Consider the following 115,792-nt stretch of genomic DNA (forward strand, 5'->3'; position numbering starts at 1 on the left):
AGTGTTGAGATTACAGGCATAAGCCACTTCACTCAGCCTCTATCGGAATTTCTATGGATGGAAAAAATAAATCCCAGTCCTGGTTTCTTCTTTACTTGTTGAGCCAGAGATAGTCATTTTCCACGCCGGACCACTTTTCTCCTTGAAGGAAAGGACTGACTTGGTGTAAAATCTGTCATAATTTAAAAATATACATCCGTTGAATTGGACTCCATATTTTCATTTGTGCAGGCTAAATACCTTGGAGTCATCCTTTTCTCTTTCTCACACACTCCTATCCATTTTGTCAACAGGTCCTGGGTTTTTTTTGTGTGTGTTTTTTTTGAGATGGGGTCTTGCTACATTGCCCAGGCTGAAGTGCAGGGGCACTATCATGGCTCACTGAAGCCTCAACTTCCCACGACTGAAGTGATCCTCACACCTCTGCCTCCCAAGTAGCTGGGACTACAGGCACGCACCACCACACCTGGCTCATTTAAATTTTTTTTATAGAGACAGGGTCTCACTTTGTTGCCCAGGCTGGTCTTGAACTCCTGGGCTCAAGCAATCTCCTCACCTCAGCCTCCCAAAGTGCTGAGATTACAGCATGAGCCACCACACTCATCCCAACAGATCTGCAGACTTTACCTTCAAATCCAGAATTCAACCATGTCCCACCATCTCCCCCAACCTTGTGGAAACCATCAACATCTCTTGCTAAGATCATTGCCACAGCCTCCTGCCTGGTCTCCCTGCTTCCACCCTGGTGCCCCTGGCAGTTTATTCTCACCACACAGTAGCTCTACATCTCATTCAAAGTAAAAGCCACACAGCCCTAAATGATCTATCCCTTCTCATGTCTTACTCTTATACCTATGCCACACTGGGCTCCTTGTTATTTCTTAAACCCATCCTCTTGGCGCAGTGGCTCATGCCCGTAATCCCAGCACTTTGGGAGGCCAAGGCGGGCGGGTCACTTGAGGTCAGGAGTTCAAGATCAGCCTGGCCTACAAGATGAAACCCAGTCTCTACTAAAAAATACAAAAATTAGGCCAGCCACAGTGGCGCACACCTGTAATCCCAGCATTTTGGGAGGCTGAAGTGGGTGGGTCATTTGAAGTCAGGAGTTCAAGACCAGCCAAGCCAACATGGTGAAACCCCGCCTCGTAAAAAATACAAATATCTGCCTCTTGGCCGGGCATGGCGGCAGGCACCTGTATTCTCAACTACTTGGGAGGCTGAGGCAGAAGAAATCCTTGAACCCGGGAGGTGGAGGTTGCAGTTAGCCAAGATTGCGCCACTGCACTCCAGCCTGGGCAACAGAGAGGAGACTTCAGTCTCAAAACAAAAAACAAACAAACAAAAATTAGCCGGGCATGGTGGCCATGCCTGTAATCTCAGCTATGCAGAGACTGAGGCAGAATTACTTGAACCCAGGAAGCGGAGGCTGCAGAAAGCCAAGATTGCTCCACTGTACTCAAGCCTGGGCAACAGAGTGAGCCTCCATCTCAAAAAAATAAAATAAAATAAACAAATACACTGTACTCAAGCCTGGGCAACAGAGTGAGCCTCCATCTCAAAAAAATAAAATAAAATAAACAAATACACCCTCTTGCCTGAGGGCCCTTGCACTAACTATTCCCTCTGCCTGGAATGCCCCCTTTCTCCAGAAATCTCACAACTGACTCACTCATTTCCTTCATGTGTTTACTCAAGTCAGCTCTGAAGCCTACTCTGCCTGCCCTATTTAAACACTGCAACCCCATCCCCCTTTCCTGTTTTTCCTCCACACCGGTCATTCCTTTCTAACATACTACAGAATTTACTAATTTTGTTTCTAACTCCTCCCACTTGACTTAAGCTCTGTACTAGCTATTAATGAAATATCTACTAATTCATTCAATTAATTGAATACTAATAGATGGCAAGCACTGTGCTAAGCAATGGAGCTACAAGTTGACTAAAACTGCTTATAGGTCTTGTGAGGGAAGAAATCCTAATGACAATAAATGTAGCTCATTTAGTGAATGCTACTTGAAACATCATGACGACTAACACTGACTAAAACAGACTAGGGGCTGGGCGCGGTGGCTCACGCCTATAATCCCAGCACTTTGGGAGGCTGAGGCGGGCTGATCACAAGGTCAGGAGATCGAGACCATCCTGGCTAACACGGTGAAACCCCGTCTCTACTAAAAATACAAAAATTCGCCGGGTGTGGTGGCGTGCACCTGTAGTCTCAGTTACTTGGGAGGTTGAGGCAGGAGAATTCCCTGAACCAGGGAGGCGGAGGTTGCAGTGAGCCCAGATCGCGCCACTGCACTCCAGCATGGGCGACAGAGCAAGACTCTGTGTCAAAAAAAGACTCGGTTCTGCATGCACTATCTCATTTAACCCGGAACGAAACCTACACGGTGAGTACCAAGAGCCTCATCGTAAACCGTAAAAAAAACAGGATTTCAAGGCTGGGAAAAGGCAGTGAGGATTTGAACCACGGTGTTGACAATGAGAATGAAGAGTAGCGTCAAATGTGAGAAATATTTAGGACGTAGGCTCACAAAGACTAAGGCAATTATCGGATATGAGGGCCGAGGGAGAGGGGGAAGTGACTCCTGGGTTTTGACTGGGGTGGACCAAAGCGCAGTGAGGCCTAAGGGAAGGATGAAGTGCGACGTGGAGCTGGACTGGAGGTGCCTGCGGGCGGCTCAGGGATCTGATCCATCTCCAGGGAATGAGAGAGGCGGCTCCGCACCCTCCCCCGCCCGCCGCCGCCCAGAACTTAGAGATGCTGGGAGAAGACACGCACGGGAAGAGCAGGAGGTGGGTTCCGTTCCCCTCCCTCTTGAGTCTCTTCAGCAGCAGCTGCAGGAAGGGCGTGGGGGACCGCGAGACAAAGAGCACCCGGCACCGCCTTTGTCCGGGCGGGCCCTTTAAGAGGCGCGCGCCAGCTTCCAGCCCGCCTTGTATGCAAATGTAGCGGCGCGGCGGGAGCGCGCGGCTGATACCCGGGACTGGGCTGCGGCGGTTAGTCCTCTCCCGGCCGCCGTCGCCTCCGACATATTGCCAGTAGGAGCTGCGGCGGCGAAGCAGAGAGCGCCGGGGGGAGGAGATGGGTGAGCAGAGCGGCTCAGGCTCGGCCCGGCAACGAGCGGGTGCGCGGGTTAGGATGGCCAGGCTGCTAATTGCTGCCCCACGCGGACAGAAGCCCGGCGACGGGAGGGGGAGGGGATGCAGGCGCAAACGGGATCCCGCCCCCTCCTGTCGTTTTGCGGGGTTGGGCCTCTGTTGTGGGGGCGGGACATTGGGGTGGTGGGCGGGGCTTTTAAGATGAAGGCCTGTGAGGGCTTGGGCTTTGAGGAGGACTCGCTGGTCGGGGTTGCGGGGGCGGGACTTACCAGTGGGCGTGGCCTCAGCGCTACGGGCGGAGCTTCTGGGCGTGGGGCTCTAGTGCAGGCGGAGTTTCTGGGCTGGAGGGGCTTACAATGGGGGTGGTGGGGCGAGGAGACTTCCGACTGAGGGAGCCTATTCTAGAGTGGGGCTTCTGGGCTGAGAGGACTTTTATTGGCTTGTTCTGGGGCGGGGTTTCTCGGCTGACAGTTGTGTGTAGGCGGAGCTTCTGGGCTGAGGGGCTTTATGTGGGTGCAGAGCTTCTAAAGACAGGGGAGTGGGTGTGGGCACATGTTCTGGACTAAAGGTGTTTGTGTGGGATTTTCTAAGCCAAGAATAATAGCGTGTGAACAGAGCTTCTGGTCTGGGGGTTTGTGGAGGGCAGAGCTCCCCGCCAGATACTTTTTAGAGATTTGTGGAGGTTTATAATTTTGGGCATACATCCAGGCCCAAAATTGGCTCTGAAGTGTGGGAAACGCTTCCGAGCTGAGATGCTATGGGCATGGGATGTATGTGAATGGAGGCTGCTGTGTTACTGTGAAGAGGTTTGAACAGGTTGTAACTTTTAAAATATACGTATATAATTTAAAAAATGTGTGTAGCCGGGCGCGGTGGCTCAAGCCTGTAATCCCAGGCTTTGGGAGGCCGAGGCGGGTGGATCACGAGGTCGAGAGATCGAGACCATCCTGGTCAACATGGTGAAACCCCGTCTCTACTAAAAATACAAAAAAAATTAGCTGGGCATGGTGGCTCGTGCCTGTAATCCCAGCTACTCAGGAGGCTGAGGCAGGAGAATTGCCTGAACCCAGGAGGCGGAGGTTGCGGTGAGCCGAGATCGCGCCATTGCACTCCAGCCTGGGTAACAAGAGCGAAACTCCGCCTCAAAAAAAAAAAAAATAAATAAAAATAAATAATAATAATAATAAATAAAAATAAAAATGTGTGTATATGTGTAAATATATATATACACACATAGTCCTCTCTATATATACATATGTGTATATATATATACATATACATACATATATGTATACATATGTATATATACATACACATACATACATATATGTATGTATGTGTGTGTGTGTGTGTATATATATATATATATAAATATATATATTTTTTTTTTTTTAGACAGAGTTTCCATTATTACCCAGGCTGGAGTGCAATGGTGTGATCTCGGCTCACCGCAACCTCCACCTCCTGGGTTCAGGCAATTCTCCTGCCTCAGCCTCCTGAGTAGCTGGGATTACAGGCACGCGCCACCATGCCCAGCTAATTTTTTTTGGATTTTTTAGTAGAGTTGGGGTTTCACTATGTTGACCAGGATGATCTCAATCTCTTGACCTCGTGATCCACCCGCCTCGGCCTCCCAAAGTGCTGGGATTACAGGCTTGAGCCACCGCACCGGGCCTATATATTTTTTTTAAATAGAGACGAGGTTTTGCTGTGTTGCCCAGGCTGCTCTCCCAACTCCTGGCCTGAAGCGATCCTCTCACCTCAGCCTCCCAAAGTGCTGAGATTACAGGCGTGAGCCACCATGCCCAGCCAAGCTGTGACTTTTTTAAGTGCCACTTTGTGCAGAACTTTGTGCAAAGTGGTACATGGGAGCTTGGTTTACACTGCTCAGCCTAGTAGGTCCAAGTTTTTGGTCCACAACCACATCATTCTCCCAGCCATATCCTTGACCCTTTATTCAGGCCCTGGGTCCTGCTCATGAGATAGATACTAGGATGCCTATTGAGCTGAATTATGGAGCCCTGGAGGAAAAAGCTGTCCCAAAGGTACCCAGAGTTTTAGGCCTCCAGAAACTTATGTCTGAATGGGCCCCGGCGTGTACCAGAGCTGAGACCACAAGACCCAGCCATGATACTGTGACACAGTGTAAGCTGAGTTTCCTAATGTGTGAAAAACCTACCTTGCTGGGTTAATTCACTCATCAACATATACTTGCTGGGCACTGTGGTAGGGAATATAGCAGTGAAAAAGAGAAGATAACTGACCTAATTGACCTTCCATTGTAGTGGGACAGACAAGCAATAATCATGTTAACAAATGAATAAGGTAATTTCAGAGAGTGAATTGTGGTGGAAAAAAAGAATAGAAATTGCAGAGATAGTGATGGGGAGAGCTACTTCAAAATGCCGGAAATGGCACCTATGCAACAGTCCTGCATGTTCTGCGCATGGACCCCAGAACCTAAAGTGTGATAAAATGTATATATTAAAAAAAGAAATGGCAGTCAGGGAAGGACTTTCCAGATAGGATATAGCAAGTGCAAGAGGTAACAATGAGCTTGCTTGCTGAGGAAAGAAAGATCAAGATGTTTAGAGCATGGGGCTGGGGGTAGAGTGTGGGTATGAGGTAGAGAATGATAGGGGATTAAGTTGAAGATAGAAGGGGCCAGATCGTAGGTCTCAGTGAGGATTAAATGAAAAAATGGGATACTAGGTGACTGGTAGCCAGTATCATTGTTGTTATCCTTGATATATGTCCTCTGGCTTGAGGCTGTATTTTATGTTGAGCCCCACAGGAGGACGAAGAGGTCCGAACAGGACATCTTACTGTCGAAATCCACTCTGTGAGCCAGGATCCTCAGGGGGCTCTGGTGGAAGCCACACTTCCAGCGCATCAGTGACCAGCGTTCGTTCCCGTACCAGGTAAACCACCTCTCTGACTCGCCCCTCACTGTGGCCTCACAGCAACAGTGTGGACAGGGCTGTCTGGATTCTAAGATGTGATATCCTAGATGCCAGTGGGGGCTTAGAGGGGAGTAAGGACCAGAAAAGACCCAGAGGGAGCCCGGTTGAGGGTGATCACATGGACAGATGCAGTGGGACATGGTAGAATAAATCCAAAGGCCCGGATTCTAATTACAGTTCTGCTCCAGATTTGCTTATGGTTTGGACAAGTTGCCTCCCCTCTCTGGGCCTCCTCTTCCTCTTCTGTAAGATGGGCAATATAGCGAGACCCCGTTCTCCACAAAAAGGAAAAAAAAAAAAAAAAAAAAAAAAAGATGGACCTAATAATTCTTTCTCTCCTAGGGGGTGTTTGAAGACCTGAATAAGATTAGGGATAGGAAAAGGCTTTGTCAGGTCCCTTTGTCTGAAAAGCAGCATTAGGAAGTCTCTGTCTTTGCCATGAGCTGCTTTTCTGATCTTACCCTACAATCCTTTGCCTCAGAAGCTCTTCTTGGTAGGGTTCTCAGGTCAGCTCCTGATGTTATTCCCTCTCCACTGCCAGGAGCAGTTCTGGAACAGGCCTCTCCAGCCCCCCTCTGGCCACCCAAACGGTTGTGCCTCTACAGCACTGCAAGATCCCTGAGCTGCCAGTCCAGGCCAGCATTCTGTTTGAGTTGCAGCTCTTCTTCTGCCAGCTCATAGCGCTCTTTGTCCACTACATCAACATCTACAAGACAGTGTGGTGGTATCCACCATCCCACCCGCCCTCCCACACCTCCCTGGTAGGTACACAACAAGGGTTTGTGTGTGTGTGTGTTCTTTTGGTTTCAATTTAGCATAGCCTACTAAGCACCACTGTGCACTTGTCTCCATGCTGAACATGGAAGGTGCTGAAGGAACTGGAAACCGATGATTCACTGAATACTCCTAGTGTGTTTATACCACACAGGGCACTCTGATTGTATCGGAGAGGAATCTGACACAGATTTTGCCTGAAGGAGCTCAGAGTCTTTTTTTTTTTGGAGATGGAGTTTTGCTGTTACTGCCCAGGCTAGAGTGCAATGGCACAATCTTGGCTCACTGCAACCTCTGCCTCCCAAGTTCAAGCGATTCTCCTGCCTCAGCCTCCTGAGTAGCTGGGATTGCAGGTATATGCCACCACGAGTCCGGCTATTTTTGTATTTTTAGTAGAGACGGGGTTTCACTATGTTGGTCAGAGTAGTCTCTGACTCCTAACCTCAAGTCATCCACCCGCCTCAGCCTCCCAAAGTGCTGGGATTACAGGCATGAGCCATCACACCTGGCCAGGAGCTCAGAGTCTTAATCCAGTAGTGTAGATGAACCACGGGCATGCATGAGTGTTTCAAGGGGAGTAAAGACTCAGTGCAGAAACAGTATAGGGACAGGGCTATGGGTGAGTGAAGCAAGAGGGCTCACATACCACTCTCTTATCCCCAGGGACTGTCCCACTTCCCTTCTCGGGGTCCTGTTCTACTCCTACTCCTCTAGGTAATTTCCTGGCCTGACTCAGCTGGAGGCCGATGAAGGTCAGAGAATGGGGACAGTCTCTGTGGAAAGAAATGGGCAGGGGGAGGTGGGTATGAAAAAAGCCTATGTATGGGCCAGGGGCCCACATGACCCCCAGGCCTCTGCCCCCTGACAGAACTTCCACCTGATCGACTTCAACTTGCTAATGGTGACCACCATCGTTCTGGGCCGCCGCTTCATTGGGTCCATCGTGAAGGAGGTGATTGGGTCCTAGAGGCTGGCCAGGGACTTTGGGATTCCCCTTTTTCCCTGGGGATGCTAAGGAGACATGCCCAGCCCTTCAGCCTTGGGGTATTTCCTTGGGGATCCCGTTGTACTTGGTCGAAGAACATTAGTTATATCCCATCAGCTCTCGGAGTTTACTGGGCATCAAAGAGAAGGATTTACCTTGCCAGGTTCTGCCTAGCCTGCTGTGCCACCTCTCCCTGGGTGGGATCACAGGTCATGCTGGGTGGGATTTGGGCACAGCCCCTTCGGCCTCCATCCAAGGCCCCATCCCGTCCTATCTTGCCCTGACCCAGGCTTCTCAGAGGGGAAAGGTCTCCCTCTTTCGCTCCATCCTGCTGTTCCTCACCCGCTTCACCGTTCTCACGGCAACAGGCTGGAGTCTGTGCCGATCCCTCATCCACCTCTTCAGGACCTACTCCTTCCTGAACCTCCTGTTCCTCTGCTATCCGTGAGTACCCCTCACTTCACCCCTCATTGCCCAGCACCTGGCCCCTCACCTCTGCCCTGACCATGGCTGGCTCACCAGGCCTCCGATCTGGAAGATCAGAGGCAGGCAGCAACATCCTCTCACATTGTCTGATGACATCCACTGAGGTCAGGATAATTAGCCTTTTTTTGCAGAAGAAACTGAGGTGGCATAATTTACCCAGCTGTCACTATGGGGGAGGTCAGAATGGGACACGTATCTGCATATATGTCCCAAAGGAACATTCCCAAGAGGGAATGCATGGGGTTTGTCTCCCTTGCTCTTCCTTTCCCCTCTCTCTGGTTCTTTCCTTTCTCTGTGTCTCTCTTTGTGTATCTTAGTGTTTGTGTAATCTCTTGGTATCTCCCTGAGTTTGTGTGCCTGCAAACAGCTGCACGGTTGCATGTCTCTGTATGGGTGTCTATGCATGAAGCATGTGTGTGTGTCTGCATATGCATGTGTGTATGTCTTTGTGTCTGTTTTGCTCTCTTTCTCCATCTCACCAGACCTCAAACGGTTGAGGATGGTGAGAGTGTGTCAGGGACGTGCCCAGGACTGCTCCTTTCTGGCCTCGCATCAGGGAGAGCTTTGGTGAGGTGTTGGATCTGGCTGCTTCTAGGGGAGGCTTCTGGCTACCTGAGCATTTACAGTCATTTCCCAACCCGCAGGGTTTTTGGTTTACAAAATTCCTCAAGCTGGGTCAACACTGGTCTCTGGGAAGCTTCAAAGCTGGCACCTCTCCCTTTCTACTCTGCATGACCAAAAAAGCACTGGCATGGGAGCCCTGTCACACTTGCTTCAATTATATCTACTTTTTAATTATAAGAGGGACACATGGCTAAGCGAGGTAGCACAAACCTATAAATCTCAGCACTTTGGGAGGCTGAGGTGAGCAGATTGCTTGAGTCCAGGGGTTTGAGACCAGCCTGGGCAACATGGCGAAACCCTGTCCACTAAAAACACAAAAAACTAGCTTAGTATGGTGATGCATGCCTGTAGTTCCAGCTACTTAGGAAGCTGAGGTGGGAGAATCACCTGAGCTTGGGTGCAGTCAGCTGAAATCGTGCCACTGCACTCTAACCTGGGCAACTGGAGTGAGGTCCTGTCTCAAAAAAAAAAAAGTGACATGTGTGTCTTATAAAAACATTAAACTTTACAGAACCTTTTAACCTGGAAAAAGAAAGTCCCGAGCCGGGCGCGGTGGCTCAAGCCTGTAATCCCAGCACTTTGGGAGGCTGAGACGGGTGGATCACGAGGTCAAGAGATCGAGACCATCCTGGTCAACATGGTGAAACCCTGTCTCTACTAAAAATACAAAAAATTAGCTGGGCATGGTGGCGCATGCCTGTAATCCCAGCTACTCAGGAGGCTGAGGCAGGAGAATTGCCTGAACCCAGGAGGCGGAGGTTGCGGTGAGCCGAGATCGTGCCATTGCACTCCAGCCTGGGTAACAAGAGCGAAACTCCGTCTCAAAAAAAAAAAAAAAAGAAAGTCCCATATAGTCTTATTCCCCCAGAAATCCATTACTGGCAGCATATTTTCTGAAACATTTTCTGTGCAAGTACATATACATGCAGGGTTTATTTGTTTTTGAAACAGAGTCTTGTGTCACCCAGGCTGTAGTGCAGTGGTGCTATTTTGGCTCACTACAACCTCTGCCTCCTGGGTTCAAGCAGCTCTCCTGCCTCAGCCTCCAAACAAACTGGGATTACAGGTATCCACCACCACACCTGGCTACTTTTTGTGTTTTTAGTAGAGATGGGGTTTCACCATGTTGGCCAGGCTGGTCTCAAACTCCTGACCTCAAGTGATCTGCCCACCTCATCCTCCCAAAGTGTTGGGATCACAGGCATGAACTACCATGCTTGGCCACATGCAATTTTTTAAAAAACAAAAATAGTATTATGCTATGCATGATGTACAATTTACCGTACTTTTCACTTAATCATATAACTTGGATATTTTTCTATGGCAATACATACGGGTCTGTCTCATCATTTTATTTTATCTTTTTTTTTTTTTGAGACGGAGTTTCGCTCTTGTTACCCAGGCTGGAGTGCAATGGCATGATCTCGGCTCACCGCAACCTCCGCCTCCTGGGTTCAGGTAATTCTCCTGCCTCAGCCTCCTGAGTAGCTGGGATTACAGGCATGCGCCACCATGCCCAGCTAATTTTTTATATTTTTAGTAGAGACGGGATTTCACCATATTGACCAGGACGGTTTCTCTTGACCTCATGATCCACCCGCCTCGGCCTCCCAAAGTGCTGGGATTACAGGCTTGAGCCACCGCGCCCAGCCTTTATTTTATCTTAGAGATGAGGGTCTTGTTGTACTGTCCAGGCTGGCGTGCGGTGGCTGTTAACAGGTCTGTTCCCACTGCTGATCAACACAGGAATTTTGACCTGTTCTATTTCTAACCTGGGCCAGTTTATTCCCTCCTTAGGCAACCATGTGGTCCCCTACTCCCAGGAGGTCACCATTTGGATGCTGAACTTTGATGTAAGCACCTCACTGGCATAGCACATTATAGCCTAGGACTCCCTGGCTCAAGTGATCCTCCCACCTCAGCCTCCCAAGTAGCTGGGACTATAGGCATGCGCCACCACACCCAGCTGCCTCATTTTTTCAGTGGCCTCATAGTATTACATGTTACAGAATTTTCACAATTTATGTCTTCTATTGGCAGTCTTTTAAGTTGTTCCTAGCTTTTCCTTACTTATAACAATGAGTCAGGAAACACTTTTTTGCATGTATCTTTGCATATGTGTCCAATATTTCTGCTCAGAAGATTCCTAGAAGAATTACTAAACCAAAAAATGTATTCCTTTATATTCTCTGTAGATACTAACAAATTACCCTTCGAAAGGGTTGTACTGGTTGGAACTTAAGACTGCCTTAGGCCTGGTGTGATAGATAGCTCACACCTGTAGTCCCAGCACTTTGGGAGACTGAGGTGGGCAGATCACCTGAGGTCAGGAGTTTGAGACCAGCCTGACCAGCATGGAGAAACACCGTCTCTACTAAAAATACGAAATTAGCCAAGCATGGTGGTGCATGCCTGTAATCCCAGCTGCTCAGGAGGTTGAGGCAGGAGAATCACTTGAACCTGGGAGGCGGAGGTTTCAGTGAGCCAAAATGGCACCATTGCACTCCAGCCTGGGCAACAAGAGTGAAACTCCATCTCAAAAAAAAAAAAAAAAAAAAGAGTTGCCTTAATTTGACAGTTTATGGTTACTGCCTGGTGAATCTCTTTTCCCTGGGTACAGATAACACCCAATGTCCACATTATGCTTTATTTTTTATTTAATTTAAAGATATTAATTGGCCAAATATCATATTGTAAAAAAATTAAATCTAGTAGTGCTAAAAAGCTTATAATGAAAACCGTTGCTGGGCACATAGCTCATGCCTGTGATCTCAGTGACTTGGGAAGCTGAAGTTAGATCGCTTTAGCTGGGGAGTTTGAGGCCAAAGTGAGCCATAATCACACCAGTGCACTTCGGCCTGGACAACAGAGTGAGACCCTGGCTCTAAAAATAAATAAATAGAAAAACATTAACTTCCAACTCCACCCTCCAGATTTTTAGTCCCTCTCTTCAATAGCTGTCTCTTTTTCTTCTTCTTCTTTTTTTTTTTTTTTTTAACTTTCTGGGTTGGTTGTTTTTTTGGTTTTTTTGTTTGTTTGTTTTTTGTAAATGATTCTCCTGCCTCAGTCTCCCAAGTAGCTGGGACTACAGGCGGGCACTACCATGTCCAGCTAATTTTTATATTTTTAGTAGAGATGGGGCTTTACCATGTTGGCCTGGCTGGTCTCAAACTCCTGACCTCAGGTGATTCGCCCGCCTCAGCCTCCCAAAGTACTGGGATTACAGGCATGAGCCACCGTGCCTGGCCTGTTTCTTCTTTTTTAAAATGTATTTATTGGCCATTTTTTAAAATTGATTTTAAAATTGGGTAATAGGTTTACATAGTTAAAATTGAGAAGGCTTAAAAGAGTGTACTGTGAAAAAGTCTCCCCTTGACTGCTGCCTCCCAGCCACCTAGTTTCCTTTCTAAGAGGTAATCATCAATGTTTTCAATTTCTTGAATATACTGGAAACAATTGTTCTATGCATATGCAAACATATCACATACACACATATGCAAGTATATTTGATTCTCTGCAGTGACAGATGATTTGGCTCACCATCCCATTGTTGCTGTTTGCAGTAATTGATAGCTTTTAATATTTTTAATTTTCTATTGGTTATTTTTGTCAATAGTATAAGTATGCCTCTACTTTTTTTTTCCATCAGCAATAGTCAATATCTTGAATCCTTTTTATGTAAGACAAGAATATTAGGCACCCTACCCAACCACTTTTCCTTCCCTCTTCCTCTTTTCACTTCCTGGCAGCTATATTTTCACTTTCATATTGTCAAGCTTGACATTCACATTCTCCTATGTAACCACATTTAAGCCTTCCATTCTTTGTCTAAGCCTAATTCTGAAAATAAAAAACTAATTAAGTGGCTTTGATGTGATGATGTGTATGAAAATATAGTTCACTGCAGGGCCCAGTAATATGTGTGGATGATATTTCTTTTTTTTTTTTTTTTGAGAAGGAGTCTCTGTCGCCAGGCTGGAGTGTAGTGTCGTGATGTCGGCTCACTGCAACCTCTGCCTCTCAGGTTCAAGCAATTCTGCCTCAGCCTCCTGAGTAGCTGGGATTACAGGTGCACACCACCATGCTCTGCTAATTTTTTTATTTTTAGTAAAGACAGTGTTTCACCATGTTGGCCAGGATGGTCTCCATCTCTTGACCTTGTGATCTGCCCACCTCGGACTCCCAAAGTGCTGGGATTGCAGGTGTGAGCCACCACACCCAGCCTGTAGATGATATTTATTCTCTATAGTTACAGAGTTACAGTCTTAGACCTTTTTATTTATTCATTCATTTTTATTTATTTATTTTTGAGATAGAGTTTTGGGTCTTGGTCTATCACCCAGGCTGGAGTGCAGTGGTGCAATCTCAGCTCACTGCAACCTCTGCCTCTCAGGTTCAAGCAATTCTCCTGCCTCAGCCTCCCAAGTAGCTGGTATTACAGGTGCATACTACCATGCCCAGCTAATTTCTTGTATTTTTAGTAGAGACGCCTTTTACCATGTTGGCTAGGCTGATCTTGAACTTCTGACCTCAAGTGATCCACCAGCTTTGGCCTCCCAAAGTGCTGGATTACACGAGTGAGCCACCGTGCCCACCCAGGAACATTTTTTTTTTTTTTTTTTTTGAGACGGAGTTTCGCTCTTGTTACCCAGGCTGGAGTGCAATGGTGCAATCTCGGCTCACTGCAACCTCCGCTTCCTGGGTTCAGGCAATTCTCCTGCCTCAGCCTCCTGAGTAGCTGGGATTACAGGCACATGCCAACATGCCCAGCTAATTTTTTGTATTTTTAGTAGAGACGGGGTTTCACCATGTTGACCAGGATGTTCTCGATCTCTTGACCTCATGATCCACCCGCCTCAGCCTCCCAAAGTGCTGGGATTACAGGCTTGAGCCACCGCGCCCGGCCAGGAACATTTTTTTACATGACCTCTTTTTTTTTTTCTTACTGATCCTTATAAAATGACCTCTTTAAAGGACCTGTACGCCCAGCTACTCAAGAGGTACAAGAATCTCTTGAACCCAGGAGGCAGAGGTTGCAGTGAGCTGAGATAGTGCCATTGCACTCCAGCCTGGGCAATAGAGCAAGACCCTGTTTGAGACACACACACACACACACACAAAATGTTCCTAGTGTCCAGGTGAAGTGGTTTCTCTTTTCTTACATTCTATCAACAACTTAAAATCATAGCATATTTTAGTTTGCTTCATACTTAGATCTTATCTTTCTTATATGGCTTTTTCTTTCTCTTGGACTTTCTAATTACCTTTCTTTTTTCTTACTGACGAAAGAATGATGAGCCTTCATATCCTCAAGTTTATCCAGCCTCTCGGTCCATTTCCTGTTGCCTGGAGTCCATTTCCTTCTCCCCACTTCCCCAACAAAGACATCCCTCCTAGAGCCCTTCCTCCTGCTGCTGCAGTCTGGAGTGGTTGCCCTTTAGGTCTACTGTATAGCTCTCAGCCTGGGACTTCCCTTCGCTGCCCTCCTGGGTTGGATCCCCTATTTCCTGGATCCCATGTCTTCTTTCTTGGTTTTCTTATTTTGCTGGAGTAAATTATCAGGTAATTTCCTAAACAGTGGGTATGTTGGAGGTGTATACAATCTGAGTCCTTGCATGTCTTAAAAGTGCCTTTATGGCCGGGTGCGGTGGCTCAAGCCTGTAATCCCAGCATTTTCGGAGGCCGAGGCGGGTGGATCACGAGGTCAAGAGATCGAGACCATCCTGGTCAACATGGTGAAATCCTGTCTCTACTAAAAATACAAAAAATTAGCTGGGCATGGTGGCGTGTGCCTGTAATCCCAGCTACTCAGGAGGCTGAGGCAGGAGAATTGCCTGAACCCAGGAGGCGGAGGTTGCTGTGAGCCGATATCGCGCCATTGCACTCCAGCCTGGGTAACAAGAGCGAAACTCCGTCTCAAAAAAAAGTGCCTTTATTCTGCCTGCATACTTGATTGATGGTTTGGCTGAATGTAGATTTCTAAGTTCAAATTCACATTCTCAGAATTTTTGCAGTTATTATTACACTGTTTCTAGTATCCAGTGTTGCTAGTGAGAAGTCTGATGCCAGTTTGAGTTTGATTTCAATTCTTTTGTAGATGACTTGTTTTTTCCTTTCTGAAAGCATTGAGGAATATTCTGTTTATCTTTTGATTACTTGAAATTTCACAAGATGTGTCTGTTGTGGGACTTTTGTCATTAATTCTGTTAGTACTCTAGGACTTTTTTAACCTGGAGATTTGAGTACTTCTTTAGTTGGGGAAATTTTCTTCTGTTATTTCTCTGATGATATCTTTCTCTCCATTTTTTCTGTTCTCTCTGGATTTCTGTTCATTAGATGGTAGATCTCCTAGATTGGTCATCTTTTTCTCCTATATTTCTCTTAGATTGAACCTCTCTCGCTCTTGCTCTCGCTCTTTCTCTCTCTCTCTCTCTCTCTCTCTCTCTCTCTCTCTCTATCTCTATGTGCATTGCCTTTGGAGAGATTTCCTCAGCTTTATCTTCTAGCTTTTTTACTGAGATTTTTTTCAGCAATCATATTTTTCATGTCTAAGACCTCTGCGTCTTCTGATTGTTCTTTTCTCGCAGCATACTATTCTTGTTGTAAAAATCTCTTATTTTCCTCAATTTTGTCTTTTCACTGAGGTCATTTTTTCTGTTTCATGCTGCTTGTTTTCCAAGTATAGGTAGCTTCTTTGCTTGTCTATTTATATGTAAGAATGAAGGACTGAGTAGCAGGAGTGCATTTTCTTTCCCTCTGTCATTGTTGAAAGGGGCAGGCGCTTTGACTGAAGCTCTAAGTACATGGGCAGGGCACACCAGCTGGCAAGCTTTGCTTTGAGGATGAGTGAGTGCAGTGCTGGTTGCTAGACTTTCAGCCTTCTTAGGCCAGAAAGGGAGTGGCGGGGGTGTTCCTCTAAGATATCCGCATTAGAGACCTCAGTTCTCTAACAGTTGATTAAATTTCTTTGGAAAAGAATCCTTCAGGGTGTGTTGTATGAGATGAGTAGGGGAATAAAGGAACTGAGTCTTATAAACATGGGTCATTGTTTAATCCCATTTATTCAGCCCTGCTCCTCACTTCATCTTCTATTAAATGTGCCCACTTCAAGCCAGAGTCTCTCTTGGGTCACTCTGGCTAGATAAGCTCCCACCTCCAGTCCAGTTCTCTCATGGCATATTCTAGACCTGTGCCATCCAGTTGAATAGCTACTAGCCCCCTGTGGTTATTGAGCACATGAAATAGGCAAGTCTGAGTTGAGATGTGCTCTTAAGTGTAAAATACACATGGATTCTGAACACTTAGTACACACACAAAAGGCGGCTGGGCATGGTGGCCCATGCCTGTAATCCCAGCACTTTCAAAGACTGAGGGCAGGCATATTGCTTGAGCTCAGGAGTTCAAGACCAGCCTGGGCAACTTAGCAAAGTGCCATCTCTACCAAAAATACGAAAATTAGCTGGGCATGGTAGCCTGCACCTGTAGTCCCAGCTACTTGGGAGGCTAAGGTGGGAGGATGGCTTGACCCCAGGAAGCAGAGATTATAGTAAACAGATTATATCACTGTACTCTAGCCTGGGAAACAGAGCCAGACCCTGTCTCCAAAAAAAAAAAAGAGAGAGAGAGAGAGACAGCAAGGCTGGGCACAGTGTACACCTGTAATCCCAATACTTTGGGAGGCCAAGGCAGGGTGGATAGCTTGAGCCCAGGAGTTTGAGAGCCTGGGCAACATGGCAGAACATGTTACCAGCCTGGTCAGCATGACAGAACCCTGTCTCTACAAAAAATATATAAATTAGTTGGGCATGGTGGCGTGTACCTGTAGTCCCAGCTACTCAAGAGGTCAGAGAATTGGTCCCAAATAGCTGGGACTACAGGTGCATGCCACCTCCTGAGCCTAGGAGGTAGAGGCTGCAGTGCCATGATCATGCCACTGCCCTCCAGCAGCCTGGGTGACACAGCAAGACCCTGTCTTAATAAAAGAAATGAAAGTAAAACATCTCAAAATATTCATTATATGTTAAAGTGATAGCATTTGCATGTAACAAGTTAGGTAAAATAGAATTTTAAAATTAATTTCATCTCTTTTTTAATGTGGCTACTGGAAAATTTTAAATTATGTGACTCATATTTCTTCTTTTTTTTTTTTGTTTCGAGACAGAATTTCACTCTTGTTGCCCAAGCTGGAGTGTAATGGCACAATCTTCACTCACTGCAACTTCCACCTCCCAAGTTCAAGTGATTATCCTGCTTCAGCCTCCCGAGTAGCTGAGATTACAGGCGTGTGCCACCGTAGCTGGCTAATTTTGTATTTTCAGTAAAGACAGGGTTTCTCCATGTTGGTCAGGCTAGTCTTGAACTCCCGACCTCAGGTGATCCGCCCATCTCCGCCTCCCGAAGTGCTAGGATTATAGGTGTTAACCACTACACCCATCTGTGACTCCTATTTCTATTGGAAAGCGCTGCTCTAGACAATGGCTGCTGCTTCATCTGTCAACATGTCTTTATCTGCTTTCTGAATTTGTCAGAATCAATTGTGCACTGATAACCCTCACTCCCTTTTTTTTTTTTTTTTTTTTTTTTGGCTGATACAGATTTATTTTCTATTTTGATACACTCAAATGTAGAGGAGAGGAGATGGGAGGGAATCTGCTATCATGCATATGAAGCTGCTTCTAACTTCTAACCTGTCAGGGCAGTCTGCCACCGAATAATTTAATTGATCATAGGATCTATCTACAGTCCTTCTTAGAGACAAAGCCAGGGAGATGCTTTAAGTTTAAGGTAGGGACCCTTGTATGTTCACATAGATGCCCCCACCTCCTCATTACCACAAGATACCCTGAAGAGTATTTTGGGAATCCCATTTTAGTCTTTTTTCCTGTCCCTGTAGAATCACTGGCCTCTTCCTTTTCTAATCAGAATTCTATTGGTCATCTATTCTGGGCCGGAAACTATGCTAGAGGTTGTTGTAGGACTAAAAGTGAGTATTTATGGAAACATTAGTGTAATACCTTGCTGAGAGTGGGATCAATACAAGCTATGTAATTTAGGGCAAGTTAAGGAAACAGACTCATAGAGGTTAAATAACTTGCTGTAAATTACAGAGCTGGGATTTTGTTTGTTTGTTTGTTTGTTTGTTTGAGACAGGGTCTCATTCTGTCACCCAGGCTAGAGTGCAGTGGTAGGATCTCAGCTCATTGCAGCCCTGAACCTCCCTAGGATCAGATGATCTTCCCACCTCAACCTCCCAGATAGCTGGGACTACGGGCATGTAGTCCAGCTACTTTTTGTATTTTTTGTAGAGACAAGAGTTTTGCCATCTTGCCCATCTTGTCTTGATCTCCTGGGCACAAGCAGTTTCTCTACTTCTGCCTCTCAAAGTGCTGGGATTACAGATTTGAACCACCACACCCAGCCCAGAGCTGGGATTTTAATCCAGGCCTGTTTGACCTTAAAGGTTATGCTCTTGACCACAGTTCTCTGTTTTTTTGTTTTGGACTGTACAGCAGAATTTACCACAGTTCTGTAAGTTATTTTATTTAGCCTTGCCAAAGGAAAACTGGTAGCATCCCTGTTTTATAGGCTGCAAAACAGAAACCCAGGGAGGCTAAATGACTTGCCCCGGGACACTTGGATATCCCTTCTTGGGAACCCCAGAAAAAAGAAAAGGAAATTTTTTTTTTTGAGATGGAGTCTCTGTCACCCAGGCTGGAGTGCAGTGGCATGATCTTGGCTAACTGCAGCCTCTGCCTCCCAAAATGTAGCATTGTCAGCTGGGCATGATGGCTCACACCTGTAATCCCAGCACTTTGGGAGGCTGAGATGGGTGAATCACCTAAAGACAGGAGGAGTTCAAGACCAGCGTGGCCAACATGGTGAAACCCTATCTGTACAAAAATATAAAAATTAGCTGAGCATGATGACAGGTGCCTGTAATCCCAGCTACTGGGGAGGCTGAGGAGAATCGCTTGAACCCAGGTGGTGGAGGTTGCAGTGAGCTGAGATCGTGCCACTGCACTCCAGCCTGGGTGACAGAGTGAGACTCTGTTCCCCTTCCCCCAAAAAATGTATCATTGTGATCAGCCCTAACACCTGGGGGCAGCCCAGGAACCCCTGTGGGGTTGTGTAATTCTGAGGACCTGGGGAAATTGAGAGGCCCCAAAGCTGAGAAAAGGGAATATTTGTAAAAGCCCCTACTGTGATGGGCTTGGCACTTACCCACTTTTTGTGATTAGTCTTCTAGACTGTGGGCCCGTCTAGTGTTCTCCTCATACAATAGCAGCCACACACAAAAACTCCTTGACTAATCAACTCCAGCCCTGCTCTCAGGGTGCTGCTCAGGGAAAAGTATTTGTTCTGTTCAGGGGCCGATTTCAGTGCCTGGTACATGATAAACACATAAATATTCGTTCCTGAACTGCCCTCCTCTGCAACTAGAGAGCTGCTCTCATGTACCCATAATTCATACCTCTCTTTTATGTGTATTTTTTTCTGTTTTGGGAGACAGCATCTTTTTTTATTTTATTTTTTATTTTTCTTTGTTTTTTCTTTTTGAAGACAGTCTTACTCTGTCCCCCAGGCTGGAGTGCAGTGGCACAATCAGGGGTCACTGCAGCCCCAACCCCTAGGCTCGGTGATCCTCCCACTTAGCCTTAGTAGCTGGGACTACAGGTATATACCACCACCAGACCTGCCTAATTTTTAAATCTGTTTTGTAGAGATGGGATCTCACTATGTTGCCCAGGCTGGTCTTGAACTCTTAGGCTCATGTGATCTTCCCACCTGAGCCTCCCCAAAGTGCAGGGATTACAGACGTAAGCTACTGTGCTTGTCCACTGTATACACTTTTAATTAATTACTCATAATGATTTGTTGAATATGTGCCTTTGATACCAAACAGTTGATTTTGAGCCCCCCACCGTCCCACCCTTTCACTTCCTTACTAATTGTGTAAGCTTTGGGAATTTACTTCACCTTTCTGAGCCATGGCTTCCTCAGCTGAAAAGGGAAGAAAATAACAGTAACTAACGCGTAGTGTTCTTATGAGAAAAAAAGAGTTTCCCTGAAAGCATTCAGTACAGTGCCTGAAACATAGGTTGTGCCCAGCGAATGTGGGCTGTTGCTGTTGTGAGTCATCCCTAGACTTCGAGGACAGGGACTTGTCGCTTCCTACTGTATTCCCAATGCTCAGCATTTCTGCTATAACCCCAGTGCTTGGCACATACTGAGTGGTAATACGTGTGATCAGTGACTGCCCAGATGGAGGGAAGGATGGGTAAATTCTCCCCTCAGGGCAGCCAGGAGAGCTAAGGCCCAGGGAGGAAAGAAGATCCCCTCAGTGGCTGAGAGCAGGGATCCTGGCCCATGAGCAGGCCTTCCCTCACCACCGTCTTCCCCAGCAGGTTTGGGATGTACATTCCGTTCCTGCAGCTGAATTGCGACCTCCGCAAGACAAGCCTCTTCAACCACATGGCCTCCATGGGGCCCCGGGAGGCAGTCAGTGGCCTGGCGAGGAGCCGGGACTACCTGCTGACGCTTCGGGAGACGTGGAAGCAGCACACAAGACAGCTGTATGGCCCAGACGCCATGCCCACCCATGCCTGCTGCCTGTCGCCCAGCCTCATCCGCAGTGAGGTGGAGTTCCTCAAGATGGACTTCAACTGGCGCATGAAGGAAGTGCTTGTCAGCTCCATGCTGAGCGCCTATTATGTGGCCTTTGTGCCTGTCTGGTTTGTAAAGGTGCGTCGCTCAACCGAGGGAGGGAAAGGGCCTACCTGGGAGCTTACCCTGCTGCCTGCTTTATGTGAGCTCTCCTGCTGGCATAACGAACTCTGCTGTTCTTTGATGTGATTTTCCCATCTGTCTCCTCTGGAGGGCTGAAATGACTACTGTCTCCTTTTTTTTTGAGACGGAGTCTCACGTTGTCACCAGAGTGTAGTGCAGTGGCATGATCCTGGCTCACTGCAATCTCCGCCTCCTGGGTTCAAGCAGTTCTCCTGCCTCAGCCTCCCTAGTAACTGGAACTACAGGCATGTGCCACCACGTTCAGCTAATTTTTTTGTATTTTTAGTAGAGACAGGGTTTCACCATGTGGACCAGGATGGTCTTAATCTCCTGACCTTATGATCTGCCTGCCTCAGCCTCCCAAAGTGCTGGGATTACAGGCATGAGCCACCGCACCTGGCCCATTTGATTTTTTATTTTTAGAGACAGGGTCTTGCTGTCACCTACACTGGAGTGCACTGACACAGTCATGACTCACTGTAGCCTCAGCCTCCTGGGCTCAAGTGATCCTCCTGTCTCAGCCTCTTGAGCAGCTGGACTATAGGCATGAGTCACCATGTCCAGCTAATTTTTAAATTTTTTTATAGAGATGGAGTCTCACTATGCTGCCCAAGCTGGTCTCAGAACTCCTGGTCTTAAGTGGTCCTCCTGCCTCAGCTTCCCAAAGTATTGGGATTACAGGTGTGAGCCACCATATCCGGCCTGTGTCCATTTTATTTTATTTTACTTTTTTGAGACAGTCTCGCTCTGTCGCCCAGGGTGCAGTACAATGGCAGGATCTTGGCTCACTGCAACCTCCGCCTCCTGGGTTCAAGCAATTCTCTTGCCTCAGCCTCCCAAGTAGGTGGGATTATAGATGTGTGCCACCATGCCCAGCTAATTTTTGTATTTTAAGTAGAGATGGGGTTTCACCATGTTGGCCAGGCTGGTCTTAAACTCCTGGCTCCAACTGATCCGCCCACCTTGGCCTCCCAAAGTGCTGGGATTACAGGCGTGAGCCACCGTGCCGAGTCTGTGTCCATTTTAGAGTGCAGAGAACTAGACTCACTGAAGGGAAGTGACCTGTCCAAGGTCACCCAGCCAATGAGGGAGACATGGTATTGTTACTCATACTACTTGATTACAAAGACCTGTGAGTTTGTGTTTCAGCAGCTGTTGTGACACAGGCATGTCACAATGTCTGCCTTTATCATTTAGTAAGGAAGCCAGGGTTCATCCAGGTCTGAGTGACCTCAAAAGCCTGTGCTCTTTTTTATTGCTTATATGGTTTCCTGGGAAGGTACCTCCTCAGTTGTGGTGGGCTTGAGAGGACTTAATGTCTTTTTTTTTTTTTTTTTTGAGACAGAGTCTTACTCTGTTGCTCAGGCTGGAATGCAATGGTGTGATCTCGGCTCTCTGCAACCTCCACCTTCGGGGTTCAAGCAGTTCTCCTACAGGCATGTGCCACCACCCTTGACTAATTTTTGGGTTTTTTTGGTTTGTTGTTTGACAATCTCATTCTGTTGCCCAGGATGGAGTGCAGTGGTTTGATCTTGGCTCAATGCAACCTCCGCCCCTTGGGTTCAAGCAATTCTCCTGCCTCAGCCTCCTGAGAAGCTGGGACTACAGGCGTGTGCCACCACGCCCAGCTAATTTTTTTTTGTATTTTTAGTAGAGGCCATGTTGGCTAGGCTGGTCTTGAATTCCTGACCTCAAGTGATCCGCCTGTCTCAGCCTCCCAAAGTGCTGGGATTACAGGTGTGAGCCACCACGACCAGCCTTTTAGTTAGTTGTGTTATGTTTTGTTTTTTTTGAGACAGAATCTGTTGTCTAGGCTGAAGTGCAGTGGCAGCATTATCATGGCTCACTGCAACCTCTGCCTCCTTGGTTCAAGCAATTCTCCTCCCTTAGCCTCCTGAGTAGCTGGGAGTACAGGTGTGTGCCACTATGCCCGGCTAATTTTTGTATTTTTAACAGAGTCGGGGTTTCACCATATTGGCCAGGCTGGTCTTGAAATCTTGACCTCAAGTGATCCACCTACCTCAACCTCCCAAATGCTGGGATTACAGGCGTGAGCCACTGTGTTCGGCCTGGTGGTTGCTCTTATCCTTATTTGACAGATGAGGAAACTAAAGTGCAGAGAAGGTAAATGACTTGCCCAGTGTCACGTAGTTAATAAGCAAAAGATCCAAGATTTGAATTCAGGTCTCTTGGACCCTAGATCCTGTTCTCTGGCTCAGAGTAGTGGGCAGTAAGAGCAGATTTCCCTGTAGAAAACCAACTAGTGGGCACAGGGCCTAAGTCGTCTTTGTTGGATGTTTTGACTCTTGCTTTTGGGCCATTCTGAGGTCTCCCGAGGACTGTCCTGAGTCAGGTAGAATCAGGGAACGAGAGGGAATGAGGACATTTATAGGCATCCGAGGCCTCACCCATCTTCTGTTACCCTCAGAACACACATTACTATGACAAGCGCTGGTCCTGTGAACTCTTCCTGCTGGTGTCCATCAGTACCTCCGTGATCCTCATGCAGCACCTGCTGCCTGCCAGCTACTGTGACCTGCTGCACAAGGCCGCCGCCCATCTGGGCTGTTGGCAGAAGGTGGACCCAGCACTGTGCTCCAACGTGCTGCAGCACCCGTGAGTCACCCTACCCTGCTCGACCCAATCCCAGCCCTTCTAGTCAGCATCTGGAGTCACTTGTCCACCTGCTGATTAACTCATTCAGTTAGCAAATAGTTACTGAGTGTGTCTGGTATATTAGACCAAGTGTCCAGGGTTGGGTATGGTGGGGCGTGACACACAGTGTTCTTTGTTCTTGGGTAACTTGCAGTGTACTGAAGATGGAAGTGGGGGTTGGGCATGATGGCTCATGCCTATAATCCCAGCACTTTGGGAGGCCGAGAAAGGTGGATCAGCTGAGGTCAGGAGTTTGAGACCAGCCTGGACAAATGACGAAACCTTGTCACTACTAAAAATATAAAAATTAGCTGGGCGTGGTGGCACATGCCTATAATCCCAGGTACTCAGGAGGCTGAGACAGGAGAATCACTTGAACCTGGAAGGCAGAGGTTGCAGTAAGCTGAGATCGTGCCACTGCACTCCCAGCCTGGGCAACAAGAGAGAAACTCTGTCTCAAAAAAAAAAAAGAAGATGGGAGGGGGACCAGTGGTAATTCATGGACTCATTGACTTTCTCTTTGCTGACTGTTTATTCACTCATTGCCTGACTTGCTCATGCTTCACTCCTCTCTTACCTGCTCACTCATCCACTCGGTCATTAGGTCACATACTCTTTCAGCAGACACTTATTTCCACCCAATCCATACTAGGCCTGCAGATGTGCCAGGCAAAAGAGCTTGGACTTTGCCTTAGACCCAGTGGGGGATAGAGGATTTTGAGCAGTGGAGGAACCCATGCCAAGGTGTGCTTCAAAATCATCTGTCTGCTGCTAGGATGTGGGTGCTGTGCTAGTTGATGCTGAACCCTGGCCAGGGAAGGACAAGGTGGGCAAAAGAGACCCAGCTGCAAAAAGGCACAGCACCCAGAGCAGAAGCAGAAGTCACACTGCTCAGGAGCCCTTTATGAAAGTACTTTTCGCCCCAGGTTATACTAATTTTCCTGCCTGTATTCCCTGTTAGACTGGAAGCTCCTCAAGGCTAGGATCACCTCTGAAGCACATCTGAGTCTTGGGCCCAGGACATGTCTTGGCAGAGAGGAGGCTCCTAGGACAGATTTGCAGAGGTAGGCCCGCCAAGGAGCAGAGATGCAAAGTGAGGCCACAGAAGCTCAGCCTCTTGGTGTTGGCCATGCATGTCAGTCAGGGTCCCTTTCAGGCTCTGTCCAAGAGGTCCAAAAAAGTGACTGGGCATTGCTGAATGGGCCAAAAGGAGGCTTGGCTTAGCCCTGGGCTCTGAGGGGCAGGAGGAATAGAAAGATAGAACATAGCTGAACGTGAGGATATACCTTTCCATGGCTCACCGTGGTCCTTCATGTGGCTTCCCAGCTGATGAGCTGGGTCCTGCCAGCCATTTCCGCCTTATCTCTTACCGTGCCCCAATTCATCCTCTGCTCTTCAGCAAAGCAAAGCAAGTCTCCTCAGTTTCTCATATGCTTTATGCACTTCCGCACACAGGCCTTTGCACATGATGTGTCTTTTGCTTGGAATAGACTTCCATTCTTTCTATCCTGGTTAACTCCTATTCATCCTTTAGCACTTTGCTTCCTCCAGGAGCACTTTCCTGACCATCCAGAATGGATTAAGTGCCCCTCCCCTATAAGGGGCACCTCCCTTCAGTGGCTCATATTACCATGATCATTGCATTTAATGCTTTCTGCTGTATTTGCTTAGTTACGTGCCTGTCATTCCAGGACTGAAAGTTCACAAAGGTCAGGACCCTTGCCTGTCTAGCACTCAGTTGCCTCCTCAGGCCTTTTTTTTTTTTTTTTTTTTTTTTTTTTTAAATGGAGTTTCACTCTGTTGCCCAGGCTGGAGTGCAGTGGTGCAGTTTCTGCTCACTGCAGTCTTCACCTCCCAGATTCAAGTGATTCTTCTGCCTCAGCCTCCCGAGTAGCTGGGACTACAGGCATGCACCACAATGCCCAGCTAATTTTTATATTTTTAGTAGAGACAGGGTTTTGCAATGTTAGACAGGCTGGTCTCGAACTCTTGACCTCAGGTGATCTGCCAATCCCAGCCTCCCAAAGTGCTGGGATTACAGGTGTGAGCCACCACACTCAGCCTAGGCCTTTCTTTTTAAGGTAAAATTTTCATACAGTAAAATGTGTAATCCTTTTTTTTTTTTTTTTTTTTTTTTTTTTTTGAGACAGAGTTTCGCTCGTGTTACCCAGGCTGGAGTGCAATGGCGCGATCTCGGCTCACTGCAACCTCCACCTCCTGTGTTCAAGCAATTCTGCCTCAGCCTCCCGAGTAGCTGGGATTACAGGCACGTGCCACCATGCCCAGCTAAATTTTTTTGTATTTTTAGTAGAGACGGGGTTTTACCATGTTGACCAGGATGGTCTCAATCTCTTGACCTTGTGATCTACCTGCCTCGGCCTCCCAAAGTGCTGGGATTACAGGCGTGAGCCACTGTGCCCGGCCCCCCCTTTTTTTTTTTTTTTTTTTTTTTTTTGAGACAAGGTCTCACTCTCTCACTCTGTCTCCCAAGCTGGAGTATAGTGGTGCAATCACAGCTCATTGCACCTACAACCTCCTGAGCTCAGGTGATCCTCCCACCTCAGCCTCCCAAGTAGCTAGGATTGCAAGTGCACGCCACCACATCCATCTAATTTTTTTTTTTTTTTTTTTTTTGGTAGAGATGAAGTTTTGCTATGTTGCTCAGGCTGGTCTTGAGCTCTTGGGCTCAAGTAATCCTCTCACCTCAGCCTGCAAAGTGCTGGGATTATAGGAATGAGCCATTGCGCTTGGCCTACAAATCTTAAAGTGTACAATTCTTTGAGTTTTGATAAAGGTATATATGCTTATGTAACCCACCCCTCATTAAGACATAGAACGTTCCCAGCCTTTCAGAAAATGTCCTCAGGGTCCTTCCCAGTGATCTTTCCCCCAAGCAACTTCCTTTCTGTTTTCTTTTTTTTTTTTTTTTTTTTTTTTTTGAGACGGAGTTTCGCTCTCGTTACCCAGGCTGGAGTGCAATGGCGCGATCTCGGCTCACCGCAACCTCCGCCTCCTGGGTTCAGGCAATTCTCCTGCCTCAGCCTCCTGAGTAGCTAGAATTACAGGCACGTGCCACCATGCCCAGCTACTTTTTTTGTATTTTTAGTAGAGACGGGGTTTCACCATGTTGACCAGGATGGTCTCGATCTCTTGACCTCGTGATCCACCCGCCTTGGCCTCCCAAAGTGCTGGGATTACAGGCTTGAGCCACCGCGCCCGGCTCCTTTCTGTTTTCTTTGACCAGAGGTTAGTTTTGCCTATCCTAGAACTTAATATAAATGAAATCATTCAATAGATGTACTGTTTTGTCCAACTTCCTTTTTTTTTTTTGAAATGGAGTCTTGCTTTGCTGCCCAGGCTGGAGTGCAGTGGTGTGATTTCAGCTTACTGCATCCCCTGCCTCCCAGGTTAAAGCAATTCTGCCTCACCCTCCCGAGTAGCTGGGATTACAGGCACACACCACCATGCCCGGCTAATTTTTTGTATTTTTAGTAGAGACAGGGTTTCACCAGCTGGCCAGGCTGGTCTTGAACTCCTGACTTCATGATCCGCCCGCCTCGGCCTCCCAAAGTGCTAGGATTACAGGCATGAGCCACTGCGCCCACTCCTAACTTCTTTTATTCAGCATATTGTCTGTGAGGTTCATTCGCACAGTAACTATTCCTTTTTTTTTTTTTTTTTTCTTTCTTTCACTCTTTTCACCCAGGCTGGAGTGCAGTGGCACAGTCTTGGCTCACTGCAACCTCTGTCTCCTGGGTTCAAACCATTCTCCTGCCTCAGCCTCCCAAGTAGCTGGGATTACAGGCATCTGCCACTACACCCAGCTAATTTTTTTTTTTTTTTTTTTGTATTTTTAGTAGAGCCAGGGTTTTGCCATGTTGGCCAGGTTCGTCTCGAACTCCTGACCTCAGGTGATCTGTCCACCTCAGCCTCCCAAAGTGTTGTGATTACAGATGTGAGCCACCGCGCCCAGCCAACCGTTTTTTTTTTGTTTGTTTTGTTTTTTGTTTTTTTTTGAGACAGAGTTTTGCTCTTGTTACCCAGGCTGGAGTGCAGTGGCGCAATCTCGGCTCACCACAACCTCCGCCTCCTGGGTTCAGGCAATTCTCCTGCCTCAGCCTCCTGAGTAGCTGGGATTACAGGCACGCGCCACCATGCCCGGCTAATTTTTTGTGTTTTTAGTAGAGACGGGGTTTCACCATGTTGACCAGGATGATCTCGATCTCTTGACCTCATGATCCACCCACCTCGGCCTCCCAAAGTGCTGGGATTACAGGCTTGAGCCACCGCGCCCAGCCCGTTTTTTTTAAATAAGTGAGTCAACAAGGCAAGAGCACAGGGTTGAGAAAGGGGCTGCTTATAGGCGGTGACTCTCAGTCCTCTGGTCTGTGACCTTGGGATTCCTGGGAGATCTCACAGGATATTGGAAGAAAGCTCACTGGTCCCACCATGTCATTCACATGCTCACTGGGGCCTCTCCATGCCAGGCCTTGTGGCATCTGAGGACACAGGGATGGATTAGACCCTCACGCTCAAAGGCTGTCAGCCTAGTAAGGGAAATAAATGACCAGCATTGGGGAATGTGGACCTGTAGCAGGAGATTCTGGAAACAGTTAAAGGATACCAAAAAGTCTGGGCTCAGTGGCTCATGTCTGTAATCCTAGCACTTTGGGAGGCCGAGGCAGGTGGATCACCTGAGGTCAGGAGTTCGAGACCAACCTAGGCAGCATGTTGAAACCCCGTCTTTACTAAAACTACAAAAAAAATTAGCTGGGCCTGGTGGCGAGTGCCTGTAGGCCCAGCTACTCAGAAGGCTGAATTAGAAGAATCACTTGAACCCGGGAGGTGCAGTGAGCTGAGTGCCACTGCATTCCAGCCTGGGCAACAGAGTGAGACTCTGTCTCAAAAAAAAAAAAAAAAAATAGGATGCCAAACTCTAGGGAGTTTGAGAAAGGCTTTGTGGAGGAGCTTTAGTGTTTGTGTGTGTGTGTGTGTGTTTTTTTTTTAGACAGAATGTTGCTCTGTCACCCAGGCTGGAGTGCAGTGGCATGATCTTGGCTCACTGCAACCTCCACCTCCCAGGTTGAAGTTATTCTCCTGCCTGAGCCTCCCAAGTAGCTGGGACTACAGGAGCGTTCCACCACGCCTGGCTAATTTTTTGTATTTTTAGTGGAGACAGGGTTTCACCATGTTAACTAGGATGGTCTTGATCTCCTGACCTCGTGATCTGCCCACCTCAGCCTCCCAAAGTGCTGAGATTACAGGCATGAGCCACCACTGGAGGAACTGGAAACAGCATGAGCTGTGTGGTTAGAATTGTGGGAAGCCACAGAAGACCTCAGAGGCCATGGTGAATCCCTGGGGCCCTGACCCCAAGGGCACTGGGAAGCCTTCAAAGGGTTTTTTTTTTTTTTTTTTTTTTTTTGAGACGGAGTTTCGCGCTTGTTACCCAGGCTGGAGTGCAATGGCGCGATCTCGGCTCACCGCAACCTCCGCCTCCTGGGTTCAGGCAATTCTCCTGCCTCAGCCTCCTGAGTAGCTGGGATTACAGGCACGTGCCACCATGCCCAGCTAATTTTTTGTATTTTTAGGAGAGACGGGGTTTCACCATGTTGACCAGAATGGTCTCGATCTCTCGACCTCGTGATCCACCCGCCTCGGCCTCCCAAAGTGCTGGGATTACAGGCTTGAGCCACCGCGCCCGGCCTGGTTTTTTTTTTTTTTAAGACGGAGTTTTACCATGTTGGTCAGGCTGGTCTTGAACTCCCAACCTCAGGTGATCTGCCCGCGTTGGCCTCCAAAGTGCTTGGATTACAGGCTTGAGCCACCACGCCCGGCCACCTTCAAAGGGTTTTAAGCAGGGCCAGATGTTGTGGCTCACGCCTGTAATCCCAGCACTTTGGGTAACCAAGGCAGGCGGATCACCTAAGGTTTGGAGTTCAAGACCAGCCCAGCCAACATGGTGAAACCCCATCTCTACTAAAAACACAACAATTGGTGGGGGGTGGTCCAGGTGCCTGTAATCCCACGTACTCTCAGGAGGCTTAGGCAGGAGAATTGCTTGAACCTGGGAGATGGAGGTTGCAGTGAGCTGAGATTGCACCACTGCATTCCAGCCTAAGCAAGGAGAAGGAAACTCCTTCTCAAAAACAACAACAAACCACAAAGGCTTTTAAGCAGAGGGTGGTCAGGCTCAGCTTAGTGTTTTACAAAGACCACTCAGGCAACTGTGTGGTGGACCAGTTGGAGCCAAGTGGTGAGAACAGATGAAGTAAAGGAACCCAGAGAAGAAAAAGGGTTTTCTCAACAGTCTCTTAGTAATTAGTGTCAGCTCTAGACCTTCTAACTCCCAATGCAGTGAATTCCTCACGATTCTTACCCCATTTTACAGAGGAGGCAACTAAAACCAAGCAAAGGAAAGTCAGTGTGTCTAAGTGATAGAAATGGGAGTACAGCCCTGGTGATTCCCTCCTGCCCAGTCTTCTGGTACCCTTTTTTTGGCTGAGCTGGGGATAAGGGGCACTGTTGGGCTGTGCCTCCAGGTGGACTGAAGAATGCATGTGGCCGCAGGGCGTGCTGGTGAAGCACAGCAAGAACGTCTACAAAGCCGTAGGCCACTACAATGTGGCTATCCCCTCTGACGTCTCCCACTTCCGGTTCCACGTGAGTCTCCTCCCTGGGAAGGAGGGTTGGGCCCTGAGGGAGAGGGTGGGACTATCTGCAGGGCAGGAATGTGATGTCATAGCAAGAGAAAGCTATTTTCAGTATTTCCCCAATCCAAAGGAAAACAGTGTACGCAGGTAGCACAAGGACAGCCATACAAATTGTCACTTAATAACTGCAGCTAGGCCGGGCATGGTGGCTCACTGCTATAATCCCAGCACTTTGGGAGGCTGAGGCAGGCAGATCACCTAATGTCAGGAGTTCAAGACCAGACCAGTCTGGTCAACATGGTGAAACCCTATCTCCACTAAAAATACAAAAATTAGCCAGGCGTGGTGGCGCATGCCTGTAGTCCCAGCTACTCGGGAGCCTGAGGAGGGAGAATCGCTTGAGCTGGGGAGATGGAGGTTGCAGTGAGCTGAGATTACACCACTTGTAGTGAGCTCAGACTCCAGCCTGGGCAACATAGCAAGACTCAATCTCAAAAATAAATAAATAACTGCAGCTCATTTGGTCGCAGACCTTTCAGAGCATTGAGGGAGAGAAGCTGATGCAATAAAAGAAGGAGCTCCTGGCAATGAAAGGCAATACTGTCTTCATTTCTTACTGCGTGCCAGGCATGTGGTTAAGCACCGCCCATCCACCCTCCTAGTCAGCCTGCCTCTGAATCTTGTATGTGAAAGATACAGTAGGGCTATCTCTGTTTTTAGATACCAAAATCAGAGAGTTTAACTCCTGAAAGAGTGTCTTACTGAGAAACTTGAGAACTAATGGTAATGACTCATGACTCAGCTATGGAAAGGGCTGCTCAAAATCATCTAAACTAGTGGTCTCTACTTTCTTTTTATTTCACTATCAAATCTTCCCCCTCACACTTTAAAAAGAAACACACAGGCCGGGCGTGGTGGCTCAAGCCTGTAATCCCAGCACTTTGGGAGGCCGAGGCGGGTGGATCACGAGGTCAAGAGATCGAGACCATCCTGGTCAACATGGTGAAACCCCATCTCTACTAAAAATACAAAAAATTAGCTGGGCATGGTGGTGCGTGCCTGTAATTCCAGCTACTCAGGAGGCTGAGGCAGGAGAATTGCTTGTAATTCCAGCTACTCAGGAAGCTGAGGTTGCGGTGAGCCGAGATCGCACCATTGCACTGCAGCCTGGGTAACAAGAGCGAAACTCTTGTCTCAAAAAAAAAAAAAAGAAAGAAAGAAACACACACACACACACACACACACACACACACACACAGCGGCCAAAATCCAATATATGGGACCTCCTGGCACTGCTCTCTTCGGAGGAGTTAGAACCCGCTTCGCTTCGCCCTCACCCCTGCTGTAATTCCTAAAGAACCCCCTGGAAACCTGGGGCTCTAAGGAACACAGTGTGAGAAATCAATGACCTAGGCTTATATCTTCATTTCACAGTTGAGAAACCCGAGGCTGAAAGGAAAGGGGCTTGCCCAGAGTATTGCAGCCTGTTAGGTACAGATCCGAGCCCGGCATCCTGGTCTCTTCATCTCCCATTTCCTTCCACTTCTCCTGTCCTTTAAGCAGCTCTTGAGATTTAGGTACTTTGGCCCCTGTGGAATCAGAATCTCTAGACACTGTGCACTCTTTTGAACTGATCAGAAATTTTTTCTTTACACTCCGTCTTGCTGTTGAGAGTTGAGCTGTTGTCATGTCCCCTGGCAGCTTCCAGCCTAGCTAGGGATGCTATCTATGACTTCACAGTAGATAATTCAGGCTGTGGAGTCTGTAATAACTTTCCATGCTTACATCATAAGATTCTAATTTGCTGAGATCAAACAATACCCAGGAGGATGACATTAAAAGCTGTTGATTTTGGCCAGGCGCAGTGGCTCATGCCTGTAATCCCAGCACTTTGGGAGGCCAAGGTGGGCAGATCACCTGAGGTCAGGAATTCGAGACCAGCCTGACCAACATGGAGAAACTCATCTCTACTAAAAATACAAAATTAGCCGGGTGTGGTGGCGCATGCCTGTAATCACAGCTACTCGGGAGGCTGAGCCAGGAGAATTGCTCGAACCCAGGAAACAGATGTTGCGTTGAGCCAAGATTGCGCCATTGCGCTCCAGCCTAGGCAACAAGAGCGAAACTCCGTCTCAAAAAAAAAAACAAAAAAAAAACAAGGCGTTGATTTTATTGAGGGTCAGTGAATGAGAGAGAAAAAATTTTCAAAGAAACAGCTTGAGAGACCATGCAGAACTTGTCAAGAAAGACTTCCTAGAGGAGGTTGACGTTGAACAGGGTCTTAGATGACAATGTTGGAAGCAGCAGTCCCATCAGCAGGAATACCACAAGCAAAGGCAGATGAGGTGGCAAAGTCCACATCCAACCCCAGAAAGTCTTCCTCCCCACCCATGTCTGCATGGGGACCCAGGGGCCTGTCTCTTTCACTAGCTCACCCAGAACCCACCCCCCAGGAGGAAGGTTTCTGGAGCATACCCTTTAGCCATGCCCACCCTCTCCCGGGCAGTTCTTTTTCAGCAAACCCCTGCGGATCCTCAACATCCTCCTGCTGCTGGAGGGCGCTGTCATTGTCTACCAGCTGTACTCCCTAATGTCCTCTGAAAAATGGCACCAGACCATCTCGCTAGCCCTCATCCTCTTCAGCAACTACTATGCCTTCTTCAAGCTGCTCCGGGACCGCCTGGTATTGGGCAAGGCCTACTCATACTCTGCTAGCCCCCAGAGAGACCTGGACCACCGTTTCTCCTGAGCCCTGGGGTAGCCTCAGGGACAGCATCCAGGCTTGAGCCAGGGACTCCCTGGCAAGAGGCTGTTGAGTAGGAGTGGGAGCGGGGGCAAAAAAAAAAAAAAAAAAAAAAGACAAAAAAAATCCACCAGAGCTTTGTATTTTTGTTACGTACTGTTTCTTTGATAATTGATGTGATGAGGAAAAAGTCCTATTTTTATACTCCCAATAAGCCTGTGTCCTGTGGTTCTTTCCTTCGTGTGTGTGAAGCATATTGTTGAGGTGTGGGATCCTGGTTTAGGAAGCCCCACCTGTGGCTTCTGAAGCATCTGTGGGTACTGCCTTCTTCAGTAGAGAGGAGATGAGGAAGGATCAGAGGCCATGGTAGCAGTGATAGCTGCTGTGAATTGAATGAACAGTGTACCAGATGCTGCTCTGTGTGTATTTCAGGCCTTGCCTTAATCTAACTTTTATGACAACCCTTGGAGGAAAGTGCTGTCACTTCCAATGAATGAAGAATGGGAGCTCAGAGAGTTATAGTGATTTGCCCATAGTAACACAGCTAGGAAGTGGTAGAGCTGAACATAAAATCTCTGAAAGGCTGGGCACGGTGGCTCACACCTGTAATCCCAGCACTTTGGGAGGCCAAGGTGGGTGGATCACTTGAGGCCAGGAGTTGGAGACTAGCCTGGCCAAGATGGCAAAACCCCGTCTCTCCTAAAAATAAAAAATTTAGCTGGGCGTGGTGGCACATCTCTGTAGTCCTAGCTATTTGGAAGGCTGAGACACAAGAATCGCTTGAACCTGAGGCAGAGGTTACAGTGAGCCAAGATCATGCCGTTGCCAAGCCTGGGTGACAGAGCAAGACTCTGTCTCAAAGAAAATAAAAATAGGCTGGGCACGGTGGCTCACACCTGTAATCCCAACACTTTGGGAGGCAGAGGCGGGTGGATCACAAGGTCAGGAGTTAGAGACCAGCCTGGCCAATATGGTGAAACCCTATCTCTACTAAATACAAAAATTAGCCGGACATGGTGGCATCTGCCTGTAGTCCCAGCTACTCAGGAGGCAGAGGCAGAAGAATCGGCTTGAACCCTGGAGTCAGAAGTTGCAGTGAGCCAAGATGATGCCACTGCACTCCAGCCTAGGTGATGACACTAGTGTCCTGGCAGAATGTGGTGTCTTGATTCTCAGCATACAGTCACTGAGACCCTCTTCCTTGCTGGGTACTATGGTAGATGGAGAGGACACCAAGACACTGGAACAAGCAAGTAATACTACACTGGGATGAGTCCAACAGTTACAAGGTACAGCAGAGCACAGGGGAGAGAATGGTTAATGTTCTCTGGGCTTCTTGGAGGAGGGGATAGTCTGAATTAGCCACTTCCTAGGTGGACAAGAGGGGAAAAGGGTGTTTTGGTTAGAGAAGCAGGCAAATGTAATAGTGCACATGCAGTAGCACATACATTTGGAACATTCTGGTGTGTTTGGGGGAAGGTAAGCAGAATGTGGATCTTGGAGCAGGAAGGATTTAAAGGAGTGGGAAGGGTCAACAGAGGCTGGATCTGGGAGGACCAGTAGTCCTAGGCTAGCAAAGGTGTATGATCAGGGTCATGTGCTAGAGTAGAAACAGCTGCTTGTAGGGTCACTGCCTCCTATGGGCGTAGGATGGAGGGTTCAGACTGGAAGTAGAAACATGGACAGTGAGCCGTTCTCATTTATTCAGCCCACGTTTGCTGAGCCCTTCTTGGCCATAAGGTATGCAGATGAGCTCACAATGGTGGATGGGAGACACACTCCTCAACAAATGTTTTTTTTTTGATGCCTCTGTTGAGGCAGGCACTGTGCTAAACACTGGGATGGTTACAAAGATAAGGAAGCTACTGTCCCATAGACAACAAGGAAAGATGGACACACATGGTGAGCAAATTAGGGTATGAAATGCTAAGGAAAATTAGTGTTCATTTTTTCCTGTAGTGAGAGGACAGATACCCTGACCATCTGGAAAGACACCCTAAGATTACAGGCGTGAGCCACTGCACCCAACTGCAAGAACTCACTTTCAATCTCAACACACCCATAATATCAACACTTTGGGATGTTAAGCCAGGTAGATCACCTGAGGTCAGGAGTTAGAGACCAGCCTGAGCAACAGGACAAAACCCCGTCTCTACTAAAAACACAAAAATTAGGCTGTGTGCTGTGGCTCATGTTTGGAATCCCAGCACTTTGGGAGGCTGAGGCAGGCAGATCATGAGGTCAGGAGGTCGAGACCAGCTGGCCAATATGGTGAAACCCTGTCTCTACTAAAAATACAAAAATTAGTTGGGCATGGTGGCAGGCGCCTGTAATCCCAACTACTCAGGAGGTTGAGGCAGGAGAATAGTTTGAACCCAGGAGGTGGCGGTTGCAGTGAACCAAGATCATGTCACTGCACTCCAGCCTGGGGCAACAGAGCTAGACTCTGTTCAAAATAATAATTTTTTTAAAAAGAAAAAATCTGGGTGTGGTGGTGCATGCCTGTAATCCCAGCTACTCACCTATCCTCCAGAGGCTAAGGCAGGAGAATCAGGCAGGAGAATCGCAGGAGAATAGCTTGACCCCAGGAGGTGAATGTTGCAGTGAGCCGAAATTGCAACATTGTACTCCAGCCTGGACAACAGCAAAACTCTATCTTCAAAAAAAAAAAGGTGAGTAGTTCTCCTGATTAAGCCGGGAAAGGGAAACGCTGCATTCTAAGCAGAGGGAACAGCATATGCAAAGGCAGCAGAGAAGATAGGAGCATATTTGAAGAAAAGTGGTTCTCCAAATGTGGTTGGAGCCTGGGTTGCCTGATGGGGAAATGGCCCAAGAAGCAGGTAAGGATCAGTCTCTGTGCCAAATTTAAATGCCTGGGCATTACCTAAGGGCAGGCAATAGGAAGTGGCTAAGCAGAAGAGTTACACTGTAAGGTTTCTGCTTTTCTCCTTTTTCTTTTTCTTTTTTTTTTTCTTTTAATGAGATCATTTCTCCATGTTGCCCAAGCCAGTCTGGAATGCCTGGGCTTAAGGGATTCTCCCACCTCAGCCTTCTCAATAGCTGGGATTACAGGTCTCTGCTTTTCAGGAGATAGTGGTTGGGAGTGGGAAAGTCTGGAGGCAGGAGGCCAGTAAAGAGGCAGGCAAAATAGACGAGGGCAAAGTGATCAGGTCTCACCTTAAGCAGTGGCAGTAGGAAGGGAAATACAGTGTGCCCCTTCTTGACCTTCATCCTAGAGTTTTCCTTCTGATTTCTTTCCCTCAAGAAAATGGGCCAGGCACACAACTGAAGTTGGCAATTTGTTGTGACAGGCCCTCATTCTGCTTCCGAAAGATAGACCCCTCTATGTCTTGAAGATATAGCCTGGCTCTGTGTTGAGGTGGGGGATAGGAGGGCTGGCATTTCATGGAAAAAGAAAGGCCTGATTTGTGCTAGCCATACATTCCATGATTCAAAAATCACCTGAACAATAAGAGCCTCAATTTCCTCATCTCTAAAAGGGGAGACCATATCCCTTGCTCTGTATAACTCAATTTTCTGTTCATTCTTTGTTTATTCATTCAACAGTTATTTGTGGAGCACACACACGATGTGCCAGATTCTGTGCTAGGTGCTTGAGATACAGTGGTAAACAATATAGAACCCACCCCTGCCCTCAAGGAGCTTGCTGTGAGGATAAATGAAATAATGATTATGAAATCACTCTGTCAACTATACTGCATGGGTCTCATTGTTTTGTTTTTTGTTTGTTTTGTTTTAAGAGACGGGCTCTTGCTGTTGCCTAGGCTGGTCTCGAACTCCTGGGCTCAAGCAATCTGCCCTCCTTGACCTCCCAAAGTGCTGGAACTACAGGAATGAGCCACCATGGCCCGCTTCTTTCTTTCTTTCTTTTTTTAAAGATGGGGTTTCACCATGATGGCCAGGCTGGTTTTGAACTTCTGACCTCAGGTGATCCACCCACCTCAGCCTCCCAAAGTGCAAGGATTACAGGCGTGAGCCACTGCCCCTGGCTGCCCGCTTATTTCTTCTTTCTCTGTTTTTTTTTTTTTTTTTTTTTTTTTTTTTTCTTCTAGACACAGGGTCTCACTCTATCACCCAAGCTGAAGTACAGTGGCACAATCATGGCATTGCAGCCTTGACCTCTTGGACTTAAGTGTTCCTTCCTCCTCATCTTCCCGAGTACAAGTGCATATTACCATGCCTGGCTAATTACTGAGATCCAACTTGGTCTGGAGACCCCCACCCAGGCAGGCTGAAGGTATTGACAGGTAGACACCCAGATAGCTCAACAGAGTGGATCTGTCCTGGGGAACAACAGCCTGAGAGCCTGCAGGGCTTGCAGCTCTCCAGGACTGAAGGCCCTCAGTAGAAGTTCTTCCACATATTTATTTGCTCTTTGACAGGTAATTCTTATTAATACACAGGTGTTCTACATATACACATAACTCAGGAATATACCATGTAGGCAGCTGTTACCCACCTACCACTGATTACAAACTGCAAGGTATCCTCCACAAAGGAGTCATGGGGGCAAGGTAAACTTAATATTTCTCAACACTATTTCTCAACACTAATTTTTTCTTTTATCTTTTGTAGAAATGGGGTCTTACTGTGTTGCCCAGTCTGGTCTTGAGCTCCTGACCTCAAGTGATCCTCTAGCCTCGGCCTCCCAAAGTGTTAGGATTACGGACAGGCACAAACCAACACACCTAGCCCTATTGTTTTTTTTTTTTTTTTTTTTTTTTTGAGATGGGAGTCTTGCTTTGTCATCAGGCTGGAGTGCAATAGCGGGATCTCAACTCACTGCACCCTCTGCCTCCTGGGTACAAGCGATTTTCCTGCCTCAGCCTCCCAAGCAGCTGGGATTACAGGCACACGCCACCACGCCCAGCTAATTTTTGTATTTCAGTAGAGACGGGAGTTTCACCATGTTGGCTAGGATGGTCTTGATCTCCTGACCTTGTGATCCGCCTGCTTCGGCCTCCGAAAGTGCTAGGATTACAGGCATGAACCACCGCACAGGCCTATTTTTCTATTTGTTACCACCCAGTAAGACTGCCAACTAATCAGAAAACCTGGGTTTAATCTTATTTCCTCATTTCCTTCCCTCTATAGCCTTGAGCAAGTCACTTCCCCTAACTAGATGATTCATTTATTCATATTCAGCCCAGGGTCTATGATTTTTTTTTTTTTTTTTTGAGACGGAGTTTGTCGCCCAGGCTGGAGTGCAGTGGCATGATCTTCGCTCACTGCAACATCTTCCTCCTGGTTCAAGTGATTCTCCTGCCTCAACCTCCCAAGTAGCTGGGATTACAGGCACCTGCCATGGCGTCTAATTTTTTTTTTTTTTTTTTTTTTTTTTTTTTTTTTTGAGGCGGAGTTTCGCTCTTGTTACCCAGGCTGGAGTGCAATGGCGCGATCTCGGCTCACTGCAACCTCCGCCTCCTGGGTTCAGGCAATTCTCCTGCCTCAGCCTCCTAAGTAGCTGGGATTACAGGCACGCGCTGCCATGCCCAGCTAATTTTTAGTATTTTTAGTAGAGACGGGGTTTCACCATGTTGACCAGGATGGTCTCGATCTCTTGACCTCGTGATCCACCCGCCTCGGCCTCCCAAAGTGCTGGGATTACAGGCTTGAGCCACCGCGCCCGGCCTTTTTTTTTTTTTTTTGAGACGGAATGTCACTCTGTCGCCCAGGCTGGAGTGCAGTGGCGTGATCTCGGCTCACTGCAACCTCTGCCTACCCGGTTCAAGGGATTCTCCTGCCTCAGCCTCGCGACTAGCTGGGATTGCAGGCGCCCACCACCACGCCCGGCTATTTTATTTTGAGACGGAGTTTCGCTCGTTGCCCAGGCTGGAGTGCAAATGGCGCCATCTCGGCTCACTGAAACCTCCGCCTCCCGGGTTCAACCGATTCTTCTGCCTCAGCCTCCCGAGTAGCTGGGATTACAGGCATAGGCCACCACGCTCGGCTAATTTTGTATTTTTAGTAGAGACGGGTTTTCTCCATGTTGGTCAGGTTGGTCTCGCACTCCTGACTTCAGGTGATCCGCCCACCTCGGCCTCCCAAAGTGTTGGGATTACAGGCGTGAGCCATCGCGCCCGGCTATTGGTTTCAACTATGGAAAAGAAGGGATACGCTTCTGGGAGAAAAAGTTATTGGGGGAAAAAAATCTGACTATAAAAAGGAAATAGTAGCAGAAACAGCTGGGAACTCGTAGACACTTAACTTTCGTAGGTATCCCTCGCCGTCTCCTCCCAGCCACTCCTTTCGTACGTCAGTTCCACGCCCCACCTTTAGTGGCTGCGGTCTCTTTAAGTTAGTATCTTCTGTCTCTTTAAGTTCGCATCTTCGGTGTAATGATAGGCGGTTGGGCCAATAACGCGTTTCGTCCTGGAGAAAAGTAGTTTGTCCATTTCGGGCTGCCGTCCTGCAGATCCGCCATATTGTCTGCTGAAGCTGCCGCTGAAGCTGCCGCCGCTGCCGCCGCCGCCGCCGCCGCCAAGTGTGAGCGAGCGGAGCCGCGATGGGTGAGTGAGGAAACCAGGCAGTCGGCTTCTTGGGCTTAGGCAGGATTTGGCGAGAACCTGTCTCCGGTCTGCGTAAGATGTCTGCATCCTTCTAGCTAGGTCTGGGGAGAAGTCAGGCCGGGAGTGCCCCTCAAGCCAGTTTTGGGCCGAGCTAGGGCCCGCAGTGGGAGCAGTCCTTTGGTGCTGGTTCCGGGGACACCTTGGCACGCCGGGGGCCCCCCACATGGTGTCCTCGGGCAGGAGCTCACGTGTTCCTGGGAGCTAGAAAGGGGCCTACTCTCTGCCCTGCGCCCAGACTGGGGCTGGGGGACGGACTCCCGGCGGCAGGCCTGGGCGGCGCTAAGGTACCTTTCTCCTGGCTTGTGTTTGGCCGACGCGCATCTTGACTAGATTCAGTGGCTCCCTGAACTCGGGAAAGTCCTACCTACGTAGCGGGGTGGAGTCCTCTGGTGAGGGGACGCCAGGCGAGCCAGCACCAGGCCAGTAACCATGGGCACTCAGGCCGAGGGTAGCTTGTGCCACTGAAGGCCAGGAGAACGGAACCAAGGCAGAAATAGTGTGGTTCGGTTGGGCTCAGCCTGGCATCCCTTGTGATGGTAGAACACCAAAGGCCAGGTCCTCTTGGCCATCTTGAGGTTGGGGAGTTTAGGTTTCTGGGCTGGCCTTGGTAAGGAGAAAAGGAGCGACCTGTTGATCTTTCTTGGGGGACTCCGGCTGGCAAGGCCTCTGTTAAGAGAGAATACCATGGCGAAGTCTTTGGACTTAGAGACAGAACCAACAGTGGTAATTCCTCTCCAGCAGTAAAAACTGTTAAATTTGCTAAGTCTACCTATGTGCAGGCATTGTGCTGATTGCTTTACATATCTTGTTTTACTTAATTTGTAAAGCCTAAGGAAATAGATGCTACCGTTATTGCTGTTTTACAGAGGTGAAAGCTGAGATTTAGAAAGGTAAAGTAACTTACCAAAGGTCACACAGTGGCTCAGCCAGGGTGAACACTCCCAAGTCTAGTTTGTAACTGCTGTTTTTTTTTTTTTTTTAATTTGTTTGTTTGTTTTTTTCTGTTTTTTTTTTTTTTTAAGTACAGAGTCTTGCTCTGTTGCCCAGGCTGGAGTGCAGTGGCGCGATCTCGGCTCACTGCAACCTCCACCTCCCGGGTTAAGCCATTCTCCTGCCTCAGCCTCCGGAGTAGCTGGGATTACAGACACCCGCCACCACGCCTAGCTAATTTTTTTTATTTTTGGTAGAGTCGAGGTTTCACCGTGTTGACCAGGCTGGTCTCAAACTCCTGACCTCAAATGATTCATCCACCTCGGCCTCCCAAAGTGCTGGGATTACAGGTGTGAGCCTCTGCTCCCGGCCTTTTCTTAAATTTTATTTTATTTTTTTGTAATGACTTGGCCCTCTAGTGGTTGGGCTGGAAGAAGGGAAAAAAGCTTTTACACCCTAGGAAAGTTGTAAAGGTGTTTTGGGTTTTTTGTTTGTTTTTGCATGTGGGCCCACTTTGGAATCTTTCTTCTGAAGGAAGCTGAAAGAGTCCAGGGTGAATTGCTAACTCCAACTGTTGTGTGTGGGGCAAGAAAAACGAGATTCTGCATTTTTTTTTTTTTTTTTTTTTTTTTTGAGAAGGAGTTTCACTCTTGTCTCCCAGGCTGGAGTGAAGTGCTCTGATCTTGGCTTACTGCAACCTTCACCTCCCAGGTTCAAGCAATTCTCCTGCCTCAACCTCCCAAGTAGCTGGGATTACAGGCGCCCACCACCACTCTCAGCTAAATTTTTTTTCTTTTTAGTAGAGACAAGGTTTCACCATGTTGGCCAGGCTGGTCCCGAACTCCTGATCTCAGGTGATCCACCCCTCAGCCTCCCAAAGTGCTGGGATTACAAGCATGAGCCACTGACCCCTGCCTGGAATTGAATTTTTTTTTTAAATCTGTGATTCTAAGGAAACAAATTATTCGCTTGAGCTTCAAGGTAATGACTTTAAAATCAGATCTGGTATTGGAAGTCACTTAAATGCCAGACACGACACATATGGAAAGCATCTAGCAAAGTCCACGATAATGTTGTTGTTATTCCTTTCTGAGCCTTTTTTCATCTGTAGAAAAAAGGGGTGGGGCTGTGTTATGAAGGTATTTTGGTATTAATAAGTAACAGCATTTGGACTGGTCAAGGTGGCTCATGCCTGTAATCCCAGCAGTTTGAGAGGCTGAGGAGGGTGGATTGCCTGAGGTCAGGAGTATGAGACCAGCCCGACCAATATGTTGAAATCCTGTCTCTACTAAAAATGCAAAAATTAGCCGGACATGGTGTGCTTCTGTAGTCCCAGCTACTTGGGAGGCCGAGACAGGAGAATTGCTTGAACTTGGGAGGAGGAAGTTGCAATGAGCCGAGATTGTGCCAGCCTGGGCAACAGAGTGAGACTCTATTTCAAAAACAAACAAAAAGCAGATAACATTTTCTGGAGCCTAGTAAGGGCTCTATTAATGTCAAAACAGATTCTTTTCCACTTTCAATAATGTTCCTTTTCCTTAAGCACTCTGGTTTCCATGTTTCTCTGTTGAGTAATAAGACCGATAGGCCTTTTTTTGGGGGGGTGGGTGGGATGGAGTTTTGCTCTTGTTACCCAGGCTGGAGTGCAATGGCGCGATCTCGGCTCACCGCACTCTCCACCTCCTGGGTTCAGGCAATTCTCCTGCCTCAGCCTCCTGAGTAGCTGGCATTACAGGCGCGCACCACCAGGCCCAGCTAATTTTTGTATTTTTAGTAGAGACGGGGTTTCACCTTGTTGACCAGGATGGTCTCAATCTCTTGACCTCGTGATCCACCCGCCTCAGCCTCCCAAAGTGCTGGGATTACAGGCATGAGCCACCGCGCCCGGCCCGATAGGCCTTTCTTAGTAGCTGGACCTTCATCTATCAGTGAAAATTTAGGAGCTTTTATGTTATAAACTTTATGTTATAAATTTTGTATTGGCCTTCAGTTTCAGAAACACTGTTGCCTCAAAGGGGAGGAACTAATGTTTAATAAGCTCAGTGAAATAAATTTGGTAGGGATTTATTCGGTTTTATAGATTGGGAAACTGCCTCAGAGAAAATAACACAGCCAGTAAGCCACAAAGCCAGAAGTAAGGTTCTTACCCATTTTGCCGAACATAAATCCCTAAGAAGACTTAAGGAGTTAAGCAATAAAGTTAGTCCTATTCTGGTATAGTTGAATATGAAAGTTATTCAGTGGAGCAACAAAACCCGACCAAGGTCTTGAAGGGGATTTTTAGCCTAGAGTCAGGTAACTTCCTCTTTCCAGCTTCGTCTCAAGTACCTCTCCCTCATCATACCTTGTCTTTAAGAATGTCAGCTTTTTGTTTATCTGTATTCCATGTCGATCAGACTAATGTAAGTATTCATTTAATCCTAACATCTAATCCAAGGTATCTTATGTTATATCTCCATTTACAATTATAAATTGAGGCTTTGAGAAGATTAGGTGACTAGTCCAGGGCTAGTAATCTGGATCCTGTGGGCACTGGAGACACTAACACAGCCTGCCTTCACATGCCATGAGTAAAGAACCTGCTGTATTTAACTGCCTCTTAAGTGCACTAGCTCAGACTTACATCCTACACTATTTCTGCAGTGCCCAAACTTCATTACCCTTAACAGACCTTTGTAGTGATTTTCCTGCCTCTAGGTGCTCTGTAGGGGTGATGTTTGTTGTTCTGGAGGTTGCTTTATTCTGACTCTCTAGCAGAGTCTACAGGCTCATGAGTCTTAGCAGACACTAGTCGTCTTAGCACCATTATTACTACTTTGCTAACTGGGAATCTGGCCACCTTCCCTTACCCCAGTGGGTGGGTCTTGATATAAACTCTAAACCAGTCATTGTAACTTTAGCTCCCTAGGCAGTGATTGATTTACACATGGGCATATGATGCAGTTCTGGCTAAGTAGATGGGAAGGGAAGCCTGGGGGAACTTCTGGAGAAGCTTTTCTTATTTAAGAGACTTGCCAGCTTTTATTTTATTTTTTTGCCAGTTTGTATTTTAACCCAGGTTGCACCAAAATGTGAGAGCCATAAAAAAAGACAGAGATGGGAAAGCTATAATAATAATAATAGCCAAAACTTATACAGAACTTGCTATGTGCTAGATACTCTTCTTTCTAAGTACAGGCATACCTTGGAGCTAAGGCAAGTTTGGTTCCAGACCACAGCAGTAAAGCAAATATAATAAAGCAAGTCATTAATTTTTCTGTTTGGCAATGCATATAAGTTTATACTATACTGTAGTTTCTTAAGTGTGCCATAATATGTCCAGTAAAAGTACATTTTTTTTCTTTTTGAGTTGGAGTCTCGCCCTGTTGTCTAGGCTGGAGTACGATGGTGCAGTCTCAGCTCACTGCAACCTCTGCCTCCCAGGTTCAAACAATTTTCCTGCCTCAGTCTCCTGAGGAGCTGGGATTACAGGCACCCCCCACCATGCTCAGCTAATTTTTGTATTTTTAGTAGAGACGGGTTTCACCATGTTGGCCAGGCTGGTCTTGAACCCCTGACCTCGTGATCCTCTTGCCTCAGCCTCCCAAAGTGTTGGGATTACAGGCATGAACCACTGCGCCCAGCCTAAAAAAATTTATGAATTAGCTGGGTGGAGTGGTGAGTTACTGTAGTCCCAGCTACTCAGGAAATTGAGGTCGGGGGATCGCTTGAACCTGGGAGGTTGAGGTTGCAGTGAACCTTGAAAGCACCATTGCACACCAGCCTGGGAAACAGAGCAAGACTTTGCCTCAAAAAAAAAAAAAAAAAAAAAAAAAAACCCAAACCTTTGTTGTCTTTTATTTATTTAGACAGGGTCTCACTCTCACACAGGCTGGAATTCAGTGGTGTGATCAACAGCTCACTATTGAATTCCCAGGCTCAAGCAATCCAGCTACCTCAGCCTTCCAAGTAGCTGGGACAACAGGCATGCACTACCATGCACAGTTAATTTTAAAAACTGTTTTTAAAGAGTGTTGCCTTGGCTGGTCTTGAACTGGACTCAAGCAATCTTCCTGCCTTGGCCTCCCAAAGTGTTGAGATTACAGGTGTGAGCCACCTTGCCTGGCCTATTGTCATTTCAACAGTGTTAATAGCATTTTCACAAGGAGTAGAATCCATCTCAAGAACCACTTTTGTTTGCTCTCCCATAAGAATAGCTGTTCATCCATTCAAGTTTGATTGTGAGATTGCAGCAATTCAGTCACATTTTCAGGTCCCACTTCTAGTTATCTTGCTGTTTCCACCCCATCTGCAGTGACTTCTTCCATTGAAATCTTGAGCCTCTTAAAGTCATCCATGAGAGTTGGTATCAGCTTCTTCCATACTCTAGTTTATGATGATATTTTGACCTCTCATGAATCGTGAACATTCTTGTAAGACCTGAAAGTTGAAATCACTCCTTAATTCCTACAGAATGATGGATTCTGTATGGCTACAGAATGGTTGTTAACAGGCAGGAAAACAACATTAGGCGGGGTGCGATAGCTCATGCCTGTAATCCCAGCACTTTGGGAGGCCAATGTGGGTGGACCACTGGAGGTCAGGAGTTGGAGAACAGCCTGACTAGCATTATGAAACCCCGACTGTACTAAAAGTATGAAAAAATTAGCTGGCCATGGTGGTGTGCGCCTGTAATTGCAGCCACCCTGGAGGCTGAGGCAGGAGAATCACTTGAACTTTAGAGACAGAGGTTGCAATGAGCCAAGATTACAACTTTGTAATTTTAGCCTGGAGGACAAACTGAGACTTCATCTCAAAAAAAAAGAAAAAAGAAAACAACATTAATCCCATTGTATCTCCATCAGAGCTCTTGGATGAACAAGTGTATGGTCATTGAGCAGTAGTATTTTGAAAGAAAATTTTCTGAGCAGTAGGGTTCAACCATGGGCTTAAAATATTCAGTAAATCGGTGGGGTGTGGTGGCTCACACCTGTAATCCCAGCACTTTGGGAGGTTGAGACAAGCGGATCTCCTGAGGTCAGGAGTTTGAGACCAGCCTGCCCAATGTGGTGAAATCCCGTCTCTACTAAATATACAAAAAATTAGCCGGGCATGGTGGCAGGTGCCTGTAATCCCAGTTACTCAGGAGGCTGAGGCAGGAGAATCACTTGAATCTGGGAGGCAGAGGTTGCAGTGAGCTGAGATTGTGCCACTGCACTCCAGCCTGGGCAACAAGAGTAAAATTCCATCTAAAAAAATGTTTGTGTATATATATATATATATTAGTAAATCAAGCTGTAAACAGATGTGCTGTGATCCAGGCTTTGTTGTTCCATTTATAAAGCATAAACACATTAGATTCAGCATGAGTTTTAAACTCCTGAGGGTTTCAGAACAGTAATTGAGCAATGGCTTCAACTTAAAGTCACCAGCTGTGTTATCTTGTAACAAGAGAGTCAGCCTGTCATTTGAAGCTTTGAAGCCAGGCGTTGACTTCTCTGTAGCTATGAAAGCCCTAGATGACATCTTCCTCCAATAGAAGGCTGTTTCTTCTGCATTGAAAATCTCTGGGCTAATGTAGCCACCTTCATCAATCAGCTTAGCTAGATCTTTTGGATAACTTGCTGTAGCTTCTACAGCAGCACATGCTGCTTCATCTTGCCCTTCTTTTGAACTCTGTCACCGAGGCTGGAGTGCAGAGGCATGATCTCAACATTACTGGAACCTCCATCTCTGGGTTCAAGTGATTCTCATGCCTCAGCCTCCTGAGTAGCTGGGATTACAGGCATTTGCCACCATGCCCTGCTAATTTTTGTATTTTTAGTAGAGACAGAATTTGCCATGTGGTAACTCCTAACCTCAAGTGATCTGCCCATCTCAGCCTTCCAAAGTGTTGGGATTACAGATATGAGCCACTGCGCCCAGCCTCACTTTTTTTTTTTTGAGATGGAGTCTCACTCTGTCGCCAGGCTGGAATGCAGTGGCACAATCTTGGCTTACTGCAACCTCTGTCTCCCAGGTTCAAGTGATTCCCTTACCTCAGGCTCCTGAGTAGCTAGAACTTCAGGTGTGCACCACCACACCCAGTTAATTTTTTGTATTTTAGTAGAGATGGGGTTTCAGCATGGCCAGGATGCTCTCTATCTCCTGACCTCGTGGTCCACTCACCTTGGCCTCCCAAAGTGTTGGGATTACAGTCGTGAGTCACCATGCCTGGCCCCACTTTTTTTTTTTTTTGAGACAGAGTTTCGCTCTTGTTGCCCTGGCTGGAGTGCAATGGCGTGATCTCGGCTCACCGCAACCTCCACCTCCTGGGTTCAGGCAATTCTCCTGCCTCAGCCTCCTGAGTAGCTGGGATTACAGGCATGCGCCGCCATGCCCAGCTGATTTTTTTGTATTTTTAGTAGAGACGGGGTTTCACCATGTTGACCAGGATGGTCTTGATCTCTTGACCTCGTGATCCACCTGCCTTGGCCTCCCAAAGTGCTGGGATTACAGGCTTGAGCCACCGCGCACGGCCGTTTTTTTTTTTTTTTTTTTTTTTTTTTTTGAGATGGGGTTTTGATCTTTTTGCCCAGGCTGGAGTGCAATGGCATGATGTCAGCTCACCGCAACCTCTGCCTCCCAGGTTCAACAATTCTCCTCCCTCAGCCTCCCAAGTAGCTGGGATTACGGGCATACACTACCACGCCCAGCTATTTCTGTATTTTTAGTAGAGGTGGGATTTCTCTGTGTTGGTCAGGCTGGTCTTGCACTTCCGAACTCAGGTGATCCGCCCACCTCAGCTCCTAAAGTGCTGGGATAACAGGTGTGAGCCACCATGCTTGGCTCCTACTTTTTTTTTTTTTTTTTTAAGACGGAGTTTCGCTCTTGTTACCCAGGCTGGAGTGCAATGGCGTGATCTCGGCTCACCGCAACCTCCGCCTCCTGGGTTCAAGCAATTCTCCTGCCTCAGCCTCCTGAGTAGCTGGGATTACAGGCACGCGCCACCATGCCCAGCTAATTTTTTTGTATCTTTAGTAGAGACGGGGTTTCACCATGTTGACCAGGATGGTCTCGATCTCTTGACCTCGTGATCCACCCGCCTCAGCCTCCCAAAGTGCTGGGATTACAGGCTTGAGCCACCGCGCCCAGCCTTTTTTTTTTTTTTTAAGAGGTGGGGTTTCATCATGTTGTCCAGGCTGGTCTCGAACTCCTGACCTCGTGATCCACCCACTTCAGCCTCCCAAAGTGCTGGGATTACAGGCGTGAGCCACCGTGCCTGGTGGCTCCTACTTTTTTTAAAGACAAGATCTTGCTCTGTCTCCCAGGCTGGGGTGCAGTGACAAGGTAGCACACTGCAACCTCTAATTCCTGGGCTCAACGGATGCTCCCATGTCAGCCTCCTCAGTAGCTGGGGACTACTGGTTGTGTGCTACTACACTCAGCAAATTTTTATTTTTTGTGAGACAATGTCTTACTGTGTTGCCCAGGCTGGTCTTCAAGTCCTGTTCTCAAGTGATCCTTCTTCCTCGTCCTTCCAAATCACTGGGATTACAAGCATCGAGTCACTGAGCTTGGCCTCCACAGTGATGGCTTCTTTCCTTAAACTTTATGAACCAGTCTCTGTTAGCTTCACACTTCTGTATCTTCCTCATCTCTCTCAGCATTCACAGAATTAAAAAAGAGAGAGCCTGGCTCTGGATTAGGCTTGGGTTTAAGGGAATATAGTGACTGATTTTCTCTTCTGTCTAAACCACTAGAACTTTCTCCATATTGGCAATAATACTGTTTTGCTTTTTTTTTGAGACGGAGTTTCACTCTTGTTACCCAGGCTGGAGTGCAATGGCGCAATCTCGGCTCACCGTAACCTCCGCCTCCTGGGTTCAGGCAATTCTCCTGCCTCAGCCTCCCGAGTAGCTGGGATTACAGGCACGCGCCACCATGCCCAGCTAATTTTTTGTATTTTTAGTAGAGACGGGGTTTCACCATGTTGACCAGGATGGTCTCGATCTCTTGACCTCGTGATCCACCCGCCTCGGCCTCCCAAAGTGCTGGGATTACAGGCTTGAGCCACCGCGCCTGACTGCTTTTTTTGTTTTGTTTTGTTTTGTTTTTGAGACGGAGTTTCGCTCTTGTTGCCCAGGCTGGAGTGCAATGGCGCGATCTCGGCTCACCGCAACCTCCACCTCCTGGGTTCCGGCAATTCTCCTGCCTCAGCCTCCTGAGTAGCTGGGATTACAGGCACGCGCCACCATGCCCAGCTAATTTTTTGTATTTTTGGTAGAGACGGGGTTTCATCATGTTGACCAGGATGGTCTCGATCTCTTGACCTCGTGATCCACCCGCCTCGGCCTCCCAAAGTGCTGGGATTACAGGCTTGAGCCACCGCGCCCGGCGCTTTTTTTTTTTTTAAACATTTGTGTGTTCACTGGAATAGCACTTTTTAATTTCCTTCAGTAACCTTTCCTTTGCATTCACAGCTTTGCTAACTGGTGCAACAGGCTTAGCTTTCAGCATATCTTGGCTTTCAGCATATCCTCACTAAGCATATCTTGGCTTTCAACCTTCCTCACTAAGCTTAATCATTTCTAGCTGTTAATTTAGTAAGAGACATCTAACTGCTTTTTTTCCCTTGAACACATAGAGGCCATTGTAAGATTATTAATTAGCCTTGTTTAAATATTGTTATATCTCAAGGAATAGGGAGGGAGAGAGACTGGGGAATGGCTGGTTGGTGGAACAGTCAGAACATACACAGTATTTATCAGTTAAGTTCTCCATCTTACATGACCGTGGTTCGTGGCATCCCAAAACAGTTGCAATTTGATTTGTGATCAAATATCACTGATCACAGATCACCATAACTGATAAAACAATTGTAAGCAAAAGTTTGAAATATTACAAGAATTCCCAAAATGTGGCACAGACACAAAGTGAACACATGCTGCTGGAAAAATGGCACCAATAGACTTGCGTAACATAGGATTGTCACAAACCTTTAATTTGTTTAAAAAAAAAAAAAAACACACTGGCTGGGTGTGGTGGCTCATGCCTGTAATCCCAGCACTTTGCGAAGCTAAGGCAGGCAAAACTTTTGAGCTCAGCAGTTTGAGACCAGCCTGGGCAACATAGTGAGATGTCTCAATCTAAACAAAAAACATACAATATCTGTAAATCACAAAAAAATGAGATATGCCTGTACTTTATGTATTCATTTAATTCTCAGATTCCCATGTTTTAGTTGAGAAAAACCAAAGGATGGAGAGGTTTCAGTAATTTGAGCAAATTCATAGCTGATATATGGAAGAGACACTTACTCAGTATGGTTCTAATAAGAAAATGGGGCTGGGCGCGGTGGCTCAAGCCTGTAATCCCAGCACTTCGGGAGGCCGAGGCGGGTGGATCACGAGGTTGAGAGATCGAGACCATCCTGGTCAACATGGTGAAACCCCGTCTCTACTAAAAATACAAAAAATTAGCTGGGCATGGTGGCGCGTGCCTGTAATCCCAGCTACTCAGGAGGCTGAGGCAGGAGAATTGCCTGAACCCAGGAGGTGAAGGTTACAGTGAGCCGAGATCGTGTTATTGCACTCCAGCCTGGGTAACAAGAGCGAAACTCTGTCTCCAAAAAAAAAAGGAAAGAAAATGGGCTATTTGTGCTTAAGCATTCCTGGTGAGAAAGTAGCTATAGCAATCTCCTCCCTACCCATCCTTTCCTATGAAAATCTCACCTGTTTTTCAAGATCTAATTTAAATGCTTCCTCTTTCATGAACCTTTCTGAAATACCTTAATGCCTTCCAATTTGGAAATGAACTCTCCTTCTGACTTTTTTTTTTTTTTTTTTTTTTTTTTTTTTGAGACATCTCACTCTGTTGCCCAGGCTGGAGTACAGTGGCACGATCTCTACTCACTGCAACCTCTGCTTCCTAGGTTCAAGTGATTCTCTGCTACAGCCTCCCGAGTATCTGGGATTACAGGTGCCTGAACCACTCCCGGCTAATTTTTAGTATTTTTAGAGATGGGGTTTCACCATGTTGGCCAGGCTGGTCTTGAACTCCTGACCTAGTGATCCACCTGCCTTGGTCTGCTAAAGTGCTGGGATTACAGACGTGAGCCACAGTGTGCAGGTCCCCCCCCCTTTTTGGGGGGGGGAACAGAGTCTCCCTTTTTCTCCCAGGCTGGAGTGCAGTGGTGTGATCTTGGCTCACTGCACCCTCCACCTCCCAGCTTCAAGCCATTCTCCTGCCTTGGCCTCCCAAGTTACTGGGACTACAAGTACGTGCCACCACACCCAGCTAATTTTTGTATTTTTAGTAGAGACGGGGTTTCACCATGTTGACCAGGCTGGTCTTGAACCCCTGACCTCAAGCGATGTGCCCTCTGCGGCCTCCCAAAGTGCTGGGATTACAGGCATGAGCCACTGTGCCTGGCCTGTTCAAAACTTCCATATAGCACTTTTCTCCCCCCGCCCCCAAAGACAGTCTTGCTCTGTTTCCCAGGCTGGAGTGCAGTGGCACAATCTTCTCAGCTCACTCCAACCTCTCCCCCTGGGTTCAAGTAATTCGTCTGCCTCAACCTCCCAAGTAGCTGGGATTACAGGCATGTGCTATCACACCTGGCTAATTTTTTTTGTATTTTTAGTAGAGATGGGGTTTTATCATTTGGCCAGACTGGACTCAAACTCCTAACCTTGTGATCTACCTGCCTCGGCCTCCTAAAGTGCTAGAATTACAGGCATGAGCCACTGTGCCCAGGCCCATATAGCCCTTTTCACATCCTTTTTTGTATTACAGTTATTTCATTCCATGTTACTAGTTTTTTGACCAATTACTTGTTTTACATAGCCTCATTTCCTCATCTTTAAAATAGGTGTAGGTTAGGTGCAGTGGCTCACACTTGTATTGCTAGCACTTTGGGAGGCTCAGGAAGGAGGATCACTTGAGGCAAGGAGTTTCAGATCAGTCGCCGAAACATCGCAAAACCCCCATCTCTGCAAAAAAAACCAAAAAACAAAAAACTGGGTGTGGTGGCATGTGCCTACAGTCCCCGCTATATGAAGGGCTGAGGCAGAAGGATCGCTTGAGCCTAGGAGTTTGAGGTTGCTGTAAGCTATGGTCTCACTATCATACTCTAGCGTAGGTGACAGAGCAAGACCTTGTCTCTAAAAAATAAAAATAAAAATGAAATAAAATAAAATAGAGATAATAGGATTGTTACAGGAATTAAATGAGGTAATGCCTGTAAAGCATTTTAGCTCGGTGCTTAGCACATAGTAAGTACTCAGTATGTGATAATTAATAGCTGTTAGTCACTTAGTAAACAAAGTACTTTCCGTGTGTCAAGCTATATATACACACACATACATATATATATATATGTATATACGTATATACACATACATACATATTTTGAGACAGAGTCTTGCTGTCACCCAGGCTGGAGTGTTGTAGTTCTGTCTCAGCTCACTGCAATCTCTGCCTCCTGGGTTCAAGTGATTCTTCTGCCTCAGGCTCCCTAGTAGATGGGGTTACAAGCGTCTGCCACCATGCCTGGCTAATTTTTGTATTTTTAGTAGAGATGGGGGTTTCACCATGTTGACCAGGCTGATCTTGAACTCCTGACCTCAGGTGATCCACCTGCCTTGGCCTCCCAAAGTGCTAGGATTACTGATATGAGCCACCATACCCAGCCAAGCCCTATATTAAATATAAAGTTAACAAGTCTTTGTCGTTGAGGAGAGGACAGAAACATATTGTGAATACTTGTTAGAAACCTGTATTTTTAGGACCAGGCAGACAGCAATTATTTTCAGCAAGTGATTATTGAGTGCTTGCTATGTGCCAGGGACTTTTCTAGGCCCTGGAAATACAGTGGTGAACAAAACAGACAAAACCTCTTTCTGGTGAAGTCCCAGATTTTATATTCTAGTGGATAATTGAATGAAATAAACCAAAGGGAGACTGGCAGATGAACAGGACAGCCCTATTTCCTGTCTAATGAGCTCTAGCCAATTGTTGCTGCCATGCAGAATGTGGTTCTAGTGTTGTCTTATTGCATGATTTCCCATCCTTTCCACAATTCCTCTCCCTCTTGAAGCTGGAAATCTGTTTTTTTTAAAATAGTACTTACTGCTTTGTAGAGGTTACAAGTTAACTTTCAAAATCTGAAAACAGCCGGGCGCAGTGGCTCAAGCCTGTAATCCCAGCACTTTGGGAGGCTGAGGCGGGTGGATCACGAGGTCAAGAGATCGAGACCATCCTGGTCAACATGGTGAAACCCCGTCTCTACTAAAGATACAAAAAAATTAGCTGGGCATGGTGGCACGTGCCTGTAATCCCAGCTACTCAGGAGGCTGAGGCAGGAGAATTGCTTGAACCCAGGAGGCGGAGGTTGCAGTGAGCCGAGATCGCGCCATTGCACTCCAGCCTGGGTAACAAGAGCGAAACTCCGTCTCAAAAAAAAAAAAAAAAAAAAAAATCTGAAAACATTAACAAAAGATATTTGAGGCCAAATATAGCCTGAGAATTATCTGTCTTATTTGCATATGTTATGTCAATTAATATTCTGTGTATCTTATGAAATATTACTTAGTCTATGTAATTCACAAAATTTTTTTTTATGTTACTTAATTTTTGGGACGGGGTATTACGATCTCAGCTCACTGCAACCTCTACCTCCTGGGGTCAAGCAGTTCTCCTACCTCACCCTCCTAAGGTAGCTAGAATTATAGGCATCCACCACCACACCTGGCAATTTTTTTGGTATTTTTAGTAGATATGGGGTTTCACCATGTTGGCCAGGCTGGTCTCATACCTCCTGACTTCAAATGATCTGCTTGCCTCCGCCTCCCAAAGCGCTGGGATTACAGGCGTGAGCCACCGTGCCTGGCCAATTTATTTATTTATTTATTTATTTATTTATTTATTTATTATTTTTTTTTTTGAGACGGAGTTTCGCTCTTGTTACCCAGGCTGGAGTGCAATGGCGCTCGGCTCACCGCAACCTCCGCCTCCTGGGTTCAGGCAATTCTCCTGCCTCAGCCTCCTGAGTAGCTGGGATTACAGGCACGTGCCACCATGCCCAGCTAATTTTTTGTATTTTTAGTAGAGACGGGGTTTCACCATGTTGACTGGGATGGTCTTGATCTCTTGACCTCGTGATCCACCCGCCTCGGCCTCCCAAAGTGCTGGGATTACAGGCTTGAGCCACCGCGCCCGGCCCAATTAATTTATTTTTTAAAGGAAGTCTTGAGCCTTTAAAGTCTTGAGCCTCACTCAGGCATGAGCCACCACACCCAACCTAAAAAACATTTTAAAGGGATGAAGACAAAAAAAAAAAAAAAAAAAAAAAAAAAAGTGGGGCAGGGTTAAAAGAAAAAAAAAAGGGGGGGAGTATGAAGACAAACTTTTTTTCTTTTGGAGACACAGTCTTGCTCTGTCGCCAAGCTGGAGTGCAGTGGTGTTCAGGCATGAGCCACTGTACCCAGCCTGAAGACAAACATTTTTAAATGGCATGCTGATAATAATAACTTTATATGTTAGCCGGGCGCTGTGGCTCAAGCCTGTAATCCCAGCACTTTGGGAGGCCGAGGCAGGTGGATCACGAGGTCGAGAGATCGAGACCATCCTGGTCAACATGGTGAAACCCCGTCTCTACTAAAAATACAAAAAATTAGCTGGGCATGGTGGCGCGTGCCTGTAATCCCAGCTACTCAGGAGGCTGAGGCAGGAGAATTGCCTGAACCCAGGAGGCGGAGGTTGCGGTGAGCCGAGATTGCGCCATTGTACTCCAGCCTGGGTAACAAGAGCGAAACTTCGTCTCAAAAAAAAAAAAAAAAAAAAAAAAAAAACACTTTATATGTTTAGTAGGTATTAATTTAGAGCATAATATACATTTGGAGTAAGGTTCACAAAATACTATAAATCCATATTTTATTTATTTTTAATTTCTTAAATAAATATATATATATTTTAGGCAAGGTTTCACTCTGCTGCCAGGCTGAAGTACAGTGGCACAATCATGGCTCACTGCAGGCTTGAACTCCTGGGCTCAGGTGATCCTCCTGCCTCAGGCTCCTGAGTAGCTGGGACCACAAACGTGTGCCATCATGTCCAACTAATTTTTTTTTTTTTTTGCCATGGGAACATGCCTACCTATAGGATAATTTTTGTATATATTTTTTTAAATATGAATGCTTCACAGATTTGCATGTCATCCTTGCACAGGGGCCATGCTAATCTTCTCTGTATCATTCCAATTTTAGTATGCGTGCTGCCGAATCGAGCACGATTTTTGTATTTTTTTTAATATAGATGGGGTCTTGACATGTTGCCTAGACTGGTCTTGGGCTCAAGCAATTCACCTACCTTAGTCTCCCAGAGTACTACTATCAACTGCTTGTTATAATGCTCAGTCTTCAGAAAAACTTGGCCGTCTGACCAACAGATGAAATTTTTTTTTCTTTCTGCTATGGAGTCTTGCTCTGTCGCTCAGGCTGCAATTCGGTGGCACAACCTTGGCTTACTGCAACCTCCGCCGCCCGGTTTCAAGTGATTCATGTGCCTCAGACTCCCAGGTCGCTGGGATTACAGGCATCTGCCACCATGCCTGGCTAATTTTTGTATTTTTAGTAGAGGTGAGGTTTTACCATGTTGGGTAGGCTGGTCTCGAACTCCTGGGCTCAGGTGATCTGCCTGTCTTAGCCTCCCAAAGTGCTGAGATTATAGGCATGAGCCACTTTGCCCTGCCGAAAATTGTCAGTATTAATAGGTTAGTAGGTATATTAAATATTAGTAAGGCTTCTGTGTGTGTGTGTTTCTTGCCATACTCCAGTTGATCTCGTATCCCCTACTTTTTTTTTCACCTCCAGATGCTTAAAATTGTATTTCCTACTTCGGAGGCTGGTATGAAATGATCTATTTTGGATGGAGCAATCCAGAGCACTATGGATGCATATACAAAGGGAATTCATCCCAGCCTAGGGGAATCAGAGAGTGCCTTTAAACCTGTGGATAGAGCCGGGTGCAGTGACTCAAGCCTGTAATCCCAGCACTTTGGGAGGCCGAGGCGGGTGGATCACAAGGTCAAGAGATCGAGACCATCCTGATCAACATGGTGAAACCCCATCTCTACTAAAAATACAAAAAATTAGCTGGGCATGGTGGCATGTGCCTGTAATCCCAGTTGCTCAGGAGGCTGAGGCAGGAGAATTGCCTGAGCCCAGGAGGTGGAGGTTGCGGTGAGCCGAGATTGCGCCATTGCACTCCAGCCTGGGTAACAAGAGCGAAATTCTGTCTCAAAAAAACAAACCTGTGGATAGGAGTTCTCATTGTGGGGTGGGAGAGGGGAATTAGTATTTCAGAAGCAAAAGATTGATGAGCTGGATGGGCCGGTAGCCTGCAGGAATGATATTTGGGCTTTATCCTGAGGACAGTGATCTAGAAGTCACATGATCTATGTATATAATTTTTTAAAACTTGTATTGATGTGGTGAGAATGTATTAAAGTGCAGTAAGATTCCTTACTAAGAGTGTGTGTGTGTGTGTGTGTGTGTGTGTGTGTGTGAGAGTGAGAGAGAGAGAGAGAGAGAGAGAGAGAGAGAGAGAGAGACATGGTCTTGCTCTATTGCCCAGCCTGGATTGTAGTGATGCAATCTAGGCTCTCTGCACTTCTGCCTCCCAAATAGCTGGGATTGCAGGCACCTGCCACCAGGCCCAGTTAATTTTTGTATCTTTGGTAGACACGTGGTTTTGCCATGTTGGCCAGTCCGGTCTTGAACTCCTGACCTCAGGAAATCCTCCCTCCTCAGCCTCCTGAAGTGTTGGGATTATGGGAATCAGCCAGCACACCTGGCTGTGGAGTTTCTTTTTTCTTTTTCTTTCTTTTTTTTTTTTTTTTTTTTTGGAGCCGTAGCCTTGCTGTGTCACCCTGGCTGGAGTGCAGTGGTGCGATCTCAGCTCACTGCAGTCTCTGCCTCCCAGAGTTCAAGCGTTTGATCAATTCTCCTGCCTCAGCCTCCTGAGTAGCTGAGATTACAGGTGTGTGGCACCATGCCCAGCTAATTTTTGTATTTTTAGTAAACATGGGGTTTCAGCATATTGGACAGGCTGGTCTGGAACTCTGACCTCAAGTGATCTGCCCCTCTTGGCCTCCCAAAGTGATTATAGGCGTGAGCCACTGCTCCTTGCCTCCTGGCCATAACTAGGAGTTCTTTAAAGTGGTAGTCCTAACAAGAGATGATGGCAGCAGCCGAGATGGTAATAGTAGGAAATAAGAGAGTTAGGAATTTGAATCATCAGACTTGGTTATTGATATCATCTGGTGGCTGAAGCCAAGCAGAAAAAAATGAAGCATGACTCCTATGCCTGTTACCTTGAGAGCAGAATGGATAGTGATGCTGTTAATTGTGATAAATTTAAGTTTGTGCATTTTGAGGATTCTCTGACCTTCAAGAAAAGTTGTCCAAAAATCAACTGAATATGGAAGTCAAGAATGATGCCTGGGAATGGAGATAGAGGTTTGATCATCTATCTGTTTATCTCTATACATGGCAACTAAAAAACTATGGAATCATTTATAGCACTAAGGAAAAATGTTATGAGAGCTGGGGTAAAAAGAGAACCCCAAGGTAGATCAGCTGTGATGCGCAGGAAAAAAGGAAACATCAATCAGAACTGGAAGAAGAAAACAAGGAGTGCTTGGTGTCTGAAAAGCCAAGAGAGACTGGGCACGGTGGCACTTTGGGAGGCTGAGATGGTTGGATCACCTGAGGTCAGGAGTTCAAGACCATCTTGGCCAACATGGTGAAACCCCATCTCTACTAAAATACAAAAAAATTAGCCGGGCATGGTGGTGCACGACTATAGTTCCAGCTGCTTAGGAGATTGAGGCAGGGGAATTGTTTGAACCCTGAGTGGCGGAGGATGCCGTAAGCCGAGATCATACCACTGTAATACAGCCTGGGCGACAGAGCAAGACTACAACTCAAAAAAAAAAAAAAAAAAAAAAAATTAGTGGGCATGGTGGTGCACGCCTGTAATCCCAGCTACTCAGGAGGCTGAGTCAGGAGAATCACTTGAACTTGGGAGGCAGAGGTTGCAGTGAGCCACTGTACTCCAGCCTGGGTGACAGTTTATCTCAAAAATCCAGGAAGAAAGTATTTCAAAAATTAATGGTTGTCAGGACTGAGTGCTAGCAAGAAAACAAGCAAAGAAAAGGACTGAAAATGTCTGTTGAATTTAGCATCGTGTACTTGATAAGTGGCCTTTACAAAGACAGTTTTGATGGCATGGAAGTGAATTGAAGTAAGCTAAGAAATGGGCGAGGAGAGGCCAGGTACAGTGGCTGATGGTTGCACTTTGGGAGGCTGAAGTGGGAGGATCACTTGAGCTTAGCAGTTTGAGACCGGCATGTGCAACTTAGCAAAACCCAGTCTCTTTTTTTTTTTTTTTTTTTTTCCTGGCAGAGGAGTCTCCCTCTGTCACCCAGGCTGGAGTGTAGTGGCGTGATCTCTGCTTACTGCAACCTCCACTTCCCAGGTTTAAGTGATTCTCCTGCCTCAGCCTCCGAGTAGCTGAGATTATAGGCATCCACCACTACACCCAGCTAATTTTTGTATTTTTAGTAGAGACAGGGTTTCACCATGTTGGCCAGGATGATCTTGATCTCTTGACCTCATGATCTGCCTGCCTCGGCCTCTCAAGGTAAAACAACATTCATATGGCAGCCAACAGGCATGCACAGGCCATTTCTTGCCATATCAAGATCCAGGAGTCCATCAAGAGAAAGTTCCCCAGTCACAGCCATGTGGTCACCATAATTTTGTAGCATAGATTCTGCATATGTTTTGTCTGCCTTTCATGAAGTCACTGTTACTCCTGCTCGTGTAATAGTAATATTTTGTTGGGTAAGGTTGAGCTTTGGAGGGCTACTTACTATTTTAATATCTAACTTTTTTTCTCTCTCCCTGACAAACCTATTTTGCCCTTTTGGTTGCGATATTGTCCCCATTGAGAGTGCATGCCTCTTTTTTTTTTTTTTTAGATGGAGTTTCACTCTCGTTGCCCAAGCTGGAGTGCAATGATGTGATCTCAGCTCACCACAGCCTCCACCTTCCGGGTTTAATCAAGCAATTCTCCATCTTCAGCCACCCAAGTAGCTGGGATTACAGGCATGCACCACCACGCACGGCTAATTTTGTATTTTTAGTATAGACGGAGTTTCTCCATGTTGGTCAGGCTCATCTCAAACTCCCAATCTCAGGTGATCCACCCACCTCAGCCCCCCAAAGTGCTGGGATTACAGGCATGAGCTACAGTGCCCGGCGAGAGTGCATGCCTTTTAAGAAATTATTTATGCCAGGTATTTCCGAATCCTAATTTTTTGAATTTTAGAAAGGCATTATGGCGCATATAACTTGTATAACACCTCCAGTGAGGTCTGGGATAGAACCCTGTATAGTCAAATATTATGAATATTTCTTTTTATTTTTTATAAAATTAAAACTAAAATACATGAGGTACAGAATTCAGAATATGAATATTTCTGTAGCAAAAAATACCCAGTTGAAAATTAATTGAGTGGAGTAAAGACTATAGATAATCTCGTGTGAGGTTAGTTCAGGTTTTGCTGCTAAATGTGTTCTGAGACCATATTTCATAAAAAAACTTTCCTATTTTCAGAGCTTGTTTTTCTTTTTAAATTTCCTTTTGTAGAGATGGGTCTTGCTTTGTTGCCTAGTCTTGTCGCAAACTCCTGGCCTCAAGCAATCCTGCCTCAGCCTCGTAAGGTGCTAGGATTACAGGTGTGAGCCATGATTTCTGGCCTTCAGAGCTCTTGATTTCAGAATTCCAGATAAGGAATTGTGGACCATGAATTAAGAGAAATATATAAGGAACAGGTTTATGGAGGAGATGCTTTTTTTTTTTTTTTTTTTTTAAACATTTGAGGTATTTACAGACATGTTTGGAAGGAATCCATGTTCCCTCTAGGTGATAGTTATAGATTGAGATTGCAGAAGTCATCAGCATTTGTTTGCCTTTTTTTTTTTTTTTTTTGAGAGTTTTTGCTCTGTTGCCCAGGCTGGAGTGCAGTGGCGCGATCTCAGCTCACTGCAGCCTTTGCCTCCTAGGATCAAGTGGTTTTCCTGCCTCAGCCTCCTGAGTAACTGGGATTACAGGCAACTGCCACCACACCTGGCTAATTTTTGGATTTTTAGTAGAGGCAGGTTTCACCATGTTGGCCAGGCTGGTCTCAAACTCCTGACCTCAGGTGATTCTCTTGCCTCAGCCTCCCAAATTACTAGGATTACAGGCATGAGCCAATGCATCTGGAACAGTCATCAGCATTTAAATCACCCAAGAGGCTATAATTTTCTAATGAGTCATGATTGGAATTGCCCCCTTTGAAGTGAAGGAAAGGGGGAAATAGGCCCTTTTTTAAACTTCTGGTCATTGGTTCTTAAAGTGTAGCTTTTAAGGAAATGAAGGCAGAATGGAAGGATAAAGATTAAGATAAAGAACTGAAGGCCGGGCGCGGTGGCACACGCCTGTAATCCCAGCACTTTGGGAGGCCGAGGCGGGTGGATCACGAGGTCGAGAGATCAAGACCATCCTGGTCAACATGGTGAAACCCCGTCTCTACTAAAAATACAAAAAATTAGCTGGGCCTGGTGGCGCGTGCCTGTAATCCCAGCTACTCAGGAGGCTGAGGCAGGAGAATTGCCTGAACCCAGGAGGTGGAGGTTGCGGTGAGCCGAGCTCATGCCATTGCACTCCAGCCTGGGTAACAAGAGCAAAACTCCGTCTCAAAGAAAAAAAAAAAAAAGAGAGAAAGAACTGGGTATTGCAAGGAAAAGGAAAAACCAGCTCTTTAATAGAAAGCAAGAAAATATGGCTTTTCTCTTTGACCCTAACTTCCTGAAAATTTCCCTTACAAGAAATTTAGGGCTTTCACTGCAGGAGGTAAGAAGAATAAGGGAATACCACTGATTGAGCATTTAAGCCCTAGATACCTTCACATTACCTCATTAATCCTACAGGGCCCTATAAAGTTTATTATTATCTGAAGACTTGCACCATGAGAAATATCCCCATTTTAGAGAGGCAGAAGTGAGACTCAAAGATAGTGGGTAATTTGCCCATGGTTATACAGTTGGGTTTGGAACCCAGTTCACCTGACTTCCAAATCAGTGCTCATTTCACTACATCATGTTGGAACGAGTTGATAGAGTTTAGGGGACAACAATTGGATGTTTGTTCATGGCATGTCTTCTGGTGATGGAGAGGATTCTTTGGCCTCTCATCCTGGCTTTTCTCTCTCATTTCATGCTGGGCCTTTCTCACATGAGGCCTTAGAAAATGGCCTCCCAATTCCAACTCCTTTTTTGATGAAAAAGGATACAGGTTACAGAAATCCTGTTTCCAATTTGTCAGAAGGGCTGTTAGGAAAGGCCCTTTCTTGTATTGCTAAGAGCTAAAATGAAGAGCTAATCAGAGGGATTTGTGTAATTCAGCTGAATGCAGAACCCTGTTTGTCTGAAGACTGGAGTTGGGGGTGGAGCGTACTGTGGAATCGAGGCCAGGTAGCCAGCAGTTTTGCTATTCTGTCTCAGAGGCATTTTGCTATGTGGACCTTCTTTTTTATGCCTCTTTAACCAAACTGGTCTTGTGCCCCAAACTGACTTTGGGCTTTCTTATCTGATCTTTGATCCTGGTAAGCTGCTTGCCCTCCCCATTGCCATTACCTTCAGAAATATAAACCATCTAGCCTTCAAAGACCATTTCAGAGCTAACTCAGTAAAGAGAGTTCTCACTTCCACCCTCTGAACTCCTTGTACAGTTACATTCATTATCTTTTGTGTTCTTAGTGCTGTGAGACTAAACTAAGTTGTAAAGAGAGTTCTCACTTCCACCCTCTGAACTCATTGTACAGTTACATTCATTATCTTTTGTGTTCTTAGTGCTGTGAGACTAAACTAAGTTGTAAAGCTTCCTGAAGGCAGAAACCCTTACACAGTACGTATTTGTGGTAGTTTGGAGGTAACCATTTGGTTATCTATACAACACACACATAACCCATAACACACACAACGCAAGTGCTTAGGAGCTAGTCAGCGAATATTTTTGGGTTGGCTTAAATGGAAATTGAGCTCTTTCATTTTCCTACTTTAAGTAATTTGTTTTAGTCCCTTGTGGTACCTAGTGGTAGTGGCAGTAAAGTATTCCTAGGAAGGTAAGAGCCACCTGCTTCTATTTCAAAAGAGATAGTTGGAAAATTTTTTTTGGAGAAACTCTTTGGAGTATAGTTATCCTAGTCTTCTCTTGTCTCCCTTCCACCTCTTACCTCCCTTCCATAGATCTGAGCATTGTATTTACATATACACTCAAGGGCCAAAGGACTAGCAAATCCTAGGAGAGAATCAGAATTAGCAAACTAGAAGAACTAGGATTATATATATATATATATATCTTGGGATTAGAAAACTAGAGAATTAAGATATATATATAAAATCATGTATACAGGAGATAGTTTTCTCCAGGTAGCATTTAGCTAAAGCTTATTTTCTTTTCTTTTTCTTTTTCTTTCTTTTTTTTTAAAAGATGGGATTTCATCATGTTGGTCAGGCTGGTCTTGAACTCCCAACCTCAGGTGATCCTCCCGTCTTGGCCTCCAAGGTGCTTGGATTACAGGTGTGAGCCACCATGCCCGGCCACCACCTAGTTTATACATTTAGCCTTGTTTCCTAGAGTGATTACTGTTCGGCACAGTCCAGTGAAGATGCTACCAGAATATGAGCAGCCTTATGGTCCCATTGTGAACGGATCCAATTGTCTGGTAGACACTGCACCCGGCTGCATTTTACTGTTTACAAAATACAAAGTACTTGAGTATATATTCTCATTCAGTCTTCACTGTGACTCTGAGATAGTCTGGGTAAGGGTATGAAAATTTAGATACACTGGGCGAGGTGGCTTACACCTGTAATCCCAGCACTTTGGGAGGCAGAGGCAGGTGGATCACGAGATCAGGAATTCAAAACCAGCCTGGCCAAGATGGTGAAACCCTATCTGTACAAAAAAAAAAAAAAAAAAAAAAAAAAAAAAAAAAAAGCCTGGCGTTGTGGCAGGCACCTCTAATCCCAGTTACTCAGGAGGCTGAAGCAGGAGAATCACTTGAACCCTGGTGGGGCAGAGGTTGCAGTGAGCCGAGCTGAGCCGAGATTGTGCCACTGCACTCCAGCCTGGGTGACAGAGTGAGACTGTCTCAAAAAAAAAAAAAAAAGAGAGAGAAAAAGCCAGGTGCGGTGGATGCCTGTAATCCTAGCATTTTGGGAGGCCGAGGTAGGTGGATCACTTGAGGTCAGGAGTTCAAGACCAGCCTGACCATCATGGTGAAACCCCATCTTTAAAAAAAAAATTAACATTAAAAAAAAAGAAAAAATTGAGATGCAGATAAGTAACACCCAAGTTGCACAGTTATTAAGTAGCAAGACTGGAAATTAGATCTGTCTTTGTATTGTAGTTCTTTTCACCAGTACCACACCACTTCCAGTGTTCCCGTTGGTGGTCCATCCAGCATCGCTACCTTCTGTCAATGCTAGATATTCCTGTCTTTGATTCCCTTTCCTCCCTCCCTTCCTTCCTCTCCTTCTCTCTTTTTCTTTCTTCCTTTTCTTTCCTGAGACAGTATCTAGCTCTGTTGGTCAGACTGGAGTGCAGTGTGCGATCTCAGCTTACTGCAACCTCCACCTTCCAGGCTCAAGCCCTCTTCCCACCTCAGTCTCCCTAGTAGCTGGGACTTCAGGCATGTGCCACCATGCCTGGCTAGTTTTTGTATTTTTTTTTTTTAGTAGAGATGGGGTTTCGCCATGTTGCTCAGGCTGGTCTCGAATTCCTGGGCTCAAACAATACCTTTGATTGAAATGGGGTTGTTTTTGTTTTTCCTTTGAGGTGACAGCCTTCAAGTGACTTTAATTACCTGCCAGTCCCTATAATTTTTTTTTTTTTTTTTTGAGATGGAGTTTCGCTCTTGTTGCCTAGGCTGGACTGCGGTGGCACAATCTTGGCTCACCACAACCTCTGCCTCCTGGGTTCAAGTGCTTCTCCTGCCTCAGCCTCCCAAGTAGCTGGGATTACAGGTGTGTGCCACGACGCCTGGCTAATTTTGTGTTTTTAGTAGAGACAGGGTTTCTCTATGCTGGTCAGGCTGGTCTCAAACTCCTGACCTCAGGTGATCCGTCTGCCTTGGCCTCCCAAAGTGCTGGGATTACAGGCTTAAGCCACCACACTTGGCCAAAGTATTTTTTAAAGTGGTTGCATGGCTTGGCTGGGCACAGTGTCTCACACGTGACATCCCAGCACTTTGGGAGGCTGAGGCAGGCAGACCACTTGAGTCCAGGAGTTCAAGACTAGCCTGGAAAACATATTCAAACCTCATCTCTCCAAAAAATATGAAAATTAGCTGGGTGCAGTGGTGCACACCTGTAGTCCCAGCTACTTGGGACGCTGAGGTAAGAGGGTTGCTTGAGTCTGGGAGGTAGAGGCCATGATTGCACCACTGTACTCCAGCCTGGGTGACAGAGCAAGATCTTGTCCCCCTGAAAAGAAAAATCACGGTAGCTATATACCAGGTACAATAAAGAAAAACAAAAGCAAACAAAAAAGAAAAATCATGGAAGTTAGAAGGCAGTGGGATAACAAAGTGCTGAAAGAGGCTAGGTGCAGTGATTCACACGTGTAATCCAGCACTTTGGGAGGCCAAGGCCAGAGGATTACTTGAGCCAAGGAGTTCAAGACCAGCATGGGCAACATCACAAGACCTAGTCTCTACAAAGAAAAATAAAATTACTTGGATGTAGTGGTATGCGCCTGTGGTTCCAGCTGTTTGGGAGGGTTAGGTAGGAAGATTGCCTCAGGAAGTCGAGGTTACCAGGAGTTTTCATTGCGCTACTATATTTCAGCCTGTGTGGCAGAGCAGAAACCTGTCTCAAAAACAAAACAAAAATGGAAAATGCTGAAAGAAAAACTATCAGGCAAGAATTCTGTATCTGACCAAGCGGCATCGGCAGGGTGGCTCACCCCTGTAATCCTAGCACTTTGGTAGGCCGAGGCAAGGTGGATCACCTGAGGTCAGGAGTTTGAGACTAGCCTGGCCAACATGGTGAAACCCTGTCTCTACTAAAAATACAAAAATAAGCCAATGCAGTGGTGCCTGTAATCCCAGCTACTGGGGAGGCTGAGGCAAGAGAATTGCTTGAGACCGGCCATCGTGGTTTACGCCTTTAATCCCAGCACTTTGGGAGGCCGAGGCGGGTGGATCACCTGAGGTCAGGAGTTCAAGACCAACCTGACCAACATGATGAAACCCTGTCTCTATTAAAAGTACAAAAATTAGCCAGGCGGGGCAGTGAGTGCCGGTCACCCAGCTACTCGAGAGACTGAGGCAAAAGAATTGCTTGAACCCTGGAGGTGGAGGTTGCAGTGAGCCAAGATAGTGCCATTACACTCCCGCTTGGGCAACAAGAGTGAATCTCCATCTCGAAACAAAAAAAAGAGTATTGCTTGAACCCAGGAGGCAGAGGTTACAGTGAGCTGAGATTGCGCCACTGCACTTCAGCCCTAGCGACAGTGTGGCACTTCGTCTCAACAACAACAAGAAAAAAAGAATTTTATAGCTAACAAAACTGTTCTTATAAAATGAGGGACAAATTTAGATATTTCCAAATAAACAAAAGTATAGGGGGGTTGTTACCATTAAATCTGCTCTATAAGAAATTCCGGCCAGGTGCAGTGACTTATGTCTATGATCTCAGCACTTTAGGAGGCTGAGACAGGAAGATCACTTGAACCAGGAGGTCAAGACCAGCTTGGGAAACATAACAAAACCCTGTCTTTACGAAAAAATATAAAAATTAGCCAGCCATAGCGATGCGTGCTTGTAATCCCCACACTATGGGAGGCTGAGATAGGAGGATTACTTGAGCCCAGGAGTTGGAGACCAGCCTGGGAAATATGGTATGACCTTATCTCTATTAAAAGAAATGAAAAAGGAAAAGGAAAACACTTTTGACAGTTGCTTTGACAGTTTCAGTTTACTGTAAACAGTTATAGTATTACCCAGCAATTCCATTCCTAATTATCATACCTGATAAGTGAAAGTGTATGTCCACATAAAAATTTGTATGTAAACATCTGTAGCAGCATAATTCATCACAGCATGAATAATGAACCCCAAAGTAGGGACAGCCCAAATGCCCATCAACTGATGAATGGATAAATAAAATGTGCCATAGGCTGAGTGCGGTGGCTCACACCTGTAATCCTAGCCTTTTGGGAGGCTGAAGCAGGTGGATCACCTGAGGCCAGGAGTTTGAGACCAGCCTGGCTAACATGGTGAAATGCCACCTCTACTCAAAATACAAAAATTAGCCAGATGTGGTGGTGCGTGTCTGTAATCCCAGCTAACTGGTAGGGGCGAAGGCTGCATCTGAGCTGAGACCACACCACTGCACTCAAGCCTGGGTGACAGAGCAAGACTCTGTCTCAAAAAAAAAAAAAAAAAAAAAAAAAGGCCGGGCGTGGTGGCTCAAGCCTGTAATCCCAGCACTTTGGGAGGAGGCGGGTGGATCATGAGGTCAAGAGATCGAGACCATCCTGGTCAACATGGTGAAACCCCGTCTCTACTAAAAATACTAAAAATTAGCTGGGCATGGTGGCGTGTGCCTGTAATTCCAGCTACTCAGGAGGCTGAGGCAGGAGAATTGCCTGAACCCAGGAGGCGGAGGTTGCAGTGAGCTGAGATCGCGCCATTGCACTCCAGCCTGGGCAACAAGAGCGAAATTCCGTCTCAAAAAAAAAAAAAAAAAAAAAAAAAGCTCTAAAAAGAATGTACTGATATATATTAAAACATGGATGAACCTCAAAATCATTATGCTAAGTGAAAGAAGCCAGTCAAAAAAGACCATATATTGTATGGTTTTATTAATATGAAATGTTCAGAGCAGGCAAATCTGTAGAGACAGAAAATACCTTAGTGATTGTTTACAGCTTAGGTGGATGAGCATTGGGAGTGACAGCTAAAGAGTTATGGGATTTCTTTTTTTTTTTTTTTAAAGACGGAGTTTCGCTCTTGCTACCCAGGCTGGAGTGCAATGGCGCGATCTCGGCTCACCGCAACCTCCGCCTCCTGAGTTCAGGCAATTCTCCTGCCTCAGCCTCCCGAGAAGCTGGGACTACAGGCGTGCGCCACCATGCCCAGCTAATTTTTGTATTTTTAGTAGAGACGGGGTTTCACCGTGTTGACCAGGATGGTCTCAATCTCTTGACCTCGTGATCCACCCGTCTTGGCCTCCCAAAGTGCTGGGATTATAGGCGTGAGCCACCGCGCCCGGCCTTGGGATTTCTTTTTTTTAATTTTTATTTTCTTTTTTACTTTTTTTTTTTTTGTCCTTTGAGACAAGAGTCTTGCTCTTTTGCTCAGGCTGGAGTACAGTGGCACAATCTCACCTCACTGCAACCTCTGCTTCCCAGGTTCAAGCAATTCAGCCTCAGCCTCCCCAATAGCTGGGACTATGGCACACGCCACCACTCCTGGCTAATTTATTTTTAATAGAGACGGGGTTTCACCATGTTGGCCAGGCTGGTCTCGAACTCCTGACTTCAAGTGATCCGTCTGCCTCAGCCTCCCTGACTTCAAGTGATCCGTCTGCCTCAGCCTCCCTGACTTCAAGTGATCCGTCTGCCTCAGCCTCCCTGACTTCAAGTGATCCGTCTGCCTCAGCCTCCCAAAGTGCTAGGATCATAGGTGTGAGCCACCATGCCCAGTCTTTTTAATTAAAAAAAATTTTTTTTTTAAAGATGGGGTTTCACAGGCTGGTCTTGAACTCCTGACCTCCAAAAGGTGATCCACCCGCTTTGGCCTCCAGCGTGCTTGGATTACAAGCGTGAGCCACCACGCCCAGCTTTTTTTTTTTTTTTTTTTTTTTTTTTTTTTTTTTTTTTTAAAAGAAGCAGGATCCAACTATGTTGCCCAGACTGGCTTTGTTGCCCAGACTGGGCTCAAGTGATCCGCCTTGGCCTCCCAAAGTGCTGGAATTACAGGCATTAGCTGCCATGCCTGGCCATAGAGTTATGGTGGGTTTTTTTAGGATAATGGACATATTCTAAAATTGTTTGTGCTGATGGTTGCCTAGGTCTAAATATACTAAAAATTATACCAAATATACCAAAACTGTATTAATTGTATGGTATATGAGTTATATATATATATTTTTAATCCACTGTCATTCTCCAATGAGTTACATCTCAGTAAACCTGTTGCCAAAGAAAAAAAAGAATAGGGCTTCTTTGCCAATAGAACACTTAAAGTCTGCACAAAGAGACAGGATCACTTATGCCCTTTAAGTTGTATTAACAGAATCTAATCAGAGGCGCCAGACTGGTAGTCTGTAGGTCACACTTGGCTTACAGCAGATGTGTCTTACGGGGACTAATATATTTTTCAAAAATTGAGCAAACATTAAACAGTTGACTGTATATATAAAATCTACATTTCTAGCTTCTCTTTTTTTTTATTTTGAGATGGAGTTTTGCTCTTGTTGCCCAGGCTGCAGTGCAATGGCACAATCTCGGCTCACTAAAACTTCCTGGGTTTAAGTGATTCTCCTGCCTCAGCCTCCCAAGTAGCTAGGATTACAGGCTAATTTTAAAAATATTTTTAGTAGAAATGGGGTTTCACCATGTTGACCAGGATGGTCTCAAACTCCTGACCTCAGGTAATCCACCTGCCTTGGCGTCCCAAAGTGTTAGGATTACAGGCGTGAGCCACTGTGCCCGGCCTCTGTCTTATCTTGAAAATCACATCTAGCAAATCTAACAAATGGGACTCATGTTAAGTTACTCGTATGTAAGTCTTATTCATAATGATGGAAACCTTAGTAATTGGAACTGTGTGAAATGAAATAGGTTGCTTTTGTAATAATATATTATTTCTGGTAGTATACTCAGACATAGCTTATAGATCAGGGAAATAGAAAAATGATTCAGAGTATCAGAGAAGAGATCAGACTAATGATTTAAATATATTTTGATAGGCCTGTGCATTCTGTTTGATAAAGTGCAAAGTTACATGGAACAAGCAGAATGAGATTCTCTATGCTTTTATTCCTCCCCATTTCATTACATTTGGAGTGAAGATATGGTTATAAGAAACATTATAGACTATTCACTATTACTGCCAGCCTTTCTGGTTTTTGAATCAAAGCCTGAAGGCCAGTCCCTAAAGCTGTAGATATATTTATTCTTGAAGCCAAATTTCAGAAATACTTTGCTTTTCTTCTCGAATGAGTAGTAGAGGAGAAAATCAAAATAAAACAAAAATTTTTTAAAAAAGAATTACTTTGCATTTCAGATACCCTTGAGTGTTCTCTTCAAGGACAATGAAAATTATGTAATTGCTCATTTTGCTTTATTTTGGATTCCAGGTAGCTGACATGCCAAATGGTTCTTTGGGTTCTTCTTATTGCATTCATCTTCCCCCAATTTTTGTTTTGAGACAGGGTCCTGCTTTGTCACCCAAGCTGGAGCACTGTGGTACTACTACAACTCACTGCAATCTCAACTTCCCAGGTTCAAGCAATCCTCCCACCTCAGCCTCCCAAGTAGCTGGGACCATAGGTGTACATCACCACACCTGGCTAATCTTTGGAATTTTTTGCAGAGACAAAGTCTTGCTAGGTTGCCCCAGCTGCTCTCGAACTCTGGGGTTCAAGTGATCCTCCCACCTTGGCCTCTCAGAGTGCTAGGATTACAAGTGTGAACCACTGCACCTGGCTTCTTCCCCCATTTTCTATATAAATTTGTATATTTCTAGTCCAGATTCTTGTTTTATTTTTATTTTGTTGAATTTATTGCAAACTACTTCAGATCCTCTAGAAAAATTTAAAATATTAGATGGAACATTTGAGAGCATGCTGTGTGCTATGTACTTTGCTGTAGACTCAAAGATAAATAAGAGTTCTTGTTCTCAAAGATTTAGTACTATCTATAAGTGAGAGGTGATGAGGGTGTAAACTAAAATTTACTGGAGTTGGTCAGCAGGAACCAATTTGGTGCACACTGACATTGAGAGGTTGGCTTTGGAAGACGACATTTTGGAAGAGCACATTAAGAAACCTGAAGAGTTGGGGCCGGGCGCGGTGGCTCAAGCCTGTAATCCCAGCACTTTGGGAGTCCAAGGAGGGTGTATCACAAGGTCAAGAGATCGAGACCATCCTGGTCAACATGGTGAAACCCCGTCTCTACTAAAAATACAAAAAATTAGCAGGGCATGGTGGTGCGTGCCTGCCTGCAAGCCCAGCTACTCAGGAGGCTGAGGCAGGAGAATGCCTTAACCCAGGAGGCGGAGGTTGCAGTGAGTCGAGATCACGCCATTGCACTCCAGCCTGGGTAACAAGAGCAAAACTCCGTCTCAAAAAAAAGAAACCTGAAGAGTGGTTGGAAGGGTAAGAGAAGAATTGGGAGAGGGTAGTCCTATCAGAATTATGAGTAGAGAGAGTTTCAGGATGGCAAAGATGATCATCACAAATAAAGATCAATTTACTAAATTGGGGAGGAGAATGTTCATGGCTGACTTCAAGACCAGGTGAATGGTGATGGCATTAACTCTGAAATAGGGAAGATAGGCCTGGCATGGTGGCTCACACCTGCACTTTTGGAGGCTCAGGTGGGTGGATCACCTGAGGTTAGGCGATTCAGACCAGCCTGGCCGACGTGGTGAAGTCCCATCTCTACTAAAAATACAAAAATTAGCTGGACGTGGTGGCAGGTACCTGTAATCCCAGCTGCTTGGGAGGCTGAGGCAGGAGAATCGCATGAACTCGGGAGGCGGAAGTTGCAATGAGTTGAGATTGTGCCACTGCACTCCAGCCTGGACAAGAGTGAAACTGTCTGAAAAAAAAATAGGAAAGACAGCAGTAACTGGTTTAAAGAGAAAGTTGGGTAAAGATAGCCAGGAGGCAAGATAGTTTGACAACAGGGATTTCAAACTTGGTTTAAAAATGGAGGTGGAAGCTGGCTGGGCCCGGTGGCTCATGCATGTAATCCCAGCACTTTGGGAGGCCAACGTGGGAAGATCACCAGAGGTTGGGAATTCGAGGCCAGCCTGACCAAGATGGAGAATCCCCATCTCTACTAAAAATACAAAATCATCCAGGCGTGGTATCACACACCTGTATTCCCAGCTACTCAGGAGGCTGAAACAGGAGAGTCGGTTGAACCCAGGAGGCAGAGATTGCGGTGAGCCGAGATTGTGCCATTGCACTCCAGCCTGTGCAACAGGAGCAAAACTCTGTCTCAAAATAAATAAATAAATAAATAAGTGGAAGTGGAAGCTACGGTAGATCATGAGCTGGGAGTCAGGGCTCTTCCTTCTGAGAAGAGGACCAAAGGTAGGATTTTGGTACGCACTGACATTGAGAGGTTGGCTTTGGAAGACGACATTTTGGAAGAGCACATTAAGAAACCTGAAGAGTGGTTGGAAGGGTAAGAGAAGAATTGGGAGAGGGTAGTCCTATCAGAATTATGAGTAGAGAAAGTTTCAGGATGGCAAAGATGATCATCACAAATTAGAATGAGTGGATCACTGGATTTAGGTCTGAACTGTCTTTTTCTGAGGTATTTGTGTCTTGTGTCCTGTAGTCCTTATAGTGAAGTGTTGTAGTTTAATTTTCACATGAATTCTGGAGGAAATTGTGGTTTCTGGGTTTTTAGTAAATTCTGTAATCTGCCTTTGGAGGGTGTGCTTCACTCCAGTCACAAGGAAGGTTTCTTTCCTATATACTTCTTTACTTACCTATCTTGCAAACATTTATTAAATACTGTGGTAGCTAGGCCTTGTGTCTGGAACAATGCATATGCTCAATGGGTATGTAATAAATTTTTAAGTGGTGATTCACTCAACAAATACTATTTGTTATAAATGCTGGGGATACAACAGCTCTGCCGTTGTGGGACTTAACATCCTATGAAGAGCAGACAGATTGGAATTAATATAATGAAAGAAAGAAAACAGGTGTTCTGATAAAAATAGGGTAACTTACTTTGGGTTAGGGTAGTGGGGAAGGACCCAGCAATTCGAAGAGCTAAGGAAAAGTGTTGTAAGCAAAAAGAGAACAGGAAGTGCAAAGATTGTGCAGTAGGAAACAGTATGAAGCACACAGCATCACCTATATATATTCTTGCCAACAATTACCATATGTATATTTTTTCTCCATCTATAATCCAGCAAAATCAAAAGTTTTTTTTTTTGTTGTTGTTATTTTTTTTTGAGACGGAGTTTCGCTTTCCTTACCCAGGCTGGAGTGCAATGGTGCGATCTCGGCTCACTGCAACCTCTGCCTCCTGGGTTCAGGCAATTCTCCTGCCTCAGCCTCCAGAGTAGCTGGGATTACAGGCACACGCCACCATGCCCAGCTAATGTTTTGTATTTTTAGTAGAGACGGGGTTACACCATGTTGACCAGGACGGTCTCGATCTCTCGACCTCGTAATCCGCCCACCTCAGCCTCCCAAAGTGCTGGGATTACATCAAAAGTTATTTTTAACCTCAATCTATTCTAGCCCCTCCACTTAACTTCCATTTTAGAGGAAATACAGGGATAAGGGTATGAGTTTAATGTCACAAAAGTAGAATATGAGGCATTCTGTAAGACAACTGACCTAAGTCTCTTCAGAAAGTATCACAAATGAATAAAAGGGTTAGGGTAGAGGAGGACAGGCATTATAGATTAAAAGTGATCAGATGTTGGAATTATGGTATTGTAGTTTTATTTTTGTTTTTGTTTTAAGAGAGCGTTTCACTCTTGTTGCCCAGGCTGGAGTACAATGGTACAATCTCAGCATGTCGCAACCTCTACCTCCCAGGTTCAATGATTCTTCTGCCTCAGCCTCCTAAGTAGCTGGGATTACAGGCATGCGGCACCATGCCCAGATAATTTCGTATTTTTAGTAGAGATGGGGTTTCTCCATATTGGTCAGGATTGTCTGGTGGTCTGCCCGCCTCAGCCTCCCAAAGTGCTGGGATTAAAGGCGTGAGCCACTGCACCCAGCTAATTTTTGTTTTTGTTTTTGTTTTTTTTTTTGAGACGGAGTTTCGCTCTTCTTACCCAGGCTGGAGTGCAATGGCGCGATCTCGGCTCACCGCAACCTCCGCCTCCTGGGTTCAGGCAATTCTCCTGCCTCAGCCTCCTGAGTAGCTGGGATTACAGGCACATGCCACCATGCCCAACTAATTTTTTGTATTTTTAGTAGAGACGGGGTTTCACTATGTTGACGGGGATGGTCTCGATCTCTTGACCTCGTGATCCACCCGCCTCGGCCTCCCAAAGTGCTGGGATTACAGGCTTGAGCCACCGCGCCCGGCTTGTTTTTTGTTTTTTGTTTTTTTGAGACAGAGTCTCGCTCTGTCGCCAGGTGCCAGGCTGGAGTGCAGTGGCACAATCTCGGCTCACTGTAACCTTCGCCTCCTGGGTTCAAACAATTCTGCCTCAGCCTCCCAAGTAGGAGGGACTACAGGCGCATGCCACCATTCCCAGCTAATTTTTGTATTTAAGTAGAGATGGGGTTTCACCATGTTGGCCAGGATGGTCTCAATCTCTTGACCTCATTATCCGCTCGCCTCGGCTTCCCAAAGTGCTGGGATTACAGGCGTGAGCCACGGCGCCCGGCCTAATTTTTGTATTTTTTAGTAGAGATGGGGTTTCACCATGCAAACTCCTGACCTTGTGATCTGCCCACCTCGGCCTCCCAAAGTGCTTGGATTATAGGTGTGAACCACTGTGCCCAGCCCAGGACCTTCTTTTTACATAACCACAATACCATTTTCTTTTCTTTTATTTATTTATTTCTTTTTTTTTTTTTTGAGACGGAGACCCACTCTGTTGCCCAAGCTGGAGTGCAGTGGTACAATCTTGACTACAGGCGTGCACCACCACGCCCGGCTAATTTTTGTATTTTTAGTAGAGGCAGGGTTTCACCATGTTGGCCAGGATGGTCTCAATCTCTTGACCTCTTGATTTGCCCATCTTGGCCTCCCTAAGTGCTGGGATTACAGGCATGAGCCACCATGCCCCGCCTTCTTTTTTTTTCTTTCTTTTTTTTTTTGGCAGGGTCTGTGTCACCCAGGCTGGAGTGGACTCAGGAGACTGAGGCAGGAGGATTACTTGAGCCCAGGAGTTTGAGGCTACAGTGTTCTATGATTGTGTCTGTGAATAGCCACTACACTCCAGTCTGGGTAGCATAGTGAGACACCATCTCTTTAAAACAAACATCATTGAGCTCTTTACCCTTTAAGGCATTTCAGTTTGTGGTTAGCTGAAATTCCAGAATGTGAGCAGATTTGTTTGTCAGTGATGGTGCAAAACCCAACCCTGGCTTGTCACTTAACCTGAGTCTCATTTTTCTCATTTGTAAAATGGAGATTAACGCCTACTTCTCAAGATCATTTTAAAGATAGAGATTATATCTACAGAGAGTTTGACACATTATCAAGTTTCACTACCTTGCTAACTAAGGCTGTGGGCTCTATACCCTGGTGTACTCTTACACCTTTCTTTTTTTTTGACAGAGTTTCACTCTTGTTGCCCAGACTGGAGTGCAATTGGTGTGATCTCAGCTGACTGCAGCCTCCGATTTGCAGGTTCAAGTGATTCTCCTGCTTCGGCCTCCCAAGTAGCTGGGATTACAGGCATGTACCACACGTCCAACTAATTTTGTATTTTTAGTAGAGATGGGGTTTCTCCATGTTGGTCAGGCTGGTCTCGAACTCCTGACTTCAGGTGATCTACCTGCCTTGGCCTCCCAACGTGCTGAGATTATAGGCGTGAGCCACCAATCCCGGCCACGCCTTTCTTTTTAATTAACTAGTATATGGTTATAGTGGAGGATTTTTGTTTTTCTTTTTTGAAGAGACAGGGTCTTACTATGTTGCCCAGGCTGGGCTTAACTCGTGGGCTCAAGCAGTCCTCCTGCTTTGGCCTCCCAAGTAGCTCAGACTGCAGGCACACACAACCATGCCCAGCATATGACCATAGTGTTTTTTTTTTTTTTTTTTTTTTGAGACGGAGTTTCGCTCTTGTTACCCAGGCTGGAGTGCAATGGCGCGATCTCGGCTCACCGCAACCTCCGCCTCCTGGGTTCAAGCAATTCTCCTGCCTCAGCCTCCTGAGTAGCTGGGATTACAGGCACGTGCCACCATGCCCAGCTAATTTTTTGTATCTTTAGTAGAAACGGGGTTTCACCATGTTGACCAGGATGGTCTCGATCTCTCGACCTTGTGATCCACCCGCCTCGGCCTCCCAAAGTGCTGGGATTACAGGCTTGAGCCACCGTGCCCGACCGACCATAGTGTTTTAACCTACTCTTCCGTTGATGTTTATTTGTTTGAGAATCTCTAGTGAAAGAGTGGCCATCTAAATAAAAGTGATTTCAGTTTGGGAGAAGGTAGGTTTCTTACATTCTTGAAGGAAGAGGTCAAATGTTGGGAGATAATGGTTTATTTTTATCTTTTTTAAATCTCTTTTCCCAGTGCCACTAAGTAGCCTTTAATGCATCGTGGTGAGTTGTAAAGCTTACTAACTGTAGCATGTGCCCAGCAGTCAATCGGCCTGATGTAAAGCCTTAACTCATTCTTGGTACCAGGGTAGCTGCAATAACACTTCATTAGAAATCCTTCTTTGCAAAGTAGAGTCCCACTCAGTTTAGCACCAGGGCAAGGATCATAGTTTGATTCTGCTTAGCTTATGGGCTGTATTGCACTGGGCCTCCAATGGTGCCCAGGGGCTAGGATCATAATTTGAAAATATTAACTACTTCATGGTGTTCCAGGACCCATCTCTCTTTGGAAAATTGTTACACCATTACCTAGAAAATAAAGGCTGGTTCCCTAATCTCTTATTAAGTGCTCTTTTGGGCTCTTCTATGCAGATGCTTTCAAGTGATTGGTTGGTAATCTTGATATACTTTCTGGAGTATAGACCAGGAACAAAAGACTTTGGTTTGGAAAGTCTTCGAGCCAGCAGCCGTCTAGGATGCTTTAATCACATATTTGTGAGCTTGAAGTATAATGATACTGTTCCCATCCCATATACAAGACAGCTGGCTATATGTAATATATATTTTTTTGACAAAATATACATAATTTGGCCAGATATGGTAGCTCACACCTGTAATTCCAGCACTTTGGGAGGCCGAGGCAGGTGGATCACCTGAGGTCAGGATTTCGAAACCAGCCTGGCCAACATGGTGAAACCCCGTCTCTATTAAAAATACACAAAAATTAGCTGGGCACGGTGGCGGGTGCCTGTATTCCCAGCTACTTCAGATGCTGAGGCAGGAGAATCGCTTGAATGTGGGAGGTGGAGGCTGCAGTGAGCAGAGATTGGCTGTTGCACTCCAGCCTGGGGGACAGAGCTAGACTCTGTCTCAAAAAAACAAAACAAAACAAAAAGCATTATTTAAAAATGTTTATGAATCTCAAAATGTTAAACATACCAGTAACTAAATGGAGCAACTGTGGCAATCTTGCTACTCACTAGTGTGTGACCTGAGTGAGCCTCAGTTTTTTCATTTATCAATTAGGGCATATATATGTATGTATGTGTGTATATGTATATACGTGTCTGTGTGTATATACATATTTTAAATTTTTTAATTTTTTTAATTAAGTGAATCTTTTTTTTTTTTTTTTTGAAACAGTCTCCCACTGTTGCCCAGGCTGGAGTGCAATGGCGCAATCTTTGCTCACTGCAACCTCCACCTCCCAGGTTCAAGCAGTTCTCCTGCCTCAGGCTCCCGAGTGACTGGGATTACAGGCACCATCATGCCCTGCTAATTTTTGTAGAGACAAGTTTACACCATATTGGCTAGGCTGATCTTGAACTCCTGCCCTTAGGTGATCCACCTACCTCAGCCTCCCAGAGTGCTGGGATTACAGGCGTGAGCCACCTCTCCTGTCCTATTAAGTGACTCTTAATTTTTTTTTTTTTGAGACAGAGTCTGGCTCTGTTGCCAGGTGCCAGGTTGGAGTGCAGTGGCACGATCTCGGCTCACTGCAGTCTCCACCTCCCAAGTTGCTGGGACTACAGGCATACGCCACCACGCTCACCTGATTTTTGTCTTTTGTTTTTTGTTTTTTTTTTGAGACGGAGTTTCGCTCTTGTTACCCAGGCTGGAGTGCAATGGCACAATCTCGGCTCACCGCACCTCCGCCTCCTGAGTTCAAGCAATTCTACCTCAGCCTCCCGAGTAGCTAGGACTGCAGGCGTGCGTCACCATGCCCAGCTAATTTTTGTATTTTTAGTAGAGACAGGGTTTCACCTTGTTGACCAGGATGGTCTCCATCTCTAGACCTCGTGATCCACCCGCCTCGGCCTCCCAAAGTGCTGGGATTATAGGCATGAGCCACTGCGCCTGGCCAATTTTTGTATTTTTTAGTAGAGATGGGGTTTCACCATGTTGGCCAAAATGGTCTCAATCTCTTGACCTTGTGATCCACCCGCCTCGGCCTCCCAAAGTGTTGAGATTACAGGCGTGAGCCACTGCGCCTGGCCAGTCTTAATCTTTCTTAGTATAGGCATGTCTTGTGTCTCCTGAAAGCAGTTTACTTTGATTATTGCCTTTGCCCAGGTCTAAAGACAAGGCTTTAGTTAACTTGAATTTGGTATTAGACACTGGCAGGAGTCAATGCCTTCTTTTTTTTTTTTTTTTTTTTTTGAGACGGAGTTTCGCTCTTGTTACCCAGGCTGGAGTACAATGGCACGATCTCGGCTCACTGCAACCTCCGCCTCCTGGGTTCAGGCAATTCTCCTGCCTCAGCCTCCTGAGTAGCTGGGATTACAGGCACGAGCCACCATGCCCAGCTAATTTTTTGTATTTTTAGTAGAGACGGGGTTTCACCATGTCGACCAGGATGGTCTCGAACTCTCGACCTCGTGATCCACCCGCCTTGGCCTCCCAAAGTGCTGGGATTACAGGCTTGAGCCACCGCGCCCGGCCGGAGTCAATGCCTTCTTTAGGTAATTACAGCCTATATTAGTTTGCTAGGGCCACTATCACAAAGAACCACAGTTTAGGTGGTTTAAACAACAGAAAAGTATTTTTCTCACAGTTATAGAGGCTTGAAGTCTGAGATAAGTTGTCAGAAGGGGCCAAGCGCAGTGGCTCATAGCTGTAATCCCAGCACTTTGGGAGGCCAGGGCAGGCCGGTCACGATGTCAGAACATCAAGACTATCCTGGCCAACATGGTAAAACCCCGTTTCTACTAAAAATACAAAAATTAGCTGGGCATGGTGGCAGGTGCCTGTAATCCCAGCTACTTGGGAGGATGAGGCAGGAGAATAGCTTGAACCCGGGAGGCAGAGGTTGTAGTGAGCCCAGATCACACCACTTCACTCCAGCCTGGTGACAGAGCAAGACTCTGTCTCAAAAAAAAAAAAGTTGGCCGGGCACGGTGGCTCACACCTGTAATCCCAGCAGTTTGGGAGGCTGAGGCGGATGGATCACGAAGTCACGAGATTGAGACCATCCTGGTCAACATGGTGAAACCTCGTCTCTACTAAAAATACAAAACAAAATTAGCTGGGCATGGTGGCGCATGCCTGTAATCCCAGGTACTCAGGAGGCTGAAGCAGGAGAATTGCTTGAACCCAGGAGGCGGAGGTTGCGGTGAGCTGAGACCACGCCATTGCACTCCAGCCTGGGTAACAAGAGCAAAACTCTGTCTCAAAAAAAAAAAAAAAAAAAAGTTATCAAAAGAGTTTATTTCTTTTCAGGCTTTTGTTATTAATGGCTTCTAGATAGCTGTCGTCATGTTCACATGGTGTTCTTCCTCTCTTGCTTTAAGGATGCCAGTTATGGATTAGGGCCTACCCCTAATCCTTATTTACCTTAATTACCTCTTTAAGGACTCTTTTCCAAATATAGTCAGGTTTTGAGGTATCAGGGTTTAGGACTTCATCGTATGAATTTGGAACAGACATGATTCAAGCATTTTAGGGCCCATACCTATTTTGTATTATCATTGCTAGTTTTTGTTTGTTTTGAAAGCTTAGAAAGTACATGGCAACATTAGATATTTATTCCCTAGAACTGGAAGGTGTAACTTCAGAGATACTCACTTTGAGAGAGTTCCTTGTCTAAGAAAACCCACAGACAACTGGATACAGTGGCTCATGCCTGTAATCCCAACACTTAGGGAGGCTGAGGTGGGTAGATCGCCTGAGGTTGAGAGTTCGAGACCAGCCTGACCAACATGGTGAAACCCCATCTCTATTAAAAATACAAAAATTAGCTGAGCATATTGTTAGGCGTCCGTAATCCCAGCTACTTGGGAGGCTGAGGCAGGAGAATCACTTGAACCCAGAAGGTGAAGGTTGCGGTAAGCCGAGATCATGCCACTGCACTCCAGCCTGGGCAACACAGTGAGACTCTCAAAAAGAGAGAGAGAGACAGACAGAGAGAGAACCCAAAGATAGTCTAGGACAGTCAGATGCTAGAAAAGATTTATTTGGCCGGGCGCGGTGGCTCAAGCCTGTAATCCCAGCACTTTGGGAGGCCGAGGCGGGTGGATCACGAGGTCGAGAGATCGAGACCATCCTGGTCAACATGGTGAAACCCCATCTCTACTAAAAATACAAAAAATTAGCTGGGCATGGTGGCACGTGCCTGTAATCCCAGCTACTCAGGAGGCTGAGGCAGGAGAATTGCCTGAACCTAGGAGGCGGAGGTTGCGGTGAGCCAAGATCGTGCCATTGCACTCCAACCTGGGTAACAAGAGCGAAACTCTGTCTCAAAAAAACAAAAAACAAAAAACAAAAAAAAAAAAAGAAAGAAAAGATTTATTTGTATTATGGATTTTAAAAAATTCATCCACAGCAAGTAAGGGAGTACATAATGGAAAAAGCCACTGGCCTGCTCTTTCCCTGAGATTCCAGATGTGCTTTTGCAGATGTTACCCCTTCCAATTTAACCTCCCTTGTCTGCTTCCCCAGTGAGGTCATAAGCAAATATTTGTGATAGTTTCTTGTCACCATGGTGACTAAAGAAGCTCAGCATGGTGCTCCTTCCAGCTTCACTGTCAGCTGTGCTTGAAGGAGAGGCTAGCGTCCAGGACAGCCTAGGCTCAGTCATGAAAAGCCAAGTGTCAGGTAAATAGGGGACAGCAGTTCATAGTGCTGCCTTTAGAAATTTGTCCTCTACCATGTTAGTCTCACAGGGATAATCGGGCCTCAAAGGGAGTGCAGTGGCACAGACACAGCTCACTTACAGCCTCAACCTCCTGGACTCGGGTAACCCTCCTGCCTCAGCCTCCCAACTAGCTGGGACCACAGGTGTGCGCCACCACGCCAAGATAATTTTTGTATTTTTTGTGGAGATGAGGTTTCACCATATTGCTCAGGCTACTCTGGAACTCCTGGGCTCAAGCAGTCTGCCCACTTTGGCCTCCCAAAATTCTGGCAGTACAGGCTTGAACCCAGGCTACAATGCCAATTTTAAAAAAAAAGAAAAAAAAATTATTCCAACCTGGCCAACATGGAAAAACCCTGTCTCTACTAAAAATACAGAAGTTAGCTGGGCATGGTGGTGGGCGCTTGTAATCCCAGCTACTCAGGAGGCTGAGGCAGGAAAATCACTTGAATCCAGGAGGCAGAGGTTGCAGTGAGCTGAGGTTGCAACCACTGCACTCTAGCCTAGGTAACAGAGCAAGACTCTGTCTCAAAAAAAAAAAAAAAAAAAAAAATAGTGATAAAATATATGTAACAAAATTTTTCATTTGAGTATACAATTCAGTGGCATTAATTACCATTACAATGTTACATGACCATCATCACCATTATCTATTTCCTAACATTTTACTGCCTCTAACAGAAATTCTTTATCCACTAAGAAATACCTCCCTATTTTTCTTTCCTCTCAGCAACTTGTAACCTCTAATCTACTTTCTATCTCTGAGTTTGACTCTAGGTATCTCATGTAAGTGATGTAAGATTTCTCCTTTTGTGTCTTGCTTATTTCACTTAGCATGTTAATTTCAAGGTTTGATCATGTTGTAGCATGTATTAGACCTTCATTCCTTTTTATGGCTGAATGATATTCGTGGTTTACATATACAGTAGTCCTTTCCTTATCCAGAGGGGATATATTCCAAGACCCCCAGTAGATAGCTGCAATAGTAGATGGTACCAAACCCTATATACTATGTTATTTCCTATACATACATACCTATGACAAAGTTGAATTTATAAATTAGGCCCAACAAGAGATTAAGAACAATAATAAGACAACAGTTTATAGCAATATGCCAGCATCATCACTCTTGCACTTTGGGACCATTATTAAGTAAAATAAGGATTACTTGAACACAAACACTGCAATATCTGCTACTAGCTGGCAGTGTATACAGTGTGGATACACTGTACAAAGGGATGATTCATGTCCCAGTTGGAATAGAGCGGGTTAGTGTGAGATTTCATCATGCTACTTGGAATAATATGAAATTTAAAACTTATGAATTGTTTATATCTGGAAATTTCCATTTAATGTTTTCAGACCACAGTTGACTATGGGTTACTGATGCTTTGCAAAGCAAAACTGTGAATAAGGGAGGAATAGTATAAGAGTAGAATTGCTGGATTATATAGTAATTATGTTTAATTTTTTTTAGAAACCACTATTCTGTTTTCCACAGTGGCTGCACCATTTTCCATTCTTACCAGCAATCTGCCAGGTTCTAGATCCTAGCCAATGTGTGTTTTTATTATTTTTGTTCCATCCTATTAGGTGTGGAGTAGTATCTCATTGTGGTTTTTAAAACTTTTTTTTTTTTTGAGACGGAGTTTTGCTCTTGTTGTCCAGGCTGGAGTGCAATGGCGTGATCTCAGCTCACCTCAACCTCCGCCCCCCGAATTCAAGCAATTTCCTGCCTCAGCTGCCTGAGTAGCTGGGATTACAGGCATGGGCAACCATGCCCGGCTAATTTTGTATTTTTAGTAGAGATGGGGTTTCTCTATGTTGGTCAGGCTGGTCTCGAATTCCCGACCTCAGGTAATCTGCCTGACTCAGCCTCCTGAAGTGTTGAGATTACAGGCGTGAGCCACTGTGTCTGGCCTAAAACTTTTTTATTTATGTTTTTCAAGCAGCTTTCTCGGGTTGAGTCATTGTAACTCTACCTCCTGAGTTCAAGTGATTCTTCTGCCTCAGTTTCCCAAGTGGCTGGGATTACAGGTGCCAGTCACCACCACACCCAGCTAATTTTTGTATTTTGGTAGAGACGGGGTTTCACCATGTTGGCCAGACTGGTATAAAACTCCTGACCTCAAGTGATTCACCAGCCTCGACTTCCCAAAGTGCTGGGATTATAGGTGTAAACCACAGTGCCCAACCTTGATTTGTATTTCTCTAAGGACTAATGATGTTGAACATCTTCTAATGTGCATATTGGCCATTTATATATGTTTTTAGAGAAATGTCTATTCAAATTGTTTACCCATTTTTAAATTGGGTTGTCTTTTTGTTCAATTGTAGAAATTCTTTATTCTGGATGTTAAACCCTAATCAGATACATAATTTGGAAATATTTTCTCTCATTCTAGAAAGTGTCTTTTCACTTTCTTGCTGGAGTGCGGTGGCACGATCTTGGCTCACTGCAAGCTCTGCCTCCTGGGTTCAGGCAATTCTTCTGCCTCAGCCTTCCTAGTAGCTAGGATTACAGGTGCGTCACCATGCCCGGCTAATTTTTTTGTGTTTTTAGTAGAGATGGGGTTTCACCATTTTGGCCAGGCTGGTCTCGAATTCATGACCTCGTGATCCACCTGCCTTGGCCTCCCAAAGTGCTGGGATTACAGGCGTGAGCCACCATGCCTGGCCTTCACTTTCTTGGTAACATCTTTTGTTGTTTGTGCTTTTGGTAGGATGTCTAAAACTCCATTGCCAAACTCAAGGTCATAAAATTTACCCCTGTAGTTTCTTTTTTTTTTTTTTTTTGAGACGGAGTTTTGCTCTTGTTACCCAGGCTGGAGTGCAATGGCGCGGTCTCGGCTCACCGCAACCTCTGCCTCCTGGGTTCAAGCAATTCTCCTGCCTCAGTCTGCCGAGTAGCTGGAACTACAGGTGCATGCCACCATGCCCAGCTAATTTTTGCATTTTTAGTAGAGACAGGGTTTTACCATGTTGACCAGGATGGTCTGGATCTCTTGACCTCGTGATCTACCCGCCTCGGCCTCCCTAAGTGCTGAGATTATAAGTGTGAGCCACTGTGCCCAGCCCTGTAGTTTATTTTTAATTTTTTTTTTTTTTCCCTGATGAGCAGTCAGACTGAATCCTCCGTAGTATCTTCTAAGCATTTTGTGGTTTTAGGTAATATACTTAGGTCAGTGATTCATTTTGAGTTCGTTTTTTAATATGATGTGAGATAAGGGTCCAATGTTATTCTTTTGCATCTAGAAATCTAGTGTCCAGCACTGTTTGTGGAAGGGATGGTTCTTTCTCCACTGAATGGACATGATATCCTGTTGAAAATCAGTTGCCTGGCCATAGATATAAGAGTTTATTTCTGGACTGGCAGTTCTATTCCATTGGTCCATATGCTTATCCTTATGCCAGTACCACACTGTTTTAATTCCTGTACCTTTGTAATAAGTTATGAAATTAGGACATATGAGTCTTCCAACTTTTTAAAGAATCTTTTCCTTAGTTTCCATATATGTGTGAATTTTCCAGTTTTCCTTCTGTTACTTATTTCTAGCTTCATTCCCTGTAGTCAGAGAAAATATTTTACATGACTTCTGTCTTACAGAATTTATTGAGACACTTTTAGTGGCCTACCATATGACCTATACTGGAGAATCTGTGCTTGAGAAGAATGTGTATTCTGCTGTTATTGGGTGGAATGCTTTGTATACCTCTCTTAGGCCTACTTTATTCATAATGTTGTTCAAGTCCTCTGTTTATTGATCTTCTGTCTAGGTGTTCTATTCATTATTCAATGTGGTGTATTAAAAGTCTGAGAATACCTGTAGGCCAGGGTTGATGGGGACAAAAAAAGTCTCCAAATATTTTTTCTGTACTTTTGTCGGAACTTGCTTCATGTTTGGGGGCTCTTGTTTATTACCTATGTTTTGTAATAATTATATATGTGGCCAGGCTCACGCCTGTAATCCCAGCACTTTGGGAGGCCGAGGCGGGTGGATCACGAGGTCAAGAGATCGAGACCATCCTGGTCAACATGGTGAAACCCCGTCTCTACTAAAAATACAAAACATTAGCTGGGCATGGTGGCGCATGCCTGTAATCCCAGCTACTCAGGAGGCTGAGGCAGGAGAATTGCCTGAACCCAGGAGGCGGAGGTTGCGGTGAGCCGAGATCGCGCCATTGCACTCCAGCCTGGGTAACAAGAGCGAAACTCCGTCTCAAAAATAATAATAATAATATTATTATTATTATTATTATAGATGTGTATTTTCATGAATTGACCATATGATGTCCTTTGTTTTTGGTAACAATTTATGACAAAGTTTGTTTTGTCAGATATTCATATAGCTATTCTAGCTCTCTCTATTTGCTTCTTATTTCCTTTTGTGTATATTTTAAATTTTTATTTAGTGTGCATGTGGTTTTTTCGATATTCCTTGTGAACATCATGGGGATTACATTTAATAGTCTAACTTTGTAACACACCAGTTTGAATCAATACCAACTTAGTAGTATACAAAATTCTGCTCACGTACAGCATTATTTCCCCCTTTATTCTGTTGTCACCACAAATTCTGTCTTTTTTTTTTTTTTTTTTTTTTGAGACAGAGTCTTGCTCAGCCACCCAGGCTGGAGTGCAGTGGCACAGTCTCGGCTCATTGTAACCTCCACCTCCCAGATTCAAGTGATTCTCCTGCCTCAGCCTCCCGAGTAGCTGGGACTACAAGAGCGTGCCACCTTGCCCACCTAATTTTTTGTATTTTTAGTAGAGACGAGGTTTTACCGTGTTAGCCAGGATGGTCTGGATCTCCTGACCTTGTGATCTGCCCGCTTCAGTCTCCCAAAGTGCTGGGATTACAGGCATGAGCCACCATGCCCAGCCCACAAATTGTATCTTTAAACATTGTGCGACCAATAATTTAGATTTATAATTATTTTATTCATTTGTCTTTTAAATCATGTAGGAAATGAAAAGTTGTAAACCAATATGTATAGTAATACTGGCTTTTATATCTGCCCATGTGAATTCTCCTTTATGAGAGATCTTTATTTCTTCGTAAGGCTTCAAGTTACTATGTCCTTTCACTTCAGTCTGAAGGGCTCCCATTAGCATTTCTTTTTTCTTTTTTGAGACAGGGTCTTGCTTTGTTGCCCAGACTGGAGTGCAGTGGCTGACTACAGCCCAAATCTCCCAAGCTCTAGAAATTCACCTCAGCCTCCCAAGTAGCTGGGACTACGGGTGCATACCACCACGCCCGGCTAATTTTTGTATTTTTTGTAGAGACAGGGTTTTACCACGTTGCCCAGGCTGGTCTCGACCTCAGCTCAAGTGATCCTCCTGACCCAGCCTCCCAAAGTGCTGAGATTACAGGGATGAGTTACCATGCCCAGCCAGCATTTCTTTTTTTTTTTTTTTTTGAGACAGAGTTTCACTCTTGTTACCTAGACTGGAGTGCAATGGCGGAATCTAGGCTCACCGCAACCTCCGCCTCCTGGGTTCAGGCAATTCTCCTGCCTCAGCCTCCTGAGTAGCTGGGATTACAGGCACGTGCCACCATGCCCAGCTAATTTTTTTGTATTTTTAGTAGAGACGGGGTTTCACCATGTTGACCAGGATGGTCTCAATCTCTTGACCTCGTGATCCACCCTCCTTGGCCTCCCAAAGTGCTGGGATTACAGGCTTGAGTCACCGCGCCCGGCCAGCATTTCTTGCAGAGCAGGTCTAGTGGCAACAAAGCCCCTTAGCTTTTGTTTACGTGGAAATGTCGTAATTCTCCCTCATTTTTGAAGGAGAGTGTTGTCAGATATAGAATTCTTGCTTGACGGTTTTTCTTTCAGCACTTTGCATTTTGTTTTGTTTTGTTTTTGAGACAGGGTTTCGTTCTTTCACACAAGCTGGAGTGATGGTGCAATCACGGCTCACCACAGCATTGACCTCCTGTGTTCAGGCAATCCACCTGCCTTAAAGGTCTCCCAAGTAGCTGAGACCATAGGTGCATACCACCATGCCCAACTAAATTTTAAAAAATTATTTTTAGAGAAGGGTGTCTTACTCTGTTGTCAGGCTGGTCTTGAACTCCTGGGCTCAAGTGATCCTCTGGCATTGGCCTCCCAAAGTGCTGGGATTACAGGCATGAACCATCACACCCAGCCTTTCAGCACTTTTTTATTCTACTGCCTTCTGACTTCTGTGATTTCTTTTTTTTTTGAGATGGAGTCTTGCTCTGTCACCAGGCAGGAGTGCAGTGGCCTGATCTTGGATCGCTGCAACCTCCACCTCCCAGGTTCAAGCAATTCTCCTGCCTCAGTCTCCCGAGTAGCTGGGACTACAGGCGTGTGCCCAGTTAATTTTTGTACTTTTTTTTTTTTTTTTGAGACGGAGTTTTGCTTTTGTTACCCAGGCTGGAGTGCAATGGCACGATCTCGGCTCACTGCAACCTCCGCCTCCTGGGTTCAGGCAATTCTCTTGCCTCAGCCTCCTTTTGTACTTTTTGAGAGATGGGGTTTTACCATGTTGCTCAGGCTGTTCTTGAACTCTTGGTCTAGAACTCAAGCCATTTGCCTGCCTTGGCTTCCCAGAGTGCTAGGATTATAGGCCTGAACCACTGCACCCAGCCTGATTTTCATAATTTCTAATGAGAAATCATCTGTTGATCTTATTTGGCATCCTTTGTATCTGATGAGTCACTTCTTTCTTGCTGCTTTCAAGAGTCTGTCTTTGGCTTTCAATAGTTTGTGTGTCTCAATGTGGCTATCTTCTTTTTTTTTTTTTTGAGACAGAGTCTCACTCTCACCCAGGCTGGGGTGTGTGCATTGGCATGATCTCAGCTCACTGTAGTCTCTGCCTCTGGAGTTCAAGCGAATCTCTTGTTTTAGCCTCCCGAGTAGCTGGGATTACAGGTGCGTGCCACCATGCCTGTCAAATTTTTGTTTTTATAGTAGAGACAGGGTTTCACCACTTTGGTCAGGCTGATCTTGAACTCCTGACCTCGGTTGATCCACCCACCCCAGCATCCCAAAGTGCTGGGATTACAGGTGTGAGCCACTATGCCTGGCCTAATGTGGATATCTTCTTTAGACTTCATTGAGCTCCTTCATGTATAGATTCATGTGTTTTATTTAATTTGGGAAGTTTTTGACCATATTTTTTCACCTTTTCTACCTCTTTCTCTTCTGCTTTTAGGACTCCTATAGTGTGTATATTGCTTCTTTTGTTTTGTTTTCTTTTTTTAATAGAGATGAGGTCTTGCTATGTTGTCTAGGCTGGTCTCAGACTCTGGGCACAAGATGTCACCCTGTCTCAGCCTCAAAAATTGGTGTGATTACAGTCATGAGCCACCATGCTTGCCATATTGGTCCTTTTAATGGTATTCCATAGGTCCACTCAATTCTGTTCATTTTTCTTCATTCTTTCTGCTCCTCAGTTTGGGTAATTTTAATTGCTCTGTCTCCCAGTTTGCTACTTTTTTCTTCTGCCTGCTCATATCTGCTGTTGAACCCCTCTAGTGAATTTTCTATTTCAGCAAGTGTAATTTTGAGCTCTAGAGCGTTTGTTTGGTCCCTTTTTATAATTTCTTTTTATTGATATTCTTATTTTATTCATGTATTGTGTTTCAGATTTCCTTCAGTCCATTGTCCCCATTTTTCTTTAGCTCTTTGAGCATATATAGGACAATAGTTTTAGAGTCTGTCTGGTAAGTCCAGCCTCAGGGATGGTTTCCTATTTTTATAAAATTACTTAAAATCGAAACAGGGTCTCCTTGTGTTGCCCAGGCTGGTCTGTAACTCCTGGCCTCAGGCAGTCATCTTGGCCTCCCAAAGTGCTGGGATTATATGCTTGAGCTACCACATCCCGCTAGGAATGATTTTTACTTTATTCCGTGAATGGGCCATGCTTCCCTGTTTTGTGTATATGTGAGTGCACCTTGTTATTTTTTTAAAGAATTTTTAAATGGCCAAAAAAAAAAAAAAGTTATTATTATCTGCCATACCTAGTGTTTTTCATTTTGTGGAGATCCGAGTTTCCATCTCGCATCATTTTCCTTCTACTTGAAGAATTTTCGCATTTCTTTAGTGCAGGTCTGCTAGAGAAAAGGTCTCTCAGCCTTTGTTTAACTTGTCTTTATTATTATTATTTTAAATTTAATCAATGATCTGCTGAATTGCTTTTATTTCAAAAAGTATCTTTGTTGGAAATAAAATTTTAGTTTACCAGGTTTTTTCTTTTTTCTTTTTCTTTTTTTTTCAGAACATTAAAGATATTATTTTATTGTTTTCTGACTTGCATGGTTTCTGACAAGAAGGTAGGGCATTCGTACCTTTGGTCTTCTATATGTAATAGGTCTTTATCTGGCTGCTTTAAAGATTTTATCTGGCCGGGCACGGTGGCTCAAGCCTGTAATCCCAGCACTTTGGGAGGCCGAGGCGGGTGGATCACAAGGTCAAGAGATCGAGACCATCCTGCTCAACATGGTGAAACCCCGTCTCTACTAAAAATACAAAAAAATTAGCTGGGCATGGTGGCACGTGCCTGTAATCCCAGGTACTCAGGAGGCTGAGGCAGGAGAATTGCTTGAACCCAGGAGGCGGAGGTTGTGGTGAGCCGAGATCGCACCATTGCACTCCAGCCTGGGTAACGAGTGAAACTCCATCTCAAAAAAAAAAAAAAAAAGATTTTATCTATGACTGGTTTTCAAGATTTTGGTTCTGATGAGTTTTGTGATTTTCTTTGTTTTTATGTTGCTTAAGGATTATCATAGCTTTTAGGGTTCATGGGTTTAGATCTGGAAAATTTTTAGTCTTTTTTTTTTTTTTTTTTTTTTTGAGACAGGGTCTCACTCTATTGCCCAGGCTAGAGTGGCATGATCTTGGCTCACTGCAACCCTGGCCTCCCAGATTGAAGTTATTCTCCTGACTCAGCCTCCTGAGTAGCTGAGATTATAGGCACCCACCACCACACCTGGCTAATTTTTATTTTTATTTATTTATTTATTTATTTATTTTTTTTTTGAGACGGAGTTTCGCTCTTGTTACCCAGGCTGGAGTGCAATGGCGCGATCTCGGCTCACCGCAACCTCCGCCTCCTGGTTTCAGGCAATTCTCCTGCCTCAGCCTCCGGAGTAGCTGGGATTACAGGTGCACACCACCATGCCCAGCTATTTTTTTTGTATTTTTTTAGTAGAGACGGGGTTTCACCATGTTGACCAAGATGGTCTCGATCTCTTGACCTTGTGATCCACCCGCCTCGGCCTCCCAAAGTGCTGGGATTACAGGCTTGAGTATATTTTTAATAGAGATAGGGTTTCACCATGTTGGCCAGGCTGGTCTGGAACTCCTGGCCTCAAGTGATCTGTCTGCCTTAGCCTCCCAAAGTGCTGGGATTAAAGGTGTGAGCCACCATGCCCTGCCAATTTTTAGTCTCTGTTTGTAAATGTTTTTCTATTCCCCTCTCAAATTTTTTTTTTTCCCCTGTGAATCCAGTTACTATTAGAGCACTTGATATCATCCTACTAGCTACTGAAGTGTCATTTCTGGATCTGACTTTTGACTGACTTTTTTCCTGTGGGTCACAGTTTTTCTGCTTCTTGGCATGTATAGTACTTTTCATTGTTTGTTTTTGAGACAGAGTCTCACTCTGTCTCCAGGCTGGAGTGCAGTGGTGCAATCTCGACTCACTACAACCTCTGCCTCCCAGGTTCAAGTGATTCTTCTGCCTCAGCCTCCCAAGTAGCTGGGACTACAGGTGCACACCACCATGTCCAGCTCATTTTTGTATTTTTAGTAGAGACAGGGTTTCACCCTGTTGGCCACGATGATCTTGATCTCTTGACCTTGTGATACGCCCGTCTCTACCTCCCAAAATGCTAGGATTACAGGCGTGAGCCGCCACACCTGGCTGTTTCTGTTTTTTTTAGAGACAAGGTCTCACTCTGTTGCCCAGGCTGGAGTACAGTGGAGCAATCATAGCTCACTGCAGCCTTGAACTCCTAGGTTCTTCAAGCTATCCTCCCACCTCAGCCTTCCAAAGTGCTGGAATTTTTAGGCATTAGCCCATGCCAGCCTCTAGCTCATAAGTTTTAATTGGATTCCAGACATTGTGAGTTTTATGTTTTTAGCGTCTGGATTTTGTTGTTGTTGTTGTTGTTTTAGGACTGTAGGGCTTTATAGCTGTTCTGTTTTAGCAGTGTAAGGCTTGTTTTTAAGCTTCATTAGTAGCCTTTTCTGGGAATAGTTTAATCCCACTACTAAGCCATAGCCCTTTCGGGTCTCTGCAATGGCCTGAGTAATGAAGGAGAAATCTCTATTCTGATTTGTCTAAAGCCTCTCAGCCCTGTTTGAGCTCTGGAAACTGTTGAGCTTATATACAGCTACTCAGTTGCCCTTTGTGTGACTCAAGGAGCTTCACCCAGCACGTATGCATCCTGAGTCTTCAGCAAAGATTTAGGGAATCCCAAACAGATTTTCCAGGTTTTTTTCCTGCATATTTCTCTCCTTGCTGGAATACTGTCTCACTGTTTTCAGCCACCTCAGTCTCACTGAACTCTCTAGTCTCTCCACCACTAGTGAGATTTCTGATGTGTTTGGGACCCTTCTTCTGCCATAAAATGTGTCTCTGGGCAGAGGGCCAAGGAGAAAAATCGAGCTCACTTCATTTGTTTCCCTCTTGGAGAATCACAGTTCTGCATTGCTATTGTCCAATAACTGAAACAGTTTGCAGCAGCAGGGGAAATCCTATCCCTGGTTATTCCATCATGGCTGGAAGTGGAAGTGATAACTATATTAATATCCAACAAAATTAAAAGGGCAACAAGGCCGGGCGTGGTGGCTCAAGCCTATAATCCCAGCACTTTGGGAGGCCAAGGCGGGTGGATCACGAGGTCGAGAGATCGAGGCCATCTTGGTCAACATGGTGAAACGCTGTCTCTACTAAAAATGCAAAAAATTAGCTGGGCATGGTGGCACGTGCCTGTAATCCCAGCTACTCAGGAGGCTGAGGCAGGAGAATTGCTTGAACCCAGGAGGCGGAGGTTGCGGTGAGCCGAGATCGCGCCATTGCACTCCAGCCTGGGTAACAAGAGCGAAACTCCGTCTCAAAAAAAAAAAAAAAAAAAAAGGAGGGGGGGCAACAAAGAGCATTGTTAAGGAATAATTTGACTCACTTTACAACAAACTGTTCTATTCACAGTCAAGATACAAGTTTGTATGCTTCTAAAGAAGTAGTATTAAAATTCATAAAGCAAAATTAAATACGGGATAAAATGGCTACATTCACTATCAAGAAGGAAAACATTAGTGAAGCAATAGAGTTGAACAACGTGATGAGTGTGGTGGCTCATGCCTATAATCCCAGTAATTTGGGAGGCTGAGGCAGGGGGATCACTTGAGAACATGAGTTCAAGACCAGCCTAGACAACATAGTAAGACCCCATCTCTACAAAAAAATCTTAAAAATTAGCCATGCCTGGTAGTATGAGCCTGTAGTCCCAGCTGCTCAGGAGGCTTAGCCCTGGAAGTTAAGGCTATGATTATGCACTGCACTCCAGCCCGGGCAATAAAGTAGTGAGACCCTATCAAAAAATAATGAATAGGCCGGGCGTGGTGGCTCAAGCCTGTAATCCCAGCACTTTGGGAGGCCGAGGCGGGTGGATCACGAGGTCAAGAGATCGAGACCATCCTGGTCATCATGTGAAACCCCGTCTCTACTAAAAATACAAAAGCTGAGGCAGGAGAATTGCTTGAACCCAGGAGGCGGAGGTTGCGGTGAGCCAAGATCGCGCCATTGCACTCCAGCCTGGGTAACAAGAGCGAAACTCCGTCTCAAAAAAAAAAAAAAAAAAAAAAAAAAAGAATAAATAAAGGACAACATGATGGCAACTTAATTTAATGGACATGATATACAGAAAGCTATGCACAATAAGTATACAGATTATTCTCAAGCACACCTGGGACACTTATGTAAATTGAATAAATCAAGGGAAATTAGATATTCAGAACTGAATTACAATACAAATATTAATTTGAAGGAAATTTATAAGCCTTAGAAGGGCAATATAGAAGGCCGGGCATGGTGGCTCACGCCTGTAATCCCAGCACTTTGGGGCTGAGGCAAGCAGATCACTTGAGGTCAGGAGTTCGAAACCAGCCTGGCCAATATGGTGAAACCCCGTCTCTACTAAAAATGCAAATATTAGCCAGGCATTGTGGTGGGCGCCTATAGTCCCAGCTACTTGGGAGGCTGAGGCAGAAGAATCATTTGAACCCTGGAGGTAGAGGTTGCAGTGAGCCGAGATTGTGCCATTGCACTCCAGCCTGAGTGACAAAAGCAAAACTCTTGTCTCCAAAAAAAAAAAAAAGCAAAGAAAAATATTTAAAAGTATAGAAACAAATATTTTTCACAGAAGGGGAAACATATGGCTAATAACATGAAATCTAACCTCATTAGTAGGCCGGGCACGGTGGCTCAAGCCTGTAATCCCAGCACTTTGGGAGGCCGAGGAGGGTGGATCACAAGGTCAAGAGATCGAGACCATCCTGGTCAACATGGTGAAACCCCGTCTCTACTAAAAATACAAAACATCAGCTAGGCATGGTGGTGCGTGCCTGTAATCCCAGCTACTCAGGAGGCTGAGGCAGGAGAATTGCCTGAACCCAGGAGGTGGAGGTTGCAGTGAGCCGAGATCGCGCCATTGCACTCCAGTCTGGGTAACAAGAGTGAAACTCCGTCTCAAAAAAATAAATAAATAAATAAATAGGCCGGGCGCGGTGGCTCAAGCCTGTAATCCCAGCACTTTGGGAGGCCGAGGCGGGTGGATCACAAGGTCAAGAGATCGAGACCATCCTGGTCAACATGGTGAAACCCCGTCTCTACTAAAAATACAGAAAAAAAGTAGCTGGGCATGGTGGCACATGCCTGTAATCCCAGCTACTCAGGAGGCTGAGGCAGGAGAATTGCCTGAACCCAGGAGGCGGAGGTTGCGGTGAGCCGAGATTGCGCCATTGCACTCCAGCCTGGGTAACAAGAACGAAACTCTGTCTCAAAAAATAAATAAATAAATAAAATAAAATAAAATAAAATAAATAACCTCATTAGTAATCTAGGATAAACAAATAAACGTCTCTGAAATACTTTATGACACCTAGTAGATTGTCAAAAGTGATGATTCGGTATATGTTAAGTGGCAGTACATTGGAAAACAACTTTGGCATTAGTTGGTCAAGTTTATTTACCTATAACTGAGCAATTCATGGCTTAGAACATCAGTTCTCAGCTGGGCGCGGTTGCTCACGCCTATAATCATAGCACTTTGGGAGGCCAAGATGGGCGGATCACCTGAGGTCAGGAGTTTGAGACCAGCCTGATCCAGCATGGTGTGACCCCCGTCTTTACTAAAAATACAAAAAATTAGCCAGGCGTGGTGGCGTATGCCTATAATTCCAGCCTCTTGGGAGGCTGAGGCAAGAGAATCGCTTGAACCCCGGAGGTGGAGGTTGCAGTTAGCCGAGATTGTGCCACTGCACGCCAGCCTGGGCAACAGAGCAAGACCCTGCCTCAAAAAAAAAAAAAAAGAACAATAGGCTGGGCATGGTAGTCACATGTAATCACAGCAAGCACACCTATAATCCCAGCACTTTGGGAGGCTGAGGTGGGAGGATCATGAGGTCAGGAGATCGAGACTGTCCTGGCCATGGTGAAACCCCGTCTCTACTAAAATACAAAAAATTAGTCAGGCATGGTGGCACTTGCCTGTAATTCCAGCTACTCAGGAGGCTGCAGCAGGGGAATTGGTTGAACCCAGGAGATGGAGGTTGCAGTGAGCCAAGATCACACTACTTCACTCCAGCCTGGGCCACAGAGCAAGACTCTCTCTCTAAAAAAAAAAAAAAAAAAAAAAAGCAGTTCTCATAGTGTGGTCTGCAGACCTCTGGGATTTCAGATGAGGGCCATTGTCCCTGATGTGTTCCTGTTTTAAAGATTAAATTCTGAAGCAGTGTAATTTAAAGGAGGTTGTCCAAGGTTGCACAGCTAACAAGTTAGAAGGGTCAGGATTTGAACCCAGACAATCTTGCTCTAGAGCCCACACTTTTAACTACTAAGCTTATGCCAATTGCTATAATACCACATGTTTATTAAGCTTATTGTAGTTAAAGGAGACTGGGGGTAGGGGGTGGCTAGAGATGTCAGGTGCTTATTTAAAGCTCCCAGAGAGCTGCAGTCTCCCTGGAGTAGGGTAGGGTGAAGGGTGGGTAGGGACAGAAATCTAGTGAAAAGGAAATGCTGTCCTTTTAAAAGTTTAGGGCATTGTGTATCTTTTCTTCTAGAGACCATGGCGAGCCCAGGGAAAGACAATTATCGAATGAAGAGCTATAAGAACAATGCTCTAAACCCTGAAGAAATGAGACGAAGAAGAGAGGAAGAGGGCATTCAGCTCCGGAAGCAGAAGCGTGAGCAACAAGTGGGTTAACGGGAGTATTCTCAAACATACTATTCTGGGAAACAATCCAGCCCCTATGGTTTGCCTCCACCTTGCACCCTGATTTTCTCCGTAGAAGAGTAGCTTACTTACTGAGTTTGCCACTTACCCAGTTTCCTTTGTTGCAAATGAGTGCTTGGAACTCTGAGAAAGGGGAAAACTGACCTTATCCCCTTTTCACAAGTTAGACCAACTTAGACATTATTTATTTATGTCTTTACTATAGCATTCTGGTTCTAGCTCCTTGTTACCTTTTCTTTTCTTCATGCTGCAGTCATTGTTAGGCCTACCTTTCAAGGCCCAGCTCCCACCTGGCCCTTTAGGAGGCTCATCAGCCATTCTGAGCCACCTTACTTTAGTTTCTTGAGTCTCTTTTTTATAAGTATCCATGTGACTGAGACTATATTAATGCCTCACCATCTGCATTCCCTCCACCAGATTCAGTCACCTGATTGTTACTATTTTTTTAAGTCAAGGTCTCACTCTGTTGCCCAGGCTGGAGTACAGTGGGTGACATGATCTCAGCTCGATGCAGCCTTACCTCCCGGGCTCAAGTGATTCTTCCACCTCAGCCTCCTGAGTAGCGGGGAGTACAGGCATGCACCACCACACCTGGCTGATTTTTGTGGGGTTTTTTTTTTTTTTTTTTTTTTTTTTTTTTTTTTTTTTTTGAGACAGAGTTTCACTGTTGTTACCCAGGCTAGAGTGCAATGGCACGATCTCGGCTCAAGCAACCTCTGCCTCCTGGGTTCAAGCAATTCTCCTGCCTCAGACTCCTGAGTAGCTGGGACTACAGGCGTGCACCACCATGCCCGGCTAATTTTTGTATTTTTAGTAGAGACAGGGTTTCACCTTGCTGACCAGGATGGTCTCGATCTCTTGACCTCGTGATCCACCCGCCTCGGCCTCCCAAAGTGCTAGGATTATAGGCGTGAGCCACCGCGCCCGGCCTGGGGTTATTTTTTTTGTACAGACACAGTTTTGCCATGTTGCTCAGGCTGATCTTAAACTCCTGAGCTCATGTGATCCACCTGCCCTGGCCTCCCAAAGTGCTGGGATTATAGGAATGCACCACCATGCCTGGCCAACCTAACCTGGTTTTGCCTGCCCACCCTCCCTCCCTTCCTGCCCCCCCCCCTTTTTTTTTTTTTGAGGCAGAATCTTGCCCTGTTGCCCAGGCTGGAATACAGTATCATGATCTTGACCCACTGCTGCCTCTGCCTCCCAGTCCTTGAATATCTTTCCATGTTAGTATTCAGTAGTCTCCTCTGTGTGGAATACATTCCAGGACTCCCAGTGGATACCTGAAACTGTATAAACTGAACCTTACATATACTATGTTTTTTTCCCATATGTTTGTCTTTTTACTGGGATTGTTCTTTGTTTTCTTTGGTTCAAAGAATACTCTTAACCACTGTCTCTTTACTTTTCAGCTTTTTAAACGGAGAAATGTAGAGCTGATTAATGAAGAAGCTGCCATGTTCGATAGTCTTCTCATGGACTCCTATGTGAGCTCTACCACTGGGGTAAGTCCCCTGCATGTGCTTCAGTCTGGCCTGGACAGTACCTGCTTCTAAGAACAGAAATTGGGCTGTTCACATCATTTACTAGCTTTGCCAGTAACCATGACAAGTTCTTTCCTCTGTGGACCCTTTTCTCAGCTTAAAGAGTCAACAAGGATTTAGGTCTGATAGAAATATCGAGGAAACATTTAAGGGAAGCCGTCAGTTGCCTCCGAAATTAGAAATCACTTTTCAAATGTCCCAACTTGAAGCACCCACAGATTAAATAGACCCCTTCTCCTCAGCCTGTCTATTATGCCTTCCTCTCGTCCTCAATTTTTAGAAAACAATATACCAGGTGGTATTACATGCTCACATCTGGCTCTAATGTTGGTTTGCAAAGTCCTAAACTTGTTTTACATGTTCTAGGAGAGTGTGATCACAAGAGAGATGGTAGAGATGCTCTTTTCTGATGATTCTGACCTGCAGCTAGCAACCACACAGAAATTCCGGAAACTGCTCTCCAAAGGTACAAAGCCTGGCCTTTCTCATTTATCAGGCCCTATATGATTTAGCCTCTTGTTTCTCTTCACTGATGCCATCCATTACATGTGCCCTCACTCGTTCTACTGTAGGCCTGCTGACCTTGGTGTTCCTTGTACAAGACAGACACATTCCTACCTTCACACTGGATATTCCCTCTGCCTGATGTCCTCTATTCCCAGATATCTATGTAGGAACTACCTTACTCCTATGATCAAATCCTACCTTCACCATTTTTATCTCTTTACCTTGCCCTGCATATTATCCTCCCCTCCCCTCATATTTATCTTCTAAAATAATAAAATGACGCTTCCCACTAGGATATAAGCTCTTTGAGGGCAGAGACTTTCAGTTTTGTTCCCTCCTGTATCCTCAGTACCTAGGACTGTGTGGCACACAATAGATACTCAGTAAAAATCTAATGTATGATAGGAAAAATACCTCTTGTTTCAGTGTATCAAACAGTCTTCCCAAGAAGAGAATACTTGTCTTTCTCAAAAGACAAATGTGTAGACCAGAGTTGTTCATCCCTTAGGCATTTCTCTCTCCCATGCCTTTCTTTGCTTACATTTAGTAAGCCAAAGATGAGCATACTTAAATTAGGATTGGATTTACTTTTTAACATTCCAGCTGTACTATACAGTTCAAAAATGAGCAGAAATTGTTAAAAACCACCTTATCAGAAAGGAGTTTGGGAATGTTTGTAAGGGTCGTCAGAAGTATCTAAGAAGGATTGCAGGCTGACCTCCATGAAGGGAACAGCAAAAGCTTCTCCTGCCGTTTCATTTTCCCTTCTCCCTTATCCAGAGCCTAGTCCTCCAATAGATGAAGTTATCAACACTCCAAGAGTGGTGGATCGGTTTGTGGAGTTTCTGAAGAGGAATGAGAATTGTACATTACAGGTGAGGCCTGAAGGGAAGGGGTTTGTTTTGTCTTGTTTTGTTTTTTAATCTTGGGGGCATACATAGTAGGTATATATATTTATGGAGAGCATGAGATGTTTTTTTGTTTTTTTTTTTTTTTTGAGACAGAGTTTCACTCTTGTTACCCAGGCTGGAGGCAATGGCGCGATCTCGGCTCACCGCAACCTCCTCCTCCTGGGTTCAGGCAATTCTCCTGCCTCAGCCTCCTGAGTAGCTGGGATTACAGGCACGCGCCACCATGCCCAGCTAATTTTTGTATTTTTAGTAGAGACAGGGTTTCACCATGTTGACCAGGATGGTCTCGAACTCTTGACCTCGTGATTCACCCGCCTCGGCCTCCCAAAGTGCTGGGATTACAGGCTTGAGCCACCGCGCCCGGCCTTAGTAGATCTTATTATTAATTTTTTTGTACCCATTAATTATCCCTACTCCACTCCCCAACCTCCCACTACTGGGAAGGGGTTATTAGATGAAAGCCCTCCTTGCAAGAAATTGCAATGGCATATTTCTATTGACATCTCTCTCAGGAAATACACAAGTAATATTAGGAAACATTCAGGAGAAACCAGCAGTTCCCTCACAGCCAAAATCTCTTCCTTACAACAATTTCAAGGGAAAGACACCAGACTATGATAGACTGATCATTCAGTTATAAATCAGAGGGTATAGTCCACTACCTGTGTAACCCGAGGCAAATCGTTTAGCTTCTCTGGGTCTCTTGTTTCAGAGATGGGTGATGGGTCAATCTGTTGGAACTTGCCAGAGACTCAGCTGAAAGTGACTCTAAGAGACCCATTTCATTCTAATCCTCATTTCAGAAATGAAGAAAGTGAAACTCAAGAAATAAAAAAGTGACTGGGCAAAGGATGCATGGGTGTTGTGGTAGTGCAAGACTCAACCTGGGACCATGGAAGCCCAGTGTCTTACTCCCATTTATATCACATCACTGCATCTTTCCACTATCTAAAGAGGGGAGGGGAAAGGCTTTTGTGCACGTGCGTGTGTGCGTGTGTGTTAAATTCATGGACAAGGACAAGAGGCTTGCTTGTGTTTTGTGGGGTTGTTTTTGTTTTCGTTTTTTAAATTCATGGGCAGAAGGCTGACTGTTCTGAGCCAGCTGATAGGCATGGCCGCTCAGTCTTGCCTCAGTCTGCTCACATACAATGACCTTTCAATCACTGCTTAATCTCACTTTCAGTTTGAAGCTGCCTGGGCTCTAACGAATATTGCCTCTGGAACCTCTCAGCAGACCAAAATTGTCATTGAAGCAGGGGCTGTCCCCATTTTTATAGAGCTGCTTAATTCAGACTTTGAGGATGTTCAGGAACAGGTAATGCTTAGATTTAATATAATTCTTTATAGTACCTGTGGTTTAATAATGTATTTGGTTTTTATCCTGATTCTTGGCACAGTGTTAAAGCTCTTAGAATTTCCTGAGTGATAGAAGTATGTATCAAGTATACCAAGTGTATCAAGTACAGATGGCCTCTGGGACTTGTAACTGGTGTCTCAAGGCGGGGCAGTCTTGTGGGACTGACCTGTGTGCTCTTCACCCGTGGAGTCTGCCCTAACTCCAGGTGTTAGTGTCAGAATTGAATTAAATTGTTGGACACACAGTTGGTGTCAGAGAATGGGTTGTTGATGTGGAAAAAAACTATACATTTGTGTCAGAAGTGCCATTGGAAAAGAGACACCACAGTACCCACAGATCATGGAGATAAAGATACAACTTCATTTCTCCCATTGAATTCTTGCTAGTTGAATAGAAGTGGAGAGTGGTAGCAGGCTCTTTCCTCCATTACTACATATAGAGTTGGTCCAAAACAGCTACAAGAATGCAACTTTCTGATTACTTTCTTCTTTTCTGGGCGATGTTGGTTTGGCTTCTCTAACTACAGTACAGATGGCAGCCTGTCTTTACCTGCTGAACCAGGAACTCCCAGGGGATAGGTCCTTGTAGAGCAAGTGCTCAGTAAGGATTTCAACAGGAAGGTTACTTGAGCTTGTATAGCGTATTTGGGACCTTGACATCATCCTCATCCTGGTGGGTACTCACTTTGGTGTTGTGGCTATAGCATACTTACAGAAGTACTAGGCTTTGTAGGTGACAGTTTCATTATTCTCTTTTCAGGCAGTCTGGGCACTGGGAAACATAGCTGGAGATAGCTCTGTTTGCCGAGATTACGTCTTGAACTGTTCCATCCTTAATCCTTTGTTAACGTGAGTAATTATCTTCTGCACCTAGGTGTGTATAGGGTGGCCATGTGGCAGGTTATTTGGGGGCAGCATACTTGATCCCTTAAGATGATAGATAAGTGCAAAAACTATAAAAATGCATTCTGATGGCCAAAGTAAAAGATGGGTATCTTTGGAAATTGAGAAGGTTGTGGCCGGGCATGGTGGCTTATGCCTGTAATCCCAGCACTTTAGTAGGCCGGAGCAGGTGGATCTCTTGAGCTCAGGAGTTCAAAACCAGCCTGGGCAACATGGTGAAACCCCAGCTCGACAAAAAATACAAAAATTAGCCAGGTGTGGTGGCATGTACCTGTGGTCCCAGCTACTTGGGAGACTGAGGCAGGGAGGATCACCTGAGCCCCAGGGAGCTGTGATCACACCACTGCACTTCAGCCTGGGCAACAGTGTGAAAAAAAAAAAAAAAAAAAAAAGATTGTGCCACCAGTCTGCCAAGAAGGATCTTGTTCCTCACTTCATGGCACTGTAGAACCTCATGTTAGTCATATTCTCCTCATTGTTGAGGCAGGACTGGCCAATCTGGAAAAATCCAACCTTCTCTACAAAACGCATTGATTTGCTATGGGGTTATACATACATACATTGGACAGCTCTGTTGTAAATTATAGATCAAAGACCCCATGAAGTGTCATTGTATCCCTCTTTTCATCCTTCCCTCCATGCCCTCAGGGTAAGCTACATTTAAACCAAAACAAATGAATGAACTGTTCTTCAGAGACCAGTCTCATAGCCTACCACTGTCTATCACTTTCTTGGATCCTTCACAGAAAATCATTCCATACTGTGTGGCTAAAGCTCTCACAGCAGACCTATAGCTTTTGACTTTTAGCTTTTATTTCCAGGGAATACCATTCGTTGTTCTGGACTTGTGGCCAGGGTTATGGGCACGATATATCCTACCTTAGCTTTACAGGCTTACTCAAGATCTAGCCCTCTGTTTTGTCCCTATTATCTATTGTATTAACTAGCCACAGCTGGTCCTAACCTATGCCAACTCTATTAATTTAGGTCTGTGAGTAGGAAGAAACAGGCTGCTAGAGTCTGAGAGGTCTGATTGGAGTCCCTGGGGTTCATTGGCAACAGCCCTATGCCAAGGCCTCAGTACTCAGGATCTGACTCTGCTGTTTCCTTCAGACTCCTTACCAAGTCCACACGACTGACAATGACACGGAATGCAGTCTGGGCCCTGTCAAATCTCTGCCGAGGGAAGAACCCACCCCCAGAGTTTGCAAAGGTGAGAGAACTACTTACTAGACCTTGAGTAACATCAGGTTTCTTCATATGGTATTTTTAAGTCTACCTTTTCACTTTACTATCCAGGCACACAAGATCATCTACTTCACAGGCACACAAGATCATCTATTTCATTGACAATCTTGTGTGCCTGGATAGTAAAGTGAAAAGGTAGACCTAATGTTGAATGTAGTAGTGATCCCTAGGATCTGGAATTACTTGTGTGTGGGAATGGTGGGGTAACAATGTTAGTGTTTGTGACAGAGCTGATGTAGTCTTGTCTCCCTATGACTCTTTCTCACTCTGCTTCCCACAGGTCTCTCCTTGTTTGCCTGTACTGTCTCGCCTGCTCTTCAGCAGCGACTCAGACTTGCTGGCAGATGCTTGCTGGGCTCTTTCTTATCTGTCTGATGGCCCCAATGAGAAGATCCAGGCAGTCATAGACTCTGGAGTCTGCCGGAGATTGGTAGAGCTGCTGATGTGAGTGGTCTTAGAAAGGGTACAGGTTCCAGCTGGGCATGGTGGCTCACACCTGTAATCCCAGCACTTTGGGAGGCCGAGGCGGGTGGATCACGAGATCAGGAATTCGAGACCAGCCTGGACAACATGGTGAAACCCTGTCTCCACTAAAAATACAAGAAATAACTGGGCATGGTGATGTTTGCCTGTAATCTCAGCTACTCGGGAGGCTGAGGCAGAGGAATTGTTTGAACCTGGGAAGTGGAGATTGCAGTGAGATGAGATTGCGCCACTGCACTCCAGCCTGGGAGACAGGGTGAAACTGTCTCAAAAAAAAAAAAAAAAGAAAAAGGGTACAGGTTCCTTAAGCTTCTCCAGGCTCAGACTAAAGCAATAAAGTCAGCAGGGCCAAAAATGGTGTGCTGGCCCCCTGCTGATCAGATCTCCCTCTTCTGTAGGCACAATGATTACAAAGTGGCTTCTCCTGCTCTGAGAGCCGTGGGTAACATCGTCACTGGGGATGACATCCAGACCCAGGTAAGAAAGAGGAGAGTACAGGATCATAGACCAGCTATGGAAGAGCTTGTGGAGAGCTGCCTGTGGACAAGCCTTTCTGCAAAGGGCTGTGGTCCTGATGGGAGGCATTGTGGTCTAAGAAAGAAAGTGTGGGCTTGACTGAAAAGTTCCAGCTCTGTCACTCTCTGAGCAGACATGGGAAACTTGATTTTTTCTTTTCTTCCATAAATTGGGAACAAATTATCATCTAATGGGTGAAGCAAAACCAAATGGAATAACTGGACTTACCACCTGGGACATTATGAGGTAGTTAAGTTTGAGTCATGATCCCTTTGAGATACTGGAAAGCTATGGAACGCCACCCCTGCTTCCTAGATCTTTAGGATCTCATGGATATTATGGATCTTGGATTAATCTTTTGTAAATAACCCCTCCAGTGAGGACATAATAAACAAGGTTCCCCTGCTGAAAGGCTAGAGATTTGGGTATTATTTTGGTTTTGAGTAGCTGGCATAATTCTGTGGGATTCTGGACAAATTTCTTACAGGTGAGTAGTCTCACTCAAACACAAACCCACATACTCATTTTCTGGGTTATTTTGTATATGTATATGCATGTCCTTTAAAACACAACATAAAATTTAACATTTTAACCCTTTCATTGACATTAAGTACATTCAAATTGTTTTTCTGTCATCACCACTAGCCAGCTACAGAATTTTTTTATCATCTAAAACTGAAACTGTACACATTAAACAGTAACTCCCCATTCTCCCTTCCCCTCACCATTCTGTGTTCTGTCTCTGTGAGTTTGAGTGCTCTAAGTACCTCATGTAAGTGGAATCATACAGTATTCTTTCTCATCTGGTTTATTTCATTTAGCCTAGTATCTAAGATTTGTCCATGTTGTAGTATATATCGGAATTTCTGTCTGATATTCCACTGTATGTATATACCATATTTTATTCATCCATTCATCCATTGAAAGACATTTGGGTTGTTTCAATTTTTTTTGGCTATTGTGTATAATGCTGCTATGAACATTGGTGTACAAATATTTGTTCAAGTCCCTGCTTTCAGTCCTTTTGGGTATATACCCATAGTGGAGCTACTGGATCATGTTCTAATTTTATGCTTAATTTTTTTGAGGGGCCATCATACTGTTTTGTACAGCTACTTTGCCATCTTACATTCCCAACAACGTAATCGTGTTGTGATTTACCCACAGCCTTGCTAACAGTTATTTTCTGTTTTGTTTTGTTTTTTATAACAGCCACCCTAATGAGTGTAAAGTGATATTTCATTGTGGTTTTGATTTGCATTTCCATAATGATTAGTAATGTTGAGCATCTTTTCATATGCTTATTGGCCATATGTGTGTGTGTGTGTGTGTGTGTGTGTGTGTGTGTGTGTGTGTGTGTGTATATATATATATTGACACATGTCTATTCGAGACCTTTGTTCATGATTTAATTGGGCTGTTGGGTTTGTTTTTTTTTTCAGACAGAGTCTCACTCTGTCGCGAGGCACCAAGCTGGAGTGCAGTGACACAATCTCAGCTCACCGCAAGCTCTGCCTCCCAGGTTCAAGCAATTCTCCTGCCTCGGCCTCCCGAGTAGCTGGGACTACAGGCACACACCACCACGCCCGGCTAATTTTTGTATTTTTAGTAGAGATGGGGTTTCACCATGTTGGCCAGGATGGTCTCGATCTCTTGACCTCGTGATCCACCCGCCTCGGCCTCCCAAAGTGCTGGGATTACAGGCGTGAGCCACCGCGCCTGGCCATTAATCTCTTATGAGATACATGTTTTGCAAATATTTTCTCTTGTTTTGTGGTTTTATCTTTTAATGTTGTTGTCATTTTTAAAAAACAACTTTTAATTTTTATTTAATTTTTTATTGAGACAGTCTCTCTTTGTCACAAGGCTAGAGTGCAATGATGCCATCTCTGCTCACTGTAACCTCTACCTCCTGAGCTCAGAGCAATCCTTCTACCTCAGCCTCCCAAGTAGCTGGGATTATAGGCGTGCACCACTATACCCAGCTAATTTTTTGAATTTGTTTTTCTTTGGAAAGACAGGGTTTTACCATGTTGCCCAGGCTGGTCTTGAACTGCTGTTCTCAAGCAGTCCTCCCATCTTGGCCTCTCAAAGTGCTGGGATTACAGGGGTGAAGCCACCTCGCCCAGATCAACTTTCTTTTCTTTTTTAATTTTTTTTAATAGAGTCTCTCTATGTTGTCCTAGCTGGCCTTGAACTCCTGTGCTGAGGTGATCCTACTGCCTCAGCCTCCTGAGTAGCTGGGACTACAGGTACATACCACTGTGCCCAGCTTTCTCTGATGTCTTGATGCACAAAAGTTTTACATTTTGATTAAATCCAATTTACCTGGGCAAGGTGGGGTGGCTCATGCCTGTAATTCCAGCACTTTGGGAGGCTGAGACAGGAGAATCACCTCAGCTGAAGTTTGAGACCAGCCCTACAACATGCCAAGACCCTGTCTCTACAATTTTTTTTTTTTTTTTTTTTTTTTTACTTAACGGTACAGTGGCACATGCCTGTAGTCCCCAGCTACTCAGGACACTGAGGCAGGAGGATTGCTTGAGCCTGGGAGGTCAAGGCTGCAGTAAGCCATGATCGTGCCATTGCACTGCAGCCTAGGCAATAGAGTAAGACCTTGTTTCAAGAAAAAAAAATTAGGCCAGGCACGGTGGCTCATGCCTGTAATTCCAGCACTTTGGGAGGCCAAGGCAGGTGGATCACCTGAGGTGAGGAGTTCCAGACCAGCCTGGCCAGCATGGTGAAACCCCATCTCTGCTAAAAATACAAAAATTAGCTGGGTGTGGTGGTGGGCACCTGTAATCCCAGCTACTTGGGAGGCTGAGGCTGAAGAATCGCTTGAACCCGGGAGGTGGAAGTTGCAGTGAGCCAAGATGGTGCCACTGCACTCCAGCCTAGGTATCAGAGAGAGACTTAAAAAAGAAAGAAAGAAAAACATTTTTAAAAGTTAAAAAGCAGTTTATCTAATTTCTTTTGTTTCCTGTGCTTTTGTGTTCTAGGTCATTCTTAACTGTTCAGCCCTACCTTGCCTTCTCCACTTGTTGAGCAGTCCCAAGGAGTCAATCCGGAAGGAAGCTTGCTGGACTATTTCAAATATTACTGCTGGCAACAGGGCTCAAATACAGGTAAAACAGGCAGGGAAGCCAAGAGGCATGGGAACTCCTAGGAACATGGGAGGTTGTAGAATATTTGCTTTCGGCCGGGCACGGTGGCTCAAGCCTGTAATCCCAGCACTTTGGGAGGCTGAGGCGGGTGGATCATAAGGTCAAGAGATCGAGACCATCCTGGTCAACATGGTGAAACCCTGTCTCTACGAAAAATACAAAAAATTAGCTGGGTGTGGTGGCATGTGCCTGTAATCCGAGCTACTCAGGAGGCTGAGGCAGGAGAATTGCCTGAACCCGGGAGGGGGAGGTTGCAGTGAGCCGAGATCACGTCATTGCACTCCAGCCTGGGTAACAAGAGTGAAACTCTGTCTTAAAAAAAAAAAAGAAAGAAAAAGAATATTTGCTTTCAGAAAAAATAATTTGTTTCCCTTTAGAAATTAGAGTCAATGTGTGCTATTTGTCAAAGAAGCTGTGTAACCAAAACTGGCTTCTTCTGTAGCCTGTCACCTGTATAGAAAAAACAAAAGAAAACTCTCAGGATGGGGAAGATGTCGAAGTCTTAGCTGATTTAGGGACTAGATTTATTTATTTTCCTGAAATGACTTTCTCCTTCCATCTGCCTGCCCTCAATTCTCTCAGGCTGTTATAGATGCAAATATCTTTCCTGTGTTGATCGAAATTCTTCAGAAAGCAGAGTTTCGTACAAGGAAAGAGGCAGCCTGGGCCATCACCAATGCCACATCAGGTGGAACCCCTGAGCAGATCAGGTATTCTTTTCCCATTGTCTTGAATGATATGGATGCTCTCCCTGTTTGCTCCTGGTTTGTAGGTCACTATAAACTGCTCTTGCTCAAACAGGTCTGCCTTCTAATCCAGCTATAATAGAATTTTACTGGTAAACTGCTACAGTGTCACTGGAATCTGGAATAGATTCCATGTAGGCCATGTGGGAATCTATTCAGTGACACCGTAGCAGTTTACCAGTTTTCCCTTCTGGAGAAGAGAAACATGACATCAACATCCATCCTCTCTATACCTTTTCCTATCCACCAGAGATCTAAAATCTATGTAGTTCTCAGTCATTCCTACAAATCAAGGCTAACCATGCTGTGGCTCACTCAAAACAGTTTCTTCAGCCTGGCCAACATAGAAAGATTCTTTTCTGTACAAAAGATACGAAAATTAGCCGGGTGTGGTGGTGTGTACCTATAGTCCCAGCTGAGGTGGGAGGATGACTTGAGCCTGGAAGGTCAAGGCTGCATTGAGCTGTGATTATACCACTGCAGTCCAGCCTGAGTGACAGAGCCAGAGTCTGTCACACACAAATACACAAAAAAACAAGCTCACCGGTGTGGTGGCTCATGTCTGTCATCGTAGCACCTTGGGAAGCTGAAGCAGGAGGATCCTTTGAGCCCAGCAATTCAAGACTAGCCTTGGCAATATAGGGACACCTCATCTGTACAACAGTATAAAAATTAGCAGGGTGTAGTGGTGTGTGCCTGTGGCCGCAGGTATTCAGTAGGCTGAAGCAGGAAGATCATTTGAGCCCAGGAGGTCACAGCTGTAATGAGCTATGATTATGCCACTACACTCCAGCCTTGGTGATAGAGCAAGGTCCTGTCTCAAATAAAAAAGCAGCTTTTTTGGGAAATTAATTTGGGGTATGAGACTTGAAAGAAGCAAATAGAGATCTGTTTTGTGTATGTGTACCTTTTTTTTTTTTAAAGATGGAGTTTTGCTCTTCTTGCCCAAGCTGGAGTGCAGTGGTGCAATCTCGGCTCACTGTAACCTCCGCTTCCTGGGTTCAAGCAATTCTCCTGCCTCAGCTTCCCGAGTAGCTGGGATTACAGGTGTCCACCACCACACCTGGCTAATTTTTTGTATTTTTAGTAGAAATGGGATTTTACCATGTTAGCCAGGCTGGTCACAAACTCCTGATCTTGAGTGATTTGCCCACCTCGGCCTCCGAAAGTGCTGGGATTACAGATGTGAGCCACCGCGTCTGGCCTATTTACTCTTTTATTTTAGTTTCCATTCTCTGAACATTAGTGGAAAGTGGTGGGAATAGATTAAGTGTCTTGCCCTTGACTTGTTGCCTATTAAGGGGAGCATAGGCAGTATGTATAAAGCGTTAGGAGAAAAGAGATAGCTGTTGAGTTAAGCTTTGAAGGATAAATACGGAGTTGTAAAAGGCCTCTTAGGGAAAAGCATAAATAAAGGTACAAGAATCATAAACCTGGAGACCTTTATGAGTGTGACTAGAACATACTGTCCTTGGAAGGGAATAATGGGAGGCAGACCTGGATAGGAGCTAGGAGCCACATAGCAGAGCATCCAGGCTGGGCTGGGCTTGTGGTATTATGGTATTTTTGTGCCATATAATTTGTAGTTCAGGGAAAAAGGGAGCCTATGAAAAATTTTAAGCAAGTAAATGATGTGTTCAGAGTGGTAATATTGCAGCCAAGGAGAAATTAGAGGCAAGGAGGAGGAAGGTGTGGTAGCATCTACATGTGAAATGAACTAGACCAATATCAACAGGAGGATAGAGAAAGGATAGGTGGTTATCAAGGCTTAGTAAGAGCAGTGGCTCACACCTGTAATCCCAGCACGTTGGGAGCCCAAGGCGGGAGGATCACCTGAGACCAAGAATTTGAGACCAGCCTGGACAACATAATGAGACCTTGTCTCTACAAAAAATAAAATTAGCTGAGCATGGTGGTACATACCTGTAGTCCCAGCTGTTTAGGAGGCTGAGGCAGGAGGATCACTTGAGCCCAGGAGTTTGAGGCCGCAGTGAGTTGGGATCGCACCATTGCACCCCAGCCTGGGTGACAGAGCAAGACCCTGTCTCAATAAAAAAACTTAGTTGGGGAACACTCTCATTCTGTGGCATGGAATGAGGTGCTGCACAATTCTTTTAAAAAAAAATGAGTAAGAGTGGGTTGCTGAGTGCAGAGCACCTGCCCAAGCACTTCATTTGTCCTGTATTAGTTTAGAACTTGCCTGGTCTCTGGCCCCTAGGTACCTGGTCTCACTGGGGTGCATCAAACCGCTATGTGACTTGCTGACTGTAATGGATTCGAAGATTGTGCAAGTGGCCCTCAATGGACTGGAGAACATCCTGCGGCTTGGAGAGCAAGAGGGCAAGCGCAGTGGTTCAGGGGTCAATCCCTATTGTGGCCTCATAGAGGAAGCCTATGGTATGTGTCCTCTCCTCGATCTAAGTCAGAACCTGAGACTGTAGGCTTCTGATATGGTATACATATGTTGGTGGTGGCAGAGTGTGGGTTTGGGAGCATCCCTAGCTTCCATGAGACTTACATCTGTGTCTCCAAAACAGTTAAGAGCTCGTGCCTTAGCCAAATTTCACCATCCACAGGATTTCAGACATTACCTTGAGTATAACGGACATGTACTGAGTAGCTAGGGTACAGCTAGGATTTGGATACGGCTCATCTTTTGAGTTCAGAGTTGTCTCTCACCAGTTTCTTCTCCAAAGAGCAATAGACCAGTTCTTTTTCTGTTAGGCTATACCTAAGAGTGCTGGATTGACTCATCACCCATCCCTGAGAGGCTGATGATTTTCCCAGGTCATGCATCTAGTTTAAAGTGGAATCAGGACTAGAACCTCTGTAACTGACATTTTGGTCTCTTGCCTTTGGGATTCTGTAGTGTTTTTTTTTGTTTGTTTGTTTGTTTGTTTTGAGACGGAGTTTCGCTCTTGTTGCCCAGGCTGGAGTGCAATGGCGCAATCTCGGCTCACCGCAACCTCCGCCTCCTGGGTTCAGGCAATTCTCCTGCCTCAGCCTCCTGAGTAGCTGGGATTACAGGCACGCGCCACCATGCCCAGCTAATTTTTTTGTATTTTTAGTAGAGACGGGGTTTCACCATGTTGACCAGGATGGTCTCGATCTCTTGACCTCGTGATCCACCCGCCTCGGCCTCCCAAAGTGCTGGGATTACAGGCTTGAGCCACCACGCCCGGCCGGGATTCTGTAGTTTTGAGAAGAGATCTTAACTCCTCTTTCAGGTCCAAGAGTGATCTGATCATATGACTTGTGTTTGTAAGCACTAACATACCTCAGGGAAGGAAAAATAGGTAAATGTTTCATCCGCTCATAGAAAAGCACTCACACTTCCCTCTCCTTCCTTCTTACTACTGTAGGCTTGGATAAAATTGAGTTTCTCCAGAGCCACGAGAACCAGGAGATATACCAGAAGGCCTTTGACCTCATTGAGCACTACTTTGGTGTAGAAGATGATGATAGCAGCCTGGCTCCCCAAGTGGATGAAACGCAACAGCAGTTCATCTTCCAGCAGCCTGAGGCCCCCATGGAGGGCTTCCAGCTATAATATCTGCCTCCGGGGAGGGGAGGGGATGGGAAGCACCACCAGCCAGCAGAAGAGCAGCCCTCTGGTGGGCGGGAAACCAGTCCCCCCACCATCAGCCACCACACACCTCTGCTGCCCTGGAGACTGTGCTCTTGACCTGCTCCACCCCCTTCCCTGGAGGGAGCACCCTCTGGACAGACAGAACCATCTGAGGCTCACCTTTGGGTTTTGTGACAAGAAGGGGACGTGTTGGGTTTTTCTTCCTTACACTATATTTTGGCACACATGTCTTTAACCCAGGAGCCCAAGGGTAGACAAAGGAGGACTAAGGTAATCAATTTGCACCTTTTTTTTTTTTTCTTTTTTTCTTCAGTGGTGACTTCCTTCCCTTTTATCTTTTTTCATTCCTTCCCAGTCCTCTGCCCTGATCTGTGTAACTCTTATCTTGGGTACTTGAGCAGACAGTATATTCCAGAGGTGGGAGGTGGGAGGGGAAGGGAGAAATCCGAAACAAAGTGTTCTTGTTCTGACAGAATATTAATCTTGTGAGCTTGGATTGAGTTATTTAATTTTTTTTTTTCTTTTGCACATTTTTCTTGTATTAAGATTGCTCTTCCCAAGAGCCACGAGTTCCTGGTTTTAGTAAACCCAGCTGCCAGCATTGCCTGGGGCTAGAGGCCGATGGGGAGGCTACCATGAAACAAAGGTCCCTCCCTCCCTCTGACTTTGCCCAGACCCCTTTAGTTTGGGAGATCCTCCTCACTCTCCTGAAGTGTCTCAGGTACACCAGTGGGAGTGCAGGGGAGGAGCACAGGCCTTCGGATGGGGCTTCCTTCCCACGTGTAGCTACTGATCCCATGTTTCCTACTCACCTTCCAAATGGTGCGACCCAACTTCATTTGTTTACTTGAAAATTCGCCCTTGGGGTTGAGAGAACCTCTGAGGTGGCTGTATTTTCTCCTAAGCTAGAGTCACGGGGCTGTGGTCCTTCCTTTCTCCTGAGGAGAAGTCCTTGCTCTGGTGACCTGTAAGTTGCAGAGGAGGTTGGAGTGAGAGTGTCATGTTTTGGGATAGTCAGGGATCCCTGCCTTTGGCCTTTCTTCTTCCTCTTCCATAGTTGGATCATGTATATTTTACTTCCAAAGGAGAGAATGTCAAAAAGTTCTGTATTTTTTATATTCTATATATTAGGTAGCTCAATCTTAATTGGTCTCAAGAAGAAGAACTGTCTGTAATTTCTGTAAGTAGGATACTGTGAGGAAGACCAAAAAGAGATATGGATGCTTCCTTGCTCAGGAGGCCTGAGCTTGGTCCTTTTCCTCTCTGCTCGGATTCTGGACCACCACCTGGGACCAACCCTCAGCTCTCGAACTTTCATAAAGCAGGTCGGCGTGGCCTGATTGTCCCAGGACCTGAAGGGAGCAAAGGGGGCCATAGGGCCTGGTGAAGTCTGCTACTCTGTCCTTACTGCTGATCATCCTGCTTGTAACAGGAAACCCAGAAGCAGTTTGCCTTCTCAAGTTCAATCTCAATGGCCGTTGTCCACATAACTGATCACCCATGGCTGCCTCTCCTATTCTGTTGTCACTGAAACTTAGTAGCCTGCTTTTTTTTTTATAATCCAGATGCCTTTTCTTTCTGTTTGAATTACAGTAGTGCATTGCCTCAGTGGCTTGCCTGTGCCTCTGGGTAGATTACATATGATAGTAAAGCCCACCTGTTTGGATGGAAGTAGTGGAAGTTGGTGTAGACCAGCTGTGGAGTTGAATGCAGTCTGCCCCACCCCCACCTCCCCACTGTGGTTAGTCAGAGGCATCCTGCTCTAAGCTGCTTTTCCTTTCTCTAAATGCCATTCTTGCTTCTATTGCTACACATCTCCTTCTGGCTCAGGTGAAATCCATCCCCATCTGCTTATAGATGTAAAAGTTCAGGTACTTATTGTTGGCCATTGGTCTTGAATTTCCCCCTCGATTTTCTTTTCTTTTTTTCGGTCCCACCTCAAAGTCGTTTTCTGAGGAGGCTGGTTTAGGGCTGGCAATTGTCCCTGAAAAACCACACCCAGGTTGTACCACCTTGGTGGGTCAGATGCCACTCATCAGCTTGGGAATAGTGGCTACCAACCCCCAATCTCCCAGGAAGTCTAGGGGCAGAATCTTTCTTTCACTTGGCCTGCTACCTCCATTACAAAACCATTCTCTTACTGTTCAAAGAAAAGTCCTCACCCACCCAACCTCTACCCATTGTTCTCATCCAAAGGGCACTTTAGTGGGATCTACTTGTACATCTCAAGTAACAGTTAAGTCCCTGATATTGGGGCCAGATTCTTAGTATAAGACATATGCAGGCCGGGCGCGGTAGCTCAAGCCTGTAATCCCAGCACTTTGGGAGGCCGAGGCGGGTGGATCACAAGGTCAAGAGATCGAGACCATCCTGGTCAACATGGTGAAACCCCATCTCTACTAAAAATACAAAAAATTAGCTGGGCATGGTGGCACGTGCCTGTAATCCCAGCTACTCAGGAGGCTGAGGCAGGAGAATTGCCTGAACCCAGGAGGCGGAGGTTGCAGTGAGCCGAGATCACGCCATTGCACTCCAGCCTGGGTAACGAGTGAAACTCCGTCTCAGAAAAAAAAAAAAAAGACATATGCATCCTGTTTGCCCAGTTTTGGCTTCAGCTCTGGGTCCTATACCAGATGGAAAATTTTTTTGGTCACCTGGCTGCTGCTTAAAGCCAGTTTTCCCTAAGAATTCCAAAGGCTAACGTCTACTAGGGCAGAGTGTGAGGACAGATTTCTCATCAGAGAAAAGTGTTCTCTAGGAGCTTTCATTTGTGTCTTCCCCAGACTAGGTTTTCCCATTATCTTCCTTTAATCCCCTGTCAGCCAACAGGTGAAGTTCTTCCAGACCACAGAGGCAGTAATATCATCTTTTGTATCTCCTCCTCTACTTTGGCCATGTAATGAAGCAAAGTATTACTTATTTAGCCCAGGCTTGAGAGCCACTGTTTGTGGGCAGTCTCCGTCTGGATTCCAGGTCCTGGCCTGAGTGAGGTAAGGCTTTCTGGTTAATGCCAGGATGGATCCCCTCCTACCCCAGTCTGCTGTAGGGAATACCCTAATTAGTTGAGGCATGCTTTTGGAATCCTAGCATGTTGGCATATGGCTGACCTATCCCTTTTAAGATCTCTGGTTGGGGTATCTAGATACAGATGAGGAGGGACAAGGAGCCTTTTTCTTGGCTAATGTGTTCAAATACATTTTTGAAAGGTTGGGGTATCTAGATACAGATTAGGAGGGACAAGGAGCCTTTTTCTTGGCTAATGTGTTCAAATACATTTTTGAAAGGTGCCAGCCCCTCCAGATATCCCACTCCCAAGTCATCATTTTTAGTACTAACAAGGTGTCTGGTCTTAGAAGCCTCCCTTCAGATCCCTGCTGACCCCAGTGACCGCCTGACCTTGATGTTAGCTGCAGTCTTCTAACAGAACCACGAGTTCCACTCACAGCTGGCCAGCCTTGTTACTTGGGTCAGGGAGTAGAAATGATCCCTCCCAAGGGAGCAGGTGTTGACCTCATTTTTCAGGGACCCTTGGTGTTCTCCCTTACCTAGAGCCCATAGATCTACTTCATCAACCCTTTGCCATGAAAGCCGTCTTCTAGGAGCCCTGTTTTTTGGAGCTGAGCTGTACAGATTATAGCTGCTATTGTACTTAAATAAGGGAGAGGAAAAGATGGTTCTCAGGCACAGACTTTCTATTTCTCAAGCCAAACCAGTTTAAAATGAAAACTGTCTAGCAGAATGAACTGTATTTCCATTTTTCATGGAAGTCTACCTGCCTTCCTCCCACACCCTAAAGTTGTACTTATTTCTAGCAAACTAGAAGGAAAGGATAGGAAAGCCTAGCACTACTGACCTTACCTCTCATACCCTGTCTTTGAAAGCCCCAGTTCAGGCCTCATCTCTTCTCTAGATTCATTCAGCTTGGTATCCATCATCTTGAGCATTCCTCAGTAGATTGATCTAGGATTCGGATTCTAGACTCTCAGTTGAAGATAGGGAGCCAGTTTCCCCAGGTCTCTGCAGGCAATCCAAGGACTCAATAAGGAGAACAGACTGGCTGGGCATTAGGAATGTATGTACCTTTCTGCCTCCCTGGCAGCCAGGGCAAGGGTGCAAGGCTCAGTGCACTAAACCATGGTAAACATCTTCCTGATTGAACTACCCTAGAATTTAGTGAGTGTGAGACTGAGATACTGCTCATAATAAATTTCTTCCATAGCCAGTTAGGATTGCACGTTCTAGACCAGGCGTCCCCAAACTACAGCCCGCGGGCTGCATGCGGCCCCCTGAGGCCATTTATCCGGCCCCCCGCCGCACTTCAGGAAGGGGCACCTCTTTCATTGGTGGTCAGTGAGAGGAGCACAGTACGTGGCGGCCCTCCAACAGTCTGAGGGACAGTGAACTGGCCCCCTGTGTAAAAAGTTTGGGGACGCCTGTTCTAGACCAACCTTATCCACTATGTTTTCTGTTTTAGCTTTTTCAGTCTTTTGTTAAGCCAGCAAGTTGAAAATTTGGCCCTACTGGGATCTATGTAGTGGGCACTAGCTGTTCTTTTGCCAAGGCCTTCATGAATGATTCAGTCTCATTATCTATCCTGTAACCCCACACTCTGATTTAGACTGTGGCAAAGGAAGAATTTGAGGCCAAGACCACCCAAATCTGTGAATTAAAACTTATTTTTTTTTTCTCTGAAAGGGCACTTTGCTTCAGGTATGGGCTACGTATATATGTATAGAACCTAAGCTGACTGTGAGAGTTAGAAGAGGCAGCATTAAGTTTTAGGCCCAGAACACCATGGGGAAAGGTTTATATAGTATGTCTTCAGTGGGCCTGCCTAGCTGCTTCTGAGCCAGCCTGACTTCTGATGTCCACATTGTTCATACCTGAATCCTGCTGTTGAACGCCAGCCCTGTTCTCCTGTAACTATTATGTATGCCGTGGCCTGGGGGCACTGAAGGAAGTAACCTCTCAGAGATCCTGACACTGGCTGGGAACCTCTGACTCAGAGCGTGTCCTTAAAAAGCACATCTGGCCGGGCATGGCGGCTCACACCTGTAATCTCAAGCACTTTGGGAGGCCGAGGTGGGTGGATCACTAAGTCAGGAGTTTGAGACCAGCCTGGCTAACATAGTGAAACCCTGTCTCTACTAAAAATACAAAAAATTAGCTGGGCATGGTGGCAGGTGCCTGTAATCCCAGCTACTTGGGAGGCTGAGGCAGGAGAATTGCTTGAACCCAGGAGGTGAAGGTTGCAGTGAGCTGAGATCACACCACTGCACTCCAGCCCAGGCAACAGTGCAAGACTTCGTCTCAAAAAAAAAAAAAAAAAAAGTCCACGTCTTTGGCTGGGTGCGGTGGCTCATGCCTGTAATCCTAGCACTTTGGGAAGCTCAGGTGGGTGGATCACTTGAGGTCAGGAGTTCAAAACCAGCCTGGCCAACACAATGAAACCCTGTCTCTACTAAAAATACAAAAACAAAAATAGCTGGGTGTGGTGGTGGGCACCTGTAATCCCAGCTACATGGGAGGCTGAGGCAGGAGAATCCTTTGAACTCAGGAGGCAGAGGTTCCAGTGAGCCAAGATTGTGCCACTGCATTCCAGCCTGGGCAACAAGGCAAGACTCCGTCTCAAAAACAAAAATAAAAAAAAGAGTCCACATCTTCACAAACCTTCAGACTCTGGAGTTGGGTATTGGCTTTTTAAGCCAACTTTTGTGGTAACTGTCTTTGATTGACTTACTAAAGAATGAAATACATCCCAACCACTCAAGATACTGGAAATCCAAGAATGACTTGGGTTACCAGCTATGCACCCTTGGAAGATGAATCAAATCCTTCTCACTGGTTTTTCTTTCCAAATTCATTTGCTTTTATTTTTCTAATAACTATCAACTCTATTTTCCACGTTCTCAGGGCCCCTGGGTAGACAGACACAGCTTGATTTCAGAGCAGATGTAGGCCAAGAAGCTATGGCATTGAGTGTGCTGAGTCCAGACAAATGATATTTATATACACATCCAAATTTGAAGAGAAAATGTATTTCTTTAGGTTTCAAACACTGTAATAGTTATAAAGCAAAAATAAAAACCTGTTGCAAAGTTCTAAATTGTCTTATTTGGCTTGGAGTGACCCTAGACTGGATTTGGGGAAGAGAATGAGGAGGTGTTTAAACTTGTAGCTTAACAGTGGAAATAAGAGTTGTACCAACCTGCAGCTGGTGTAGTTTTTTTCTTCGGCTTTATTGAAATATAATTGACATATAAATTGTACATATTTAAAGTATATACACTTTGATAAATTGAAACATACACACCCATAAAACAACTACAAGACAGTGAATATATCCATCACCTTCATAAGTCATAAGCTTCCCGCTTGATCCCTCCTTTCTGCCCCACCTCCAGCAATGACTGATCTGTGGCTGACACTGTAGTTGAGTTTGCATTGTCTAGTTTCTCTAAATGATTTTGACTTCGTTTCATCAGCACCACTCTATAGCCTTTTGAACCCTTTTTGAGACAGTTTTTTGCTCTTGGTGTTCAGGCTGGAGTGCAGCCGTGCCATCTTGGCTCACTGCAACCTCTGCCTCCCAGGTTCAAGCAATTCTCCTGCCCCAGCCTCCCGAGTAGCTGGGATTACAGGCACCTGCCATCACGCCGGGCTAATTTTTGTATTTTTTTGTAGAAATGGGATTTCACCACCTTGGCCAGGCTGATCTTGACTCAACCTCAGGTGATCCGCCCGCCTCAGCCTCCCAAAGTGCTGGGATTACAGGCTTGAGCCACCGCGCCCATCCTGAACCTCTTAAAATCAAGTAGTTCACAGACTCCTCCC

At 45.6% G+C, this 115,792-nt stretch overlaps 2 protein-coding genes and 1 non-coding gene across 12 annotated transcripts; 2 read left to right on the forward strand and 1 right to left on the reverse strand.

The window, feature by feature from the left end:
• Positions 1–2,844: 2,844 nt before the first annotated feature.
• On the forward strand, positions 2,845–32,989 carry TMEM39B (transmembrane protein 39B). Of its 7 annotated transcripts, none has more exons than XM_074380449.1 (9): positions 2,847–3,131; positions 5,900–6,026; positions 6,610–6,829; positions 7,711–7,794; positions 8,117–8,271; positions 20,343–20,679; positions 23,153–23,340; positions 29,922–30,042; positions 32,539–32,989. In XM_074380449.1, exons 1-9 carry the CDS (start codon positions 3,089–3,091, stop codon positions 32,779–32,781), a joined length of 1,518 nt encoding a protein of 505 aa, XP_074236550.1. In that variant the 5' UTR covers positions 2,847–3,088; the 3' UTR covers positions 32,782–32,989. The 7 variants fall into 7 exon arrangements, with proteins under 7 accessions (XP_074236551.1, XP_074236550.1, XP_003937624.1 ...); XM_003937575.4 differs by having other exon boundaries at positions 2,848–3,092; XM_074380450.1 differs by lacking the exon at positions 29,922–30,042 and having other exon boundaries at positions 2,845–3,131; positions 32,539–32,714.
• A 6,207-nt stretch (positions 32,990–39,196) lies between these two features.
• Positions 39,197–115,064, forward strand: KPNA6 (karyopherin subunit alpha 6). Of its 4 annotated transcripts, none has more exons than XM_074380446.1 (15): positions 39,207–39,305; positions 73,878–73,997; positions 93,819–93,952; positions 95,404–95,496; positions 95,902–96,001; positions 96,823–96,917; positions 98,137–98,268; positions 99,070–99,158; positions 100,326–100,425; positions 100,741–100,904; positions 101,342–101,420; positions 104,459–104,584; positions 105,206–105,333; positions 107,588–107,766; positions 108,732–115,064. In XM_074380446.1, exons 1-15 carry the CDS (start codon positions 39,302–39,304, stop codon positions 108,917–108,919), a joined length of 1,731 nt encoding a protein of 576 aa, XP_074236547.1. In that variant the 5' UTR covers positions 39,207–39,301; the 3' UTR covers positions 108,920–115,064. The 4 variants fall into 4 exon arrangements, with proteins under 4 accessions (XP_010346440.1, XP_074236547.1, XP_074236548.1 ...); XM_074380447.1 differs by having other exon boundaries at positions 73,878–73,949; XM_010348138.3 differs by lacking the exon at positions 73,878–73,997 and having other exon boundaries at positions 39,197–39,305.
• Positions 54,438–54,544, reverse strand: LOC120366138 (U6 spliceosomal RNA). Its single transcript, XR_005580887.1, has one exon. It is a non-coding gene; the product is annotated as a U6 spliceosomal RNA (small nuclear RNA).
• Positions 115,065–115,792: the final 728 nt, after the last annotated feature.

Source organism: Saimiri boliviensis, chromosome 11 (assembly GCF_048565385.1).
Source record: "Saimiri boliviensis isolate mSaiBol1 chromosome 11, mSaiBol1.pri, whole genome shotgun sequence".
In the NCBI taxonomy this organism is placed as follows: Eukaryota; Metazoa; Chordata; class Mammalia; order Primates; family Cebidae; genus Saimiri; species Saimiri boliviensis.

Excerpts from the sequence above, each read along its gene's own strand:
- TMEM39B (XM_074380449.1), top strand. The coding sequence starts at position 3,089 with ATGGGTGAGCAGAGCGGCTCAGGCTCGGCCCGGCAACGAGCGG. Across the intron at positions 6,027-6,609 it reads AGCGTTCGTTCCCGTACCAG|GAGCAGTTCTGGAACAGGCC; the intron begins GTAAACCACCTC and ends CTCCACTGCCAG. Across the intron at positions 23,341-29,921 it reads TCCAACGTGCTGCAGCACCC|GTGGACTGAAGAATGCATGT; the intron begins GTGAGTCACCCT and ends CTGTGCCTCCAG.
- KPNA6 (XM_074380446.1), top strand. Across the intron at positions 96,002-96,822 it reads CCGGAAACTGCTCTCCAAAG|AGCCTAGTCCTCCAATAGAT; the intron begins GTACAAAGCCTG and ends TCCCTTATCCAG. Across the intron at positions 104,585-105,205 it reads GCAACAGGGCTCAAATACAG|GCTGTTATAGATGCAAATAT; the intron begins GTAAAACAGGCA and ends CAATTCTCTCAG.